This window comes from Nannobrachium achirus (assembly GCF_963921795.1).
Source record: "Nannobrachium achirus genome assembly, chromosome: 20".
NCBI classification, from domain to species: Eukaryota; Metazoa; Chordata; class Actinopteri; order Myctophiformes; family Myctophidae; genus Nannobrachium; species Nannobrachium achirus.
Genome location: NC_137827.1, coordinates 22177065 through 22321243, shown reverse-complemented (window position 1 = coordinate 22321243; position 144179 = coordinate 22177065). Strand labels below are relative to the sequence as shown.

General features: G+C 42.1%; 7 protein-coding genes across 12 annotated transcripts in view; 4 read left to right on the top strand and 3 right to left on the bottom strand.

The window, feature by feature from the left end:
* The window catches only part of kif26ab (kinesin family member 26Ab), a 95300-nt gene extending 90980 nt beyond the window's left edge, over nucleotides 1-4320 (bottom strand). Inside the window, exons 1-2 of the mRNA XM_080750062.1 lie at nucleotides 4030-4320; nucleotides 3354-3593 (exon numbers count right to left, since the gene is read on the bottom strand). Coding sequence (XP_080606188.1) covers nucleotides 3354-3593; nucleotides 4030-4077 — 288 coding nt within the window. The 5' untranslated portion in view covers nucleotides 4078-4320. The remainder of the gene's footprint in view (nucleotides 1-3353; nucleotides 3594-4029) is intronic.
* Nucleotides 4321-12638: 8318 nt separating this feature from the next.
* Nucleotides 12639-38914, bottom strand: aspg (asparaginase homolog). Its single transcript, XM_080750737.1, has 16 exons — nucleotides 38553-38914; nucleotides 35600-35729; nucleotides 29661-29772; nucleotides 29312-29437; nucleotides 29107-29190; nucleotides 28626-28752; nucleotides 27950-28062; nucleotides 25237-25422; nucleotides 25033-25146; nucleotides 24811-24930; nucleotides 24259-24354; nucleotides 22248-22411; nucleotides 19661-19747; nucleotides 17673-17772; nucleotides 17492-17554; nucleotides 12639-14555 (listed from the first exon to the last, which is right to left on the bottom strand). The coding sequence occupies exons 1-16, from the start codon at nucleotides 38845-38847 to the stop codon at nucleotides 14505-14507; spliced, it is 1968 nt and encodes a 655-aa protein (XP_080606863.1). The 5' UTR covers nucleotides 38848-38914; the 3' UTR covers nucleotides 12639-14504.
* Nucleotides 38915-50897: 11983 nt separating this feature from the next.
* Nucleotides 50898-53496, top strand: arf6b (ADP-ribosylation factor 6b). The gene is made up of 2 exons (XM_080749990.1): nucleotides 50898-51024; nucleotides 51265-53496. The coding sequence occupies exon 2, from the start codon at nucleotides 51919-51921 to the stop codon at nucleotides 52444-52446; it is 528 nt and encodes a 175-aa protein (XP_080606116.1). The 5' UTR covers nucleotides 50898-51024; nucleotides 51265-51918; the 3' UTR covers nucleotides 52447-53496.
* Nucleotides 53497-63748: 10252 nt separating this feature from the next.
* Nucleotides 63749-66690, bottom strand: vcpkmt (valosin containing protein lysine (K) methyltransferase). The gene is made up of 5 exons (XM_080750584.1): nucleotides 66420-66690; nucleotides 65765-65878; nucleotides 65105-65177; nucleotides 64828-64947; nucleotides 63749-64702 (listed from the first exon to the last, which is right to left on the bottom strand). Exons 1-5 carry the CDS (start codon nucleotides 66677-66679, stop codon nucleotides 64598-64600), a joined length of 672 nt encoding a protein of 223 aa, XP_080606710.1. The 5' UTR covers nucleotides 66680-66690; the 3' UTR covers nucleotides 63749-64597.
* Nucleotides 66691-68817: 2127 nt separating this feature from the next.
* On the top strand, nucleotides 68818-78916 carry msh4 (mutS homolog 4; the record flags this gene model as incomplete). Its single annotated transcript, XM_080750907.1, has 19 exons — nucleotides 68818-68923; nucleotides 69018-69178; nucleotides 69650-69760; nucleotides 69864-69979; nucleotides 70468-70641; nucleotides 70742-70914; nucleotides 71040-71107; nucleotides 72379-72453; nucleotides 72634-72698; nucleotides 72818-72987; nucleotides 73091-73227; nucleotides 73484-73587; nucleotides 75208-75332; nucleotides 76673-76873; nucleotides 77080-77198; nucleotides 77299-77427; nucleotides 77645-77819; nucleotides 77899-77987; nucleotides 78710-78916. Exons 2-19 carry the CDS (start codon nucleotides 69107-69109, stop codon nucleotides 78914-78916), a joined length of 2310 nt encoding a protein of 769 aa, XP_080607033.1. The 5' UTR covers nucleotides 68818-68923; nucleotides 69018-69106.
* A 1221-nt stretch (nucleotides 78917-80137) lies between these two features.
* ktn1 (kinectin 1) lies at nucleotides 80138-105671 on the top strand. Of its 6 annotated transcripts, none has more exons than XM_080751248.1 (36): nucleotides 80138-80256; nucleotides 86087-86748; nucleotides 86884-87048; nucleotides 87134-87256; nucleotides 87366-87496; nucleotides 87594-87698; nucleotides 87819-87959; nucleotides 88462-88568; nucleotides 90137-90281; nucleotides 91415-91511; nucleotides 91606-91790; nucleotides 92246-92335; nucleotides 92821-92870; nucleotides 93696-93786; nucleotides 94076-94144; nucleotides 94613-94650; nucleotides 94944-95034; nucleotides 95326-95394; nucleotides 95723-95760; nucleotides 95858-95948; nucleotides 96128-96246; nucleotides 97008-97104; nucleotides 97244-97281; nucleotides 97445-97535; nucleotides 98255-98341; nucleotides 99950-100039; nucleotides 100630-100722; nucleotides 101184-101273; nucleotides 101369-101461; nucleotides 101592-101660; nucleotides 101915-101998; nucleotides 102591-102674; nucleotides 103974-104057; nucleotides 104171-104263; nucleotides 104435-104545; nucleotides 104662-105671. In XM_080751248.1, exons 2-36 carry the CDS (start codon nucleotides 86088-86090, stop codon nucleotides 104689-104691), a joined length of 3840 nt encoding a protein of 1279 aa, XP_080607374.1. In that variant the 5' UTR covers nucleotides 80138-80256; nucleotide 86087; the 3' UTR covers nucleotides 104692-105671. The 6 variants fall into 6 exon arrangements, with proteins under 6 accessions (XP_080607374.1, XP_080607370.1, XP_080607371.1 ...); XM_080751244.1 differs by having other exon boundaries at nucleotides 97241-97281; XM_080751245.1 differs by having other exon boundaries at nucleotides 87131-87256.
* Nucleotides 105672-110388: 4717 nt separating this feature from the next.
* Nucleotides 110389-132780, top strand: peli2 (pellino E3 ubiquitin protein ligase family member 2). The gene is made up of 6 exons (XM_080749977.1): nucleotides 110389-110654; nucleotides 121662-121791; nucleotides 125883-125984; nucleotides 127634-127831; nucleotides 128875-129063; nucleotides 129949-132780. The coding sequence occupies exons 1-6, from the start codon at nucleotides 110575-110577 to the stop codon at nucleotides 130525-130527; spliced, it is 1278 nt and encodes a 425-aa protein (XP_080606103.1). The 5' UTR covers nucleotides 110389-110574; the 3' UTR covers nucleotides 130528-132780.
* The last annotated feature ends 11399 nt before the right edge of the window (nucleotides 132781-144179 follow it).

Sequence of the window (144179 nt, the reverse complement as noted above, 5' to 3'; positions counted from 1 at the left end):
AGTACACGCAGTCAACCCAAACACTCTTCCTTGAATTTTTATCTGCTAGCTACTACTGTATTCAAACAATGAGTCTACTGGCAGTGCAAAGGGGGTGAGGGATGTCTAGGGGCCAAGCTGACTTCCTCTTCACAATAACGGGACGGCGAGCGGATGGTGGGGGTGGTGGGGGCTCACATAAACAGTCTCCCGCTCTCGCTTTCCCAGGACAATTGTAGACACAACACTACTAGCCAAACTTCGTCCACCCCAGCAGGTAGGATTGGAGCTCCTTATACTGTGCGTCCAAAATCCAAAGAGATGCAACAAACACAAAGGTGGACATTTATCAATCCCACAGGGGGAATTCAGTTTGAGGTTCACCCTGCTGATGGCTGCTCAGTTGGTTATGATGAGCACCTGAGGAGGGACTCTTAAGCCTGTATCAGAGTGTACGGTGGAGACCTATCCACCGCAAATTTGAGGTGGAAAGCTTTCCACCTCAAGTCAGAAAATAAGTGCAGGCCATCATAGTCACGGCCCACGGTGAAGTCCTTCACCCTGTCTAGACCGGTTCAGGTCGACCAATCAGTGAACGGGGTGTAGAGCCTGTCTGTCTGATAGTAAAAACAGAGAGATGTGTTGGGACTCACGGTGGAAAGCTCTCCACCGTGAGGAATAATGTAACGTTGTAGTTTCATGACTCAAAAAGACTCGAAAAGACTACACCGCGGTGTAAAGCCTTCCACCGCGGACGCGACTATGATACGGGCTTTAGGGGTTACGGGTGTGGCTCTGGGAGGGACACTACGACACATACTGCACTGGGGGGCAAACTGGTAACCTTCTGAATAGCAGACGGCCTCTCTGCCTACTAAAAACAATTATTGATGAGTCGCTGGCCAAACGAAAACAAGCAATAAAAAGAAGTATCCACACGTTCGTAGCTCAAATGCACATTGACAATGTTTTAAATGCCCCAAATATGGACACCCGGTTGAAAGTGATTAAGATATTAAAGAAGAGAAAAGCAGCTTAAGTGCCAACATCGATGCCAGATGCACCCACAGGCCAGATTAGTCACCTAACCGACTCCCAGCACAGCCCTGCAGGGAGGCATTTGTCTTTATTCGCCCACTATAGCTGGAGAAACACATACCGTGATGCCATCACTGTTTACCACCCCAGAATTAGGGTCCAATTTAGTCATCAACAAGTGCACAGTAAGAAAAAGGTAGGCTCTGGGCCCCTGCCATTATACCTCCACACCTGCAGGGACTACACGGAACACCTGGAAGGTCCCAATCCAAAAAATGGGAGGTCAGTTCCCATGGCCAGTTAATGACAGGTGCGGTCAGAGTTAAGTGTGTCTGTGTGGACTAGGGCTGTCAAAATTATTACATAATCGTCTAATCATGATTATTTGACATTATCGCAATTATTTTGTCAAAATCGTCATAATCGTGAATGTTGAAAAATTTCAGAAATAGTGGAAATAGCAGATCTGCAAGCTCACAACGCGTTGCATCGAGACGCGTTGTGAGCTTGTAGATCGGCTATTTCCACTATCAATGTTATTTTTTAAGTAGTAAGTCGTCAAATATGTCAGTAATGTATTTGTGTGTTTAGGTTATGTATCATATCTGCCATATGCAACTTCAAAGCCTAAAAGCCAAACAGAAATGTAATTATCAACGACAAAAACACAATTAAATCGTTAATCGCCAATTATTTGAATGACAATTAATCGTCATGTAAAATGTCATATCGTGACAGCCCTAGTGTGGACTCACCTGATACCTAGACTGGGATCAATTCACTTTGCATGTTGCTGATCCGGTCTGGGTCTAAAGCGGATATGGAAACGATGTGTGCATGATATATTAATGTGTGTGTGCGAATTGAGGGTGGGCTCTAGACCAGATCACACTGGTTCATTCTGAATGAATACCATGGCTTTCCTCCAGTACTGCAGAAAACTTGGTGACGCAATGTTACCTGATATACCTGAATATGGAATTGTATTATATTTCCTATAGTACCGTGGTGTTGCTTGCCAGTAGAAGCAAATAACATACCTCTTCCAAGCTAACAACGTGGCATACAATGGAGCATGAATTAACCATTTTCAAACTTCTATCCTTGTATTGGGCATGTCAGTATGCCAATTCTTTCACGATGCGACCTGTTTTTAAGTGAGGGCTGGTTCTCAAAGTGGATTCCAGGACTTCTGTGGGTTCCTTTAGTGGGGTCTACATTGACCCATACAAGTCTGTACAGGGTACAAATAGAACCAAATGAACCTTAACGGGTCCATTTGGTTCCATTTGTACACTGTCAAGAAAGAGTTAAGGGGAGACCTTGAAATTTGAAAGTTTGAGAAACACTGGCTTAAGTGGTTAAGCTTGCCTTTATCACTTCTATACCTGTCCCCATGTGAAGCCTGTGTGCTATGGGACTTTGGGGAGCTGTAACCCAATCTGAGTTGGACAACTAAAACAGGACAACAAAAGAGAGCAGAGACCTCGGAGCAAACCCAGCCCGCCACAACAACAGCAAGCAGTGTGACTGCCTATATATAACAGTGGTGGGAACTGTGGGACCGGCCGTGCAGGAACACTTTCAATGCACTGCGAAGGTCAACTGGGACCTGACTTCCTCCGCAGACTCCATTGGTAGCAGCCCCCCCCCCCCCACACACACACACACACACACAGACAAACATACAAACACACACACCCTCCCAAGCAGCAAAATAAAGATAGTCATTGTTTAGCTAAACAATGGGCCACTTCCAAAGACTCAAAAACCTTCAATTTTCACGTCCAATAGAGAAGTGTTTGAAATTAATGGTGATGGTGAGGGCTTTGTTGGCAAAATTACAAAGTGGACATAATTCCAGTGGACTGGCCACCTTTACACAACATTAAGTAAATAGTTGCACAAATCTTTATATGCAACCCATAAAGAGTCATGTGCTATTACAGCAGCTCAGAGAAAGTGAGCATTCACCAGCTGGTCAAGTAGTCCTATATTTAATTACCACCCCCAAAGACATGCAGCCATATAGTCATTTTCTCCCTCTGCCTTGGTGAGCCCAATGTTCATTAGTCAAGACATGTATCAATCTTTAAGCACTTGTCAATAACTGAATTTGGCCTGAGTACAAATTGATTTGGCTTACTTTCCTTTTTTTTCTTTTCTTAATGTGGCTATTTCACCATGATGCATTTTGTCAATTTAAACTAGTGGAATGAAGCAATATGTTTAATTTAATCAATTTCAATCAGCTAATAGTGAATGTAGGCTACTGCCAAAAACATGCAACACAGCAGGTTTGAGGTTCAAGGAATTCATAAGTTCTTATCACAGACCTTCAATGAGCTTGGATTCGCCAAAGCTTGTGCTTGCTTCTGCAGGTCTGAAACTTTCGCCAGACATTGTTGGCACAGACGCACTTTCTCCTCTCTCCTGTCCGACTCAGAGACGGTCACAGACCCTGCGCCCTCGGGTGGCGGCCGGGCGCTGCACCGCGCGTCCTCCGCCGAATGAAGTCTCTTCCTGGGGCTTAGATCGAGACCAGGCGAAGACTCTCCACTTGGACATCCCTCCACCTTTAGATAAGAGAAGATGATAGGTTCGTTAACCGGTTAAACCCTGCAATCCATAATTTGGACATGTAACGGCAACATCTGTTGAAAGTTTTAGAAAAATATAAAAAAATAAAATAGCCGATCTACAAGCTCACAACGATTAAGCCTAATGGCTCAAGATTGCAAAGATACCGAGCCTAAAACTGGTAAGGTGCATGCAGTGCGTTTGATGATGGTGAACTCCGGAATTGTTTGCTAACACCTTGACAACCTACTTCAATACAAGAGAGCATACCTGTAGCCTATACCTGCGCAAAACTCAAGGGATTGGGAATGTAATTTACAGTAGCCTAGTCAATGACTAACAGGTGGCTTGAGTTATAGCCTTTAATTAGCCTCCAAAGGTACAGAACAAATCAGTTTCCAATAGCAAAATGATCTGTCATGAAACACTTACAGTAAAAGTGCGGTTGTCAAGGTCCATGTCATCCTGAGTAGAACTCATTCTCCTACAGATAAAGTTGTACCTTCTTCAGGAGAACATCAGCGCGCACGACTAAATTCAAACGCTTCGCTGCAGGCTGCAGTGCAAAGCCATGATGGGTCATGTATGTATGAAGCTGTGCTGTCACTTTGGACGCGAGGCTGACGGCTACCAGTCATCTGTCAGTCTGTACGCAAGTCTACACCGATAGCTGTTCCTCGTATGGAACTGGAATAAAGTCCCATGACTTCACACACAAGCAGCCGAGGAGTTTTTCTACGAAGTGCGCACCAGTGCTCAGGGGGGCGGTAATACTCTTCACATGGGAGGGGTTCACAAACTTTCTGGCGCTGGGCAGGGGAACTACAAGAGCTGAACTACCAGTGTTTCTCAAACTTTAAAATGTCAAGGTCTACCCTTAACTCTGAAATGGAACCAAATGAGCCCGTTAGGACTTTATAGCAACTCCATTAAGACAAATGGAATGGGGATAAGCCTATACATATTTAGAAACCTTTTATAATTGCTTAATCATAATAACAATAATCATATAAGTGCCTAATAAAAATCACATTTCTTAAAAAGGTTAGTGTATTACAAAGAAGTGAAATGGAGGTAACTAGAAAGATGCAAGTGTGGTTGCCTATTTATTGTCTGAGTAGCCAAATTGTCATGTGCAGCTTGACCAATCCTCAAGCACCTCTCCTCTCCCCCTTTGACTCAATGGACTTGCTCACAAATAAAGTTTATCTAGAATACATTTTATCTAGAATAAATAAAGTTTCCCCAGGACTACAGTGTGTTGCCCTGTTGGGCAACCACACTAATTATAGGTGCAGTAGGCTATGTGATTTTTGTCATAACAGCCTATGTATGTCTTTATATCCTATGTAATGTGCATTGAATACACAGGACAACAATGGAAACAAGCCCTCAGGGCTTTTTGCGTTGTCCCTTTTAGCAATAGCCTATATTGTATAACTGTACCTCTGTAAAAGCACAAGTAAAAAAAAAAAAAAAAAAAAGAATACAACAATGAAATAAAACCCGAGTCGAAAACATAGACTATATAACATAATAGCCTACAAATATCTCATTATTGGGCTAATGTATTATAACATAATAGCCTACAAATATCTCATTATTGGGCTAAAGTATAAGGTATAGCCTAACATAATAGCCTACAAATATCTCATTATTGGGCTAATGTATTATAACATAATAGCCTACAAATATCTCATTATTGGGCTAATGTATAAGGTATAGCCTAACATAATAGCCTACAAATATCTCATTATTGGGCTAATGTATATGTTGCGGTTTTATACCAGTAAATGTTAGGCTACATCATCATCACATGCATGCTGCTGTGAATATAATATAATCAACCTATCAACTGTTGACTGTTCCATGCTGTGCTTCGTGTCGTTCTTGGGACTTTGGCGCCACCCGCTGGTGTATAGACAGCAAAGCGATTCTTCCAAATAGGGAGAGTGGGGGGTCTGCCTGGTCTATGTTCAATATTTAAGTGGTAAACTTTTAATATTTCATGTGGATGATGTAAGGGGGCTGGCCACATGATTTGACTCCCTCGGTATCTGAGATTCCCCCTTTCCTTCCCTCCATTGACCCATTTAGGACAGACAGCCTACAGTCCTTTGTCTGTAGGCCTACTGCTACCTACCGGCTTTACGCTTGACAGAGCAACTGGTAGCAAATTATGGGCAACCTGGCGGGTTTAACAGAATGAGGTCATATTCAAGTTCATAAAAAAAAAAAAAAGGTTATTATATTATGATTATTATTTTCCTATAGTCCTATCATTTTAATTAACGGTAGCTACATCATGAATGTATAAGGCTAAGACAAGTCTAATAGCCTATAATATTTATAAGGGTAATAATAATAATAAAAACCCACCATATTCTTTCACAGTCCTGTCCTGTAGGTTACAAATTAAAACTGGTTTGAGGATAAAGTGAGAGACACTGCTATGTGATTTCTTTCACCATCGAACTTTTAGTTACCATGCACGACTCCATAAGTCTGGTTAGGAATTCATTCTTAAATCAATTGTCAGATAATATAGGCTTGTGAATTTTGTGAAAGGATGTCAGATCAGATCACCACTGCATGTCTGTAAGAACTTGTCCTGATTTATTCTCTCATCATCATCATCATCATCATCAGCAGCAGCAGCAGCACACTCATCCAACGATGACATCAGCCTACCGTTACACTAATTGAAAGGTAGCCTAAGAAGCCTACTGGCTGCTGTGGAGTCGCGGTAGACTAGGGCTAGGCTATAGTTACAAAAATTGGTGAAAAGTGGTGAAACTTGAATCCTTTAAGGGTATTAAAGTTCAGCCTTGCTTTAGGACGCGTGTTAGAGCGGACATGTGCGCTGTTCGTGGTCCTGAATAGACGCGTTAACGGGAGCCGCCGAGCCGGAGCAATAGATCAGTCTTTATTTCTCATATGATTATTTAATTATAGCCTGTGACATAATAATAATATACTGTAGCCTACTATTATCAAACACACACTCTTACCTTTGTTCTGTTTTTCCTTAGCAAGTGACTTGTAAATCCAAATATGAAATCGGAGTCAACGAAGAATGTTCCCAGCTCTATAAGACTGGGGTTTGGCTTCTCAGCTTCAGGAGACCCCGAGGTCGAGGAGTTTGGTAAAGCCATATGGAATAAATATGTGGCCAAATATTCCACACTTTGGGACTCTATTTCATTTGTAGAGCCATTTCATTCGGCTGTTCTCATGCCCCAAAACATCCAAAAGATAATCTCCAGCACGCGCGCATATAGAATCCGAGAAAGAGATCATATGTCACAGTTTCCTCCTGACTCAGCGCTCAGTATTTGAGCGTAAAATATTTTCCAGTTATCCACAAGACAAGGAAACTCTATAATCCACCCGGAATTGACAGAATTTACATCCATTGGAGTACTTTTTTGCCCGTCCTGGTTGCGCGCAGAGCGGGGGACCACCTTGTGCTGCAGACGCGTTCCCCTCTGCTCTCCGCTCTGTGCAGCACCATCTCGCTCATTCAGCTGCTCTACCTCTCAATTTCTCTTGTCAATCAGTGATGCGCTTGCTCTCGCTCCCGATTTGCTGGTGGCTCATAGCCGACCTCCCCCTCCCCCTCCGGGTGCACATTTGATTCCAGGCAGTGGTGTAAAGTAACTAAGTACATTTACTTGAGTACAATTTTGAGGTACTTTTACTTTTTATGGAGTATCTCCAATTTTCATTTCTACTACACTACATTTCAGAGGCAAATATTGTACTTTTACTCCACTACAATTATTTTAAAACTTTGTAGATTTTGATTATAACATATACATTAGCCTAACCACATCTGCCCTAATAGGCCTACATTCTGATACCAATACTTTTACTCAAGTAAATGTAGAATTCTGGACTTTTATTCGTACTGAGTATTTCTACATTGATTGCAGTATTGATACTTTTACTTAAGTAAAACATTTGAGTACTTTTTCGTTTTTCCACCACACTGTTTCTAGGCTATCATCTATAGGCCTACTAGTATACCCTCATTCGAAATTAGGACAGGAATCCTTGCAAACAACAACACAGTCTACTTGAGTTTTAAAAGCCTATACATTTTATGTTAGATAATTGAATTCTAGCTCATTAGCCTATGCATGGCTTTAAATGTGAGTATGTGACCATGGTGAATGATTTATCCCACAGGGCAATTCATTTAGCATGTACAGAAGACAGGAGGACAGTAGACTCACAATGCAGTTAAACGAGATCAACACTCCTGCACCAATCAAGCTAAGGTTTGTAATATTAATATGATCGTCATACTCGAACCCATTGGGGCTTGAAAAGTGTGACTTAAACTTAACTAATAGGAGCATGATTATTTAAATACATAACTTGTTTGCTGCCATGAATATATTTCATTGCATGATTGGACGACGTTGGCGCATTAGTGCAGGTTGAATGGTGATTTAGGAAGTAGCTTATAGGTGTGTGGGTTAAGACCTTACGATCTGTTATGTCAATGATAATGCTGCAACATATTCTCACCTGATTGTGATTGGATTAATTGTAGGCTACTCTATTAACTCAGAGTTGTGTTATAGCCTCGCATAGGCCTATAGGCTATTTAACTGTCATTAATAATATAGAAGAAAGTTCCCCCTCTCTGTGTTGCCAGGTTGCCTAGAACTGGAGGATTGATTTTGGGGTTTGTATTGCAAAGTGCACCGTGATGATGATGTAATCTCGGTGGACATTCTCCATAATGAGTTGGCCTACATTACTTTTAGTACTAGACTAATGATAGAATAGAATTATAGAATAAGTAGACTATATTTTGATGCCAATACTTTTTTTACTTTTAGCCTACTCAAGTCATTTTTGAATTCCAATCTTTTACTTGTAACTTGAGTATTTCTACATTGCAGTAGCCTATTGATTTACTTAAGTTCTAAAACATGTGAGTAGCCTATAGGCCTAGCCTACCTCTTCTTCCACTGACAGGCTGTCACTGTCAGGCCAGCCTACTACTACTAGCCTACTACTACTACTACTACTACTACTACTACTACTCGTTTACCCCGCCACGCGCCACACACACACGCACACGCACGCACACGCACGCACACGCCACCAGTCTCTCTTTTTTATGCACACAACACGCACCGCACAACAGTTGTTCGGGGGCGGAGATGGGTGTGTTCGGTGTTGGGGTGATAATTGCAATCCATACCAAAGTTGATTTACCACGTCAACCACTGATTTCTTCCAGCTAGCAGAGGTTTGGGTGCTGATGAAATTCCAAGGATCGGATGGATCCCAGGGGACAATGCTACATCTGCTGCCCAGGCGCACGCATCTAGGGGACATATCGCTCAGGGCCTCTCATTAATGCCACTCTAGCCTGCACAAATATTGAGCTTTTCCAAAATACACGAGGCTTCGTGAGAAACGTTTAGCAATAGCGATAGCGCACTGCTGAGATCAAAGAAAGAACTGAGTGATTTTAGATGGCAAGAATAATCGTTGCACAGTCCTCCTCCCATGAATTATTTATGCAGCATACATCAAAGCAATTTGATTCTCTGGAAAACGAATTTGGATTATGAAGACCCTGTGTCTAATTTTGAGTCCTTTGGTCAGGAGGTCGATTTTTCTTTTTTACCAACATGTTCTGCTGTTTTTACTTGACTTTTGTGAGGACAGGCCTATGTTGCATCTCGTGTGTTTGTGTTTGTGTGTGTGTGTGTGTGTGTGTGTGTGTGTGTGTAGGGGCGCACGCGCACGCGCTAATCGCGGACATATGCGCGTATGTTTTGTCTTAGTTGAAACCTGATTGTTGATTAAACTGTTCTACTGTTCTTCAGGGAATGACACATGTTTCAGGACAATGGACAGCGACCACCCCTGCGGGCCTACAGTAGACCATGCTGCCCGAACGCTCTGAACTCACATAGGCAATTTGTTCTTTATTGACTTGTTTTAATTACTGGTAATGAGCAAAACCAACAGTAAGGAGTGATAAGACAATGACACTATAGCAGCAGCAGCAGCAGCAGCACCAGCACAGTAATCAACATTTGTATGTCTGCCAGTTGGAATAAAATTTCTGCTAGCAGCATGATTATTTTACAGCCCTGTGACATTGTTACACAAGGGGAGAGAGAGAGGGCGAGAGAGGAGAGAGAGAGAGAGAGAGAGAGAGAGAGAGAGAGAGAGAGAGAGAGGGAGAGAGAGAGAGAGAGAGAGAGAGAGAGAGAGAGAGAGAGAGAGTGTGTGTGTGTGTGTGTGTGTGTGTGTGTGTGTGTGTGTGTGTGTGTGTGTGTGTGTGTGTGTGTGTGTGTGTGTGTGAGTGCAGGGGCGTCACAAGGGGGTGAAAAGTGGGACTGAGTTACTAGGGCCCAAGGTGGAGGGGCCTTAGCTATTGAAAAATAGCAGATATACAAGCTCACAGCGCTGCACCGAGTGCTTGTAGATCTGCTATTTTTGAAAAGTCATGAAAACTTGTGCAAATCTTTGAATATACTGTATGTATTTTTAAGCGAACATTTGTAACTCAAATTTTGCTTATGGGGGGTCCCTGGAACTAAATATTTTGAGATGGGGGTCCTTGGCCAAATACATATAATTTTGGGGGTCCTTCACATGAAAAAGTTTGAGCACCACTGACATAGAAACATAGGTTTAAAAAAAACAACCTTAGAAGGATTTGAAATATTCAAAGACTTGCACAAATTTTCACGATTTTTCAAATATAGCAGATCTACAAGTTCACTACCATTTTTCAATAGTTAAAGTTCCCAGGGCCCAGAATTTGGTGCGACACCCCTGTGTGTGTGTGTGTGTGTGTGTGTGTGTGTGTGTGTGTGTGTGTGTGTGTGTGTGTGTGTGTGTGTGTGTGTGTGTGTGTGTGTGTGTGTGAGAGAGAGAGAGAGCGCGAGTGGTGTGTGAGTGTGTGTGAGAGAGAGAGAGAGAGAGAGAGAGAGAGAGAGAGAGAGAGAGAGGGAGAGGGAGAGGGAGAGAGAGAGGGAGAGGGAGAGAGAGAGAGAGAAAGTGAGGTGGGGAGAGAGAGAGAGAGAGAGAGAGAGAGAGAGAGAGAGAGAGAGAGAGAGAGAGACACACACACACACACACACACTGTTAAATGAAGGAGATATCAAGACCTGGAGAGTTGTCACTTTTCATAATCCAGTTCCATTGTGGCAGCATTTGTCCGCCTGGTCAAGTGGTCCTAAACATTTCACAATTTTGGCAAAGAACTGTTGAACTGTTAAGAACCACTTAACCAGAAAGACTAGGCTCTCTTCACAGAATCTTCATCATCACCATCGTCTTCTAGACCCTGATGATAAAAAGACAGCTTTAGATTCCGTGTTTGTTTGCTAGTTGAGACACTTTGTCACATGCACTTGTCATCTACTCAACTACTACGTTTTCACATGTATTTGCAGTTACAGTATATACCCCTTAATCACTGTTAGTCTATAACCATAGCTATATAGTCTCAAACGTCTTTATAGGCCCCACATTTAACAAGTGAAACAAAACGACAGCCCCTGACCGTACACAGAAATCGCTAAACGCTGAATTTGAGACAAATTAACCCAGTAACTACATATACACTAAATTTAGCCTAACCTACAGAAGAAAAAAGAATCTGACATACAGTAGGTCATGACCCTCCTGCCTACCAAATGAAGGGCTGAGCTTACCTTTCACTGTGTGCGTCCTTGCGTCGTCCCAGTGTGGACTGAGTGTCTTAGGTGTGGAACAGGTCTTTATATAGTGTTTTGGGGTAGGCTCATACAAGCCTCTCATTCAGAGAAGAATGAAGACCATGCTGGTCAGACCGGATAAGCTGGGTTCCATCAGCAACGAGCTTTATCCGGCAGCCGCCCTGACGACACAGATGGCAAACACTATAGCTTCTAATGGGCTGAGGCATTTTTCACAGCCACATTGCAATGGAAATGTTATCTTTGTTGCTACATCCATTTGTATTAGTGGATAATATAGTAGAGAAAGACGTGCAGACAAAAGCGTGTGCAGATCAAGCGTTAGCCTGGCCTGGGTGCAATTGATTGGGGGTTTCTCCTATAGTAAGAAAGGGCCTATGGTGTCGATAGCATTCACATTATTATTCAGAACACATTCCTTTAGAGAATACAGCCAGGGATCTAGACAAATCCATACACTTTCATAATACATCACAGAAAAATAACTATAACAGCAGGGGACACAGCAGTAAAAGTTGCAAATAATTTACAACATAGTAAATCCTCAAAGTATTATTGCGACCCGTAGGCCGCCGATTAGTATGTAAACGGTCACAGCTTGTCCGTATGTGTGTATATCTCTGTCTGTCTGTCACGCCTGACACTGTGGTTCTATGAGTTTGTCTGTGGTTCTATGGGCTTGCGCTCTGACATCATGCTCTGATGTCACTGTGATGTCAGGAGAACCACTCTTAACAGAATGGGTTTGCTGCTCCGACATCATGCTCTGGCTTGATGTCCCTTTTATGCCCATATATGGAGACCGTTGATGTCATCACGAGTCACACTTGCAAATGAATTACATCCTTGTCTGTTTTATGCCCATATATGGAGATACCTGTCCTGATGTCATCAATATTAAGCGCATATCTGGGAATGCCCATATTTGGTAATGCCCATATGGGCATGTTCTGACATCACATTGTTGACTATCATATATGGGTAACTGGTCCGATATACATCACTGGCCAGATGGCCAAGAATTGGTGCAACCTCTCTCTTTAGGGCGAGGTCGCATGTCGCCCTAAGGCGTCTTACTAGTATATTCATTCTTTATATAGCCATGTGTAGCCAGGGATCTGAGCACACTAATGAAAGTGACCCTGAACAATTGAGGATACATTCATATGGATAGCCACGTTCAAATCACATAGTAAATGTTTGCATGGAACCCACATACCCTTACATGCTTTTCAGGTTCGTAGGCTTGGCAGGACTTGTTAGCATTCACACTGATTGCAGGACACTGTTTCTTGAAATATATTTTATTTCTGCTTTTGCAAGACTACATTGTGTCATTTCACTCAACAAGACAACATTCAATAAGTGCAGTAGTACTAACATGTGAAGCAGCAGACACACCCATGTTTCAACAGTAAAAAAAATAATCCATACACTTTCACAGTACATCACAGAAAAATAAGCAGAACAGCAGTGGACACAGCAGTAAATACTGCAAATAATCTTCAATATAGTAAATCATCAAAATATATCCATTCTTTATAGCCATGTGTAATGATAGAATAAACTCTATTCAATTCTAATGTTTTTCTTTTGTAGGTAATAACATAAAAGCACTACAAACTGACCTGAATTGCCTTGGCAATTTAATTTGAAAAAACATCACCGTTGGTGAGCAGCAGAGATTAACACAGATAACCATTCCTGGCATAAATCCAGCACAACCTGCCAAAGGCTCTAAATTAGGAAATTTAAATGAAACACTTCGGATGAAAGAAATGTAAGACACTACAGCAAGGACGGAAATTCTTTCACAGCTCACACAATAGTTTTAATTTGACATGAAGTGTAAGGTATGTGGGCTTTCAAGCTGGGGCAGCAAGGTAGAAACTGGCTGGGTGAGATGGTTATTGCAGTTTTGTTTACTACAATGCCTTCCATGTAAAACAAGATGTATGCCTGGGTCAGATGTGGCTTCTGTTACTCATATCCAACCTAAACGTATGGACATGACCCTACTGTGTCCAGTTTAACACACCCCTGCTTACAAAATCATCTTTGAACATCAGCAAGTTGGCGTATTGACAGCATCAGCAGTGCAACAAGGGTATCTATCCTCTTTATAATGTGCCAAACCCCTGGGAGGAGGATTCTCTGGATCACCACACATACAACCAGCTCCCAGTACTCACAACACATCTTAGTTATCCAAACATATACAAATAATACAAATCAAGTAAGATTTGTAAGAAGCAATGTGTTTGAAGAGATCCTTAAATATATTTGGTATTTTACACAATACATCCCTGAGTGGTGAATTCCTCCCCCCCCCCAATGCCATTCTAGCCGAAGTTGCTTAAAATGAACTAAAGTGATGTCACATTAGAGCCTGTCTTTCATACTTTGTATTAAAAAAAATTGGATTCAAACATTCTACGTGATAACATGTTTTCATATACAGTACACAAACTGTTGGTACAATAACACACCCACACTTAGTGCTACAGTAGTGCTGCCCACTCTGGGCACTGTGCTATACTTTTATCATTGAAGATTCAAAGCTGTGCTTGAAAAGGTTTGGGCGGATACTAGATTAGGGCCCAAAATATAGCAAGTCTATATGCCTTTATGTAATATGGAACTAGACATGTTTAAAATGATCCCTGGCTTATAAGCCAAATATGCCTTAATACATTATAATTGTCCTCTATAACTATAACTTTTTTTTCACATGCATTCCATAGGGATAGACCACAAATGGTCCAATGACATCATCAACTTGCAACGGGCATTGCCCCTATTGAGTGAAAGATTAGCTATTTCTAGAATAAGTCAAATATTTAGGGTGTTTTTAAATTTACATTGTAGTTATAGGGTATTGTAGTAATTATAATGTATAAGGCATATTTGGCTTATTAACCAGGGATCCTTTTAAGGTCTAAAGTAAAATGTTATTCTTCACTGCATGACCCTGTCAACAGGGTCTTTCAACAGAAGTTGAAAATCTCATTAAAAAAGGTATTGCCTAAACATTTTAGGCATGCGATGCTACCGCGCCACTGAGTATAAATCAGGCTTAAAAGAGACTATGTGAAACTTGAGTACAGATTGATGAATACAAGTTGGGTGTATAAATGAAGAGGAGAAAGAGGGCGGGTCCAGTTGTTTTCATCCAGCATCATCCTAGGAACCAGAGGTTGAGTTCGGTGCCTTGAACTCAATCATCCCGCCGTTCTGAGAAGAGGAAAAAAAAATGTCAATCAGTGATGTCTAGTCGGATTTATACTTGGCTTGTTGCTCGCACCAAAAATAACAATCTACAAACTCTACATCAATGCTGCAATGCATCACATTGCAGCATCTGATGCGTTGTGAACTTGTAAATCTGGTATTTTAGGTGTAAGACACTGGCATGCAATGAAGTATAAATGAGGCCTCTGTTTTCAGCACTTTTCATTACCAGTGCATACACACACACACAAACACACACGTGCTCACGCACAAGCATGCACACACACATAGAGAGCAGGTTGCACAGGTTTAGGTTTCCCGCAGAATTTCCACAGAACATCCTCATAGTAGGTCAAGTTAGGAGCGAGGTTATTATAGTTAACGAAAACTAACGATATAACGAAAACTAACATTTAAAAAATAAAACATTTTCGTTAAAGGGGAAGACCACCCATTTTCAATATTCCCCTTTAACTCATTGCATGCCAGGCCCGATAGTCCCGAGATTATTTTAATGTCTTTCCCTGCCAGGCCCGATAATCCCGAGAATTTCCGCCATTTTGAAAAAAAAGATTTTTTTTTTTCTTTTTTTTCAAAAAAATGTTTTTTTCAAAATTTCTTTTGGACCCCAAAAAATGTAGTAGGCATGATAGAAATCGCGAAATTGCATGTTTAACCCCCATAGCAACCCCATCTATCAACCATGGCAGCCATCTTTGTTTACATTTTAGGAAAACATAATGGCTTGTATCTCATGAATGCCTGAACGGATTTTCATTCGGATTTTTTAGTTTGAAAGCTGTGAGCAATGTGAACACACGTGGCGCATTATCTAGGCATGGGTGTGCATGATCCGTGCACTATGAATTACATGGAAGTCTATGGAGACCAGATGCAACATTGAGTACGAAGGTATGTTAAAATGGCGGGGAATGTGTTAACTGAACTAAATAAAAACTAGAATAAAAAAAGAAAACGATAACTAACTGAAACGGTATTGTGTGTTTACAAAACTAACTAAAACTAACTGAAATTATAGACAAAATGCCCTTAGTTTTAGTTTTTCTACTTACCAACGGTAAGTGAATATATCTTTTAAAAATGTTTTTTATTACACAATAGGCTTACTTACTGACCTTTTTGAATCCTGCATCTGACAAGTAACCCAAAGTATGAAAAAACCTAAAACTATCACTAAAGCCAATAAAAACTAAACTAAAACTAAGTATAGTTTTAGCACAAAACTAATAAAAACTAGTAAACCTGCATTAAAAACTAACCTTAATATATATATATATATATATATATATATATATATATATATATATATATATACACCTGTTTCTGCGGGAGTTTACTGGAGATTATTTGGACCTGTTTGGACCACACTTCCGGTTTAACAGCAGACATACAAGCTCACGTCGCGTCGCAGATGCAGCCTGTTGTGAGCTTGTAAATCACACTCGGCTGTGGCGCCGGAAGCTCGGCACAGCGTCTGCGCAATGCACTATGGGGCGTTGGAAACTCGAGGATATATATATGTCACGGTTAGATAGAGAAATGGTTAGATAGAGAGACGGAGCGCTTGTCGTGCGTCGCGGGGCGGAACAAGCGGTCGCTTTGACCCACAACAACGTCGCGTCGGCAGGAATGATAGCGCGCACCCCAAGGAGGTTAGGGTTAGGGTTAGGGTTAGGCATAGTTTTACTGAGGTTAGGGTTAGGGTTAGGGTTAGAGTAAGGCATAGTAAGCTAATGGCTAAACACAGCCGAGCTGGGCTAGTAAATAAACGAAAGAGAGTCGCAAACGAGTGACGTCAGCGCCTGCACTAGTGAATGGCTGACTGGCTGTTGTCGCCATCTGGTGGTGATTGGTGTGTGGTGAACTACAAAACGAGCGCTCTTACCACAGTCTCACTGAGTTACCCAAAATGACTGTAACATATATATATATATATATATATATAAAAAAAGGTCAAAACAAATTCAAACTAAACTAGGGAAAATCCAAAACTATTATAACCTTGGTTAGGAGGTATAATTCAAATACAGCATAGCATGGGGGAGGGGGGGAGGGGGGTGAAGCAAGGATAGGTCAAATCTGTGTGGCAATTATTAAAATGGTGAATAAGGAGTTGCTTTATTTAAAAAACACTCTCGCACTGAAATTTTAATTCATTTCCCCCAAAAAACAAAAGCCTTGCTCCACACGAGGAGCAATATAATGGATTGCAAAAAGGATTAAAACTCTTTGATGCAGCAGCACTTTTGGGATAACATCTGTGCTGCCAGTATTAAGCCAAGCTGGCATCCCAAACTGTCACAGGTAAGTACTAAATATCACCACACAAAATGAATGGAACACAAAAGGCAAGAGTCACAGCACAAGGTGTAGGAGACAAGCCATATAAGGGAATCACAGCAACCATGCTAAGAGAGATCTCACTCTCAATACGGGAGAAACACCACCACCACTGAGTGTCCTACCTCTTCATCATCATCATACTCATCATACTCATTTAATTCATCAAATACATTCTGGAACAGCAAGAAAGAGATGCGGTTGAAGGAGGCCGTCAACATTATTTTGGATAGAATTATCAGTGCAATTAATGCCAGTGCTAGTAGATTGGTAAAAAAAAGTGTCATTCCCACTAGGCAAGATAAAGATAAAAAATATCTTTCTGAATTGAAGTGGATGGGAGTGGATGTAGCGTCCAGTGTGGACACTACCATCCACTTCAATTGAGAACAATATTTTTTGATCTTTATCTTGCCCGGTGAGAATGACCCTTTAACAGAGAAGTCTGAACAAGTCTAAACAGCAAGTCTAAACAGCAAGTCTAACAGCGAGTATTGAGCCTGAACAGTGAATCGAATCTAAACAGTGATTCTAAATAGTGGGCGATTTGAGCTGCTAGACTGGAAAACAGATGTTACCTGGGCTTTGGTCTCATGAGTTGTCAGGAACATCAACACTTCCTTGTTGCCGAGAGCCAGTGCCTAGGAAAGGTGAGAAAATTAATCAAAGTTACGAGCAGAGATTAGATTAGAATTACATTTACATTGAGAACATAACATTTACATTTTCGATTGTTTATTACATTTTGCCACAACTCACCACTCCACTAGCTGTCTGTCCATCATAACCTGGTTTATTCAGATCAACTCCAGCCAGATTCCATATCTCAAGGCCTTCCAGGTCACTGCTGGCTGCGCATCTGAAAACACAGCAAATGACAGGGTTAACTGTACAGTACAGGACATACGTAGTTCCACCAATCCATCTCATTATTAATGACAAATGACAAGCTTTATAAAAAAAAGCATAGTAACATTTTAATTGGATTGACTACACACATATTTGCCTTGTTGATTTGTACTTCAACTCCAACTTCACTTTGTCTTTGACTTTTACAGGTGTTTTTTGTTCAATCAATAAATTGTGCTATCCAATTAACAATAATAATGAGGGAAAAAAATCTATCTATTATAAACATGAAGTGTATACATATAAAGTAGACATCACGTGGCAGCAGATATCAAATATGTATTACTTGTGTGGGATAGACTGGTGACATGGCTCAGTGCCTGTTAAGCAGCCTGACCTGTGTGGAAACTGTCCATTCTTATATATTTGTATAGTAGAATCAAATGAACAGAACCGCAACATACTTCATCAATAATACCACTTATTTTACGCATGTAAACAGCTGGCGTGTTTTCGTTTTTTTATGTCGACAGACATGCTTAATCTTCTGAATATTCAAAGTATTCACCTCTGTAACAGTAGATACAAGCTCGATAGTGTCAACTCAAAGCTTGATAAAAAATGAATCATCCAGATAAACAAAAAGTAAATGGGCACCAGCCAGTGTCTCCTCTGGCTGCTGACGTTGGAGATGTTGAGGAGATTTACAGCTATGCTGCTGAACAGCATTCCTGCCGTTTACGCAAGACTGGGGCAACTGGTCGTACCTGTGACGGCTTTGTAGGATGGGTCAATGCTGGGAGAGCTGAGAACATGCTCTTGCGTGTTTATTTGAGGGTTGTTTGAAGTACGTACATACTTGCATGCAACATGTGTATACTAGTATATGTATATGTACTGTAATGTACGTATATAATTAGAACCATTTCTAACCTTTAATGATATTCAGAAAGCCATACATGCTTTTATATAATTTTATTTGGATTGTTGTAATTCTATCTATTCCTGTTTCACTCAAAAGAAAATCTTGCACCTCCAGCTAGTCCGAAATGCTGCGGTTACAAAGTGAATGGAAAGAAACACAGCATATCATCCGCCCCCTTATGAGCCTGTTCGTAACCTGAGGTCTTCTAGATGTTGTTAAATCTAATATAATGTCAAGAGGGTATCGAGCTTTTGGTCACGGCCCGTAAACTATGGAACGTGCTTCCTGAAGAGTTCAAATGTGTGAGTGCTGCACTAGGTTAAGAATAATGGTATTGGTACTGTTGAAAAACTGCTGTTCTTAAATTATATTTGTCATTGTATATTTGCACTTACAGTGAAATGTGTAACCGATCCTAAGTATCAGGAGCAGTGGCCCGGGGAGCAGCAAGTGGTTAAGTGTCTTGCTCAGGAACACTTCGACGACGATGATGCATAACCAGAACCTTCTGTTTCCTAGGTGGCCTCTCTATCGATTCAGCTATGGCTGCCCATACAGTAGTTAGGCCTTAATTCTTTGTTTATTTTTCTATTACTATTATAAATGTATGTTCTCAGAAGTGATTTGAACATTGACTTTGCTAGCCTTGGATCATCAAGTAGGGTGTTTTGTGGCCTGGAGCACAATAGCCTGATCGTCCCAGGTAATGGTGCAAGTTTTAGTAACAATCAATGGAGTCCTATCTGAGGCTGCGCTCAAGCTCATACGGGAGCAACATATCTAACATTTAACTAGGAAGTCAACAGTAAAATCTTAAAATCAATTCTGAAACTCACAGGCAACCAGTGAAGAAAAGCAAGGATGCTTGTTATATGGCCACAATGATTACCTCAGTCTATCAGCTGGTTATTTTGCACCAGTTGGGAGTTGGGAGACTAGACTTTTTATACACACAATGTGAATGTCTTCTTACCTGCACAGTTCAGTGCCTGCTTCCTCCATCTCATCTCTGGAGAAATGGGCTCCTGTCTTCCTTAGCAGCTTCACTATATCCATGTGTCTTTGAGTGGTTAGGAGACAAAGAGTATGAGCATTTATTCTATAGAACAATGATACAGTCTTCATGAAACATGAACAAAACATTTATAGTCTATTAAAACAATAAAACCATACACATTCTCTGTATTATAATTTATAAATGATGAGCCCTAACCATATTAGCTTATGGTTAAACACAGCTGAAGGTAATCATTAATTGTGAGTATCTTTTATTTAGCAGTTTCTGTGTGCCAACTATCTGTACAAGAGCTGTCCATGCTGGCACACATTAACACCTAAATTAACATGTAAATTAAACATGTACTAAATATATAGGGTTAAAATGGTGAAAGTTATAAACTTCAGCCGTGTTTATCCATCAAAATGTCTGTTGTGAAAAGTATCTATTATAAATCTGGACTATAATTTTAAGATGGTACTGAATTATATATTTTTTTAGGACAAAAGTAGAATCTTCAAACTGTAGCTTCTGAAATTGTGCTGACAGAGGTTATGTGATGTCAGGGTGATTTGTCACCAGACAGGTAGGGACAGGTTCTCTACGCCCTCACTGTTAACCACCCGTACAGGAGCTACAGTACATAAGGTGCATTCGAAAATCGGAATGCACCCGGGACTCTCTCTAGCCGTTTGGAATTTCAGAGTGGTTGGAGTGCCAGCGTTCAAGAATTCAGAGCTCTCAGAGTATTCATGTGATGAATTAATGTTAATTTGAAAAATATAAAATGACAACATTAGTTCATGAGTATCTACTCTGACCGTTTGTAAATTATTTGATATCAGCAGCACGATATGACGTCAAGAGCGCTCTGAGATTGGAGCAGATTCTCAGAGTGTAATTTCGAATGCAGCCACAGTGACATCAGCAGCTCCACGGAATGAACAACAAAAGAAGATGACAAAGATTTTAGATTTATATGTTTTTAAAAATCTATTCTGTCAGGCCAGTTACCCATGACTGCAGCTTGAAGCTGTAATTGTATTAGCCTTGGGCTGTAGAATGTAAAACACAGATACAATAATTGTTGGGACTTTAAAATACACTTCCTGTAGAGTGTCAGCAAACCAGTATCTGCTATCTGTGAGAAACTGGGAGCTGGGTGGTAAGACTGGTTCAGAGGACACACCTCTCTTTTGTTCTCCAACCTCTAACCTGTCCTTCCTTATATGGGTACCTACCACGTTGTAGTGGCGTGTGGAATGTGAATGTCACCAAAAGGAGTCACAAATGCTGTTGACTTAAGAGTCTTTCTGATTTCCTGTTCTAAAAAACAATCATTTCACAGCCAAATGACGTAAAACGAAGATGGGTATGGCATGGTAGGTGAGGTGCGTGTATCTGCAGGTGTAGTTGCTACACAGTAAAATCCTCATTGCCATCACACACAGTGCACACACACATTTTCAACATGACACCCCGACAGACACACACACAGCACGTTGCTCCCTGGCTACGAGAAACAATTAGAGCAATGTCATTGAAAGACAACACAAAATAATCACAACTTTGATAAAAATAAACACCACCCGCCTGGACTGGAAACATTACAATTAGCCTAATTAGTTTATAATTATTGCCCGGCCTCTAAATTCCATTAAGAATCACTCCTCTGGTTTCAACCCCCTTCTGACAGTGTCAACTTCATCGCTCTTTGGAGGTGATTGTCATTTACATTAACTGAACCGAATCGTGCTATACCATGTAATGACCCACCCCTACACACGTGCGGGCGGGCAGGCGCACGGTCGCACACACGCACGCACGCACGCACGCACGCACGCACGCACACACACACACTCTCTATTAACAACATATTTCCATTCAAGACTGGGATGAAGATATGGTATGTAAAATGGCTGTTAATGGCCAAAGGGGGATTTTAACTGCCGCACTTAAGTCTTCACAAAGTATATCATTAATCCCACGCTTAGACAAGCACGCACATGCATAGACACACATACAAAGTCATCATCCATTAATTGTGTGACGTGAGCAGAGTGCAGAGGTGGAAAAAAGTACTCAAATGTTTTACTTGTGTAAAAGTATCAATACAGCAATGTAGAAATACTCTGTTACAACTAAGTGAAAGGCCTGTGTTCAAATGTTACTTGAGTAAAAGTACCAAAGTATTGGCATCAAAACATACTTAAAGTACCAAAAGTAAAAGTACTAAAATGTTTGAAAATAGCAGCTCTACAAGCTCACAACGTGTTGCGATGCAACGCGTTGTGAGCTTGTAGATGTATGTATGTATAAAATGATGTACTGTATATATACAGTATGTATAAAATAGGGCTGAAGTGGTTAATGTACATGTTTTAAAATATCATAAATGATATCTGCAAAGTAATCTCATCTGTCTTTCATTTGACGATGGATTACTAGATTGTCTGCAAAGTAACTAGTAACTAAAGTTTTCAAATAATTCTAGTGGAGTAAAAGTACAATATTTTCCTCTGAGAGGTAGAAACACTGCTTTACACCACTGGCAGAGTGTTACCTGAAGCGGACGGCGTTGCGTAGGGGCGTGTCCCCGTAGCGGTCTTTAGCGTAGACGGTGGCCCCGTGGCTCAGGAGGTACTGCACCACCTTCAGGTGACCCTCACAGGCAGCAATGTGGAGCGGGGTGCGTCCGTCATAGTCACCTAGACTCAGGTTGCTGCCCTGAAGAACAAGAGAACGTGACATTAAAACCCATTAAGACCTGAGAAATACCTAAGAAATGTCTTCTTATGGTTTTGTGAAAAACGTGTGTTTCTTTATATATGGTGCTCAGAGTTTTTAATGTCAAGGACCCCAAGAATTATATGTATTTGACTGGAGAGCCCCCATCTCAAAATATTTTGTTCCAGTAACCCTAACAAATGTTCGCTTTAAAAGAATATATATATTCAAAGATTTGAAGAAAATCTAACGTGATCACTCCCTTTTTCTAGGGCTTTTTAAAAGGCCAGCAAACTAATGGCTCCCTTTTGACAAACATTTCTGACTAAATTTAGATTTTTGAATTGAACCTTTCTAGAGAAAGAAATATTTTTATGAAAATAAATGGTAAAGACCACATTTTCACGAATGTCCAAATTGACTGCAAATTCTAGAGTTATCATTACGGTCAAAGCTGACCACAGATGAGGGGGCTAAATTATGTCCAGTTAATCAGTGACAGCAGATGTACAGGGGCTCTATTACAGCCCTGCCTCCATTAACTACCATCAATAACATGGCCAGCACTGACCAACAAAGAACACTTGTGTTGCCTCCATTAATGATTCTGAAGCTTTTACTGGTACGGGATAATCTCATACGTTTCTCATACGTTTCTCTTCTCTATAATCTTGAAGATGCACACAAGAGTTTAAAAGTAATGGTGCTTCAAACACGACAGACCAGGGCGCAGCAACGGAGCACCTCATGTGATCTCATCTCACGTGTTCACAAACGGAAGTTTTGTAAACAACTGAGCCGGTTAAACTTGTGTAGGTATGGTTCTGATATGTCTGGGAAGACATGTTATGTAGACTGTTGTCTACATAACTCTTGCTTCAGCTGTACAACGCACAACAGTTGTTTCAGCCGGTCACCATGTCAAAAATCCTCTCGTTCATTCTGCCTTCCTTAGTTCAAACTTTTAGAATTCTTCCCTTAAATAGAACTTCCGAAAATGTACAATTTGGTCTTTATCTAATCTGATGACGTCACCATCTGGCCACGCACATCACTAATGTCCACCGATCCCCCCGCTCCATACGGCACCTCTGCAGGGGACCCCCTGGAACCCTCACCCTGGTTATCCATTGACCCAATGTGAACCAGTGGTGTAGCTCATAGAGGTGACTTAAAATGATTATGCTTTAATTCTTTCCTCAGCTTAGTCATGGAAATCATAATATACATACTGTATACGTGTGTAAGTCAGTAATGTCAAGTGAACTCTAAAGGGTCGTCCACCCAAAGCTCTATAACTATGTTGTTTATAGTTGTGATGTGGAATCAGTCATCCCCTTAGAACAAATGTTAAAACAATATCTTTATATTTCCAGTGCTTGGTGTGGACAGCCCTTCCATTTTGACACTCTCAAGAGTTAAATTCTAATATATCGTTGCTGGTGGATACCTTGTATGTCCAAAACAGTTCCTTTTTTATTGTAATTTTTAAAACATTTTAAAATGGCAATTAGGGCATTCCTTTACAAAACATTGAAATATGGAGATAAAGGGTTCCTGTCAAACAGCAACGATATGCTCATAAATATATTCTCATACAGTGGTTGTACTCCGGGTAGGCCATTAGCAGACATACAAGTGACTCTGTCAGGAAATGGATGGGCCTGCATTACCAGTTTGGTCACAAGCTATATTTTTTTAGACCGGTAGAGAGGTCAAAGCACTGCCTGTAACATCCTATGTACATACAAACACGGCATCGCTGTTAGTGCAAACCGGCTTCTTACATGTTCTTTCAATCAATCACACAACGGTTAATGATTATCCATGCGTGGATGGCTGCTCACCATTTCCCGGATGGCCTCCAAAGCCTCCACATCACCAATCTTGGCAGCGGCACATGCCAGGGGTGGCGTCAGGGCATCGCGGATGGCTTCCAGCTCCTACGTACGCACGGCACAGATTTTGAACTTAAGAGACAAGTGTGTGCAGGATATTAGCTGACTTAATACATGAAAATGTAGTTTTTAAATCACTTAAGCCCCTATTTTCATTGAAATGTGTACATCTACAAGATTGCAACACGTTGTGATCATGTAGATGTGTCATTTTTCAAAAGCCCTGGGCTATTTTCTAAGAATGTTCACCTATAATGACATGCTCAAAATAGGAGAATGCAGCATGATGACTCATATGATGCAAAATGCATTCATGCTGAAATACTAAAATATTTCAAAACACAGATTGAACACAAAAAAATAATAGGATTGTGTTGATCGTGTCCCAAACAACAATAAAATAAGATCTGGTTGTCCCAGAGGTGAACTGGCCCTTTAAAGGTCAGAACCTGATGAACAGTTTTGCATGTTTGTGTGTCTTATAGCCGCTGGTCAGCTCACCTCCTTGCAGCTGATGCTGAGAGTCTTGGCAATGACCTGAATGAAACGACTGTCACTCAGGGAGAGCTTGGCTCCACCCAGGTCAGCAATCATCTCACCCCTGAGGTTCTTTTCCATCATCTGGAAGCACACGCACAAGCACGCAGACACACTCATTTTAGCTTCACTTTTCTTGTGTTTGTTTATATTTCATGCTCTCTCTCTCTCAACACACACACACACCTTCTTTTTGGCCTTTAGATCAAGTTCTGACTTGGCGAGGACATAGGACAGCTTGGACAGGGCAGCCTCTGGAGTCATGTCACCGCCAGATATCACCCCTGCGTCTGTCAGAACCTGATGGGAGGAGGAGGGTTACGAAATAGAAAATAAAAAGGGTTTTCTATCTCAAAACTGCAGTATGGTTACTCTTAAAAGAGGCATTGCCTTGCCAGTGGCGTATGACAACGACACAGTCCCTCTCAGACACTGGGTGCAGTTGACGATGATGACACCCCGGTCGTTGGCATTTTTCAGCTCGTGCAGCAGGTCTTTGCGGTTGTCGGGGGCATTCCCGCTGCCGTATGTCTCCAGCACCACGCCCTCCATGGGCGCTTGGAAGAATGCCTTCACCTGCACCCAGATAAACACAAAAACCTCAGATTAACACCCCAAATACATTCTGTCCCCACATACATTCTGTCCATTCTGTCCAGCTGACAGAGCTAGAAACATGTCTGACAGGCTAAATAATACAAGCGCACGGACGCAATGCATTGTGAGCTTGAAGATCTGCTATTCTCAAAATTCGAATATGACATGCCCAGAATAGGGACGTCAGGTGGTTAAATTAAATTAAAAGTGCTTAAATGTCCGCGATTAGTATTCCATTTTATCCACACTCCTCAACCCTCCACACTAACCCACCCCCAACCACCCCCCACACACAAACACACACACACACCCCTGCCTGTCCCCTAAAACCCCATCTGGTGCCATCTATTCAACCAGTCCCTCAGTCAATGGTTGACTGGCACTGGGAGACCCTATACAACATCAGTAGCCCTGGCATCTGGAGCAGGGACAGTTGGAATGGCAGCAAGGAAAAAGGCTTTATCTGGTGACTGTGCTCGCAGGAACACAGTCACCGGGAAAGGGCATGGATTTCAAAGTGAACTTGTGCTCATGATTTTGAGATGAGGGTTGATGCAAGTAATAGTAATTTATTTTATTTCTTTATTTGTTTTACCATTTAAATTTTGGATCACGCCTCTTTGTGGATAGAATAATTCAATACAGATATTCAGAGATGCCCAAGCACAACAGAGACAGTAGGCATAGTAGGCACCTAGTGCCTATTCAAAACTATGGCTCATAAAAGCAGCTAGATCTTGATGGCCAACCTGGGCAGTGGGAGCAGATTGAGACAGTAAAAGCCTTCCTCCCTTCAGCATCTTTGGGGCTGGGAAGATAAATGTTACCGTGCCTATGCCTATGCATGGTCTTTAGTGGGTGATTGGTCATGCCCCATATCCTGTATCTAATTTTTCACAGGGCAAAGCGCTACTGGCAACTTTGAAACAAAACTTTGAGGTAACGGAATATATGTAATGATGATATGACATTTAAGCACTCAAAAGCACAACTGTAATTGATTACATTTACAGACAAAAGCAATGGCTTGTTGCCTTTATAAATTCCTTTCTAAGGCAGGGAACAGAAACAACAAGCACATGTCAATTCGCCTGCTCGTTTGAGACTGTAGTCCTGTTATCAGAGATGCTTTCTAATCTTTTCAACTGCCATTTGGTGCAGGTCTCTAAAGTCTAGCTGAAAATATTTCCTAGGAAAGGAATAGATTAAACAACATAACTTCAGCTATATATAATTTGTCATACAGTGAATATCGAAAATAGCTGATCTACTAGCTGAGCTGGTAGATACTGTATGCAATCTATATATTCTTAAACTTTTGATTTATTCTAATTTTAAAGTTTTAATGTTATTTAAATGTCCCTATGACATAGAGACATTTTTACTAGGTTGAAAGGGCTTCACTGCAGTGAGGTTTAATCAGCAACAGCGTTGATTTGGGTAAGTAACTAGCATTAGTTACCTAGGTTATTCAGGTAAGTTCAAGTAAGTTTTAATGACTTTCGAAGAATATGTAAACTTGTCTAGCATGTCTTTCCTCTCTCTCTGCCCTTAGTTTCATAACACCGATTGGAAATAAAACATGTTCTGCCAAAAATGATATCTAAAAACAGAAAGAAAGAAAAAATATTTTACCAATTTATTCAGGAAATCAGTAAAGGGATACAAAAATATATCCTTCCCCATTCTGTAACCGATAAGTTTCCTGCTTGGACACGCCACTTGGAAAGTCAAGTCAGTCAGATCCAAGAGTACAAGAGTAGATCAAACTGAGCTGCTGGATACAAAATAACCAATACAGGCTTTTGCCTCATGTATCACAACAAAACTCATGGCCAAGGACAACAAACAATTTCTGGAATATGTCAGGGAAAGAAGAACGCTGCTGTTGATCCAGGTCAGAAGTTATTCATTGCACCACAGCTCCACTACAGTTATAAGCCTGCTGGGGTTGCATGGAAGTCAAGCATCACTTTAATGCCACGCTACATCACCCTCTGCCCAGTCAAGCATCACTTTAATGCCACACTGTATCACCCTCTGCCCAGGAAAGGACTCACAGCAGTGCTTATTATAAGCGACTGTAGGCTTCTTTCGCTGTAAAGTTGCTTGCAGATATTGGCAGTTGGTTTTTGGGCTCGTTTCAAGTGTAGTTGCTTATTTTGGGCGAGTTTCCAAATGTTTAATTTTTATATAAACCAGTGGTTCTCAAACATGTTCATGTCATGCACCCCCAAATGAATAATATGGATTTGTCCCCCGACTCCATCTGAATGTTTTGTGCCTCGTACCAGATTTGTGTTTCAAATATTCCACATTTTATTTCAAGATGTTTTGAAAATAGACAATCTACAAGCTCACAACGTGTCGCATTGCGACGCGCTGTGAGCTTGTATGATGCATATAGGTTTAATGTGCTCATGTGGCCTATAGATGCTTCTTTTGGGCAAGTTTTCATAGACCTGGTTTCTTGTTTCTCTCGCAAAATCTGGCAACACTGACTCACAGTAGCAGCAGTGATCCCGGGGAAGAGCCGGAGCAGACCCACGTTCCGGTTCAGCTCTGTGCTCACGTTGAACTTTGCTGTAGTGTTGGCCTTCCACACTGTGTCCCAGTTGACTGCAAGATAGACAGAGAGAACAGTCCAACAAAGACAACACCCCACAGCCCCACCTTCACAGAGTGTGCCTCTCTAGAGAGACTAAATGAAGTTTGCACCAAGATCTTTCACTAATTCTTTTTTTATTTTGACACAATGATTTCAATTTCAGTTTAGATTTGATTCGTTTTTAAAAGAGTTTGATAGGTTTGTTTTCATTTTGTGAAAAGACTTAGTTTGGTTTAGCTTTAGTGTTGGTTTTAGTATTTTATTGTAATATATGGGGTTGTCAGGGGCGGGATTGAAAAAGCTCAGAAGACTTTTTTACCCCTTTTTATTTAGAGTAGCCAATTCTTTTTTATACTATTATATTGAATACTGCCTAAAACTAGAGACATTTTCTCTATGATTTTTCTAAAAGAAACACACAATACCGTTTCAGTTAGCTAATGTTTTTTTGTAAAGCCTAATTTTTATTTTCTATTTGATTTCTTTTCGATTCTAGTTATTTTATTTTGTTAACTATAATAACCTTGGTTGGCACATAAAAACATAACAGAGCCCAATCCCATCCCTTGGTTACTTAAGATATCCACTTCAGCGTTGGCTAGTGGGGCCAGGTTAGGAGAAGTGAAGGCATTGAAGCTCCCTGCATCCCACTTAGTCACACGATTTCCCCTGTACAGTTTGTTATAGAAATACAGGCAGACCTGAAGACAGAAAGACACATGACAATGATATCTCATTCAATGCATAAAACAGTTACCTCTTATAGCTATACCTTTCCTTGTTATACCTTTCAAGCCGGGAATGCGGCTTACTAAATATTTTTTTTGCAGCCATATAATGGTCCAAAGGCCTTGATGTCCCACAACAAAATAATGTATAATAATGAACAAACTAAAAATAACAACAGGAAGTTATTGTTCTGAATTTCATCCACAATTTCACTTTCACAAATCCAACCTCAAAGGCTCATAATCACCACATATCAACATGATATGTGGTGATGATATCCAAGAGCACACATGTCATCCGCATTTCAAGCAGCCCAAGTCACCCACCTCAGGAATGACAAACTGTCCAGCGATCAACAGTGCCCCCAGCAGGTTGTCTCTGCCATCGTTCCTCATCTCATAGATTGGCACCTGAAAAAAAAAAAACAGACCTTCATCTTATCAGCAGGCTCTTATCTTTAAACAAAGGGCAATAATCGACCATAGAGTAAATGTTGTTGTTTGTCTGCCCTGTGAAGAGAGCCGCTCTCACCTGTGAGCCAGTGAGGATGATTGGCTTCCCCAGGTTCTCACACATGAAGGAGAGGGCAGACGCCGTGTACGCCATGGTGTCTGTGCCATGGAGGATCACAAAACCGTCATAGTTCTCGTAGTTGTTCTGCAGCCAAATACCACAAACGAGACACCACATTATGGATTATGGAATATTTCACAAGCTACATAAAGTACATGCACAATGACAACCAAATAAAGAATGTTGATGAAAAATTGCCCGTTGATGAAATGTGGTTTCTACATTTAGTGACAACTGCTTTATAATATAATAACTAAGACGGGGCATGTTAATGTTCGAGCTATGGGGTGTAAAATGCAATTACTACCTCAATATCCTTTCCAATTTTGCCCCATTCATCTGTGGTCATGTTGCTTGAGTCCAGCAAAGAGGGGTACTCCATAATCCGGTACACTATCCGTTGGTTGTTTTTATTCAGCCTGGATTAAGAAACAAGTTCAATATAAGTTATTTCATTTCAATGCAAATAATTGTGTGTACTGATGTAGTGGGGTTTGAGAAGGAGGAAGAGCCTTTAGTGTATGTGTATGTCCTTGTTTTTGTTCTGTGTTGTTGGATTGTTTTCTTGTTTTGTGTTGTGCTTTGGACCCCATCGAAAACGAGATGTCAAGGTGCTTATCCTCCAGTGAAATTCCGAAAATAAATCAAATAACCCACAAATACACAAGACAAACACTACAAAAATAATTCTATGCATTCACAGTCACAGCAAGTGCAGACATTTTACTCAGACGCATTAACAACACAGCTTTAAGCAAATGACCCCATTACAAAAAAAAAAAACCTTAATCACTTTTGTCTCGACTATGTTCACTTAATAGAGTTGGACCAGGTTATGTTTAAATTAGAGGAACAGCGCAGAGAGAAGATAATAAGGGGTAGTAAAGGGGGGGAATCCTAAAAAGCAAGCCGACTTTATGAAGCGAGACAAAGTCTATTTAGCTGGGCCTTCTGTTTCCGCAGCAGGGTGCCAAACCCTGTTTCAATCCACGGATAGAGAATGATGTGTGAGGAGCAGTGGTGTAAAGTAACTAAGTAGATTTACTTAAGCACTGTACTTATGTACAATTTTGAGGTATTTGTACTTTACTTGAGTATTTCCAATTTCCAATATTTTACTTTTACTCCACTACATCTCGGATCCATGCGTTGTGAGCTTGTAGATTGGCTATTTTCAAACATTTTGTACTTTTACAATTGGTACTTTAAGTATAATTTGATGCCAATACTTTCGGACTTTTACTCGAGTACATCTGAATTCCGGACTTTTACTTGTTGTAACAGAGTATTTCTAAATTGCAGCATTGATAGTTTTACTTAAGGATTGCTATGCTATGACTGGCTATGTTCAGACTGGCAACCCAAATGCAATTTTTTGACAGATCCAGACTGTAATCAGATTGGTCGTCAAATCTGCAACCAGTGCAGATAGGTTGTGTTTAATGCCTGAGGAATACACAAGTCTGATCTGATCACTTACAAAGTCAATAGTCAGTCCTAGAAATGGGATTTGCCTACAGTCTGAACAAAGCCATTGGCCTACAGTAGCATTCTGTGTCCAAATAAAAGATGGATCAACTGAGGTTGCAAGAACCCATGTTGCCTTTTCGTCCCAATTATAAGGAGCAGAAGCTCATACTAAGCTCAAACGTATTACATATTTATGCCCCTTTTAAGTGGAGTTTAAGTTGGGCGCCTGCGTCTCTCTCCTAATAAAATAAAAGCGTGCCCCGGCTAAGCAGCTGTGAAAAGATTTTCTTTTTTAATCTCCCCTTTTAAAGATATGGGATGCACCCCCTCTCCCCTGCATTATCATAGGTCTGCTCCTTAAAATGGAGATGGGACTGAATAGCACAGCAGGGGGAATGGAGCAGCCGAGCCCCTGTCTTTCTAACCGGCAGCCTGCAGACACTTCTAATTAGCCCTAGGTCCACGTGCAACCCTTGAACATATGTTGTTGATAATCTTAAAGCCCAAGTGCCACAAGAAACAATATTCAAATCACCAATTATTCACAATGTAGCCTTGGGTATAGCAGGGCATGGTATTAGCATAGCAACGTTAAGATGCCTCATAGCAGCTAGAAATGAAAGTTAAGGTTGGAGGGTGGGGGGAAAGAGCCCTGTGGCTTGCCTTTCAATATTGTATGAATACAGTTTTTCAATAAATCAATAAACTAATTGCCTCCTTAGGGTCGTTTCACACTCTAATAAGGAACCTAACTAATTTCGGTTCGGGAGGGCTCCCCGACCCGAAATTATTTAGGTTCGGGGGGAGTTCATCCATACTTTCTTAACGGCTAGTGCCGAAGTCGCTTGTAAATATTGGAGGTCCATGGCATGACAACGTTTGTGGCCGATGAATGAGCGTTGCAGGGCGGATACTGACTTGCCCTCGCGCTGCACGCTGAATGACTGGAGGTCCAGTGAGTAGCAAGCACCAGCGGGGTCTCTTTCTCTCTCTCTCTCTCACTCACAAACGCTCGTCAAAAACATTTAATCTACAAGCTCACATTATAGACGTGCCGCCTCCCTTGCTGCATGCATGTCATCACACAGTCACAACTCGTCGTGGAAAACCTATCAACACGGAACACTAGCAATTAGCAAAGTTGTGTTTAAGCTCTTCTTTTGTCTTTAAAACGGTCGGCGACGCGTTAGCAATACACGCAGCAAAGCTATGTGTGTGTGTGTGTGTGTGTGTGTGTGTGTGTGTGTGTGCGTGTGTGTCTGTGTGTCTCGCGCGCGCGCCTCAGCGAGAAACAGCTGACAATGTATCCGCTCTGCGACGATCAATACACGGCCAGACAAGCATTGGAAGTCGGCGTGCCTCCCTCCCAAACGACCGCTGTTTCATTGGCTTCACAGCCGAGCATATGAACTTGGAGCCGGGATGAATGAATGAGAAGACACCGCTGAGTACCGAAATTAAGTCGGGAGGTCACAACATTTCGCCAGCACCGTGGAGCCGAATTTAGTCGGTTGACGCCCCCCCGAACCGGGAGGGGAAACCCATATTTGGGTCTGGCCAGTGCCGAACCGAAATTAGTTAGGCTCTTTATTAGAGTGTGAATCGACCCTAAGGGTCGATCCATACCGTTATAAGGAGCCTAACTAAGTTCGGTTCGGCACTAGGCGAACCCAAATATGGTTCGCATCCCCCGGTTCGGGGGGGCGTCAACCGACTAAATTCGGCTCTACGGTGCTGACGAAATGTTGTGACCTCCCGACTTAATTTCGGTACTCAGCGGTGTCTTCTCATTCATTCAGCCCGGCTTCACGTTCACATTCTCGGCTGTGAATCTCCATTTGGGAGGGAGACACGCCGACTTCCAAATGCTTGTGTGGCCGTGTATTGGGCTTCGCAGAGCGGACACAAGTCAGCTGGCTCTCGCTGGAGACGAAGAGTGGTGGACTGTGTGCGCGACACACACACACACACACACACACACACACACACACACACACACACACACACACACACACACACACACACACACACACACACACACACACACACACACACACACACACACACACACACACACACACACACACAGCTTGTATCGCTAACGCGTCGCTGACCGTTTTAAAGACAAAAGAAGAGCTTAAAGTCACAACTTTGCTAATTGCTATAGTCAGTATAGTGTTCCGTGTTGATAGGTTTTCCACGACGAGTTGTGACTGTGTGATGACATGCATGCAGCAAGGGAGGCGGCACGTCTATAATGTGTAGATTAAATGTTTTTGACAGAGCTCGATCGAGTGTTTGTGAGTGTGAGTGAGAGAGAGAGAGAGAAGAGACCTGGTGCTGCTGCTGCCTGCTGGTGCTGCTACTCACTGGACCTCCAGTCATTCAGCGTGCAGCGCGAGGGCAAGTCAATATGTATCCGCCCTGCAATGCTCATTCATCGGCCACAAATGTTGTCATGCCAAGGACCTCCAATATTTACAAGCGACTTCGGCACTAGCCGTTAAGAAAGTATGGATGAACTCCCCCCGAACCTAAATAATTTCGGGTCGGGGAGCACTCCCGAACCGAAATTAGTTAGGCTCCTTATAACGGTATGAAACGACCCTTAGAAGGAAGTATTCAAAATAGATTAAGCAGATGCATAGTATAAGGAGCAGACCTATTAAACTTGCATATCTGGATCTGTTTCAGGATGATAGTAATATGGTATCAAGTCGGTTTTGTAGAACAAATATTAAAAACGTTCATGCTGAAGATCACAAATCAAACACTACACGTTAGTAAAAGAGATATGCACACTTGTAAAACATATTAGCATGAGTGGCATTAGCAATATTAGTTTTGTGAACCCTTGATCATAGCTGAAGGTGACTGATTCCGCAAAATAGTACATGGGATTTAGTGAGTCCCTTCCAATTTACTTAAATTCAATTTAAATCCAAGAGTAAGAACGCCAAATAAAGTGATGTATAAGAGCTGGATCGAGGGTAGACAGCCTGAGAAACCCCTGTGAGACTACAGGGCCTACGAATGTACACAGTGAAATCCTGACTGTTAGCTCAACTCATTTTAACACTCGGAGTTAAACAAACACTCAGGATTTTGTTGTGTAGTAAGAGGCAGTCAAATTACTGTATGTCACTTGTCCAAACAAGTACAACTGTGATCGGTCAACAACAGTGACCCCAGGGCCACCGCTCTATTACTCAACCGCACAAAGTCTTGTTCAAAACAGACAGGCTGTGTGCCTGGTGTGTGGACCCTTTATCTTTACCATAACTCACCCGACCCTCCCCCTTTTGAGGATATCTTGATCCTAATCTAGGTGTTGGGGTGAAGGGGCTCTGTGGAGATTATGCTCCAAGGAGGGTGCGCTACTGCGCTAAAGACCCCAGAGTGACAACTGCTCAGACGTTTGACAGAGGGAGTCCTGTCTACTGGACACATAGTATGACGCTGTCATGGTTTTGATAAGTCAGGGTTATCTACTGGGGCTGGTCCTGTGCCAGGCATGATAAGCAGCTACCGGTAGCTCGTTGACAGCCACAGCGGTGAGGGCAGAGAAACAAATGGACATAAACTGTCTCATGTCAACCTGCAGCTCTACTCTTATTGCACCCCTTCTTCTTGTCCCCTCCTTCCACTGTCAGGGGTGACTATTGTAGTCCTTCCTATGAGACAAACAACCGCCTTACGTTTGACTGCAGGGATCAAGCACAGACAGACATTAAAGCACTCTCAGGCACAATGCAGGCACACAGTATGCTACACAGACCCGTGAAATAGGTAGTCGGCATGACGCGTTGGCCTCCTGTCAAGGCAACACAAGCAGTTAAGAGTGCTGGCACTCTGGGAAGAACAGCAAAGCAGGGTTTTATTTCATTTCTTCCTTTTGGATTATCAAGTGTGGCTTGTATCATGGCAATACCATTCCCACTGGCAGGTTTAAGCCATTTAGTCACAATAAACATTAGGCCTAGTACTAGTCTAGCCTCCACTAGTTCCCTCTTTTCACTGATTTTGTCCCCTACACATTAACTTCAGTATTGATATAATTTAAGACTAATAAATTCATACTAAAAACAAGGGTAGGCTATTTGTCCATCAACTGATTGACAATGATAAAATACTGGCCAAATGCCAGACAAGTAGTCTATAACAGCTACTGGAATGTGTTAGGTGGTCTCGTTAACATTACTGATGTTTTACGTAATTATAGATTTTTCACAGCAGAACTGCATGCATGATGAAAATTAACCTTGTAACTCCAGTTTCAGTATTTGACACATTTTCCTTCAACGTAAGATGTTATTTTAGTGTAAGATGTATAGTTTACAGCACCAACCAAAGCTTTGCAGTTAGCTGATCTGGTCTGCGTCTAGAGCGTATATGAAGAGGTCTGTGTATACTGTATGTGTGTATGCAAATTACTGGATAGTACAGTAAGCTTTGCACGGGTACTGCAGAAAGCAGTATATTCAATGTATATTCACATATTTTCAATGCGTTTAGCTATTTCCTGTTGTCATGTCAAGTAAAGAAGACAAAATTCTCTGAAACGGACAAGCGGCAGAGCTCCTCCTAAAGTAAAGAAGACAAAAATTGCAGAATGCAAGTGATGAATAAACACTACAAGGTCATGTTGATCTCTGAAAATAAATACAATTCCTGTAAAGCAAATTTGAAAGTTACAAAATGAAATAACAGCAGTCGTGGAAGACTAAGAGAAAAAAAGGAGAAAAGAAAAGGTGGTGGTTGAATGGTTTTACTCACGGAAGCACCAACATGTTTTCTGGGTCGTCATAGTAATCATACAAGCATGACTGCTTGGCATACTGTTCGTCATGGAACATAGGAAGCCTGCGCAGGTTCTGCGCAAAAGCATTGGCTTTTGGGGCCAACACTGTGGGTCACAGGAACACAAGAGGATCATTATGATTTTATTTCCATTTTCTTTGTCCCATCACTACAGTTACTGGTGGTATAATTGTATTCCCCTGAAACTAACCACCACACATCAGTCTCATACTGAACCCTAGTGGTAAAATTGAGCATATGGTGTAGATCAGTGCTAGTCAACCTGCGGCCCGGGGGCCGCATGCGGCCCCTGTGGCATGTCTATGCGGCCCGTCATGGTCATACCAATACAAATATATTTTGTCTACTTTCAGTGTGGGCAAATCATTTCTGATGTCCTTTTTCAGTTTCTCTCCAAAACCACTAGGAAACAATTTTTGTCTTGTTTTATACAAAATGTTTTTTCCATTTTGTTTGTTCCAAAAGAAGAAACTTCATAATTTCATTGTTAATCATTCCATGACAATCGTTTTGTTCAATGAGGTTTTGTTATTTAGACAAAATCATTGTCTAAACGTCCAAAATAAGACCGTCATTTTTAGTTTGCTGCCCTTGGACTCTTTGTATTTTGCTGAGTGGCCCCTGAGCCTTGTAGATCAATCAGACATTCATTCAATTTACTAATAAACCTTTATGTATCTTGGCTGCTGTAATAACTTAATTGCTGCCTGTGGGATGAATGAAGTGCAATCTAATCTAATCTAATCAGATGAATGATACAGTTTTCATTCATTGTTTCCACTTCCTTCTGCACAACATACTATTAACCCAGGCAAAACAAATATGGAACTCAAGGCACAATCATTACTGTCAAGTCAGATGAGACGTGACAGCTGATAGACATTTGAGAGCTGGCCCTGCAACAGACTTTCTAAATTTAGGTTCCACAATTTCAATCATCAGAAGACAGCCTTACATTGACATGGAATGTAACATTTACAGGCTTCCTGCTGCATTCTGATTTCCTAAAGGTCACCAAAGACTTGATCAATTAATAGATTTCACTTATTTTGTGACTACAAAATATTCATCCAGCCTCACTCCTTTTACTTGAGTGCAAAATGACAATGTTTACTTAATGTGGACTCAGGGTACAGATAAGTAAACAGCCATGGGATCATGATATGGTACGTTCTCTGGCATCTCTGCAGGGCTTTTGCATGGGTTACAGGCATAAATGTGTAGTGTACATGGCATATCAGTAACATTTAGTATTAGTAACATGACAACTCCAGCTTCAAGTCGAAAGTTCAGTTCAGTTCAAATGTGAAAGAATGGTGAGTGACCTTGGGGAGTCCTGTAATGGTAATGTTTTTAACATAGTGTGTAGTAATTATAAACCACTTTTAGCTCAAGATGTTGCACAATCTCTCACCAGTTTGACCTTCTAGTTACTTATTTAGAGAGGGGGGGAGAGAGAGAGAGAGAGAGAGAGAGAGAGAGAGAGAGAGAGAGAGAGAGCTTCTGTGATGTTGCCAATTGCCATGTTATCATGATGATTACTTTATCCATGGCAAACTTTGTTGTCCATACACAGTCTGCGATGGATTACAGAATGCACCTGTACTAGACTATTCCAAACCCAGATATAGCATTCCCCGAATGAAGGCTGATCTGCCTAACAGTGTTGATTTTGTCGACTAAAACTATGACGAAAAATGTTTGTCGACTGCGTTTTTTTCACTAACGAAAACTAAATAAAAACTAAATAAAAACTAAGCTGTGATGACTAAAACTATGACTAAATATATTGACAATTTCGTCAGCAAAATAAAAACTAGACTAAAATGTTGGAGAGGGACTAGTGGAGAAGAGAGTCATTTTATGTTTGGTTGCTTTCCGGTGTTTCTTGCTGAAAATAGCAGATCTACAAGCTCACAACGCGTTGTGAGCTTGTAGATCGGCTATTTTCAGGTGCCTAAATTATGACTGAAACTAAATTACATTTAATTCAAAAGATTATGACTAAAACTAAATCAAAATTTGCTGTCAAAAACAACACTGCTGCCAAAATGCCTGGCATTATAAACTGTAACCTATCATCTGAGTCAGAAGATAGGTTGCAGTTGCACTGTACAAAATACAATACAAGGTGGCTACTGGTACATGTGCCTATTCTGTTGTTCCTGTATACACAGAGACCTAGTAATCTACTGTACCTTTAATTACATTAAGCCAAAGGCGTCCTCCAATATTATGGTCGTTGTAAAAGAGTTATTGGTCCCAAATCTACTAAAACATATTTAGCATATTGCCATAGATGTTTCATTTATCATGATCTCATGACCGTCATGGATCGACCTAAACCTGGTGTTAAGCAGTTTAGCCAATATTCCACGTAAATCTACACAAACGTGCAGATTTCAAAAATAAATTGCTTAATGAAGGCTCACGGATGTCACAATATAATACGCTCAAGTAGAATTACCCGTATCTTCCGTATTGTTTAATAATAAGCATATTAATCCGGTCGGCGGCTCGGTGCATTTACACCTCCCAACCGATGGGCTCACGTTGTTGAACAAATCCTAGAAAATTGCCGCCGATCGGATTAAAAATTAAACAATACGGAAGATGCGGGTAATTCTACTTGAGCGTATCATATTGTGACATCCATGAGGCTTCAGTAAGGACTTTATTTTTAAAATCTGAACGTTTGTGTAGAGGTACGTGGCAAATTGGCTACATTGCTTAACACCAGGTTGAGGTCGATCCATGATGACGGTCATGATATGACAGTTATGTTTCAGGGTCATCTCGCATTCCCCTGTAGCCCCCTACACCGGTCCAGACAGAGCGTAGCGTGAGCTAATTTCCCTGCAGCAACCCATGGAACCAAAAGTAAAACAATATATAGCATATAGCCTACCGTCATCAAGATCGGGGGTCATTCCAATCGTTCCTCCGGTGTTGATGACAAGGACTCGCGCCTCGGCACAAGGAGAGATGATGGATTCTACGGAGTCCTTCGCATTAGTGCAGCTCGATAACTTTCTTCTTCGGGCTGAAACATTTCCACGGCTTAGGTTCGGCTGCGAACCCGAGCAGGTTAACTCCGGCGGTTGATCGAGGTTCAGCTTCGGCTGGGACAGAGCTCTAGCGAGGGATGTCATGTTTTCAGAGACCGAGCATGGATTTGAGATGGAGCGCTTCCATTCCGCCATGATATTATAACAGACGTGACTGGGTGGGCGTGGACATACGTCACCGCCACGCTGACCACCACCGAACGGAAACCTCACGCCGGTGTAACGGCTGCGGACGCGAGGAGCCTGTTTGGGTATAACGTTCACGCCTACAGGCTCGCTATGCAGATAGGCCTACACTTGAACAACTCAGAGTAGACAGCCCGCCCCTTTAATAGCCTTATCTAATGTAATCTTGTAAATAATTATAGGCCTACAATTAACACACCTAATAAATAGGCTATGCACAATTAGCCTGTGATTTACAATACACATCAATTACCTCAAATTCCTCAATACTTTTAAATCCTTTAATCAGTTAAATTATTTGCGTAGTTACTGCACTTTGGCTTTGGTAGAATAACATGTATTTACAGAATACAAATGATGCAATAGCTCAATAGAGCACGCCTTCTGCAGCAGGTGTGTGTGTGTGTGTGTGTGTGTGTGTGTGTGTGTGTGTGTGTGTCCCTTTATTGTAAAGTTGACAATAAAACAATGAAAGTTGAAAATATTGACAGTGACAGTATTATTACACTTTAGGAACGTTGAAGGCCTATGTTGTAAGAAATCCTTTCAGTTGTTGTTCGGGTCCAATCCACTTTATTGCACACACATTTTGAGATGTGATGTGAGTGATAGACAACTTATTATTATTGTAAAAAGAAGAAGAACAAGAAGAAGAAGAAGAATAGCCTATTTTTCAAATCTGTCATGTAATTTTTGTGACACCGCAAAAATGTGCAACGCCCTACCGAAGGCCAAAGGAGTGTAAATCCCTACCATCCTTTAAAACCTCTCTGAAAAGTCACTTACAGGCGGCTGCTACTTGAAACTGGTAAAAAAAAGAAGAAAAATTACAAAGCCCATCCTTTCCTTTGTTTTACGACTGTTTTTTTGATGATATTTTCAGCCTACTGTGTTTTATTTGTCTGTCATTCAATGTTATATGAGTTAAAAAAGGACCCCAATTGAAAGCCAAAGGCTTTCTTGTGGCGTTCTAGTTGACCTTGTACCAGTGAACTGCATGTAGGCTACTGTCATGTATACCTTTTCCTATGCAATCAATCAATCAATGAATCAATCAATCAATCAATCAATCAATGTGTGATGGCCACATGTGATGTGATGGCCACACCTGCAGCCACACAAAGTCAGTAAAACAAGGTAGATATTTGTCTTTTTTGGTTTATTCATTTAGTACAGGGGTTTTCAACTGAACCAGGGACCACCACCCTGACTAATCAACCAGGGGACCACTGTTGTGTTGGGTGGGGATTAGTCTCTTGATTACAGACTTCTGCATTACTGCAAAGGGGAAAAGAGCGACAGAACTTTTCCCTGATGATGGCTAGCCAGATTGGGTGGGGATATAGGCTATAGATTAGAGTTAATTGCCATGCAATGCATCCCATGTCTATAATGCATTATAATCATCTTATAACACTGTATGATTATAGTTATAAGAACTAAAATACGCATAACCCTTGGCTGTTTCTCAACCAATTGTTCATGGACAAATGTTCTTAAATAATGACTGAAATATTATTACATTTTTTTGTGAGCAGAGCATTCTTTTATTTTAGAATTTCTTAATGCAGCCTGATATACTGTTTTGTAACTTATGTATGAGGGAGCAGACACACCCTATTACATAGGCATTCTGAAACACTTCCACTTTCTTGAGAATCCAAAGCCCTTTTCTGTGGAAGTTCTTGAACTCATACTACAGTTCCCAGTATCTGCTGTCAACTACAACTTCGGTCGCCAGGTCATTGAGTGGGGGCGACTGCGACTGGTATTGGCAGGCTCAAGAACATAAACTGGACCACTGTCACAAAGTGTGATATACATATAGCATGGGACCATTTTCAGAATATCTTTGAGCCCTTAAACCTTTAGGGATCCAGGAAAAGTCCAAACAGAAACAAAGTAACATATGTTTGGATATAAACGGGTCTATAACATATGACAAAGCTACGGTTGCAGGTAGATTCAAAGATTTTTTCACAAATGTAACGAGCAATTCGGTGCAGAAGCTTCCTGCTGCTGCGCCTGGTGAACCACAGAGGATCCACAGCTTTTATGAGCCAGCCTGGTTTTTCAGCCAGCCTGTTTTTTCTTTTAGTATGGTATCAGAAGAAGTGCTAAAAAACTGCTCTCGTAACCAAGTTATGGATATGTAACTGTAGTTGTTCCTAATGTGGCAAGTTCATTCACTCAAAAACATGAATTAACATTTTAGATAGATATATTTTAGATATTTCAGAAAAATGTGATTGTTAGAGGCATTTTGGGGTAAAAGTTGGGAACCAGTAGCCTGACCCTCAGCCTGAATTGACATTTCGTTTCACTCCATTATTCAGTCTGAAAGTGCTTCCCTCCAGAGCTGTTTCTGGGATGGGCGTTGCCAAAGAGGCAGTCTTCTGCGATTGGTTCACCATCTGACCAACACAACAGTAGCAAAGCAGATGACATTGTGTTGTTATGTGTGGCTGGCTAGTGGCTAGCCTGTTGCTTGCTAGTGCTACTTGCTAACCAAAGAAACAGCAGGAATAGGAGCACAACAAATTAGTAATCAAACATAACATAACATGTCTGCTACTGATGTTTCATAGCGAGATCAATACGATCATATTTTACCGCATTTTACCGACGATTTCACAACGCTGATTCGCCGTACGGATTTCCAAACGAGGAAAACCTCTTCAATGAGAGCAACACCAGACTCCCTGAATCGCCAAAACAAAATTGTAAAGGGGTGTGGCTAGCGATTCAGGGTCTGAACCAGGCTAGGGAACCAGTCTATTTTACACTATCCTAAAATGGTGGCCCACATGCCAACTTGCATAGTCGGCCCACTGGGCATATGCCCGGCATGCCAGATGCCCAGTCCACACAGCTCATAAAGCCTTCCGTAAAGCTTTACCGTTAAATCGGGTCCTTTGCAGGTCAAAGCTGCAGCACAGACATGCTGAGCAGCTTAGAACATTTGTCAAGTCAGGTGTGAAAGTAACTAGTAAGACGCCCTAAGGACGAGAAGCGAGACCTCATGAGACTGACAATATGTCCATATATGGGTGTTCCCATATATGGTTATGGGGGCAGCAGTGGCTTAGGGGTAGGCCGTCTTAGAACACGGAGGGTTCCCGAAGTTCGATCCCGGGCTCCCCCAGAGTTAGTGTTGAAGAGTCCTTGAGCAAGACACTGAACCCCTAGTTGCTCCCTGTGAGCAGGTTGGTGCCTTGCATGGTTTCCTCCGTCATCGGTGTATGAATGTGTGTGTGAATGGGTGAATGTAATGCACAATCTCTATTAAGCGCCTTGGACAAAGGCGCTATATATGACCATTATTACATTTTCTCACTGTACTTGTGCTGTTCTACATTTTTGTCTGTAAAATAATCAATCAATCAATCAATCAATCAATCAATCAATCAATCAATCAATTCACCGGCGGCCATTTAATACCTCAAGAAAGACAATAGCCTCATATAACGGCCGGCACACACCAGAGAAATAACGGTGAAGTCTAGGGCTAGACTATTTGTGTATCAGAAGCGAATCAGATATGCTTTCTCAGACGTTTTTTGAAATGCTACGAAAAATATCTGAAGTTCCTCTACGTAAAATGCGTATCACGGTAGAATTCAATTCAATTTTATTAGAGTGTCAAATCATAACAAGTTATCTCAAGACACTTTACAAAGGCTAAAGAGCCGATCATGGTAGAACACACCACTGGTTCGAGCGGACGGTTATACACAGTATAACCAAAGACAATTTACACAGAAGTTGACAACTTTATATATTATAGGCCTATATACTGTATGCCAGTCCGATCAGCGGCTCTTACTGAAAATTGTTGCCTGCCCTCAACTCTTTATTTTTCTTTTTTCTTTTTTTATTTCTTTATTGCTTTTTGACATAAGTACAATACGCAATAGTAGTTTCTCTTTATTTTTCAACTAGCATTTATCCTTCCATCTTAAATTAATTAATGTTTAAAGCAGTGGTTATCAACCTTTTCAAGCCACAACCCCCAAAATAATCATATTTTAACTGGGGACTGAGTTGAGGAATTACATTTCGTATAACACGTTTCTTATTGTGAAAATAGCAGATCTACATGCTCACCTGAGAAAAACAGAGATCGGTGAACAAATGCTATTGGCCGCTGAGACTCAGCGGCTCATATCCCCACCCTTCTGGGTTATAGAACGTCCGCGATTGGCCGACATCACATTGTGACATCACATTCCGTCCTTGTCCCTTGTATGCCCATATATGGAGATCCTAATGTACAGTTGTAAAACAACGTTTTTCAGTAGAACCGCCTATCCAACCAATATGCCCAAAAAAGAGGACAAGGACTGAAAGACAGATACTGACACGCACGGACGCATGTCTGGGGTCTCACAGCACACGGTTGGTTAGATTTTTGCCAATGTTCTTAGCTGCTTCCCCTGCAGTTACTGTACTTGCACAATATACAGTAGTATGAAACAACATTTTTTTTTGTAGAACCGCCGATCCATGTGCCAATATATCCATATACATGGATCTTCATACTGTATATGGGTATCAGGCAGTGCAGGAATTTCATGGAGGCCATGAAGGCCATGGCCGCCGTTGCCCCTCAGTTTGACCTTGTGCCCCTTAAACCCATGGCATGACCTGAGGCCACAGTGGCCTTAATGCCCCAGCTTTATCTATTTCACAGAAAGACCTGCAAAAAAATCTCTGTGCTTTGTAGGGTTGGAACAGGTCACCACCACCAGAGGGGGCAACCTTCCAAAAATGTTATCCCAGAGAGACATGTTTTGGATTTATGAACTCAATACCATGCAACCACAGTTCCTAAATGGTGACTTCTCTTTCAAACCCTTCTTATAGCGTGCACTCTTGGAGTTTCTGATGCCCTTTTTTGTTTTTCTTTCTTAAGGTTCCCCTGAGATGTCTTATTCCTTGATGTGGTCATTATGTATTTTAAATTCCAACCATGATAGAATGTACAAAAATAAAATAAAAACGATATATTTTTATTATCTGTGATTTGTCTTTACTGTGATCTTTGTACTGATCTTCTGAACTGCCATGTTGCATGGTGATACTCATATTGTATGTAATTAGTAATTGATTACTTTAAGCTAGCACCTCCCCCCTACACAGGTTTTTACTTTTAAACATGCTCTGAAGAAGGCTTTGTGCCAAAACTCGTTAGCATTCAGATTAAAATGGAACACTGCATCTGAGCCTGTCTTGCATCTTCATTTTGGTGTGCTGCTTTTTCCACTTCTGTGGATCCTTGAGTTCAGTTGTACCTAGAGCTGAGCACCCACTGCCCAAATCAGTGGCAGCAATCAGAGGAAGCGCACCTGTTCTCTTCTCCTTAACAGATTTCATTATCCTCAGTATTTCATTATCCTCAATTCATTATATGAATTCAGTATATGAACTGAGTACAAAAGGACCCCAATTTAAACAAGCCATTGAGCTTTCTTGTGGTTTAAATCCTTTTGGTTGACCTTGTATCAGTGAACTGTACTGTCCTGTACTTTTTCCTATATGCAAACTTCTAATAAAGTAGGCCTAGATTCAATCAATCAATCTGTAGCCTGGGCCGGGAAATAGTTATAGTTCAATCTTGGAAGTGAAAAATGTGTTTGTAGCCTATTGATTGATTGAATACTTTAATAGACGTTTGCGTAGGGAAAGTACAGGACAGCACCCTGTTGTTGAGAAGAAGGTAGAACTGCATTCTGTCGCGCTTGGGCACAAGTAGGCCACACATGACCTTTGTGTGCCAGCAGAGCGTGCCATGAGGTGTTCCTTCACTGACACCACCACTGGCATCACCAGGAATGCTTAAATTGTCCCTCTTTGGCTGTGAATGATGACGTTACCAGAAATGCTGGTCGCTGATTGGCTACGGGCTTAAACACAAACTACCTACCTAGTACCTACCTACCTTCATACCTACATACACATACCTTCATACGCAGCCGAACGCAGTACTTGTGCGCTCTGGTGGCGCAAGTAATAATGATAACTACAGTAACATGCATATTAATACATAAGAACCTCAGGTCTACACTAGAAATGTAGGGGGGGAGAGATTTCTTCCGTTTGGTATCGTTTTTTTCTCCCTGTCCATAGGCTAGCGGACAACACCCAACCCGACGTATTAAAACCGATTAACACGTACGTACGCATGAACTACCCGTAGCGAACCTTTGTCAACCGTGGGGGCAGTAGTGAGGAAAATAACTTTTCCTCTGCAAAGAGTGGAAAGATGTTGTTCTTCAACGTCTGTAAATATCAACCATACCTCTATCTATTATTACATTCCTCCTATTGCCGCATCCCACTTCCAAGCCCATTCACGCCCCCTTTACATCGACTTCAACTCAGTCGCCTAGGACGTAAGGAATACCGCCCCTAACGCTATCATTCGCCCCCCGTCGCCATGGTGACAGCCCTCCATTGGCTCATTCCCAGCTATGGGACCGGCGGATCCAATTTCAACAGAGGGGGGGCGTCGCAGTAAGTGGAGTGAAATTTGACACCACTGTGTTTGCATGTGCGTGCTGCTGCTGCTGCCTCCACAGTGAGGGCAGAGAAATAGCAGAGGCATAACAGTCACTTCTCTCCAGTGCGTCCGGCGGTCAAATATGTCCGACCGGAAACGTGCACTGCGGCACAATAGTTCCGCCACAATAGTTCCCCCCCAAAAACATTTTTTTTTAATTTTTTTATTTTTATTTTTTTTTTAGCTTTTTTTTCAAAAAACTTTTTTTTTTTTGAAAAAAAAAGTTTTTTAGTAAAGAAGCGGGCGTGGACTCTAGATGTGAGCGGCCCGAAGGGCCGCGAACCTCTAGTATGGTACAAACATGGAAAGCTCTGTGGCATGCCGTGAACGGCGTTCTCATCAAGAGCCCTATGGTAAAGTGAAACGGCAGTGAGCCTCGATGGAGTCTAGCCTAATATGTTGAAAAATACCCCATCATAGTTTCCTTTTTATGTAGACCTTTATGTACTGTATTGTCCTTTTAATAAGACGGAAAATATGAAATCCTGTTGGTTAATGATTAATCACCAGATTCGAGAGATGGGGGCTACTGAGTGTGGTTCATCCAGCTAAAATCCGTCTCACTTGCGTTTCGAATCGCTCTGTTCTGCAGCTCTGCTGTCTGCTCTTGTGTGCTGCGAGGTGGTGCAATACAGGCGTGTGGTCCCGGCGGAAGCGGAATTGGAGCGGAGGGCGGGTCGGCCCGCACATAACGTAGAGGAACTACGCATTACAACATCATTAACGTATGTGCTCTCTCACCCAAAACGTACACAAAATCAAACGTACAGAACTATAAACGGCCCTTAAGGCAATCCGTACACTTCCTCTTCTTGAGAATCCAAAGCCCTTTTCTATGGAAGTTCTTGACCTCCTACTTCCCAGTAGCAATGCTGTCAACTACAACTTAGGTCACCAGGTCATTGAGTGAACTGCTTCTCAACTTGAGGTCCATGGTGTCTGTCTCTTCTTGGCTATAGTGGAGTCTCATGTCATTTTCTGGCTCAAACCTTGCCCTGTTATTTAGCTTTACTGTAAGCTCTGGGAATTCTGCTTGACAACTCTCATCCAGAACGTCACAAGGGACTGTGCTTCATTTGACTCTTGACTCTCGAGTCAGCGGACAGGGCAATGAGCTGATCCTCTTTTGTTAGGGAGGGGTCGTTTTTTATTGAGGGGTGTTACTGGAGGAAAATAGGGGAGGGTCATGCTATTTCAATTTCAGTCCTAGGGAGGGTCTGCTGATTTCACTTTGAATTCAAGGGAGGGTCATGCAATTTTTCAAAAGCAAACAATGGCTCCAGAGGTACAGGCACTTATGCAACCATTGTCAACAGCCTTCTGCTTCATTTAATGACAAACCCTGGGTGCCATCCCTGGAAATGCCCCACAGTCACTGCAGTTAGTGTGAATGAACTGAAGTGGCTGTGTTTATACTACAATGCATTTTCCTAAAACAATGGAGAGCTGTGTAAGGCAGAAACAATGGTTGTCAGAACTGTATCACCCCTCCCTAAAGTAAAAAGTGAAAAGGTGCTAAAAAGAATTAACGACCGCTTGTTGAAAATGCGCATTTGACCCAGATTTGACGACAGGCAATCAACAGCACAAAATGAATGGCAGCCGTTACAAGCCTTCTCTGTGTTGTGCACATGTGTCAACTGTTTAATCTGTAACCTAGATGTCAAATAACCTGTTCTCAACCTGTGAGAACTTCTCACCTTTTATGTGATGTCCACGTTGACTTTTACACTAGCAGCACTATAGGCTACTCACTGTGTGTTACTTTAGTTTGGAGGGTGTGTTAGTTTATATTTGGAAATGTGTTTTTGGGATGAAGTGCAGCTGGGATCTCAATGCATTATATTAGCCTATTCATTATTGTTCATTGCTGCTGCCGCCCGCACCCGTTTTTAACCATAAAAAAAAAATCCTAATTATTTACAGTAAAAAAAGAAAGAAAGAAAAAAAATCTCTGTTCTGTTCTCGCCACTGGTTAGGAATATAATAATATAGGTTTTATAGGCATAATTTTACTGTGGTAAATGCCATGTTGTAGGGGAGGGTCAATCTTTTTTATTTTAATGCTTGGGGAGGGTCACTGATTTTTTCCCCAATTGAGAGGGAGGGTCATGGCATTTTATAAAAGGGCTTATACATTTTCTCCAGTCACACCCCTCAATAAAAAACGACCCCTCCCCTAAGTTTCTCCAAAATAAATACATATGGAAATAAATCAATGAATCTTATCTTCACTTTCATTGCTGAATGCGTGATCACTGATCAGGGACCACAAGCAATACCTCCACGGACCACCAGTGGTCCACGGACCACCAATAGCAAACAATTTTAAGAATATAATTTTTTCTGTCAAATATTTCATATTGTTCAAATGACAGAAGAGAAGTATTTGCATTTAAATGCTCCATCGTGCTGGAACAAAGTTAAACTAATCTTTACATCTTTAAAGACAGATTTATCCAAGGTGATTTACATAGATTGTGCATTACATTCACCCATTCACACACAGATGGTGGAGGAAACCATGCAAGAGACCAACCAGCTCACCAGGAGCAACTAGGGGTTCAGAGTCTTGCTCAAGGACTCTTCGACATGTGGCCAACCTCCTGAGCCACAGCCACAGCCACCCCACTTTATAGTGCTTTTCTAGCATAGTCCTGGCTTGGCGTAGGCCTACTGCATCTCTATCTTCATGTTTTGCATTCCATTAGTACCTGGAGCCAGGTACCAGGTACTATTAGAGTTTTGCATTAAACTGGGTGTTTAATGCAATTCACACATTATCAAAATGTCAGGAGTCTGCTACACACCAGTGAACTAATCCCAAAGTATTTAAATTAGAATTGTTGTCTTTAACTTTGTCATTAATATTGCATTTCCAAATTGTGTTTGTGAGGGAAATACTATAAAAGCTGACACCAGTGTTGGCTCACTTAGTTGGTTTCTATAATTAAAGAAACAGTTTAAGGAGGCAAAGTGAATTAAACCCCGGTTTGTGAAACATTAATGATTGGCCACTCACACGGTGTCTTCTACACAGCGATTTCAGACATCTGAACTCAGCTGTAAATATTTGATAGGCAAAAGTCTGTCATTGTCACTTCTTTTCCGCAACATACAACAAGGTCTGCCTACCGTCTAACTCACTGTATGGCCAGAGTCCCCTGCAAAGCCCTGATAGACATAATAATGGACCATGACCATCATTGTTGTCATCTTGCATTTCAGCACAATAACAAGCTCTGGGGTTAAACAATCAAACCTTGATTATACCAGTCTGTAATGAACATGATTAAATTGTTTGACTGCTCAAAGCAGTAAAACCTGAGTGCAGTAAATAAAGATTATTAATTAAACTGATCCCACGACTGCCCAAATGAACAAGTTTCATGGCATTGGATAACATGTTGAGAGAAAGAGAGACTCCCACCGTGCAAGAGACATCTCTTTTTACTTTGGACATTCTTTGTGGGACCAGATGCATACCCCAACCTTGGAGTGAGTGAGCATTAACATCAGATGCACAATTCATTCTCTGGTGAGTCTAAATTGTCAATATTCATGATCTGACTGAAACATCTCTGACATTTACATTGATTATTTGTATGGTCTTTTTATTTGTCAAAGGGTATATGGTTGTATATGGATAATACATGTGGAGAAAATTGATTAATTTTGTTTTGAACTTTCGAATTCTTGGTAACTGATCCTTCAACTAATCTATAATGTTCCCATCCGATCCGGGAGGTGTGAGTCAATGCAGATGTCAGAGGTTGTCACAATGCATGGATTGAACAGGTACCAGATCCAACAGCACAGGGAAAAGCTTCGCAGTCTGGAGTTGGAACACAAATACCGTTTGAAAGAAATTGAGCTGCAGAAGATCCCTTTCCACAGTGCTCTGAGGAAATTGAAGTCTGGCTGCTCCAGCTCGTCCCTGAATTCCAGTGCAAAGACTGGATGTCGCTCAACTCTACCACTCATCTGCCATGCACAGACAGCATCAGGCAAGACAGGAGGGAGCAACAGTGTACAAATGAAGATATCTGTAGACTGTAAGAGATGTGTCCCTGATCTACCCTACCTGGAACCAGACATTCTAAACATGAAACATGAAGTTACTGCAGGGACAGGGATACATTTAATGGGACAACAGCCCTCATGGGTGACTTTGACATTTTCAGATATTAAATACAGACACTTAACAATGATTCAGACCGTTGAACCTTTCAGAAAATGGCAACACTTGCTTTTATCCAAAAAGGTTCTTGAGCTGCCTGGTTTTGACCAACAGCAATTCAACTTGTCAACTGTGAACACCTAAAGGTGCCTGGTTGTGGTTAGTCATCACTAGCACAGAAGTTTGAGAAGACTGACAAGGCAGAATCCAGCATTGGTACAGAAATGGCTGACAATAAAATAGTGGCCATGAAAACAGGAGTTACTTGGGAAACTGCAGACATGCCAGCCAAGGTAGATTAATGGTTACATTGTAATGTAGGCTATGTACCACAAGGTGGTGGTATTGCTCTTTACTTATCTAATCAGAGATGGCTTTACGAGTGTACATACAAATATCTGTTTGACAGTTCTGTATGTACTCAAATCACTTGATTTATTTGTATTATTCACAGTCAATATATATATAAAAATACAAATAAAACACACAACTGAATTTCCGTGGAAGTTCCACCCTGCATTTGTAGAATATAAAGCTATTCCATGCATTATTATAATAACGAATAAAATGACAAGATAAAATGTGTTTTATTTGATTTTTTTCATTGATTATATTTGATGATACGTATTTTAATTCAAATTTAACTCGCTCCAGAGTTCAGACAGAGCCCCACACTGATAATACCAAGGACAGGTCACTGACATCACAAAACAAACAAATATGGCCTGTCTCCGCACCTTTTCTTTCATGCGTCATTTTTGTCGAGTGAAAGGCTCGAGCAGTGAATCCTTCCAGTAAACTAAAGTAACTAAGTACATTTACTTGTACTTAAAGTACACTTTTGAGTATTTCCAATTTTTCACTACATGTATTTTGAGCAATTTAGTCACTTTGTAGATTTACAAAACATACATTAACCACTTCAGCCCATGTTAGACCAATTGAAAATAGACGCAGTGTGAGCTTGTAGATCTGCTATTTTCAAAAGATTAATACACATTCGGAAACATGAAATGGGACATTCTGCATAATATGAGTACTTTCTACTTGGTAGGCTACTTTAAGTACATTCTGATGCCGATACTGGAGGACGTAGGTAAATTCTTCTATTCAAGTAAAATGTTAATACAATACTTTCACTTGTAACAGATATATCTACGTTGCAGTATTGATACTTTTACTTCTATCTACCCACCTCTGGGAGCTATGGTTGACGTCACTGAAGAATCCTTGGTATTCGCGAGTCGAGAGAGGAAGTGGCGGTTGATGCAACTCCACACCTTTCCGGTGAGGCAGCGCTGCGAGTGCGACCGTTGAAAGGAGAAAAAGACGGGAAAAAAGCTGGGTGGAATTACCGAGAGAGAAGACTGGGGGCAGATTGGAGGTAAATGTAAATAATATCCCTCTGGACATGGTCTCGAGATAAACGTTTTGTAATTGACGAACACATTGATCTACAGACGTTTAGTCAACGGCTAAGTTAGCCTGGGCTAGCCGAGTGTAGCTCGCTGGGAGGCAACAAGCTAGCTAACGTTAGCCTTTCGCTACAGCTATCATTGAAGCTATCGTTAGCATTAGCCGACTTGATGTGTCTGACACTCCTCCCAAATCTCTCTCTTTTCAGGGGGACAAGGAGTGTGGTTTCGCGAGTGAACAAAACGCGTTGCTGAGTCACCAAAGATCGTTTCGGAGAGCGTCCCAGCACTCCCCCCAAGAACGATTAAGTTAACACGGCTTGATGGAATTCAATAGCCACAGAAAAATCGCCTTTCTCCTCCGGGGGTGCTGAACAGAACGAGGGCTGCCAGTCAGACACAACCACCAGCCGGAATCCACCACAAGGACCGCAGGCTTTTTCCGGGCCTTGATGTGAACTGTGACTGCAGACACGCCGCTTCCCCCTTGCAGAGCACTGTATCACCCAAACTTTGCAATCTGATGCAGTTATAACGTGAACTGTGCAACACAATGGACGTTCTTCTGCCAAATCTGCTACGAAGTTCATGATTGTATTGATCGTGCCATGTTCCATATAGGCCCAGTGGTACTTTTGTGAACTTAGATGCCCCAACCTCCTTTAGCACAAGACTTGTCGCGCTATACCAAATATTAACGTGTGTTCTGATTTTTCTGGCATTTTGTGTCCTTGACTGACAGTCATGCCCTTGCAACTAAACTTGTAGTCACATTTAAACGGTAACGTTCAAGTGAAAAGTTTGAGTTGGGTGACTGACATTTATTTCTCATTAGAGCCGAATATTTATGTACAGAGTTCAAAATGGGGAAAATGCTCTCGAAAATCTTTGGCAACAAGGAGATGAGAATATTGATGCTTGGACTTGATGCAGCTGGCAAGACAACAATTCTGTACAAACTGAAACTCGGACAGTCGGTCACTACTATTCCCACAGTTGGTTTCAACGTGGAGACTGTCACCTACAAAAATGTCAAGTTCAACGTCTGGGATGTAGGTGGCCAGGATAAGATCCGTCCCCTGTGGCGACACTACTACACCGGCACTCAAGGGTTAATTTTCGTTGTGGATTGCGCGGACAGGGATCGCATCGACGAGGCAAGGCAGGAACTTCACCGCATCATTAATGACCGAGAAATGAGGGATGCCATCATCTTGATTTTCGCCAATAAGCAAGACCTTCCAGATGCCATGAAGCCACATGAAATCCAAGAGAAACTTGGATTGACCCGCATCAGAGATAGGAATTGGTATGTTCAGCCTTCCTGTGCAACTACAGGCGATGGACTATATGAGGGGTTAACATGGCTAACCTCAAATTACAAATCTTAATGATTGAGTGATGACTGTTTTAGGTCAAAACTACAATAAAGTTGCAAGTAACGAATAACTTCTCAAATGATTATGGTTAAGAAAACGTTGATTATCTTCCATTTATTTTTAATACTATGTTTACCCCATGACTAATTTAACTGGGTTTCCTGGCTTAAAGTTTGCTTGTACTCTGTAGCAGGCCTAACCTATATCGCATTCATTATTTTGGGGCTTGCTTGATGGATATTAAAATTAATTGGTCTAAATGTCAAAGCCACAGATCACCACCTTTGCCTATTCTTTATCCTGTTTTATATATTTTTTTCTAACAAAGCTGGAGTTTTTATCTTAAAACCTTGAACATAAGCTCCCCTCCTCATAGTTCTAAGATTGTTGGGGTTGCTCCTAAACATGGGCCTGTTATTTTTTTCTTTCTTCCATGGAGAGATATGTAATGATGAATGAATGAGTAGCCAACTTTGAGGGACTAGAAAACATGTTTTAATACAATACTGTGATGCAAAGTATTTCTTCTTGATGGTATTATCACACATGCAAGAAACAAGGACAGTTTACACCATTGCATTGTCAACATTCTGCCTGGACATAAGAGCGGAAATGACTGACTGAAGACAGAATGTTTTGTTACCCACCCCCTGGAAACCCTTAGCGGAGGTGATTCCCGTTTATGTGGGCTATATAGTTAATTGATTGACCATTTTTGTGTCACGTCTTGATAACCTAATTGTGCTGAATATTCAACAAATAGGCCTCCAGTAACTTTAATATGCTTGTCAGGATGCATTATTAGTTATGGGTAACATTGATAGTCATGTAGTCAAGTTGACTCAGTCTTTCCAAAGGAATGTCATTCAGCTCGGAGCTCTCTCAACCTGCTACCACAATTGATACGTCTCAGCATTGGGACACTATATGATGGCATATTATCTGTAGCATGAGAACAGTAACCCTACATCAGAGTCCATCTGTCACAGTCAGAAGGAGCCACTTACCAGTGAGATGTTGAAGACACCCTGTGGTGCATCTCCATACTATTTTGACTGGGGAACCATGTACAGAACAATGTCATTGTAATGTCTTATTAAAAAAAAGTGATTTAAAATCTGTTTTATTTATTTGTATTTACTAGTAAAGTTAACTGACAGTGCCCACTTCATTTTATGTAGCCTACAGCACAAAATAAGTCAAATTTGTCCAAAAGGACATAAATTATGCAGATCTTATATGAATTACACTTGAAATAATTCTGGGAAGAGTGTTGGATAGAATGATTAAGGATCAAAGTAGAGGATGTCCTAGTTCTTTGTTAGTCACATGCTTTATAGTTATGTTTTGCTGACTTTTGATAAAGGGTTTATGTCAGAGCTCGAAAGGAGTTTCTGGTCTCACTGGCACTGTGCTGCCTGCCAGTGAATGGGGAAAATTGTCCAAAACAGGAAGTGCAACTGCTGGTCTTTTGGAACAACGGAGCCACATGATTTCTCGGGCGGGGGGCTGCTACACCAATTCTGAAATATACAGCTGTTAACACATTTTGTATGCTCTTGGGTGTGTTTAGTTGGTGCTGAATTGTCAGCTGTTACTTCCTGTCATTGCTTTTGTATGCAACTGGCAGCAAAATCACCCACAATTTTTTTTTGTGCCTCTTTTTTTTTAAGGATTCCACTGACAGTGTCTTTGGAAACTTACTGGCTATCAACAGAACTGCTATTGAGAAGTTACATTAAATTATGTATTGTAATATGACTGCCAGGTTGCATGCAAAAGGTAAATGATGTAATATATTCCATGAAATGTACTGTAATTTGTACAGCCATTCTAATGTCCTAAAGGAGACCCACAGTAGGTTTCAGAACCATATTCAAGTTAGGTGAAAGGCAGAGGTCGATCAACATTCCAGTGTAAAAACAATGTTTTAGCCCTATAGAAGGTGAGGTCGCCATCTCTTGGGATCTATATTGATCCCTAGTTTAAAATAGTGTAAATTAAACCTTTTGTGATTGATACCATTTGAAGTGGGTGGAGGAACACACAGCAGAATCAACTAAGCTAATAAGTAGTAATTAAGGACAAGTATAACGAATCCCTTTATTGTTGTTGCTAAAAAAAAGGCCGGACTGGCCAGTCACCCAATGCAACTCCTTGCAACATGCAACTACAAGCTGCAACCATTATCCCCAATGGCATTTGCAATGGTGTGGACATACCTTAAAACTGTTTTGTCGCAAGGAGTTGCGACTAGTTGCATTGTTGTGGTCTGGCCTTTATAGCTGCAAAAATACTGTGCAACATAATAACTAAGATAAGAAGAAGCCTCGTGAAGAGTTTATATAGCAGCACTAGCAACATCAGCGTAACAAAATAAAAATGTATACGTATGTATATAAATGTGCAAATAATATCCATTTGAAATATTCTTGATACTTTTTAAAACTGACCCTGAACTACAATGCCCTTGTAAGTGTATTTGACACAGACACCTCAGTGGATAAAATGCTTTAGTTCTCACTAAAGCTGAACAGTAAAGGAGTGTTTGCAGTCCTGACAGTCAGGATTGATGGTGATGGACTTGGGCAGACACTGGTGTTTTGGGCAACAGAAGATTAGTTTTATTCTGCAGCTTTCTGAGAATATCTCCTTTCAGACTGTTACTTAAGGACACTGTGTCCTTTGTAACATTTTACACATTCACACAAAAGCCAGCACAATGTAAACTATTCAAAAGAACACAGAGATTGTGCTGGATTGCTTTCAGATGAATGGGAAGAATTGCATTTCTGTTATGCATAGAAGAAGATATGGGTTATCCAAAGACAAGCAGACACCGTTATCAGTGAGCACGTGTCCACATCCACAGACATTTATTTAGCTTCATGATCACGGTGTCATGCACTGTGTGGAAAAGCTGGTGCTTAGCAAGCTGCTGCAGAGGCCTCAGGATGTTTGCTTTAGCACTACAGACAGAGGTTTCCGTCAGACAGGTCAGGTGACATAATAGACACATAGAGAAGATGTATGACAATACACACACCCCACATGATACACTGATTTGAAATCTTGACAAGAGGAGTACATGGTGATCCCTTTACGGTTACCAATCCACACACACACACACACACACACACACACACACACACACACACTGCACTGTGTTATTTATCTCATCTGCGCTAGTAACTGAACTTGGGCCAGGGTATGTGAACACATGCTTTCTGCAAGTTGGTCAAGAGCCACCATTAGACATTGATTGCAGTTTAATTGGGCTGTAATGGCCACTGTGGTTCCCCCTACTTCATTACAACCACATGATCTTCACAGCATTTATGGCTGACACCAGTGACCCCGGGGTGCGGACAGAGACTGTAAGCAATGTTTTATGACCTTCTTTTCTGTAAAGACAGACCTCCTGTCCACGGACCCCCCCTGGGGTTATTTGGAATTCCTGAACATTCCTTTGAGGAAAGGTCATGGGTATCATGATATAGAAAGGTGGATATTTCCTTTGTAAACAAACCCAGCCTTAGATGTTTCATGTGACATGTCTATAATAGAGAATCAGATAGATGGGCTGTCAAGGCCAGAAAGTAGTTTTTTGCCACTCAGTAGGCGTTCCCGCATAACTTCCGGGTATGATGATAATGTCACACACATCCACTCTATTGATAATTCATCTTGTTTAAACAGTGTTAGACAGTCTGACATTTGTCAGCTATTACAAAGTTGGGGCCAAGTGTCACTGCATTTGCTGCAGATCAGTTCGACTATTTGGCACATTTACAGGTTACGGTATTCAATCATACGCATGTCACCAATAAAACTGGCAGTATTTCGAGCACTTGACTCTGGTGTCAAAAGCAGAAGTCTAGTTTCTATATGCGTAAGGCAAAGTGCATTACTGGTTTGCCACTGGATTATCTATGATAGCTTCATCTGAGGCTGCCAGAATGTCCTGTGTTTGTTGGGGCAGGTACTATGGCAACGGCCTAATGGGAGCTCTGCCATTGTGGCGTGATGGTTTTGGTATCATTGAGGTCATTTGCTTTGTCGCAAGAGTTTCCAGTTGTGGATTTCCTCTATTCTACTTGGAAAGAGGAAGAAAATGCAGGACTGTATTTGTCAGCAAATGCAACTGTGAGCTAAATACCTCTTTCCCTTTACTATGGTGACCTTTTTGTACTCCTTTCGCCAATGTTTAACAGGAGTGCAATGACCATGATGAGTGGTATAACAGCTGGACTCATGACATGTCTCCAAGCTCCAAAAGCCTATAACCAAGCTTTATGTGGTCGGTTTTTAGTGCTGAGGTTTTTGGTTCTTACTTGTAACTGTCTTAACTATCACCTGCCTCAAACTTTTAAATGTAACAGTTGGGTTAGACCACAGTGCAGCTGATGTGCCAAGCTTGGTCTACAGTTTAACAGCCACACCCATGGGGATGATCAGTATGGTTTGCGCTAGGCCTGCATGTGCACACATACACATACAAGCACACTATTATTAAGCTTGATTATTTTCATACACATTTCCACAAAGCTCCATCCATTCAGTTACTGCTTATCATCAAGGACAGTAAAACAACCATTACTCTCTTTGGTGAGGATAAAGTCTCCTCCTCTAGTAAATCTTACTTTCATACAGGAGCCTTTAATGTTTACAGTTAATAATGAACACATACTAGAGCTCAGTTAAAAGTAGGTTCAGGAAGTGGTTAAAGTTAGTTTTAGGTTTCCTGCTGAGGTTAAGACTCTTGTATCTGTGGCACATGCAAGTTCTCAGTTGCCTTGTAAACATGGGAAGACTTTACACAAATACAGTCCATTCTACTGTATCCTATATATTGGTATTACTGTAGAGCGTTTCCATTGAGTTCAGAAGTTCAGGTTCAGGTACAAATTGTGCTGATTTCAATAGTTGGTCAGATTTGGAGTGATATGGGTGTGACCAACTGAAAGAGATTTAAGGGCAAAAGTCCTAGGTGCATTCTGGGCATCAATCCAAGTTACATTCCATTCATATCTGCAGCCCAAGGTTACTCTCTGTCTAAACCAAGGAAAGTTTAATTGAATATAAATAAAGTATGTATTGGAAATGTAGCCAAAGCAGATTGTCTCATACAGTATACAGGTACCTAATTTTTTTTTACAAATTGCCCATTGTTCACACAGGGTTATTGGGTAATTATAGTAATTATATTATTTTCTCCATTCAATGGGCAGTTATATCAATCAATTCAATGGAAACCTGGGTCTTCTATTTCTATTTCATTATGTGAAAGTCTGAAGTTTGTCCCTCATGTGGTTCCTTTTGGGACTTAGAGCATGTCTACCACAGCTGTGTGCGTGTGAAGCAAAGAAAAAGAAGCAATCTCATTTCTATGTGTCCCCCCCCTTGCCTTTTGTACAGTGTTTGACCAGCTGTAGAAGACAAGGAGCCATGGTGGATCATTGCTGTGTGTGTTCACAGTCATGGTTTCAAATGTTTGGAGAGTTCAGACACTGTACACGATAATGCTATGGCTCATAAGCCTGAAATAAATAAATACACTCTTTAGACGTCTTATGAATTAACTTTTCCACGTGCAAACCGGGTGTGTTGAGGTAAATTTATCCAAACGGTGCTTCAGTGTAACTGCCAGCAGAGGCGCAGGTTCCAGTTTATAGACATTTTAACCATTTATACCCTACTATTGACCAGGGTCCCCCAGGGGTCTATACTTGATGGTAACCGGTCGCCGGAAAGAAACTCGCTGAGATTTTTATTCTTGTATTTGTTTTACTGAGAATAAGGTTAGAAATAACTTTAGGATTACGCATATCTTTCTGAGGTTAAGATTAGGAACAGGGTTTTGGCACCGTTTTACTGAGTTTAAGGTTAGGTTTAACCGTTTAGGCATAGTTTACAGAGGTATATAAATAAGCCTTGCCTTACCTGAGTTTCCTTTAAGTTGACATTGTTGCCTATCAGTGAACTGTACTGTCATGAAACCGTACCTTTTCCTATCCAAAACTTCTAATAAGTACCCCAATCAATCAATCAATCAAAAGGCATAAACCATCAGCCCATGTGAGTTTCTTTCAGGCGACTCTTCTGGTATTCTACTTGATCTGCTTCTTTTTTCCCCTCTACACCAAATCGCTTTACAGAAAATAACTGATCTACAAGCTCACAACGCATCACATCATAACACGTTTTGAGCTTGTAGATCTGATCAGCTATTTTTGCCAAATAGGGACGCTAGGGTTCGTGTGTTTAAATGTATCTGTACAGTGTGTGGATTCCTGAACTTGTTTCACAAAGTATACACTCCAGAAGTTACATTAAACTTCTGGAGTGTAAACTTCTGGGATTGGATCAGAGGTCAGAGAGACTTTTATTTGCTTTCTATATTTGTTCATGATTTAGTCATACAGGACTCCCATTTCATAACTGTATTCACTTGCCTTTGCAAATGCCCAAACCTATTCAGTCAAACATAATAACCTAACATATCAACCTCCCTATCAGCACTGAACAGTATATATTTAATGTCAAGATAATATATAATAATAGAGACAGGTGCAATGCATGACTTAGGCCTAATTTATGCTATATTGTACGACTAAGTATAAATCACGCTTTATTGTTCCCCTTGTTTGTATTCTTCCAGTCATGCAACCATTTTCACAGACTGACATCCGTCAGTGACAGGATGATGGATATCCAGCAAGGCCAACTCAGAGAGAGAGCGAGAGAGAGAGAGAGAGAGAGAGGCTTCCTTCAGGCAGAGTAAAGCTTACGACTGCTCTGTCTGTCACAATCCCTGACTGACTACATCTGTGCATTATCTGACAAGATCCCTATAATTACAGTGTTTGCAGTGTGACAGTGACAGCGAGCGCACCCACATCAGACAACTGCCGGGCCTGGAGGAATCTCAGATCCATACAAAGTCAGGCACTGGCTGCTCACAAACAACCCAGGCCTTGGGATATTGAGAAGGCGATGACTCAGGGAAACACACACACACACACACACACACACACACACACACACACACACACACACACACACACACACACACACACACACACACAATACATAGGCTACATCCCCTCGCATTCCCCAGTTAGTTTTGCCACCACTCACTGTAATGATGATAAAACCAACATTATTCTGACGGCAGGGGACAGCTATCACAGGCATTCAGCAATGCACCCCCTGTGGCTCATTAAGTAGTAGATCTAATTAATTATACAGATGTTATGATTGATTCACTAACTGATGTACTGTATATCTGTCCACTACATGCTCATGATTGTGGTTGACAAAGTAGATGTAGCTACACTTGACCAGGAACTCCACCACAGCAGTGCATTAAAATGGCAGGGAAGGGAGGTAAGAGTGCACAAATAATCTCACAAGTAGTGGCCTACTGGATTCATGTCCTCCTCTCAACCGCAGCACAGCTGTCTTAACAGCACCCCCTCCCATTTCACTGCAGGGGGGCAGGGGTGCCGAGTCAGCTTGGTGATTCTATAAACTAGTTGTCCTGTCGGGCTTTGCTCCACTGGCACTGCTGTACCACCTCTGCTCTCAGTGCCATTGAACAAAATAATCAGCTTTTGTTGTTGTGCCTCATTATTCAAGATGGGGAAGAGAGTGCAGCACCTTAATCACATGCTCCTGATACAATAGAACGTCTGATGTCAGAGCCACTTCTTTTCTTCCAGTTTTTCTTTTGTGAGGTGGGATTTGATCAGTTTCACAGTGTCACTCAGAAGGATGAGGGTGTGGAGGGGATGTGGCAATGGTGGAAATTCAGAGGAGTCACATCTTAAAGCCTAATTTAGGACCTATGATGAAGCAAAAAGCAGACATAATAACACCCATAACATGCCCAGTTTGATTTCTATTCTTGAGACACGCCCTAATAGTTGGTGTGAAAATGAGTCTTCTTTTCTGGAACAGTGTCTCCTGGCATCATGGTGATGATGACACAAAGACTCCTCTGTGACACTTGGCTTTGATTCAGCAGGGTGGAACACCATACAGCCTTTGGGACAACGGGCGCTCTGGTTCGGGTGGTGCTGCCCTGCATCCTCATGTCATCATGTTTTACACTAGGAAACTGTGAACAACACTTTGAATACGGAATTCATGCGGATATTGTTGCCATGCTTTATGTTTGGTAAAGGGGTGCTGCAAACCCGGGTTTCAACTAAGGCCTGCGGATGAAAATGTGCATTTATGTGTAATATTTAAGCAGTATAAGAACACAAAAGAAAGTTTTGGGATCCTCATCATCATCAATAACGAGTTGCTTCACAGTGTGGCTAACAATGAAAACTAAAAATGCATTTTCAGCTACTTGGAATTGGAATTTGGATAACAGTATTGTTGCTCCTACTGCAGACTTACCACTGAGGTATGCAAGTTGTTTTCTGCTAACAGCACCATCTGTTGGTAGAAATGGCCCCATTATGTCTTGGCACACAAAGCATGTTCTCCATGTTCAGTTATGATTGTACTATTTATACTATAATATTCAGACAAAAATGTAAGATGGTAAGAGATTACAGAGACACAGCACTGCACCGTGGCTGTCCTAATTTGAGTTAGACATGCTGTATTCCCCTGTAGAACTAGCCTAATTAGCCCACCATAAGAAGACTGTAAGTACACCATATCAATTAGGTTTTAGCATTTATTTATAGAGGATAAAACACAGGAGAGCACAGAAATTAGGTTTGTATTTTTTTCCGCCAAAAACCAGAGCCATTGGTGGGGGAGATACATTGTTGATGTTGTACTGGAGCTACTGTACAGTGTCTGTCGGTGTCCACTTCTCCAACCCTGACCCCCAGTCCCCCACCCCTCTGGGGGACAGGGACTCAATACCAGTGCTGTGTCAGATTAATTAGGCTAAACATATCCTGGCCAGGGCCAAAGGAGAATTGAATAGGAAACGCTACTAGTTTGATTCCAGCAGTCCAGTTGCACTAGGCAGGAGAGAGATGCAAGGGCCAGTGGGAGTAATTTTCTCAAATGATCTGTTGCAGTTATTTATAGCTTTTACAACAAATGGCAATTAATCTCACAGTAATTACATCCCTGTACATTCCTCCCTCCTGCTTTTTCCTGTTGTGATGGGGCTTCCAGGCCATATCATGAAGCAGGGGATTTCAGATACTGTGTACACATTATTGACTGTATATAAACACTTGCACATAAACAGATCCACATCTCGCTCTCTCTCTCTCTCGCTCTCTCTCTTCTCACAAACACATACATGCCTTGCGAGGTGCAATGATGTGAAATGGTTTTGCACAACAGCATAAATATTTGGTATCAGGTCATAAGCTTTGATATTGTAGAAGCCTTTCTGCGATTAACATAACGCTATACATTAGCTAAAGCATTGTATGCATTCACAATTTTAAGTAATGAACCCAATGAGTTTCTGATCCCAAATGCCCAACTTGAGGAAAACTAATGTCAGTGGCATAATCCCATGACAGCTGGTCCTGTTTTTTCATAAGCAGGTTTCAACAAAGCAGGTTAGTTCAGCCCCATTCTACCACACTAGCCTGTGAAAACCAATTAATTATTACACAATCAATCAAATTAGATTGCAGTTGAACTCTTCTATACAGTGATTTATTTTGTGTTTAATGGGACTCGAAGTCTTCAACTTCCAGTTTTGTATGAATATTTTAATCTGGACTCCCCATTTATGCAAGTGCATTGGAGGCTGCGCTACAGCCCCACTGTGTAAACAGAGAGCAGCATAAAAGGATGTGAGGGGGCCCCTGCATGCCTGTGGGAGTATGGGGCGTGCTCCATGGTTTATGCTTGAAAAAAGGCCATAATCTTCCAACTAATCTGGGACTTGGAGTGGAATTCCCCTCGCATGGAGTGCAAAACCATTCAGGAGAGCTGGCATGTGCTAAATTGGTTATGGTAAAAAATATTAATTAAAACAACTACAGTATAGGGAGCAGGGATTTTGGATACACTTTAACGTGGCTTGCTCTTAGAGATTAAGCTATTCTTGTTGTAGTAATCAGTGCCCTCCCATTTCATATTGGAATTGCATAAACTTAATTAGCCCAGCCTTTATAGGCACATTAAGTGCATAATGTTTTAAAAGACCTATTACATTATCATAAAACAGATTGCTTTAACAAGGATTTTCACACTTTTCTTTGGGCAGCAGTTTGTGCAAATGCTGCCCTCTAGTGCTTAGGAAGGAAATTGTCTTTATATTTAAAAAAAGATGATGAGAAGCAGATCTGCATAACTGTGATGAATACCCATCTGGTGGTGGCATATGCCAGATAGTGGGTGCTAATCCTAGAGGCCAGAAACAGGAAATGATATGAAATCATCCATTCAAATCTACTTGGCAATTTGTTGTATGTCTATTCATGCACTATTACTGTAGAATAAAGCCCAATTTATACTTTGATGCATGACAGTGTCGCTCCCCCAAAATAACGTTTCACACAATTCAGTGTTGTTGGCTTGAAATTCACTTAGTTTTGTTTGGTGAGCGAACACTGATGCACAATGAAGTATAAATTAAGCTTTAGGACAGCACACACGACTAGCGCATAGTTAGTTTATGTTCATTGTCCCATGCAGTTCATTGGTGTGCAAGCACTCATTTTTCACACATGCTGAACAAACAACTCACTGTGCTTTGCATGGTGAGAAAATGGTTTGCCCTCATAAGACTAATGTGCAAGCCAAGTTCTAGCTGCATTCCCCCAGGACACCAGTGTTCACGGTCTCCCCAAGACACCAGTGTTCACGGTCTCTCGAAGCCACACTGGTGTGTTTACGGTTTCTCTTGCTTACAGCTCTAATCAGTCTGTTCTAATAAAAGGTAATAGACATACATATTGACATCATGTACGCATATACATACATAGTCGCTGTCAAGCAGAATCACCATATTTTAACTTTTTCATAAATGAATGCCCTACTTGATCATACTAGTGTCACACAAAAGTAGCAGATCCACAGGCTCAAAACGAGGCACAAAGCGACGGATTTTGAGCTTTTGCTATTTTTGAATTTGAATTTAAAAAAAGTTAAAATTTTGGAAATACGTGGTTTCCACCCAAAAGATGATACACATAGAAGGATATGACCATGATATGTGCAGAACATGCAACACTTAAACGACTGTAACCAAATATAGAACAGATGAACATTTTAAACAATATAACAAATACATTTATTAGGATCTAGAGCCACAAATCAATAATTGTTACATTTGATAAAACGAAATCACATACATATCCTGTGTGTGTGAACTGTGAACCGGTATATCTCTCACACACACACACACACACACACACACACACACACACACACACACACACACACACACACACACACACACACACACACACACACACACACACACACACACACACACACACACACACACACACACACACACACACACACACACACACACACACACACACACACACACACACAGAGAGAGTTGAATGGGCTTATATAGTGTTTGATAGAAATTCATATAAAATATCTATTTAATCGAGCAAGTTTGAGTAGAAAATGACCCCAGAAATTACCCTTTTTAGTATTGCACTGAATTCACACCATCCTTGTTATGAGTGACAGTCACTGTGTCTCAAGGTGTGTGTCTGCTACCAAAGTAGCACATTTTGTGGGGGATACTGGGGGAATATATCGTTTATACATGTTGTTCAGTTATCTATCTACAACTGCTAGTTAAAAACTTTAATATTTGATACTTCCATAGAGAAGCCTTCTGTTCATTTCAAGTGGTGTCAAATGTGCATGGCAGTGGGCAATCTGGGCATAGTCCATGCCCGGCGAGAGCCCTGGTGGTCTGAGGGATCAAAGCCAGAAGGCGCACTCGGGTGGGAATCTCAAATAGACAGGCAGGAGAAGTGAAGTATATGTACTGAATACTCGTCTCTGGCAGGATGTTTGCATTATATGTCAGGTTTTCTCAACATTGACACCACACGTTTGCTGTCTCTGTATGACTGCTGATGCTATGGGTCAAGCATTCTCAGAACGTTCCCGCGTCCTGAGACTACTGGTGTGAATTCAGCATTACAATTCTCTCCATCACCCTTGTTCTTACTATGTGTAAGACACAAACTCAAACTTTGCGCTGGATGTGAAGAATACGAATGTCAGCACATCTAAAATCAGCGTCTTGCTTGTCCAAAGGAACCTCCTCACATGTGAAGTCCTTCTGAAGCAACTGAAAGCATAACAAAGAAGTACAGTTGGTCATTGAGATAAAGAGCACTGATATTCCATAATGCATGACAGTTCAGCTTCTTACAATTTGTTTACCATTAGTTATTAATGGAGTGCAGTACTCACCTCAAAGAAACGTCTTTCCACTTTCGGGTTAATGCCTTCAGTGCGTTGCTCATAGCAGCAAATGATGGAGGTCTCTGATCCAGCCAGGTGTTTCAATGTTTCAACAAGCGGTTTAACAGACTATAAGGAAATAAGCGGAAAGGGAAATTATAAATATAAAATATTTAATTACTTGTATTCATTCAGCCTGATACCCAATCAGTACAACGCTACATTGTGCTAAGATGATGTGTAAACAGGGAAAGGCCATTTTAAACACATTAAAATAATACAGCACCTGTTCATAGTAGATGCAGTCTGCCATTAGGACATAATGTGGATGTGTAAGGAATTCAGACGGCTCTTCACCCCTTTAAAAAAACATACACATTGAAAGTTAAGTTAACCAGTTACACCCGCTGGCCAGCATTCACATTGGCCAAGATTCTTCCTTCTTTACAACAATGTACAGCTTGTAAGCATCAGGCTTTCGTGGAATGAGCACCACAGCTAAGCGTGTGAGTAGCACCGACCCAAAATTTGCCAACATTCGGTCCATTATATCTCCCCTTTAATTATGCCAAATGCAATACTGTTCTTCACCTTTGTTGCTTGGTGCATTGAATGATTGCACTCTCCCACAGTAATAAGGAAAAGAAAAAAACGATTGGCCATTTTTACACTTTGTTAATTTTAAGCTCAGTGTCAAGGAAGCCCAAAACGAGAGTAAATGCCAGCAGAACAAATGCCAGCAGAACACCAACATTTTGGTTGGCGCTACCCACACATTTGGCTGTGTAGCTCATGCCTCGAATGCCCGATGCTTACAAGCTTGTTGTAAAGGTGACGAATCAACGATAAAAATGATATAAAACACAAGTTTCCTTTCTTTTTAGTGCTGAGTTTATTTATAATTAACCACAATATAACAGAAAAAAGTATTAATTAAGTTACAAACCATTTCAGTACCTTGGCAGTGATGGACCCACTGCTGATAAGTGCTTTGTTTTCTTCGATATTCACTTTCAGAAGGAACTGCAACTCCTCCAGGTCTGTTACAGTAACTCGAGCTCTGAGTGGTAACAATTTACAATTTAGGTTTTTAGCAGATGCTCTTTATCTAGACTTACAGTAAGCAAGGTAAACACATACAGACAGACAGACAGACAGACAGACAGACAGACAGACAGACAGACAGACAGACAGACAGACAGACAGTGTAGTGCCTTAGTAATAGTAATATAGGCTAAAGGTAAACAATAACTAATTAACTACACACACATTATGTACATTGCGACTATAGAAAGATGTCAGGTCAACAAATGAACCAACAGTCTTATCTAATATCTGTCTTCTCTCAGTGTGAATGCAGCTTAACCCATGCATAAGACTGCATGGTTGTCAAATATTTTATATGGTAAATAAACTGTAAAAAGACATACAAAAATGTCATGACAAGCACATGAGACTCAAACTTCAAAAGACCCACACTGCTTGCTTTCCCAACCAGAATTGTTATTAGAAAACTCACCAACGTGCTCAGCTAATGTCTGCATACATACAGGACATAGTAGGACAGTGCCATCAAGAACCAACTGAACATAGATGCTCACCCCAGTGCTGCTGCCATCAGACCAACAGCTCCTGTTCCTGCTCCTAACTCCACAACGTCTTTGTCCGCCCATGTGTTTACGCCTGACGCGGGATCATAAAACTGTTTCGTTTCCAAGTATTTTGCGAGCACGATTGCTGCATCCCAGACCACACAGCCGACGTCTCCTTTGTAGCACTGATTCACCTGAATAATACCCCTGTCTTTTTTATGAATTTCTCTTACAAAGTAGTCGATGCGCTCTTCCGTGTCCGCCGCCATGTTGACTGTTGTTCCACTCTGATTGCTCCGTCGTACTTCTTTCTGTTCTTTCTGACGGTTCCTTCCTGTTGCCTTTAAAAATACAAGTAGGCCTATTTAGCAGGAGAGAGTGTTTTCTACTGGTGATTCAGTCCGAGTGTATCAAAGGGTGCGCTCGTTTTATTGTCCACGACATTGCAAGCGGCGCGAAGGCCAGCGGACCTTGGTCCTGCTCTTCGCCCCCGAGCGCCGCAGGCGCGAGTGGCCGCGAAGAGCGGGCCAGGGCCGCGCGGCCGGCGGAGCGCCGCGCGAGTTACGAAGCCGTGGTGAATGCAATCGTTATATTTATGCCCAGGCCGTAAGGCCTTAGCCTAGTAAACTGACTCCTCCCAGGCAGGAAGGGAGACTGGTTTACGAGGCTAGTAAGGCCTGGGCAAGCCCACGATAAACGCCCGCGCAGTCCACCCGGTGCGCATTTCCGAACGCACCCTTTGATACACTCGGACTGAAACACCAGAGGAAAACACCATCCCTATTTAGCAGCCTACTAACCTCGCCCACCAGGCTTTCAAGCAGCCTACTCAAAGTAACTTAACCTTGCATCACCAGACTGTTAATTAAAATTTACAAATTATAAAGTAGGCTAACATTTATTTTTCAAATTCTACTAAGTAGTATTATTATTAAAATGAACCAATTTGAGAAGTAAACACAAAATTAAAAAGTAGGCTCCCCACTACGTAGGCCTAGTTAAAAAAAATGAAGATAAATATGTGATGTAGGCTAAAACATGACAAGGAATTGATCAGTGTGTCCCACTGTCCCTGCTGCTATATTGACCTGATCAACACCTAATCAAGGTGAAGACAATAAAAATTTTACCTTTCCTTGACCTTGACATATAGCGCCAATTAAGTATCTGAGCAGCAGGAAAGAAAGACTGTTTTATTATTTCTAATTTTATTATTGTTATTACCGGTATATTAGTGTGAATAGCTAAACATGTGAGTGTAGCCTACTTTTCCACCGCTCATTTTGGCGCGCGACTTTGCAAGGCCCGTCTTTAATTAGCAGCAATTCGCGACGTTCTGTTTGTGTTACTGTTAGTTTTCACGTGAGACTTGGCAGAACATAAAGACGGCCTTGGTTCGGTTCGCTCGTCTGAAGAAGATTGATAACATGTTCCCTAGGCCTCGAAGTAGTACAGAGGAGGTGACTCCAGGCGGTGACTCATCGTTAGAATCGTGTGACTCTTTCCAAAGCTTTGTGTCGCCTGTGCAAACGCAAACGGCACCGGTTAACACCACCGGACCACGGTCCTCATCTTCATCTCCTCATAGTTCACTAAATGGCCCCAGTACCTGCTCCAACCATGTCACGCCAAGAAGCTCCAACCAAATGGATGCAGGTAGGCTACAGCACGTGCTAATTAAAACGGATGGACAAAAAAACAACAACAACCAATGGGTTAAACACATTGCTCAAGTGTTGTAGCATACAATGCTAATTCTCAACATTTTCACGTTTTCTATCTATCTATCTATCTATCTATCTATCTATCTATCTATCTATCTATCATAGATAGATAGATAGATAGATAGATAGATAGATAGAAAACGATCTATCTATCTATCTATCTATCTATCTATCTAATATGTGTGTCTCCCTCTCTGTAGTCTTTGTATCTGTATGTATATGTATGTATGTATGTATGTATGTATGCATGTATGTATGTATGTATGTATGTATGTATATAAACAATAAATAACAATATATATTAGAGTGACATGTACCAAAAAAAAGAAAAAAAAAAGAATGAAATCCATGAGCTAATAGAGCAAAGACAACATGATCTACAGTATTCATGTTAGCAAACCATAGGGATTTTATTTTAGTCATAATTTGAGCCTTCTGTTAAAAAACATTGTCTATCGTTTTTAAAATCACAGAAAATATCTTGCCTCATATCACAAATATGATATTATATTGATATATTGCCGGGCTCAACGTTCTATCCCACAGACTGATCGGGTGGTCTGCTTACCTACTGTAGGAACTCTGACTCCGCTGTCCGCTATATGCTCTCTCTCTCTGACATAGGTCAATTCAACCATAGGTTCAGACCAGATTGCTGGACCACCACTTCATCAGTCCCTCCAACTACTACCGGTAGCTCCTCAACCCCAAGATACAGAAAGACGCCCGGTTCTGCAGGCACACACTTCCCACGGTCACGGACACCACTGACAGAACGTAGGCCTACCGGTGATATAACCATTGAAAAATGTTTTGTCAACTGTGAAGAACAGCATATATGCATCTTCTGTGAACTGTGATCCTTCTCTTTCTATTCCTGCAGCAACAACTTCTTCCTCATCAACAGCCACTGGTGCCTCAGTGATAGTAGCAGTTGTCGAAGGGCGCGGATTAGCCAGGGGAGAGATTGGCATGGCCAGTATCAACTTGAAATGTCCGGAGCTTGTACTCTCTCAGTTTGCAGACACTGGGACTTATGTCAAGGTAATGTGCATCCCTAAATGATGGGCTTTTAATCATACCTAACATTGTTTAGGTGCTCGGGTGGCACAGTGGTAAAGTTCCTGACCAAGTTCAAATCCACAGCGGTGCATCCGGCTTTGTCGAGCATGTACATGAAAACAATTGGCCCGGGTTCAGGGGACGGAAGCCGGACAGGGAGGTTAAAAATTGTCTGTGAATGTAATCCTACGGGCTGGGGCGGCACCTGTCTGCATGGAGTGTTGGACGGGAGGAGTAGGACGAAGGCTCTATGTCCTCCACACACAGAAATTGGTATGGGGACTGGGGAGGAATAAATTCAAATAACTACTAAATTGGGTAGAAACGGGTAGAAAAATAAAAAAAATACCTAACATTGTTTACACTCTCAAACGAGATTGTGGCAGAGAGTTCAGGGAATCTCAGTTCCTAGTAATCTTATACCGGTAAGTAAATCATCTTATACGACGGCAGGCTATCACCAAGCTTCATATCCTCGTGCCATTGGAAATACTGATGCCAGACACAGCCAGTGAGAAGGGGAAAGGGACCAAGCTGTTCAACCTCATCACAGAGAACTTCCAGGTACAAATACTACATAGCCATACCCAGTGTAAAAACAATCTCCAAAACAATGATGCCCTTTAATTACCTGTTGGACTGATGTTGTTGCATTTCCTTATGTTAGGGTGTAGCTTTTACTCCTATCCAAAGGAAATATTTCAATGAAAGGAATGGACTGGAGTATATTCAGCAGCTTTGTGCACCAGAATTTGGCACTGTGGCCATGGAAGTGCAAACTAAGTATGTGTTATTATGTGGTTATTAAGAGGTAGTCTCACAATCTCATTGAAATGATTTGTTTAATGGACCATACCAGTGTCAATACATGCCATTGTCTATTCACATTTTACACAGATTCATACACGAAAGAAGATTGTACGTAAACAATGACTTTTATTTTGATTTCACATTTGTTTACATATTCTCTAAATATACCTCAATTATTCAGTCAATGTTGGCTAATATCTTTGCATAGTATAATTTAATTTGACTTTAATTTATAAATCAATCTTTGCTCCAGGCGCTATTTTCAACTACACTTATGAAATCAATCCATTGGCCTCCATGAAAATCAAACAGTATGCCTTTGAAAGTGGTTGTATGTAATGTAAATTATACTGTGAGTCATAGTCAATAAGACTAAACATGCCAGACCACTGGTATGGTCCTTTAAGTAGGCATATTGAAAATGTACATCCAAAATGTCATGATTTGATTGGTTTATTTAGGTACTACTGCCTGGCAGCTGCAGCTGCTCTGTTGAAATACTTAGAGTTCATCCAGAACTCTGTCTATGCTCCAAAGTCTCTCAAAGTGACCTTTAAAGGTAGTGAACAGACTGCCATGATCGACTCAGCATCTGCCACAAATTTGGAGCTGGTGATCAATAACAGGGACCACAGGTATGTGGGCAAGCAAGGTGAAGACGTTATTGGAAAGCTATGTTTATGTATTGCAGTAGCATATTAATAGACATTATTGTGTGTCTGTTTGTATGTGCAGGAGTGAGCATACACTTTTAGGGGTGCTCAATTACACCAAAACCCCTGGTGGTGTTCGAAGGTTGCGCTCCAATATTTTAGAGCCCCTACTTGATGTGGATACCATTAATATCCGCTTGGACAGCATACAAGAGTTGCTGCAACACGAGGAGTTTTTCCATGCTCTGAAGAATGGTAACGTACAAGTAGAGCTAGAATGGACTAGTTGTACTGCATTGACGTTGGGTATTGTACATTTTACTAATTGGCAGTTGGACACAGCATATGAATCTGTATGTTTTCTTTCCATCATTATCCAGCCATAGGTCATTTCCTTGATATAGACCAACTTCTTTCTGTCCTTGTCCAGATACCAAAGCAGGAAACGGTATGTGCAAAATGAATACCATCCTTAAGGGAGCTTGTTATTAAAAAAAATCGCACCTGTGCGAAGTGAGCGGTGCAAACTAATTCCTGCGCAAATCAGTGTTGATAGGCATGCATGGCAATATTCTTTTTGTTGTGTATGATGTCAGTCTAGAGGTCTGCTCAGACTATATAAGTCTTTATCGTCATTTCTCATCAGTTAGTTGACCAAGCTACGGATTGTAACTTGTAAGAGTGTCATAGTGTAATGATAAGTGACCTTATTTACCTCCAGAGAGGCCTCCAGAGAGGCGAGAAGAGGCCAGAAGATGAATATTTTCGTTTTTCAAAGTCTGTTCATTTGTATTTTAAACTTGTATTAGCTGCCTATCACTTATAACCTGTAAGATTTTCCACAGTCTGTCTAAAAGTGTGGTTATTTTATCGCTTATAAGTGATATTCATCTAATATAATTTTGAAATTCAAGGTTAGCACCGCTCAATAATTTTTTATGACGTATTTTACGCGGCCTAAACGCGTTCTAAATCAGGGTGAACCAATCGGGTGCCTCTGTGACTATGACATCATGGACAGATCAACAGAATCGAAGTGTTTCATTGGTCTAGCGAACTCATGTCATCATCATTTGTGACATCATAGTTTTGGTAAAAAAAAGCGGTCTATAGGAGCGGTTAGCACCGCTCAATAATAAGGAAACATCAGTGTTTCTCAACCACTGTGCCTGGGGACCTTTGGTGTGCCCCTGAGAAGGGTCAAGTGTGCCCCTTGAAACGGCTTGAAAGCCAGTATTGTATTTATCATTTTAAAAATGCACACAACTCCTCGCACCGCGAGGCGTTGTGTGCTTGTAGATCTGCTGTTTTCACTACTGTTGTGCAACAGCCTTGTATGATGAAGCAGTGCTTTACTTTGCGAAGAAACTTACACATTTGAAACTTGGAGACAAGGTTTCTTCCCGACAGTGACGATATTTACACCCCCGTATTATGTTGGTGTGCCCATGGATTCTTTGGATATGAAAAATGTGCCCATGCAGAAAAAAGGTTGGGAAACACTGGTTTACATAACCAAAATAAATCTTGTTACATGCAGGTTATATGCAAAAGGCCTATACTTTTCCCACAGATGCTAAAATGTAATTATTCTGTCACAACATTTATTTCTTACATCTGTAAACCTGTGAAGTGATTTAAGTTGAAGTCGAGCATTGGATGAATGATATACTTTTTGCTCACCTGTCCAGGTGAAATAATTTGACTTTTCACATGCAGGTTCAAGTTGCTGAAGCAAAGATTACACATATCATTCAGCTGAAGCACACCCTGGATTTGGTGCCACCATTGAGGGTATACGTATGTCTTATACCTATATTGTTTATATTTTATTATAACAACTATGAACAGAATAAGGCAGACTTTCTCCTTCTCAAAAATATAAGGAAACACAACAAAGCATTAAGCATTTATGCTTGCTTTAGGTTTAACTTACTTTAGCAAGTCTTTTTAAACATTATGCTCTGTGAACAGACAGTGCTGAAAAACTGCAACACTGCTCTTCTTAAGGCGTACGCCACCTCATTGGAAGACAACAGGTACTGTATTGCTTTGTATGTCCAAGTTAGACCTCCTTTAAGAAGTTTATTGAATACTGCAGTGAGATCATAGAGGTTTATAAAAATGTAACCTGCTGGATCTCTACATCCACCATCAGATTTGATGTCATCTTAGAGCAGATCAAGACTGTGATTAATGACGACACCAGCTACATGAAGGGGAGCCTCAACATGCGCACGCAGAAGTGTTATGCTGTGCGCCCCAACATCAATGAATTCCTAGACATTGCCCGGCGAGCTTACACTGAAATAGTGGATGACATTGCAGGTATGTGTGCTGGACACTCAATATGTATCCTTCATTTACATTAATGAGAGATAACATCCCCTGGCCTACACAAATAAATGATCATCAATGGTGTGATCCACAGGGCTTGTTGACCAGATGGCTGAGAGGTATTGCTTACCGATGCGTACCAGCTTCAGCACTGCTCGAGGTTTCTTCATTCAGGTGAAGCTTGAGGGAGGAACCCTGCCTGGTGGGAAACTCCCAGCCGAGTTCATCAAGGTATGGAAAAAAAAACTGATCAAGATGTGAATCCTTGCAAAAGTTCAAATAAAATGCATTAACCTTACAGTATTTCAAATCTTATACTGTAATACAACCTTCAGTGTTTACCAGTTTAACCTACTTTTCATGATCCAGAAAAGAATTACATTATGTACTTACTTTCTGTTATATTTATTGAGTTAGGGTTAGGGTTAGGGCTGATATTTATTTGTTTGTTTGTTTATTTGTTTATTTATTATTTACTGGTCCTAAGGTTACCAAGCACAAGAACAACTACAGTTTCACAACAGCAGACCTGATGAAAATGAACGACCGCTGTGACGAGGCCCTGAGGGAGATCTTTCACATGTCTTACGTGTGAGTAGTTATGAGCAAATGGCTCACAGACATACACAACAACATTTTTTTGTTATCAATTATTTTTTATTTTCCATAACATAAAATTAGAGACATACATATGAATAGAACAAGAAAAAGTAAAACATTAATCAAAAGAAAAATGCAATTAACAGACAAACACAAACAATAGCAAAACAAGAAAAGGAAAAGAAAACCCACCCACCCCCTTTCCCCGGACCAACACGGAATGTACAATAGTGCATGCCTGTGCTAGGCTGTTACCACTATATAGTGATTTCTTGAATCATAGCCTTAAGCTTATCTGCAATGTCCGACCACATATTAATGTTTTCTTCTTTTGCTCCGTGTAACCTTGCTATCGACTGCTCTAAATATACTATATCTAGAAAGGTTAAGGCCCACTGGCGAAACGTTAACGTATGAGGAGGTTTCCACCGCGTAGCTACCATCTTCTTCGCCGCCGTTAATCCAGCAAAGAAGATGCGCTTGCGTATATTGTTTAGTTGCAACTGTGAGACGTCATTTAATAAAAATAAAGAAGGAGAAGATATGATATTAATACTAAAAATAGTTGAAAGTTTTGAGGCAACCATATTCCAGAATGACGACACATTTGGGCATTCCCAAACCATGTGAAGGAAGGTACCAATACTATTTGAGGCGCAGAGAGTGCAGTTGGGATTATTCAAAATCCTCATAGCACATAGTCTGCGGGGAGTTAAATAAGTCCGATGAACAAAATTTAAATGAATTTGTTGATGGTCTGGATTTCTAGAAGATAGCCTAATGTTAGACCACACTGTGTCCCAACAAAAGTCAGGGTCCAAATTTGGTACATCATTCCTCCAAACAGTATCAACAGATAGGGGCCCATAACTACAGTCTAATAAAAAACCATAGAGGGTGGAAACCAAACCTCTTGTTCTGTTACCATCACAGATAAACTCATGGAAGGGGTGCAATCTAAGGGGAGCTTGCCATGGGACCCCATAGGTCCTCATGGACAATCTCAGTTGGAAGTAGAAAAAAAGGGTATTTCCAGGCAGATTGAAGATGTCACACAAATCTCGAAAAGGTCGTAAACCATTTCTATCAAATAAGTCCCCTAATGTACGAATCCCCTTAGCCCTCCACCTTGGAAAGCGAATGGGGCGATCCTCGATTAAAAGTCTTTGATTATTGAACACTGGGGAAAATAAGTTCCATTTACAATCAATCTTACACATCTTTTCAGCTGCTCTCCATACTGCCACTAAATGAGAAATGATAGGTCCAAAGCGAACTTTGCATTGATGTGTAGTTATGTTTGAATAGATAAGATCTCTCAATTCAACAGGCTGCACTAAACTCTCCTCAAGCTCTCTCCAAGAAACCTTATTTGCTGGGTTAAACCAATTTAAAAGGGGGCGGAGCACATACACAACAACATGACTGCATGTTGATGCATTACAATGAACGCACTAGCAACATGAATGGAATGTGTTCTTCCACTCAATAACAGCAATACAGTGTTAGGATTGATTTCATTTTCTTTCCAGCAGAGGGTGCTATTTAGAAGGTATTGGGCAATTTAGTCTTCTTTTGACTGTTTCTAGACCCTAACTTGTCTCTCTATAGGGTGATATGTCAACTACTTTCTACTGTCCGTGAGCACATCCACTGCCTCTATAAGCTCTCCGATGCTGTATCCATGCTGGACATGTTGCAGTCCCTTGCCAATGCATGCGCCACCTCAGACTATGGTAAGTCTAGAATTAACACATTGTGTCAGGGTTGCCAACCCTCCTGAATCCGGCAGGAGTCTCCTGAATTTCGACCCCATCTCCTGCAGTGCTCCTGAATGGTAATTTCTCCAGAACTTCCCCTGGATTGTTATTTCTGCGGCTTTGCGTGGCAACACGTGTCCAAGTTAAACTGCATGTGGGACATGATGACTGTCTCTGTCTGATGATTGTGATTTCTCCTGGATTTGTTATGAAACACCCCAAATTCACCAGAACACAGGAAATTGCATCTACTGTGTTAAACATTTTCGGGGGGGGGAGGACCCCTAGACCCCCCGCTTAGGGGGTGTGGGAAGTGCATGCAATCATACAGAGATATTCACTTAAGTAGTGAATGATTACTATTACAGCTGGGTCTTACATTGCTTCAGTTATCAAATCAATTTCTGTACGCCGTTATGGCTGAAATTGTACCCATCATTTTCCAATGCAATTAAGCAAGCCTGATAAAATTATCAAAAACGCCAAATTCACCAGAACACAGGACACGTACAAAAGTTTTGGTGGGGGGTGGACCTCCAGACCCCCCCAACTGACTATCCAATGTTGGCAACCCTGCATTGTGCATCAATGGTTCCCAATGGGGGGGACCTCCGGGCCACCGGGACCGACACGCCGCTCTCCCAAGCCCAGACGAGGTGCCTTTTCGGATGCTCGCCACCGTCGCCGCCTTCCATACCAACCAGATGGCAGGAGTTGTCGGTTACTGCCCCATGGCGGTTACCCATTCATTTTAGTGTGGAAATTGCCCAACCTGTTGTCTGAGGGAGTGATGTATGCATATAAATGAACAGCTAACCCTATCAACCACTGTACAATACATGTCATCCAGAGGCTGACATCCTTGCTGGATGAGGTGCTTTTAATTGTAGGTCATGGTTAACACCAGTCCTCTCAGCCACGTGGATGGGGAACACTGGCCCTCAGCTGTCTGAAAGCATCTCTCCATAGACACGTGCTGATCGCCCCTCAACTCAGATCGCCCTTGTTACATAAGTGTGCACTGTATATAACAAGACTGTAATCTCCCTGCCAACAGATCTAATTGACTGTTTCCTCTGTATACACCTATTCCTGGAATCATTATTTAAACTTTCTCATTCTCTTACTGTAATAAAGTAATTATTACTGTTGCAATGCCATCTATAAGTAGTTAGTTAACTGTGGAATAGTTGTGATAGCCGTAAGCATTATTTTAAACACCTGTTTATTTACATTCTTATTACATAAATGATGTGCCATTTAAGTCTTATGAAAAAATATCCAACCTTTTTCATGGGAACATTTTCCTCCTGCAGTTCGTCCAGAGTTCACAGACACGCTGGCCATCAAGCAGGGCCGTCACCCCATTCTGGAGCACATCGCTGGCCAAGAGCCTGTGTCCAACAACAGCTATATCTCTGAGGGCAGCAACTTTGTCATTGTCACTGGACCCAATATGAGTGGCAAGTCCACCTACCTCAAACAGGTGGCACTGTGCCAGATCATGGCTCAGATAGGTATGTTGAAAAGTTATTCCAGCCTCATATGGATTTACTTAAGCCCTATTTTACAAATAGCGACAATAACCAAACTACAGGCTCACAATGCAGCTTGTAGATTGGGATAATAGGGATGCGAGGTTGAAAGTGGTTAAAATACCTTAGTGGGTATCAGTAACATGATTTTATCACTGCATAAATTGTGTTCTGTATATTTTCCTCAGGCTCTTACGTGCCAGCAGAGTATGCCTCATTCCGTCTAGCTGATCAGATTTTCACCAGAATTGGGGTAGATGATGATTTTGAGACCAACTCTTCCACCTTTATGGTGGAAATGAAGGAGGTGTGTTTTGTTTCACACATGGGCTGCTAATCATTAACTTATTTTATTATGTATAGATAATTCACAAACATTTATCCTTCTCTATGTTTGCATCCCAAAGGTCTCCTATATAATCCACAACGTGAGCGACAGGTCTCTGATCATCATAGATGAGTTGGGGCGTGGCACCAGCGCAGAGGAGGGTATCGGAATCTGCCATGCGGTTTGCGAGTTCCTCCTCAGCCTCAGGGTAGAGTACTTGCACAATGATATACTCACTTCTCTTCATCAAAAGATGATTTATGAGTATGACATTCCAAGGCAACACTTCATTGTTGCATCTACTACACCTCTTTGGTCAACATTAGGATATAAGCAAACTATTTGAGTATGTGCTGCGTTATGGGCTACAGGGTATGGACGTATGGAAGTGTTTAACGTGTGTGCTGTTTTCCTACCTTTCTCAGGCTTTCACATTGTTCGCCACGCACTACCTGGAACTCTGCCAACTTGAGACACTTTATCCCAACGTTGAGAACCAACACATGGAGGTTCAGCACACACGCTCCAGTGACACTGGCACTGAGAGTGTGGTCTATACATACTTGCTGAGTCGAGGATGCTCCGAGGAAAGAAATTATGGTACAAAGTGATGCACACAGGCAGTTAGTACTACACTCTGTCACTGAAAGCAATTTACCTCATTTGTTTCCCTTTTTAGGCTTGAAAGCAGCAGAGATGACTGCACTCCCTGCAAGCATTGTCGAAGAGGCAAAAGCAATTGCTTCTAAAGTCAGCCAGCAGCTATTGGTATGCATATCCTTATCCTAATGTGTCTTTACATAATAATTTTAAATCACGTTTACAGTTTGGGCATTTTGCTGATCGTCTTATGCAGAGTGACTTGCAGTGTGGCTTTAACAGCTTAACCATTTTAACCCCAGCATCTCTATCTTGGGGCAGATATTTGCCATCTACAACACACTTGTAGATTTTCAGGGGAGATATTTAGTGTAGAGCAGGACTCCTTAGCTGAGAGATGAAGAGGGACCCCCCCCCCCCCCCAACTACATATTGGATTATTGTTAAATGTGTGTTTTCAGACATTTAACCACTTAAAAACCCTCAGTATTTGGTAAGCTTGACCTTTGGCTGTGTATTTGGTAAACTTGACCTTTGGCTGTGTATTTGGCCTGCTCCTTTTCCCCTGTACACCAATCCTCTTAGCTGAAAATAGTCGATCTACAAGCTCACGTGTCTGCGGCACTTTGTGAGCTAAAGTAAGTCCCAATCACACATACTATAGATTTGGCGCCCCCCCCCCCCCCCTGCAGCATCTCTGCGGACCCCCTAGTTGAAGACCCCTGATGTAGAGTGAAAGCAGAAGGGGTCTAGTATAGAACCATGGTGGACAACTAGGAAGTCAACTAGTCTATCACTAACAAGTAACCAATGAGCCACTGTGCACTGACAATTAACAATTAACAAAACAAAACCAAAACTTTTAATATATGATTTATCCTATGCTCCAGGCAAAGCATCACAGTGATCCAGAAACCCAAAGGCAGAGGACTGTGTACCACCTGGCCACTCGCCTCCTGCAGGCTGCCAGGAACTCCAGACTAGATCCTGACAGCTTGCGCATCTATCTGAAGGGCCTGAAGAAGCACTATGAGGCCGAAGTGCAGGCTATAGGACACCCTGAATCCATGCAGACAGACACTGACCCAGGGCTATAAGACTCCCTGATACCACACAGACAGAGACTGACCCAGGGCTATAAGACTCCCTGATACCACGCAGACAGAGACTGATCCAGGGCTATAGACCGATTTCCCTGCAACCATAGCTGCGTTGTCTAGCGGCACCACTTCGCACAGCGACACCGCAGCTACATGGCAGCGTTCTGGAAAAAGGTCTATAGGACAACCTGAATCAGTCAGACACAGACTAACCCAGAGAGGGACTGACTAACTGACCAGGGTGGGGAGGGGGAATGAAATCGCATTTAGAGAACACAGAAACTATAACTTTGTTCTTAAATCTTGTATGTATATTATCTTTATTGATACATGATTCACACCAACATACTAACAGATCAATAACCACCTCAACACGCACGCACACACACGCGCACACACCAGAGGAGAAAGATACAAATAGATACATTATTTACTTAAATGAATTAACCAAAAAACATTAACTATTTAATGCAGACATTGGTGAGTTGCATATTTAGTAATAAACGTGTTATTTCTGTGACCTGTGGTCGTGATTATAATTTTTCAGCAGTTTATCATTCGAATGTGTGTAATAATAATGTCTTACCTAGTAGGTAGTACAGATAGATACCACTCCCATGTTAGTTCTGTAGCACATTTGATGTTTGGATCAGCAGACTGGGTGGAGTTGTGTTCTCTGTCCAAATAAAGCAGTACATGCCTACATGCATGGTTCCCACACTTTTTAGCCTGTGACCCAAAAGAGAAATTAAACGTTTGCCCGAGACCCAAACTAGTGAAAATAGCAGATCTACAAGCTCACAACTTCTTAGTAGTATATTTTTCCCAACTACTTCTTAAGCATTTGAATTTCTAATTTATGGAATTTCTTAGATTTTTCTTTTACTTAATAGGCCTAATAAAATTACAATTATCATTGCATTTGTTTTGTCATGAAAATCTTATCTTTTTGGGAAATGTTTTTTGTTTTGAAATAATAATTAAACAAACTAAATGTAGGAAACCAAAAATTAAGGGACCCATCATTTATGGGTCCCTTAATTTTTGTGGTGTGTGTTGACCCATTTTTGTCAGCGAACCATAAATGGGTGCCGACCCAGTGTTTGGGCAATGAAATAAAGCCCCTGTATGTCACAAATCGGTGTGTTCGGAAACGCAAAACACGCGCCCCCCTCCCAGCAGCAGCTCGGTAGTGAGCCGCCCCTCTCACCAGTCTGACAGAAGGCTTAGGAACGGGCTGGCCTGGAGGCTCCGCTGTCTTCAACCACCGCCGAGGAGGAGTAACGCCATTTCCACACTACACGTTAAGCTAGAGAACTGCACGTTACACACTCCAGGTATGCCCGTATAATTGCTTTAATGCGTATTGTGTGTGTTATTGGTTTTTTTACGCTCGTTTGGTGCTCTCTCTGCGTGGCTGGGCAGTTCATCCAGCCTAGGCCTGGGAACGGCCTTTAAGAACGCGACGGGAAAACCGGGACGCAGGAGCGGGTCAGGTTTCAGGAGACAAGGAGGCTGGGTCAGCTAGGAGGAGGCCCGCTGCATGGGGACTTGTCGGTCCCCGGCAGCACCACGCCTCTGGACATTCATTTGTGAGAATCCCGAATGAAAATAGACACGTTTTCTTGTTTAATTGACGCTCATTGGGACACTTTTTAACCGCCCTTTAACTGTACTCCGTATTCCCCGTATTTGGATTAGCCAGCAGCAACTTGCTAGTGTCAAGCTAATTTGGTTAGCTCATTCATCGAGGTATAGGCTCCCGACTTGACAGCAGCAGAGCCGTGGAGGACCCACGAGCAGAGGGGCTATTTGCAAATAGCCTTGGTATTAAATAGGACTAAAGTGGTTAGTGTAGGTTTTGTAATATTATAATTTATATCGGCATAGTAACTAAAGTTTTCAAATAAATGTCGTGGAGTAAAAGTACAATATTTGGATCTGAGATGTAGTGGAGTACAAATAACCTCAAAATTGTACTTACAGTATTTGGGTAAATGTACTTAGTTACTTTACACCACTGCATGTGTGCCCCTCCTTGCATTTTCAAGGTTCATGTCCAAGCTAACGGTGTGACTAGACAGTGAGATTAGAGGCTCGGTCAGTGTGTCTTTCTCTATCTCCACTGAGTTTACTGGCTATGTAGCCATTTTATCTCACTGTCAGTTTAGCTATCATTAGGTGGCTCGAATTAACTTGCTATAATATGTGCAAGACCGACTTATAGACATGACGGCTGGCTGGAACATTCAGTACTCATCCTCATTTTGAGCACGACCACTAGCCTGGTCTATAAATTCAAAATGTATGCTTTAAAGAAATAATTTCTTACTGTGAACATAACTACAGTCAGTCAGGTTATGGCCAATGGATGACAGGTGTATATAGTTCATATTTTAAGTGAATGATGACTGATGATTAAAGTGTAGTAAACTTGTCTCATGGCCCTTTAAATCCAGGGAACATTTAACCCAATTTAACTACTGCTGATTAAGAAAACATTTATCTGTTTATGAGTTACTCTTTTGACTGGGTGTCACTTTGACTTATTAACACACACACACACACACACACACACACACACACACACACACACACACACGTCGATCTGTCTGTCTACATAATACATGTTAGTTTTGCTCAAGCAGTGACCTTGAAGTTCCTGTAAGATTTCCATGTGACGGTTGTTTTTCAAAGGGCTGTTTATTTAGAATCACTTATGCTGAATCAAATCTAGTTATCAACCTTTTGCCACCACAGCATAACTGTACAAATTAATTTGACCATTACCAGCTATAGCCTTTCTAGTTTATCGTATATTATACTGGAGACACTGTCAAATCAGGTTGATTACATGCTTTCATAGAGTAAGTATGACTCAACAGGGTGGTACCTGGAGTCCTGGACATCTTATCAGCCTATGACTTGAAGTGCATTGTGGGATGAAAAGCATGGCCACAAATGTGTCATAGATTTGGAAAGATTTGTGACACATTAACATTGTCCTCAATATTCGTCATTGGTCACAGTGTAATATCAGCTAGAGGCAGGTTATGTGGAAGTGTAGATTTGCTACTGCTTAACATGTCTCCTGGGCTACGGCAATAGATAATAATGTTGCTTCATCAATGGTGTTGCCAATTGCAATCCTAATAATAAATATCCGAGTACTGAGTCCTACATGGTTTTCCATATCCTATCTCCTCTGTTTTTGACACTGACGGTTATCAGGGGTTCCCTTGGTGTCTGTTGCCACCAAAGCAGGCGGTCTGACCCGCCAAGTGGCTGGATTCCGGGGAGCCAATGGCCCGAGAGGGCTTTGTCCTCCGGGCTCATTTCCATGCTCAGACATGGCTCTGGCTACACAGAAGAAACTTTTGCACCTTCTAGTCTGAGGCATCGAGTTAAAAGAAAGAAACAACAGGAATTGCACTACTTGATTCCATGCATGCCCAATCTTCAGATGCCGTGCTGCTGTGAAGTCACAGCCTCTCGTAACTGCATAAGAACATGTGAGGGCATTTCTAACTGCTATCCAGTTCTGTAAAATTGTAGAAAAGGGGTTTGACGTTGTGCTGGTTTCTCCTTGGTTCCCTAAACAGGTTTTGTTTAGTCAATGTGAATTAATCTGATGAAGTAGCCTAGCTGATTTATGTTCAGGTTTTGTAGACTAAGGTTAAGGGCAGTCATAACATTGCACTCTCTCCAGCCTGTTCCACCTCATGTCAGTCTGTACTTTAGCCTTGAAATGTTGTTCCTCTACTGCCATGACCAACTCAGAGGAAGCACTTTCTAATGACGACAGAAATTGGGTTACTTCATTCATCATGCAAACAAATAATACTTTGCTTTCCCTTCAGAATGTTATATTCATCAAGCTAGGTTCTTAGATTTGACTCACACAATGTCCCTCTCTGTCTAACAACACATTCTCCGCCCCCAATGGAAGCATGTATTTGTTAAAGAGTTAGCCCTCATGGCACCCTGTAGCCTGCTGAATGCTGAGGAATGCACACTCTTTGACACATAATGCCTTACAGCCGTCTCTGTTAAGTTTCAGTGTAGAGATTGAATGTACAAGACTACAAGGCTAAAATTCTCCTTCGAAATATTTTGACTTGTTTGTGAAAGTATAAAGAGTATAAAAGTTCCAGTAATGAGGAAAGTTTTTTCATATGCTGCTAGCAGGTGAAGTGTGCCTTTTGCCCATATTTTTCAGAATGGGAAAAACAGAAGTTATTCTTCGACAAAGTTATTCTAGGCCCATTCGATGATGTGTGTCACACAAGAAGTAATGAGAGGTGTCAGTGTGTCCAAAGAAGCACTGCAGCGGAAAGTTATTCTTAAATGTATTATCATGGGTAATCTGCTTAATCCAAATTGGCCTACCTAAGAGGCCCAGTATAGGAGATCTACCCAAAGCTGGCGCCCATGCTTTATTACCGACAGACACCAATCTAAGTAGAGAGCAGGAGGGTGTTTGACTTCAGGGCAGCCGTCAACCTCATTTCACATTGATAACAAACATGGTGGTCCTACTAAAGCCATCTTAAAATTGATTTAGGGTTTTGGGGGTGTTTTAATGCTTCTTATGGATGATTCTTAATTGAGCAATGGTAAAATCTTTGTTGATAATGGTCAACAATCTATAAAGTGAACATGCTTACCTTTGTACAGTGTGTGAAACTGAGTGAGCTAAACATTCTTTGTCACTGTACAAGCATTTCGTCTGTTGCTTTGCCAAGAAATGATTCACAAGGGACAACTTGAAAACGTGTTAATTTGTAGCTTCTGTAGGTGGTCTCTGTTGACTGTGATGACATACATATCCTCAAGGGACTAAAGACTGGCTGCTAGCATAGCGTCTTCAGTCTGCTAGGGCAGACTAAACTATTAAAGGTATCTATCTAATAGAAAAAGAAAATATCTGTTCTTAAACTGATGGTCTTCTTCATAGTTGAGGGATTGGGTTTAAGGGTTAAGAGGAAGTGAGGAACTATTGACTATCAGTACCTACTTAAGGAAAGGCATACCCTTTTTCCCTCCGGTGCAAGACAAGGACCAAACTGCAGACCCTCAGTGGGTGACATTTACACATGAAGTATTTTTGACCCTCGCAAAGCCTTCCTATTTGAGTTTAGAATGTCATCCTTGTAAGCAAGGGTTGAAGGAGTTTAGTGACCACTGACAGTCACTTGGACTGTCTGGGGCTTTCCCTTTGCCTGGTTGTCCATTTCCTGTTGTGCAGCTAATTAATTCTGTTTTAAATTAGTATAAGGCGGTGGCCTTTTCTGGCCAAGGCTTGCGTTTTCTATGCCGTCATAATCAATCTGCCCTGGGGGAAGTGGCATCTCTGTAGGAAGGCATTAGACTTTGAGGCAGTGTGTTTCTGTCTAATAGGATGAAATCACTATCACTAGGAGAGGACAGGAAGAGATCTTGATGTACTAATCTCCCCCTTTCTTCTCATACCCGCACCAATTCACATGTCATACTGACTGTGATTATTCACCTGTCAATTAACATGTCCTCAGAAGAAGGTTATGATAGCATGTAGCACCTACATTGGAGCAGAGTGTGTGTGATCAACAAGCTGGTGTTTAGGTGACACAGAAGTGAAATGCCCTCAGGTTAACAAGACAAGATGGCTGTTGCTGTTCTTGGCTATACAGTAATTCCTGTTTCTGCTGCACTTGGCTGCCCTGGACTTAGTTAATCAATTAAGCCCTATTAAGGTTTCTGATGTACAAGCTCAACGTGTCGGAATGTGGCATGTTGTGAACTTGTAGATCTGCTATTTCTGAGCGGTGCTCCTGGAACAGGAGCTATAGCTCTTAACATCTGGCTTTGTACGGTCAAGAAATGATGGGAAAACGTGTAAAAAAAGAAAGTCTGGGGCTTGTCTGGGCTTAAAAGATGTAGTGAAATGAAAAATACGTTTTTCACACATTTAGATAGTGATAAAAAGTGAAAGAAGATCCTGTGTTTGTGTATTATAACAACACAATTACAATTACAGCCCTAAGTACAGCCCCTAACAAAAACATCATGCGTGATGATGTATGTTAACTCTACTTAATCATTCATGAGGTCAGAATGATTGACAGGTGCCTGTGTCAATCAACTTTACTACTTCAACTTCAGCTACTCCCCACGAGCCGCTGGTTCGCGTGGCTACCCTCGCCTCCCCATTCCTCCTCCCTGTACAGCGGAGCCAGTGTGTTACGCTGGCCTACCTCCGGTTCAGCCAATCACAAGCCGTGGCCGACATCTCATATCCTATGAAGTATGAACACAAAATTGTTTTAGTTGCAGTGCGTCTTAAAGGGCCAGTTCACCTCTGGGACAACCAGATCTTATTTTTATTTTTTTTGGGACACGATCAACACAATCCTGAGTTATTTTTTGTGTTCAATCTGTGTTTTGAGATATTTTAGTATTTCAGAATGAATAATGATGCATTTTGCATCATATGACTCATCATGCTGCATCATATGATGCAAAATGCATCATCATTCATTCTGAAATACTAAAATATCTCAAAACACAGATCGAACTCAAAATATAACTCAGGATTTTGTTGATCGTGTCCCAAACAAATAAAATAAGATCTGGTTGTCCCAGAGGTGAACTGGCCCTTTAAGTAAACGGAAGCGTCGCCTGGATGTGGCCTACATCTTGGCATAAACGTCTCAAAGTTTGTTGTACGCCTAGGCCAGGGTCCCATTGGCTAAGCTTTGCAGGACGTGCTGTGATTGGCTAGCGGGGTGCTTGATGAAATTAACTCATAAATAGCACCGCTCACTTCACACTAAGCGTGCTATTTGAAAAAGGTTTGCATCTAATGAATGAGATGCCCTAAATAAACACTTTAAAAGTGACTAAGGCTGTTTCTCAGATTTTCAAATAACAAAATTGCCGATGCGAGTCGCACTCTCAATTATTTTTGGAATGTCATGTGTTTCAGCCGACAAACACATTTTCTTATGATTTAATTTTACAGCCATAGGCTTTATCACACCAGATGTAATTTGATTAAGATGAATACTCTGTGGTTTATTTTGGATTAAGTGTTAATTTGAAAAATGTTTAATGTTTTATCCTGGATGGGGCATTCTTTATTATGACTGACCTGAACACCAGCGTCGCTGTGTTTTCTCTATGCAGAATGGCGGTGGATATCTACGACTCTCAGTACCTGCTTATCCTGGCTCCTTCCCTGGTCATCGCCCTCATGTTCCTCTTCTTCTGGCTGTTCATGAAGGAGACGTCATACGATGAGGTGCTGGCGCGGCAGAAACGTGACCTCAAGTTGCCACCCTCCAAACCGGACACCCGCAAGAAGAACGAGAAGAAGAAGAGCAAGAAGAAAGAGAGCGCCAATGCGGGCAGCGGCGGGGGAGGAGAATCGGAAGAGGATCTACGGGAATTTGACATTACCGATGCCATCAGTGGCTCCACTCCAGACCTGGAGGAGGAGCCGTCACCTGTGGCTCCCCCGACTCCTACCCCTGTGCCTGTGATGGTGCCACCGGAGGCTCCTGTTGGTCTCAGGGAGAGGAAGAAGAGGGAGAAGAAGGCGGCTAAAGCCGCCGCTGCGGCTGCAGCCACAGCTCTTTCTCATCATCATCCTGCCGCTGAAGAACCAGAGATGAACGGCTCCAAGGTGACCGTCCGCAAGGCAGAGTCACCTGTTACTCTGAGCAAAGAAGCCAGTCTACCCACTCATCTGCCTGAGGTCCAGGTCCAGACCCAGGTTCTGGCCCAGACGCCTCCTTCTCAAAACTCTGGGAAGAAGAAGGAAAAGAAACGACAGAAGGCAGAGGCTGGTGAGTAGAGAACAGTGACGTGGGTGATTTGTCAAGCACACATTTATCTCTGGAAATGTTGAACCTAGCGTTTAATAGATATATCATAAAAGTGAATTTTGTGTTGAAACATCAACCTGCTCTGTCCCTGTCCAGTGGATGACCAGCAGCCAGATGGTAAAGTGGAACAGATTCCTGCCCCGGCTCCAGTCAAGAAGGATGCTCCGGTGGTGGCTGAGACCAAAGCTCAGGATGGCGCCGCCCCTCCAACTAACAGCGGAAAGAAGAAGAACTCTGCCAAGAAGCAGAAGACAGAACACGGTAAGAAAGCTGGGAAGATCTTGTCAAGCTGCAGTCTGTCCCAGTTGACTTTTGGACTAAGTATTAAAATGTGTTCATTCAGTAGCCTTGGTGGAGGAGTCCCATGTTCTGGCTGATTCTGCGGCTCCTGCTAACCATCAAGTGGCCCACAATGATGACCTGCCATCCAAGGGTAGCGGAAAGAAACAGAAGAACGAGACTGACAAAGGTAGCAGCAGACAAAGCATTAATCTTTAGAGTTTACTTTTGGTTCCTACTTCCTGTGTGATCCATACACACTATACCACGTTTCATTTACTTCTCATGTCTTTCGACAGAAAACGCTGAGGTGAAGCTGAAGGAGCTACTGTCCGGTCTGGCTGGTCTGGCTCTGTCGGAAGCAGAGGCGGTCAGCGTTATGACCCTCCTCAAAGAGAAGAGCCCCAGTGCCCTGGATGCCTGGCACAAGGCAAGTAGCGCAGGGGTTTAGGTTACAGCATCAGCGATCATGCCATTACTAAATGCATAGGTTTCTGTCTTTTGTTAATTTTCTGTCCCTCCTACAGTCTGCAGCCAAGGCTGACCCATCAGCTCAGGAGAGGGAACGCCTCCTCACCACCCTGCAGGAGGAGGCCTCTATCGCCAAGGACAAAGTCAAGCAGCTCAGCCAGGTAGAGATACTGCCATGCATTGCCTGTCCAAAGAGATAATGTGCCTCCTTTCCATTTAATATGCTTAATCTCCACCTTTGCTGACTGATTTCTTGGTCTCTGATGACGTGTGTGTGCCAGGAGCTTCAGGTGGAGAAGCAGAAGACTGGTCGAGCAGAGGCCATAATGAGAGAGCAGCGTGGAGCCATGGAGAAGGAACTTGGCAGTATGCAGGCAAAAACTCAGGGCAGCTTCCAGGAACTCCAGACCATGCAGATTAAAGTGAGGGTTATTCCGAAGCTCCCAACTGTGTTTCATTATTGGAGTATTTCTGATATTTTATTATAATTTTTCCTGCGTGTTACCGGCTGAATCAGACAATAAGCCACTCCCGTTTTTATTGCATTTCTTGTAGTGTGTCTGTCTATTATGTTGTCTTGAGCCATGGCTGTTACTGGTTCCATACATTATCTACCAATATAAACTGGGAGGTGATATATACCAGTATACATGCCAAATATGAAGGCGATTGGTCGAATGGTTCTCAAAATGGTGAGGACAGATCCACTAAATCACTGACAGAGATTTGTGGCATTTATAAAGAGATGTATTTAAAAATCTCTTTAAAAATGTAGCTTCCATGCAATGTTATTTTTGTCAAGATGTAATTCTGAACTAAATAAATGTAAAATAATTTAAGCTGAAAACCTTGTCCCCATGTCTTTGATTTCAGGTGCAATTTCCTTTCCTTCATCCATTGGTTCTTTTTGTTTTCCATGTGTAGTTCCAGCAGGTGAGGGAACAGTTGGAGAGTCAGATCAGCCGTCTGCAGCAGGAGAATGGCATCCTGAGAGATGCTGTCAGCTCTGCCACCAACCAGATGGAGAGCAAGTTAGTACCACTCAGACTGTAGTTTACACCATGTGGGCCGTCAGCATGTTCCTAGTCTATTCCACCAACCAAAAGCGCTCATAGCTAACAGTCACACAGTGTATTTTAGAATTCCAGCACTGGGCTTTCATCTGCAATTATTTGTATTTTAATTAGAAGTGAAATTATTTCCTCCATTCAATTTGAGATATTGTCAGCATTTTGATATTTTTGATGTCTTAAAATCAGCATTAATACAAAAAGCTGTTTCCATTCTGTATTCAATTCATCAGTAATGCATGTAATACAAAAATAATACAATTGTTTTTGAATAAAGCTCAGTATGGCCACCATCATCACCCATAAAATGTCATTTGAACCAAAACCAGTTTAAATACAATCAACATTTGAAATCCTCTTCACAGTGTGTTTGTGATATTCCCATGGTTATACATACTGTAATACATGGTAATAATGATTGTTCGCCAGGCCGAAAGGCATGTCCGAGACTGTTTTGCACTATGTTTTGCATCTCACCGTTGCCACGATGGCAGCAACACTGTACATACACGCACACTCCCTGGGTACCAGAGCAGAACCTCTGCCCCCAATCTTTCACATGAGCCTGTTATAGGGGCCACCAGGAGGCAGATTTGTGCAAAACACATTTTTTGTATAGTACTCCTACATATTTTGTCAAAAAAAAATCATGCAAATCTGTACACAGTATCTCTATAGTCATTAAACGAGACAGGTCTTTCAGATTTTCTTATTCATTCCTAATTGACTAAGATTGGCTTCCAAAGTTTGCAGGAGTGCTCTGTTTTGAACAAAATGCCTCAAATCATGAACACAGAGTGTGATTTGTGAGAAACTTTGCACACGCATTCCCTCTAGGCCACTTGAAAATGTTAAAATCAGCCTCATGATGGCGCTATAACAGGCTCATTCGTGTTTTTACTTATAAACTCCACCGGTCAGTATAAAACATTGTATGCATACTCCCTAGAGGCCAAGGAAAAACCTTTAGCCTGCATTTTTCACATCTGCCTTTTACAGCGCCACCAGGAGGCCAATTTATGTAAAACATTTTTTGATATTACTCCTTCAGATTTTATCCAGAAATCTCACAAATCATTACACAGTATCTCTATAGTCATGTGATCAAGACGGATCGGATATTTCATATTCCATCCTAATTGGCTAACATTGGCTTCCAAAATTTGCAGGATTGGTCCGTTTTGAACGAAATGCCGCAAATCATGACCACAGCGATTTTTTGCATGCACATTCCCACTATGTCAAGGAACAAATGCCACGCGTTTCACATTGGAGTTCTTTTTTTTTTTTTGCTACACACATTATTTGAACAAAATGCCTCAAATCATGAATGCTGTGTCAGATTGCCATGAAAGGCCGAAGAAGACTTGGCATCCTTTTCACATTGGTCTATTCTAGCGCCACCAGGAGGCCACAATAACCTAAGAGACCTGGTGGAGACCTGTGCTCGGAAGAGCACTCCCTCTAGTTTAGCTCTGAACTTGACCCCGGCCCGAAGTGTAACTGAAGTTTATGTGTGCGTTTTGCAGGAACTCAGCAGAGCTCAACAAGCTACGTTCGGAGTATGCTGGCCTGATGAAAGAGCTGGCGGAGAACAACAGCAAGCTGCAACAGGAGGAACACCAGAGGAAATCACTGGAGGTCGGCTATAAGCAGAACGTGTCCCAGCTGGAGGTACGCTAGCACAAAAAAAAAGCGCAACTCTGCATAGTGGATAAGCAGTGATCAGAGGGGAACATTGCCTGAGCAGGCTGGGTGGAGTTAAAGTTGGCAAGCGGTCGCCGTAGTCCGTAGGGAGGTGGACTGGGTCAGTGGAAGTCTTTGGGAGGAGGCTGTATGTGTGGACTCTCTGTAGAATAGAACGTGGAAGTGGAGGATTGTATTGGTCCAGGAAGCGGGGATGTTTGAGGCTTTGTGCTGGGTGTAAACACCACTTCCCTGCAGCCGACACAAGGCTCAGCCTTTCCTGTCTTTATCCCGACCATAAGCACAGTTGGAAATGTACCTCGTTGTCTTGCCACAACAGCAACTCGACTGCCAGGCCAAGAAACTAACAGAATTTTGAGGAATGTGAGTGCACATTCATTGACTCATATGTCCAACATGCCAACGTGTTTGGCATGTTGGACCAAACCCACATTTGGCACAATCATAGTTTTTGGAGCTGTGGAACACAAGCTCCCAATAGACAGGTATGTCCGTGGGTATGTGGGTGGCTGGGTGGCTGGGTGGCTGGCTGGCTGGGTGGGTGGCTGGCTGGCCATGTCCGTAGTCTGGCAATACCTTGAGTGGCCACACACAACACACTAGTTAAAGGAGGGGCGCTGTTTTGTGCAGGCCAGGCACACTCACCACTCACTCATAGGAACAGTTTACAGTTCACACACACACACACACACACACACACACACACACACACACACACACACACACACACACACACACACACACACACACACACACACACACACACACATAATTTATAGATCTAGAACACATAGAATTTATATATAGAACACTTAGAATTCATAGATCTAAAACACATAGAATCAAAAGCATAGATCTGGAACTGCTCAAATTCACAGCTCCACTTCGAACGAGGTTTGATTTTTTGTAACAAAGTGGTGGTGGGTGTGGCTTAAAGGCAGTAACACTAACAACGTACTTGGTTCTAAGCAGATTGTTTAGTTCATTTAAATTGCCGCAAGGTTGGAGGAATGACTTTTTCTTGTGTGGCCATTTACCAGTAGTCGTATGAGATTATATGAGGAAAGTTTTAAATAAATATGTTTTGTTTTTTGGGCAAGGCTCAACTGCAGGATGCTAAGCGGCGTTGGGAAGAGCTCCAAAATTACCTCCACAATGTCAATGCAGAGAGGGAAAAGCTTCAAGCGGCAAAACAAGGTACAGTACTAAAACATTGTGCAGACATCTGACTGTACCTCTCAAAATATTGAGTGTGTGCAGTTGATATTCATTCATTGTGTGCATGTGTCAGAGCTCCAGGGCCAGCTGTTGGCGGTGGAGACGGAGATGAACAACAAGAACAAGGAGATTCAGACGCTCCACAGCAGCCTGACGGACACCATCGTCTCCAAGGAGCAGGTGGAGCAGAAAGTGATGCATCTGCTGGAGGTTTCCCAGCACAGCTTACCTGATGACTCACTGCAGAGCCAAGTGCAGGTACAGTAATGCATGCTTGACAGCATCACACTACAGACCACAGAGAATAGGTTTAGTGACGGACGCAGCTGAGCATAACTTCTAGCACCACTTGATCAGATCAAATCCAGAATATAATGAAATAAACAGCATAAAACAAACAAAATAAAGTATAAAGTCCCCCCCCCCCCCCCAACATAACGCCGTGGGGCCTGTGGAGTCGTGGACGCTCTCCCCCTTGCCCCCTGTGATAGAGCCTTCACCTACAAGCTCTGTGTGCTTTTGAAGTTTTATTTCTATTCAGAAAAGCACCATGAACCATGAACACAAATGCATTATCTGACATTACTTGCAATGAGACCAATTATCTTTGGGAGACCTTGTTAAAAATGTGATTACCCTTTTTAAAATAGTTATTGGTATTTATTCTGTGTCCCTTTGTACTATGTTTACTGATAATTACATTTTGTTGACAGGAACTGTTGAATGAAAACAAAGCCCTTAAGCTGCAGACCGAGAGCCTGCAAGTCCAGAATGAGAGCCTGCAGGCCCAGATGTCTTCTCAGGTACAGTACATGGACTGACCTCACTCATAGGGCTGTCACAATTATTACATAATCGTCTAATCGTGATTATTTGACATTATCGCAATTATTTTGTCATAATCGTCATAATCGTGAATGTTGAAAAATGTCTGAAATAGTGGAAATAGCAGATCTACAAGCTCGCGTTGTGAGCTTGTAGATCGGCTATTTCCACTATCAAAGTTATTTTTTAAGTAGTAAGTTGTCAAATATGTCAGTAATTTCTTTGTATATTTAGGTTATGTGTAATATCTACCATGTACAACTTCAAAGCCTAAAAGCCAAACAGAAATGTAATTATCAACTACAAAAACACAATTAAATCGTTAATCGCCAATTATTTGAGTGACAATTAATCGTCATGTAAAATGTCATATCGTGACAGCCCTACTCACTCACCACACCAATTACACCTGGTCTAGTTTATTGTTACAGTATGTAGGCTAATGAACTGTCTCCTCATCCAGGCAACCCAGGTCTCAACCCAGGTATCCCACTTTGAAGAGCTGCAGAAACTGTAAGAGATGCTCTACATATTTTTATAATTATTTCTAAACCACTTTCAACCTGGTGTGGCCATTTTAGGAATGGCATTATTGGTTTCAAAATGCCACACGTTGTGAGCTTGTAGATTTGACTATTTCTACTCAAATTGGGCATAAGCTGTGTTCTCACTACACTGTATATTACCAGCAAAATAATTAGCATTATTTTCTGGAATGGCAGTGGCACAGTTGTTTTCACATGCCCTCCTTGGCAGTAAAAGTGCTGGTAATGCCTGGTAAGCCACTGTTTTCATTTTTTAAATTTATAGTCGAGAGCTGACTGACTGTAAACATGCAAGGCATCCATCTGCAGGTTGGCAGACAAGCTAATGTAACTTTAATCCATCGAAAGAGGTTTTCGCATAATCTTCTCAATCATTCATTATCACGGGACGCAGGGTTTAACAGGTGGAGTTTGCAGTTCTGCTTCTAGCCCACCTTTTCTCTTTCCCACCCTCTACCTATAAATGGAGCTAATTTAACCTAACCTTTCTCAGCTGTGTCAAATATGTATTGCTTTGCAAAGTCACAACGCTATCCAGTAAAATTACGTTAGGCATTTTCACTACAGGGAAAAGGTAATTCTGCCAATACATGCTGGAAAGATTACGAGAAATGTTTTGGAACACCAAAACTGCTGCCATACACGATTGATGCAGGTTTTCACATGACATGGACTTCAAATGTTCTACTCTACTGCCAGCATTTTAGCTATGTGAAAACGCACCAATAGTCATACTGTCTATGAGACATTCTGTTGTTGACTCTTGTTTATGTGATGTGCTGATTGTGTCCAGGCTAGCTGAGAAAGAGCTGCAAAGGAAGAGTCTGGAGGACTCGCTGAACGCAGAGCGGAGCAGCCTGGCCAACAGAGAAACAAACATGCAGGTAGAGCCACTGCCTTGTACCAACACTGCTCTGGTTGGTTAGTTTGCAGGAATGTGTTGGACCGTCGCCGGCCTCTCGGTGCCAATAGACGTACTGAGCGGGGGACGTCTGCAACAAACTGATAGTTGTTAATGAGAAATGACGCTGTCAAACAGTATACAAATGTTTTTTTGGATTTCGAAAGGGCTGTGATGACAGAATGCCTTTGCAGAGGCTTTGTTGAGACCACCATAAATGCCATTGTGTCAGAATGCAGGCATTGACTATGTGGTTCCTCTCTCCTCCACAGGCGATGCACAACGAGAACATGTCGCTGAAGGCAGAGCTGCAGAGTCTGCAGGCTCAGATTACTGAACAGGTCAGCTGTGCTACGTGATTGTTTTTAGGGTTGCGCGATATTGAAAGTTTGGCCGATATCTGATTACTGATTAATTGCATGGTCAAATCGTCAGACACCGATATTGCAGTACAGGTTTCTAGTAGGGTCTTACAGTAACTGTGATTCAGCGTAAAGATGCAGACTTCTAAAACACAGTGCATTCTCATAACCTGAATTATTAGGTATTATATATAGTATACGTATATACAATTATACTGTAAAATAAAACATTGTCTGAAAGTCTGAAACTATTATTTACTATATTATTTAGATATCAGTTCGATGGCATTTTTGAGGCAGATATTGCAGGTACCAATATGATGACCGATTAATCATACATCCCTAGTAGTTTAATTTTTTTCTTTTACAGATAAACAAAAACGTGCGTGCAGGCTTGTTATTTGTCACCCTCTAGGTTTCTATCTGATTTTGAATTTCTCTTTGTAGGCTGCCTCCCAGCTTGCTTTGGACCAGATTCAGAAGAGGTGCGTGTCAACACTTAAATTAATAAAAATGCATTCCTGATCGTACTAGATTTTGGGGGTTGTGAGGATTAACGCCTATTATTTCTATTTATTTTGGGCATGTCGATAAAGGCGGGGGATATATACAGGCAGATCTACAAGCTGATGCGTTTCGAGCTTGTAGATTTACTTTTACTTAAGCATAATGCGGCAGTGTACCATTACAGTATATAAATTCAGTATGACTTGTATATCACAATCAGTTTACCATGCTGGGATGACACCGCCTACCTACCTTTTTCTCCTGCCCACAGTGTCCTAGAGAGAGAAGAGAACATTAAAACAGTGGAGGATCTGTTGAAGACGGGGCTGATCGAAGTTGCCAACAAGGAAGAGGAGCTCAAGGTGTGTGGGTGTAGTTTAACATTTTCAAGCTAACGTGTTGCATCAAAACCTGTTCTCTTCGGCAAGCAACACTGTTGTACCACGGTATAAATGAAGTTTAAGGAAGAACCCGGATTCTAACGCAGCATCAGAAAGTAGCAGGATCAGGAAACTCGTCCACGTTAACGCCCTGACTTCACTGACCTCAGCTTGTCTTTAAGTGACTCTGCATTTTGTTGACTTGCTTTGTAATCATTATTCCTAATGGCCACAAAAGAGAAGCCAAGTTGCTAATTGCTTTCTCTGTCGTAGGCGGTCAGGGAAGAGAGTGAAGCACTGAAACAACAGGTGGAGTCTTTAGAGCGTCAGACTGCAGAACAGGTGAGTTGGACTAAAGCCAATATCCATAATATTCATAATCCTTAGGTTAACCATTATTTTAAGTAATGGGAAGGCAGGCTGGCCGCCGGATCACTACCACATAACTCTGACTCAGACATAACCATAAACAAACACGATATGACACAGACGGGTACAACGGGTACTCTTCAAAGCCCTCGACACTGTGACTCAGACATCGGTCAGATTGGCGGTGCAATGTACTGTAGGTGTGGACAAACTCCAGATGTGAGGGCCACGTAGAGGCCCGAACCGCTGGTTTATTTAAATTGTTCGTTTTAAATTCTGTTCTCTTTGCTATGTATTGCAGATGTCTTCAGAATCAATAGTGGATGAGTTACATAGCAAGTAAGTTGACATTGACCTCTAATATAGGTTTTCATTCTGCTTCTTGACGTCCTCGAAAGTGACAGTTCTGTGTCAAAGACTCACTATTGTTTTCCAGGATCCATGAGAAGGAGGAGCAGTTGAAATCTTTGGAGGAGAGCCTACAGTCTGCACAAGACTCATGCTCGGCCAGAGACCAGAACATTGAGGTGAGGACTTAACTGCTATTAGGCCTCTTGCTTGCGCTCACTCGCAACTTAATCTGTCACCATTAAATCCTTCGGTTTACCTGTTGTAGAAGCCGTTTGTCTTGCGTTTCGTTTACTGTATGTTGTTCCTCAGATATGGAGTCCAAATTTGAAATAGTCACTGTGCCTTTTCACTCCAGGCTCTGGCGCAGCAGTTAGCTGCCCTGCAGGCAGAGACGGAGAAGCTGAGACAAGCAGAGGTCTCTGGGGAGCAGGCCAGTGCAGACACCGAAGCTCAGCTTCAAGAGCTCCAGGCTCAGTAAGTTGCCAAACACGCAGCACCACTGACCACACGACCATAGTGTTCTCCCTCTCCCTCTGAACAGATCATACATACATACATACTGTAGGCATAGACCTGACTCGACCAATACCATACAGAGAGTTCTCCCTGCATAGACCCGATCATACGGAGAATTCTCCCTGCATAGACCCGATCATACGGAGAATTCTCTTTGCAAAGACCCTGTATATACTATACTCTCCCCATTTTCTTAAACTGTTATTATATTTTGACATTTGCTTTATTGGCAATGTAAACATGCAATAAAGCTCTTAGTACCCCTTATTTTTTATATTTTTTTTGGAAAAAGAAGACATTTAAATGCAAAAAAGTAATTGACAAAACACGGCTTGCTCATTCATGCATTAGGAGGACCGTAAGTCACCAGAACCAAGGACCGGTGTTTTTGATGAATCCATTATGGTTAAATTGGAGTTTGTAGGCAAAACGGTTCTAGGCATTTCTAGGTCTCGGTACACAGGTACAAAATTCCCAATGACAACTACGTAATTTGGGGGGATGAGGGCGGTATAACAATTAAACCATCAAAAGTAGAAAAATACGCACATCTCTTAAATAAGGTGCTGGGTGAAAAATAGCAAGATTGAAGAGAAACCCGCACACTCTGCTCCAAATGACTGAATTTTATTGACAACGTTTCGAGCACTAGCTCTTTATCTGACTAAAGACCCACCTGACCATACGGAAACATAAGAACATGAACTGTGACCCTACAGGCTGGCTGCCAAAGACCATGATATCCAGGCACTTCAGGCGGAGCTGGAGACAAAGACGAAGGAGGTGGGCGAGAAGGTGGAACAGCTCCAGCAACAGGTGAAACTTCCAATGCAATGCTTCACAAAAGACAAAGACATTGTTAGAAATGGTTGTATCTATATGGTTGTATCTATACCGTATATTTACATACTGTATATATATTTTGTATTTATTTCTTCTCCTTTTCTAACAGCAGTCCCACACAGCAGCACCAAGCCCAGAACTGCTTACAGCGTGAGTGCTGCAGCACAATTACACACATTACAATACGTTGAGAATGTTCTCCATTCTATAAATGACTCTGCCAGGTGATCATTAATATTCATCATGTGGTGTGTCTCTTCCTCCCTCTCTCTCTCTGCCACATTCTTCCTCTGACTCGTTTCTGTCCTCCCAGGCTGTCAGACAAGGAGAAGCAGGTGTCTGATCTACAGGCTGAGCTGGCGGAGCTGAGGGACTCGCTGGAGCTCCATAGGAAGAAGAACAACGTAGGTTTCCTGCTGTTTCCCTGACGATGTAACCTACAAATCACCAGTCTCCAGTGTAGCCCAGAAAGTCCCCCTTCTCCTCTGTGTGTGTGTGGTCCTCTGAAATGCACCCCTCACTGTGGAGTCGCTCTTTCTCATAACCTCCACATTCCAGGCTACCACTTCTTCCTTTCCCTAGTCTCTACTTCCCACTATTCTGGGTGGCAAGACAACATTTCAGAACAAAAAACTGATCCAGTTCAAGGTTGTCTTTTTGCCAGATAAATTATACACAGGAAGTATATTTTGGATTGCTTCAACCAAAATTTGCAGAACCATACTTCATTTGTTTGAAGAGACAGCACAGGTTTGGCTTGTAAGGCATTTGACCTTCTTTCTTTTTTTAAACATGGAAGTATGTAAGACAGGTAACAGGTAATGTACACATTTGGCATGTATGCATGTTGGCTTTTTGTTGTTGTTGTTTTTATCCACTAGAGGTGGCAAATCGGCACTCTCTGGGCTGTCGGCATAATTTTTTAGCAGCGAAGCGTGGATTAGCTAGACTCTAGGCTCTGACATGAGCAGCACTGGGTGAGGAACGGAGTTTAGATGTATTACTTCTCGGCCCTCCCCACCGGTTGTATTTGTCTGGGCTGGGTGGGTCATCGAAATCAATGCTTTTTTCTCCCTGAGGCTGAACTGAAAGTAGATATCTCTCTTGGCACCGACCAAAACAGGAGCTTCGGGAGAAAAACTGGAGCGCTATGGAGGCTCTGTCAGCCACCGAGGCCATGCTTCAGGGGAAACTCAGCAAGGCCGTCAAGGTTCGATACGCCACTTCCAGTCTGCTTCACTCTCTAGCTCCGAATCTGATGCACCCCCTCCCCCTCCCCAAATGTTGCCATGATCGACTCAATGAGATTCCTTTTTGTTTTGTGCACCATCATCCATAATGATGCTGCATACTCATTTTACTCATTCTCTTGCCTTCCTTGCTTATTGTTTGGCCTCATATTGAAAATTGGCTGTGCATTAAGCTGTTTCCCCCTCAAGAACCTTGTTTTAACTTTTATTATTTAACTTGCTCCGCCTGCGTATTCTGCTTACAACAAGCCGACTGTTAACTGGTCTTGTTAATTGGACACCCAATGCTACGCAACGTCAAATATTTCTCCCCTTGCCCTAAAAGCTCAGAGGCTGATGTTTGGAAATGAGTGTGCAGTGCCCTAGAAATGTATTCACTAGATGTCATTAGATTCATGGTATTCATTATGCCGCTCCGTGTCCCTCGCTCTTATGCGACTCATCTCCAGCATGTGTTCATTGTGCTTTGTGATGTACATTGTACATTCTGTCGGTTTCACCACCTAATTAGTCGGCTAATTAACCAGTTTGTTTAATTCAGTATCTATTCAATCATTTCAGTGAAAATCGTTGCTGCTTTCAATTCAATCATTTCAATGACAAATCGATTCTACAACCATTTTTAATGAGTGTACACATTGACTTCTCAATACGCTCTGCTTAGTGCTGTGTTAACTTCAGTAACAGCCGTGATATAAAGCCACGCCAAATATATACTTTATATATATTTACTGACGTTTTGGGTATAGTGGGCCACCAGAGAGAGCACTGCTATAAACAGTAGTGGTATAGGGTATATTCCATGCAGCAGGCTAGGGTACATGCTGAACTGTCAGGGAAGCAGCTGTTTTTTGCCGTCCAAGTACAGTAGAAAGAACCTCCTCGGAGCTGAGCCAGGGAGATCCTTGGCACCTGTTATGTAGTACCGCCAAACAAAAATAAAAGTGCACACTAGTTGTGTACAACCCAAACACGTCGGAGAGCTCCCCTCTGGCACAGGCCGTCATTAGGAATAGTGGTGAATGCCCTAGTGTGCTAACGTTTCAGATGCATCAGCTCCTGCCAGGATTCAGTTACAGTGCATGCTGGTTGCCCATAATAAGTAGGAATTTCAACTTGTTTTTTTTTGTGGCTGATGAGTGGATCAGTGTGTTGGTTTTTCCTAGGAGTGCTGACTAGAGAGCATGTGTCTGTAGTTTGATGCTGAGGTCAAGTGAAACGTGACGTAGGCTCTGCTGACATTGAGAGATGCTAAACGTGGCACAGGACATGGGACTAAGAACATTTTTACTCACAGTAGCTTTTAGGTTGTTGTTGTTCAAGATGAGGGATTATTTATGATGTGTTGCCCCTTCACTTGGGCTGTCCGTTGACTTCACAGTATGTGGTTTAAAATGGGATGTGGGAGAGTAGAGAAAGCGATTACTGTAATTTCTGCTCTGATGACTGCTGCGCAGTGCTTTTCAAATGCATGTGAATCATCAGTCTAGTCTACTCTATTCAATTTCAAATCTTATGTTTGTGTTTTTTCCCCCCACCTCCTACATCCCTCCTCATCACCTCTGTAGGAAAACCAGACTGTGCTTGATACTGCCCAGGCTGATTGCAGAGATGTTCTGCACAGACTTCTACCCCATGTGCCTCTACCCAGTGAGCAGGTATGTCTTTTTTTTCCCTTTTTTTTTTTTGAGCCTACGACTAATTGACTAGCACTTGTTCTGTCCTGATTGGTTACCTAGGCACACAAGTTGATTTGATTTTAACATCGGCGTTAAATGTACAGTTTTAAAAGACCTGGCATATTTGTGACTGTTACCTCATAACTTCCACATGCATCCTCTCTAGGCAAACCTAGCTAATTGTATCTTATCACAAATTATGTGTTAAGAGTGGGATATTGCTTCTTCCAAATAGAGTTGCAACTAAATACTGCCTCTTAGTGTGTGATCACGTTTTTTTGCTCTAGCGCAGAGCTCTACAGTGACTAGCACTACAGTCACTAGTAAACATTTCAAAGGGCCCTTGGAGTGTTGCAAGTTTTGAAAACCTGTTACTTAAAGGTTTATGATGTGGCTTTGCAGCTAAAGCTCTGCAGCTTAAAGTGGAGACATCTCCAGTTTAGAGTGTAGTTTATAGGAGATGGCAAGCACAGGCACGTTTTATAAAATCATCCAGGGTTATCTCTTTTTACGCTGTTGTTGCCTTTAAATGTCTTGTTTATCTCTCATCCCCGTCCTCTGTCCACTAGAACCACCAGGAGTGGCTGCAGATGTTTGAGAGGGCAGCAGCGGAGACGTCGGCTGCAGACTCGAGTTCCACCCCTGCATCAGGGGACATGGAGGTAAACAAAAATAAAACATGTTACTGAACACCCCATTCCGCCACTGCTGAGGAATGTTTTAATTTAGACCAAAGGTAAGAGGTTCACTGCTTCCAAACTGAAGTTGGATTTAATGGGCTTGGAACTTTGGTCTGCATACTGACAAAAGTTGTTTCCAACAATTCTGCTGTCTTCTGTTGGAAAGCTGAGCTACACAATTAGAACTCAGTTTTGCACAAAGTCATACATTAAATAAAAAAATACACACAGCTATAATTGATCTGGGGTGAATAACCTGTTCTTTGGTAAGTCATGTGTACAACTGCTTAGCACAGATACAACTGCTTGATGGGCTATGCTTCCTTCATGTATTGAGACACTATAAACAAAGTCTTCTCTAAAATTGTATCTCTAAGAATATTTTTTGTAAAATGTAAACCGTGCCCTTGTATTTTCTCTTAATTGCTTTGTTCTTTTACCAGGGTCTGGCTGAGAAGCTGCGGGAGTCAGACGAAGCCCAGAAGGTCCTACAGAAAGACTGCGAGACATACAAGAAGGTTTTGGCAGAGACGGTGAGATGAGTTTCATGATTTTAGCACATGATTTGGGCATAACGGAAAAACCTTTAACTTAAAAACTGGAGTTGTCATACCTACCGTGTCCACAGGAGGGCATTCTGCAGCGCCTACAGAACAGTGTTGAGCAGGAGGAGTCTCGCTGGAAGGTGAAGCTAGAGGTGTCACAGGGAGAGATGAAAGAGGTGGGCATTCAGGTTTACCTAGTAATAATTCCTATGCTACATGCTTGCAAGCTGAAGCTCTAGAATATTTTGTTGTTCGACACAATATGTTTACAGTGAACTAAACATATGACTCTTTGTTGTGCCTCAGATGAATCTGAAAGTCACAGCACTGGAGCAGGAGATTGAGAGACTAAGCGATGGAGCCGAGTTGGAAAATGTCAGTCCTCTTCACATTTTCTTTGCACACATTTTCTTTGCACTTCCAAGTGTTATGTCACATCCCATTTGGAGAGGTTTAGTCATGTTTTTGTATATCCCTTGATCTGTTATATTAGAGTCTCAATAAGGTTTTACAGGCCCATATAAAAAACACAACGCCCCATACCTTGTTTGTATAGTTTCTTTTTTCTTCTCTATTGAAATATGTTTGTCGCAAGATATTGTCTCTCTGAAGTTCTGCTTGTTGTTTAGTTGAGAAGAGACAAGCAGCACTTGGAGTCTGAGTTGGAGAGGGCGGAGCGCGAGAGCGCCACCTATGTGACAGAGGTCAGAGAGGTAAGCAGCCATGGGCACTCTGCGATGTCTGTAATCCACAGTCCTTTCATATGGTTCATCCACCTGCAGCAGAGGGATTCTCTAGTGTGTTGACTGGGTGGCAATATATGTTTATGGTTTGTGACCTTCACTACATTGTTTATACATTTAAGAAAGAAAAAAGGCATATCATTTTCCCACAACACAAACATAATACTGAAATTATAGGGTACACACGCTTCATGTAGTTACTGTAGCTATAGCACTAACATAACTATAGGGCTGCTGACTAATCCAATCGATTTGCCTATTGGTAATGAATGCGGTACAGTCATTCAGAACTTCAACCTTATTGACGGTTCTGTGTTTTTACTTCCACATTGTCAACACACAGCTCTGCTGAATCGTGCAAACATTAATTTGAGTTTAAATTACTTTTGGCAGAAATAGAGCTAGACCAGCTGACTGCTTTAATAGCATTAGATTACTTTTAGAATACACACTCACACCCTTTGGCGGACTTTCAGTGCCTCCTGCTTCATCTATAGTAGTGCTATCCTGGACACGGTCCTATAGACACCCATTAAAAACATAATCTCAAACTTCATTTCAGCTCAAAGATCTGTTGACTGAATTGCAGAGCAAACTTGACGGCTCGTATACAGAGGCCGTCAGGCAGAATGAGGAGCTGAATTTGGTAAGCGTTGCTCACCCTGTAGCTAGAGCTCCAGCTGTCTTTACTGCACCCAGCAACGTCTACGATGCACTCACTTCCACAGGACGGGTTCTCATAAGCGCTACAGAATGGGAGGACACACCCACAACCTCCAGGAGCATGCTTGATACACTCCAAAAATTACATGCTTAATACTCGACGCAAGCATCACTTGATTAAAATAAATTGCACAATTCGCAAAACAAGGATTTCAATTTCTGCGACTCGTTCTCATTCTATTGCAAACTACCAGAGCTCCAGCTATACTGTATATAGGCTCACTTGAGTTCATGTTGTTGTGTTTTTTGACCAAGAATGATCAGGTTGCATCATCAGCCATTCCTTTGTATTTTTGCTGCGGGTCCTTTAAAACTATGACCACCATACAGTATGTGAAAGGCACAGATAATATTACTGGTAATAAAAACCCTCATTGGGTGACAAGATTTATGGTCACTCCATTTTGCCAGTTCTCTAGACTTTTTATTTTATTTTAGCCTAGATAGAAATAAATCCAGCCCACAATTCTGCATGCTTGATCTTGCAAGCAACAAGACTCAAACTAGTTTTCTCGCACAACAAAGTATAGACACTTAATTTTTGAGCACACTTGTCAAGAACATTCAGGCTTAGTGTGCATTGTGCAAAGGCCTTAGGTCTGGTAGCGCTCAGGTGCCAAGAAGTTTTAATTTATGGAGTGGATCAAGAATGGGAGGTTATGACAGTTGGCCCTCTCACTAACTCACTACTTGTACTGTCGCTGTCTCTGGGGCTGGGTTAACACTCAAGCTTCTAACAAACTGCTAACTAGTCAACTTGCTGCTGTTTATGCAAAAGTCTTAATCTGCTGGGACCATTTCCATTCTTCACCTTAAACATGCACACTTTATCATTCTGTTTTCATACCTTCATACAAACCTTGTCTTTGTCTTGTCACCCTTTCATTCATGACCTTCTTTGCTGTACTTTTTATCAAATCTTAGCTGTTTAATAGTATTATTCATTGTGATCGTTTGAGTAGTTAAGTTGCAGTAGATAATGTTACACTGGATGATATAACCAAGTGCAGTTGATGCATTTATTTTTATTAGAATAGCGTCACAAATACGGTAGTTGCAATTAGCAAAATGTTTTATGCAAATGAGACCCTCTGTCTTGGCTAGAAATTAGGGAGTGAATGCTCTCTAGAATGTGAACGCAAATGCAGCGAGAAATGGGAAGTCCCAGATGTCAACAGGAAAATGATCATGTGTTCAGAAATTTGTCTTGTTTTTATTCCAGCTGAAAACCCAGCTGACTCAGACTCTGTCCAAGCTGGAGACAGAAGAAAGTGAGAGGCAGAAGGTGGCTGGTGACCTCTACAAGGTAAGATGACCTGTAGACCCAGCCTTAAGCACAGCAGAACAACACATTATAGAAAGAACCACTGGGCCTGGTCCGGACTGATTCCTTCACATCTGTTGTGACTCTGCCTCTAGGCCCAGCAATCTCTGGACCTGATCCAAGAGGAACTCTCCAAGGAGACAGGCAATGCTGACCTGATAGAGAACAGTAGCCTCTCGTCCCAGACGGTACCGCTCACATTCTATTTATTGCCACACACAGCAATTCTCAAAAAATATAGACACCACATTTGGTGTTATGATATATTTGGAAAGTTATTTGCATGTGTGGTTAAACAGACACTAATTGATGTTGTGAAATTGGAGGGTCTAAATGTGTCTGTCTCTGTCTGTCTGCAGGAGGAAATGGACAGGAAGGAGAAAATGACTGCAGGACTGAACCAAACAGTTAGAGAACTGCAACAGCTGCTACAGGCTGTCAACCGGCAACTTACCAAGGGACAGGAGGAGGTACCACACCATATTGTAGTTTTTTATGCCACGCATAATTATGATTCATCAAAACCAGCAAACGATTTATACGTGCAGTCCTATTTAGGTCAAACTGATTTTGTGCTCTCTTCCAGGAGGCTGACAAGGACTTGCCTGAAGTATAGGGAGAAGATGATTGCTTTTCCATGAGGCAGCCACCTCCAACCACACTACTACAGAGACCTCTGGTCTATCACTACCACCCACCGCACATCCACCCTGCTCCTCTCCTCACCTGGGCTCACCCTGGCCCATTCCCAGTGCATAACACTCCCAGACTCCACGCTGGTCACGAAGGGAACAGGCATGGGCTCCAGTCACCTTTATATTACTACACTCCCACCACATTCCTCTTCTACAGCAGCAACCCTGAATAATTAAGACTTTGTGTGGTGACCCCACTCTGTCTGTCTGTCTCTCTCTCTCCCTCTCTCTCTCTCTCTGTTTAGAATACCCTTATTTTTCAATCATGAAAACCTTTGAATACAGCAGTAGTATATTTTTTCTTTTTTTTGTTATTTCTCTTTGTTAAGAGGGCAATTAAATGACCCCCCTCTTTCACTAAGCAAATTATGGGTTCTCAGTCCTTCTGTTATTTTTGTTAAGTTAAAGATAATGTATTGTTTAAATGTACCAGTTAGGACCTGCTGAAATAATGTTGTTGAGCTCTTTGCCTCCTGTCCAAAGACCTCTGTCGCAACCTGTACATGATCATGCATTTATGAATTCCCTGCATACTTTCTGTTCAGAACTGGCTGGAGGCAGGGGTGGATGAGAAGGGGTCTCAGCGTGTCAGAAGGGTCACTACATAACTGTAACACCAGAGGTGCATGGACAGTGTGTGTGTGTGTGCGTGCGTGTGTATGTGTGTGTGTGTGTGTGTGTGTGTGTCATACTGCAGCTCCAACGGGAGGCAGTCTGTGAACCTGGGTGTGGGAGATGATGGCCACGTTGACAGTCTAGAGGTTTTTATTCCCACTGTAACTACTCTAGGATTAGGCGTCCCATATCATCTGTAATCAACACTCGCTACTTTGTTGCTAATTTCATTAACTGAATATTTTGTTCTTTTTGTAACAGGTGACCGTTAATAAAAGGGATGCTTGATAAATCTGCTTGGCGTCCTGTATTGCCCCAACAGTGCGAGCACTCTAGCACACCGGTTTTCAGAGTGGGGTAGAAACAAAACATCATACATTTCAACCTGGTTTCCCTATTTTGGTAAACATTTTAAAAGGTGGATCTACAAGCTTACAACTTTCTGCATCAAAGCATGTTGTGAGCTTGTAGATTTTTGCTATTTTCTAGATGGGGAGGGCTGCACCCAGAGACTCCACTTGGGGGTCCTTGGTGTGGAAAGATTCGGGAACCTCTCCACTAGCGTGCTACCTGTACTTGCCACTCCCTACCATGCTGGGGCAGCACTGTTCTAGATATCTGAATTTTCAAATTAATATATCTGGGACTTGACATAATGTGCTGAAAGAAATTCACCTCAAAGGTTTTTAGTTTTCTTTTTGTTTTTGTTACTATAAGGTATTCAACCCACGCCCCTGTTAGAATCAAACATGCAGTATTTGTTCTATGGTGATCTCATCTTTGAAGTGTGTGCTTTGTATGACAGATGAGAAGCTGACACGCCATGGAGAGCCTCAATTATGGAGGTTTTTAGGGTGTGACCGGTTTTCCAGCATGGCAACATATAATCTAATCTGTCAGAACAGGAGGTGTGTATCTCGCTCAACTCTGCTGTGAGGTTGTGTAACACATTGCCATTAGGAACTTTGGGTGAGAAAGGAAGTGACACTGCAACTGGTAACTGTAAGAATAATAGAACATCAAGGACAACTGCCCCCACAGCAGCTGAAATACTGGAAGCTTCCACAGACAGACAGACAGACAGACAGACAGACAGACAGACAGACAGACACAGACAAACAGACAGACAGACAGACAGACAGACAGACAGACATGAAATTTGCCATGTAGATAGAGTACCATTTTGTTGTGTTTTGGTGCCTTGTTTATGAATCCTGAGGAGGAAGGGATAGTATAACCCCAGTTCAGTTGTAATGGATATCACAACAGAGAAACGGGGAGAAGAGTATTTATAATCTCTGCCAGTATAATCTATATCGGTACTGTTGTAGACTTGTTTTGTGTAATGACTTGTCAAGATGGTATTCATGGTTTGCTAGCTCCAACTCTTATTTTGGTAATGGAAAGAAGAAAGACTAGGTTATATAATGATGTGTCAGAGTTGACATTAGCTTTGTATTCATTACTGTAAGCTCCTGCTTGTCGTCTTTGCTTACAGTTGTGCTGCACATTAGAGGGCCCACACTGTAACAACACAACTTTTGTGCGTACTTGAGGTCAGGTCAGGGTCGAGAGCAGCATGGGATCAGCACATTCCTCACATTCTCCCATACTGTCATGCTGCAGTCAGCTGATTGGAGGCCTGCTCCATCTTCATGGAAGCCTAAAAGCCACAAAGCAGGCGTAGCTGCATTTCAACGTGCCCCTCTCCAACTGGGTCACACAGGGCCAGACTATCGCAGGCTAATGAGTCTGACGGAAAGCTGTCGGACTGGGTGTAAATGGTACATCATCTATGTAGATTAGGGCAAGGAGGTTCCCAGTTAGATCCTGAGCTCCCCCTGAGGTGCATGGTGTCGAAGTGTCCTTGAGCAAGACAAGACATTAGCTGCGTCTAAATAGGATCCTTAAATTGGATCCTATTTACTACACTTCTTTCCTATTTCCTTGTATGTTACAGGGTATTTTGATACAAGCAAAGAAATAGGAAATAGGATTTGATTTAAGGACTTGAGATGCAGCTATTGAGTCCCCTACTTGGAATGGTTTCCTCTGCCGTCGTTGTATGGATGGGTGATTGTAATGCTCATTGTAAAGCTCTTCGGATAACGGCACTTTATAAATGCACCAAATTGATATCTTTTTAACTTACCGTATTTTCCGGACTATAAGGCGCACTTAAAAGCCTTAAATTTTCTCAAAAAACTACAGTGCGCCTTATAGTCCAGTGCGCCTTATATATGGATCATTCATTGACATTGACATTCCCTTTAGCACAGCTCCATCTGTTGGATGCATAACGCAACGGTAGCGTCTATTATGTGCGCCTTATAGTCAGGTGCGCCTTATATATGAAAACAGTTTGAAAATAGACCATTCATTGACAGTGCGCCTTATTGTCAGGTGCGCCTTATAGTCCAGAAAATACTGTAATCATGTGACCTGGCCAAGACAGTCTGATGCCATTTGAAGATATTCTGTGCAAGGGACCTCCGTAAGAGAAGCTTTCTTCTAAATTGGATTTAGTACAATATTCTATGTAGAAGGTGGGGAGATAACATTGATGGATTGATTGAATACTCTAGAAGTTTGCATAGGAAAAGCACAGGACAGGACAGTACACAGTCCTTTGGGGACAGTACATTGGGGTCCTTTGGGGTTTACACAGAGTGAAACACATGGATATTATGCATTCTCTCTAACTTTTAGCCAGTGAAATAATAGTGAAGTTAAACTGTTTATCATTTGCTGGGGAGCCCATGGAACTCCCTCAAGGACCCTTGGTGGACCCCATGCCCTGAGAAATAACTCCTTAAAAGGAAACACTTTATTTTAATTCATTGCATTGTATAGTGTGGAAAGTTATGAAGTTAGTTTACATAACCTCACGTATTGCTGTGTATCCTTCCCCAATGATGATACCACACTTATCTTTTGGGGGCTAGTTATCTTTTGTGTGTAATTTGTCTTGTGGTGGTCCCTGACAAACTGTGCCAAGCTATAGTAGAGACTGTAACAATCTGAACAATACGTTCCCTTGTTTGCAGGAGAATACAGCGAAATGTGCTTCCTCTGAGTATCACTGAATAGTCTTACGACTTCTATAGAACTCTCAGGGGAGGAAAGACATGCTGAGATGTTAATGGAGGCTTTGTCTTTTACTATGTCATTGTGGCTCATACTGTGTTACTCACAATTGCGCAATCCAAACTTCTTGTACTGGGCCTCTGCTCTATATGCCTCCTGCCTGGTAACACTGACTCCTCCTCCTAAACATAGATTTGCACACATACGCACGCATGCACCAGGCCAACCTCGGCAAAGAGGCCGACTCCCTGCATCTGCTCTCCATCATTGTGGTATGTGCTAGAGAGCCTTTGATCCCCCTCCCCTCCACTCCACACAGTTTGTGTTTGCATGTGTGTGAGTGAGTGAATCAGAGAGGGGGAGAGAGAGAGAGAAAAGGTTGTAGTGCTCTTTTTTCACAGACAATACCCTGTGGATAAAGGCAGGCGGAAAGAGACAGTGCCACAAAAGAGCAGTAAATACTCATTAGGCTTTAAGGGCAGCCCGGAGGCCTGTTAGTTCAAGGCACAAAGTAGCTTGATCCCCCTGCACAACTGCTGAAGAAGCAGAAGTTCACTCCTCCGTACTATTAATGGACAAGTATGTGCAGCCATGAACGGAACTAACAAATGCCATGGATTAATCTGAGTTGTATTACTTACAGATGGAAAGACAAGATTAGTACGTCAGAAAAAAGCATCAAATGTGTCCCTTTTTCTATTATATCCTACAGTTGCTAGGCATCTTTTTGGTGATGCAGTACAAGGGTAGGCCTGCCCTACCTACATATGGAGGAGGAGTAGAACAGCAGACCAAGATGCCCCCTGGTACCTTTTGTTTTTGTGTTAAGTGTTATTGCACTTTGAAATTGAACACCAGTTCAAACAGGCAGCTATAATGGCTGAGGCAATAGAGCCACTGAGGGGGCCCGAGAGAGTGAGGCACCTCCAACCTTGTGGATTCTTATGAAAACAGGACAGAGACAGTAAAGTGTTGATGAGGTTGCCAGACAAACATGTAGAAGTGGCACATTCACCAGAAAGGTGTGACAACAATTGGACTTGCAGTATGGGATATGAGAAGGGGGTGACATGGCACTTGTAAAGTGTAAAAAAATGGTAATTCACACACCGAGCACTATAACTATAAACCATAACAAATATAGTTGTAAAATTCGTCAAGTTGAAGGGAGTGTTCACACCAACAACTAGGCCTATATAAAAAATATGATATAGCCTAGTTATTATCTAAAAGTGTGACCATTTGATTATAATGTCTATGTGAAATATTTCTTGTAGGCAAGTAAGGAATTATCTGGCCAGAATTAGTAGTAGGACTATTGTAAGGTACCTCAATGTATTATTGCCCAATTGCAGTTTATATCCTACATTTTATGCAGTTCTATTTGTCGATTCCTATTGAGTACGTTAATATAATTGCAACTAATGTAATTAACAGTTAACATCAAATATGCTAAGCAGCTAGACCGTTTTCTAACATTAATTTGAAATGTAAACAGAGAAGGGTTCGACGGCGATCCCTTTAAAAAGAATCCACAGATTGTACTCTTTGTTTACATAACAGAAGGTGCCATCCATGGACCATGTGAGACTAGTCGCGAGATAGGGGGGTGTCTAAACTGAAAACGGTGTCTTTGATCCCCCAAAACACCGTCAATTTAGCAGTAGACAGAAATTAGCTCGTGTACATAGTTGCTGTGATTTAGAACAGCGTCGTCAAAAAAGGTAACACGCAATCTGCTGTTAAAAGGAGTGTTGGCAAAGTAACCCCCACCCCTCCACAAAGTGCAGAAGAAGTGAATGGTACAGTCCGCCCCCCCTGCTCCTGGCTGTTTGTGTCTGAGCTTCAGAGCGGATTCAACCGCCAAGTCGCGATTATAGTTCAATCAATGTCTTTGCTATGTCACGTTAAAAAACAACTTTGTGACCAGTTGATGCAACGGGAAAGTGGACCCTTTCGTCGTAAGAGAGACGTATGCGCCTGGATCTTAATACTGCCAGAAATGCCGGCTTCCTGTGTTTTCTGAGGGGGGGTTCCGTGTGGTGGTGTTTTTTTCCGAGCACATTCAGATCGAGAGACACACTGAAGCCAGAAGCAGCTCCATGTTTTCTTCAAGCACCACAGAGGAGTACTGCGCCCCGTCTAAAGACCCGGTGAAGTACGGGGAGCTGGTAGTGTTAGGGTAAGTAACGTAGAAGTCTATACTATTAATCTGTTGTGGAAAAAAGTACTCTCGCTTCTTACGTGAGTAAGTTAAAGCGTCAATACTGCAATGTAGAAGTAACTAACCTACTCTGTTACAAGTTGAAGTCAGGAATTCTAAATTTACTTGGGGAAAAAGCCCACGTATTGGTATACAAATGCAAAGTACCAAAAGTACTCATTGTGCAGAATCTCCCGTTTCAAATGTATAAAGATCCTTTGAAAATAGCAGATCTACAAGCTCACAATGTGTGAGTAATAATATGCTACAATATTTGCCTCTGAGATGTAGTGGAGTAAAAGTACTTAAAATTAAGTACAGTACTTGAGTAAATGTACTTTGTTACTTTACACCACTGCCAATAATGATATCCTGTGGCGAATGCAGCGGCTACTTTAAAGCCACTTTCAAGCTGATAAAAGCTAGCGCGTTCCTTTTAGAGGCCCTCCATAGAAGTTGTATTTTTAAACCTTGTGCTCCGGTAGTAGGCCTACGACGGTGTCGCTTGCCGAAAATAACAGATCTGCAAGCTAACAAAGAAACTCATTGTTGGCTTGTAGATCTGGTCATTTCGACAAGCGATGCCCTCCTTGCGTTGCCTGGCCAGTAAGCTTTTTAGAAGACTATAGGTTTAAAAAGTAACCAAGTACATTTACTTACAGGTGCAATTGAAGTATTTTTTTACTGGAGCATTTCCACATTTCAGTACTTTTACTCCACTACATCTCAGGCAAATATAATTGCACTTTCCACTAAAATTCCGGACTTTTACTTGTAACGAGTGTTTCTACACTGCAGTATTGAGTAGCCTACTTGAGTAACAAATGTGAGTACTTTATCCACCACTGTGTACGACGGGAGAGAACGTCGAACCCCGCAGAAAGCTGACCGAGTGCTCACGTTACTCAACAAACCAGACACGTGCGCAATAACAAGTGTGTGTTTCCACTTCCCGAGCTGGCAACAGTGTTTCATTCCACTTACACCCAGCCTAGGCAGTAGGCACACGATATAATGGCAAATGGCCATTAATTAAAATATAGTTTTGTACCCAAATAAACGCGCTTTGTTTGTTTTCAGTATTATGGGTCAAAAACATACGTCCATTGTTCCTCGACTGTGATATATGACTGCTGCTGCTGTGCACTTTCCTACCTTAAAGTTGGGTTCGTGGAGTTTGAGGAATTCGGAAGTGGTGATGGCCCCCTCCCCCAGCTCTGAGTCTGCACACTTTGTAGAGCTATCTGTTTGGGGCCAGGACGTAGAGACAGAAAGAAAAGACCGCAGGTCTATCTGTAGACCTGCAGTTGGTTACTACAGTCTCGGTCCTGTCCTGGTCTACTACAGTGTAATGTAGGTAGGGTTTAATTAACTGCAGTGTAGTAGACAAGGACAGGACAGTTTAGTAGACCAGGACGGGACCGAAAGACTGCAGGTCTATCTGTAGACTAGAACTCAGAGACATAAAGACTGCAGGTTTATCTGTAGACTAGGACTCAGAGACATAAAGACTGCAGGTCTATCTGTAGACTAGGACTCAGAGACATAAAGAGAGCAGGTCGATCTGTAGACAAGGACCCAGAGACATAAAGACTGCAGGTTTATCTGTAGACTAGGACTCAGAGACATAAAGACAGCAGGTCGATCTGTAGACTAGGACTCAGTCAGAGACAGAAAGGCTGCATGCAAGTCTATCTGTAGGTCAGAATCAAGAGCGAGAAAGACCACAGGCTTTCTTTTCATAACAAATGCTATCCCACTCTCTCACTCTCTCACTCTCACAATAGTAGCTACAGTTTGTTTCTCCAAAGCTGACACGGCAGATGTTTCTATAAAGAGCACATGCATAAGGGTTTAATTTTATAGTTGGGGTACACTACACACACGCAAGGTGGTGCACATGCACGCGTAAGATTCGCTTTGGGGCCAGACCTTCATTTAAAAAGTAATGTTTGCTTAATAACGGCATCTTATAGCATACCATGGCCAGTACAGGACATTTAGAAGCCACTAGAATCACATTGTCTTGTTCTAATGTTGATTTCTGTAAAGATTTTGCAGGAAAGTAGGGAGGACAACTCCATTTTGTTTAACATATATCAGTTTATCCATGTCACTCTTGATTGATTTAAATAAATGTACAGCCACCAATGAATGACATCTGTCATCTGTGGATATGGCCAATTAAGCCTAACGTATGAATCATCAAATGAATACACTGACTGATAATTAAAATGGCAATGAACAGCACGTAAGTTGTGTGAGGAGGTCTAAATAAGGCTTTAGGCTGGGGAAAAATAGAATTGGCGTCTTGAGAATACCAATATAGGCTGTGTCAAGGACTCACTGGCTGTGTCTGGGACTAGTGTAACAAACTGGCTGTGTTTGGGACTAGTGTAACAAACTGGCTGTGTCTGGGACTAGTGTAACAAACTGGCTGTGTTTGGGACTAGTGTAACAAACTGGCTGTGTCTGGGACTAGTGTAACAAACTGGCTGTGTCTGGGACTAGTGTAACAAACTGAATGTGTCTGGGACTAGTGTAACAAACTGAATGTGTCTGGGACTAGTGTAACAAACTGGCTGTGTCTGGGACTAGTGTAACAAACTGGCTGTGTCTGGGACTAGTGTAACAAACTGGCTGTGTTTGGGACTAGTGTAACAAACTGGCTGTGTTTGGGACTAGTGTAACAAACTGGCTGTGTTTGGGACTAGTGTAACAAACTGGCTGTGTCTGGGACTAGTGTAACAAACTGGCTGTGTTTGGGACTAGTGTAACAAACTGGCTGTGTTTGGGACTAGTGTAACAAACTGGCTGTGTCTGGGACTAGTGTAACAAACTGGCTGTGTCTGGGACTAGTGTAACAAACTGAATGTGTCTGGGACTAGTCACAAACGTGTCACATTTTTATTTACCCATTCAGACATGACTACTAAATGCTATGTCGTTCTCTTATTAGACTTATTCTGAAGAAACCTGTCAGGGTACTTTAATTAGATAAGTGTGATTATTAGACATCAAGGGTATGAAATTTCAGCCATGTTCAGTTGTTTGTGTGTTGTTGGCTAACCCTCTTTTCAAATAGTTTGAAAAATATTTTTTCAAATTTGAGCATTTGAAAATGTTGGAAAATTGTGCCCAAAACATGGATGTCAGGGTTAATGTGGTTATTGAATTGGGTGTTGACATGATATGAAAGCTTGATATTATTACTAAGCATGGAGGGTTGTGGTTCTGTGCTTGGTGTCCTCCCACACTCACAGACACTGTCACATCAACTGCTCATTATTACAAGGCCCAAAAGTGCTGACTGCTTATTACCCCAACGTTTAAAGTGTGGGCTGAATGGAAGTTGATGCTTTTGCACCTCTTTCTCTCAGAGAAAAACTTTAGCGACTGTATCACACTGATGCTTGTTGAAACACTGCCATGTCATTACATCCTCTAGGATTTAATGTTGATGGTGGACAAGATAGACCAGTGGTTCCCAAACCTTTTAGCCTGTGACCCAAAAAAAAATTAGCCGTTTCCCTGTGACACAAATTAGTGAAAATAGCAAATCTACAAGCTCACAACGTGTCACTTTGTGACACGTTGTTTCTTTCTTAATTATTATATTTATTCATTTATGGAATTTCTTACATTTGTTTGTTAGTTTAACATATATACAATTATATATTTAAAAAATATATCTTCTGAAATATTTTAAATGAAGGAAAAGAAAATGGGATTTTAAGTAGTGACACACACATTTGTGACCCACTGTTTGGGAAACAGTGAGATAGACTATAGTATAATAGAAACAATGGTTGTTTGAGTAGCCATTCTCTCAATGGTTTGTTTTCCAACACCAAAGGTGGCTTTTGTGCCTCCATGGCTCCTCCCTGGCTGTGCCTGGCAGCATTTGCCCTGGCACTAGGGCAGTGAGCAGGCTGAGTGAGTGGGTACCCTGGGAATGAATGGATGGATTGATCCAGACCCAGTCTCTGCCTCTCTCTACTACCCTCTGTTCATTGTGACTGAGGGAGACTGATCCTATTGATTTGAAGTTTGTACATCGCTCCCTCAAGAACCAATGGTAAAAGGAAGTGGAGAAGACCAACTTGGGGCCATGGCTTCCACCCTGATGAACACAGATATCCAGTCTACAACAGATTTGTTGTAGACGGGTGAGATGTAATGCACAGAGCAAGGCCAAAGCAGGCATGCGTCTGCGGCACAGCTGTGCCGTTTATTGTGATCTGGAGTGTGCTGAAATCCACATAGTCCTGCTTGAACTCTTTGTGCTATGGCCTGACCCCCAGTCTCATCTCTAATACTCTTTAAGACTCCTTTGAGCCTGCCCTCTGTAGCCTCTCTGTCATTCATAATCAGGGTTACCACTTAACAGTAGTAATCATATCTCCCTCTGCTATCCTCCTCGTTTGGCATGACTTGTGGGAGGAGCTGTTGGTTGTGTGTAGCGCAAACCTGGAGGACAGGTGATGATAGTCTCAAGCCTCTAATCCCTGCTGGGGTTTGGAAGGTAAATCCACTGTCTGTCTGGCACAGGTCAAAAGGGAAAGGGATTCCAATTAGTTGGAGCACGGCTTCCATAGAGCCTGTCCCAACCACGCTAGCGATACAACGCACCTTTCCTCGATGTAAGGATGAATAATGCAACGCATTTAGAACCTGTATGTCATGTCCTAACAATCTTAGGGTTAAGTGATGTGAAGGCCACGAGGCCATGAAATAATATAATAGTTATCATATTTAAAATTAATATATACAATTTATTTGTTAGAAGGCTTCTCAGAAATTTGGACAGCTGAGCATTTTGCTCAGGACTGGAGGTAGAGTGGTCGTTTGGGCACCTGTTTCGAATGATATCAACGCACTTAATGCGAAATATTCACGTGCTTTCAGACTCTTCAATGCAGAGGTATCCAAGGATACTTGGATATCCAGTATCCAATATCTCACCAATGCAGAGATATTAGTAGTAAAATGTCGACATCTAGTGGTCAACCTCAGAGGAGCGCAAAAATAAAACCTGAGGTGAATCCCAGCCTCGAACCAGATGCCAAGTATTCTCTGTTCCCCGGTGTAACGCTCCACGCCACAGACCCCGACGGAGCGGCGCGGTATTGGGCGCCGATGACCCCCGTGAGTCGCCACCGAGGCGAGCGCTAGCGAGCCGAGTTGCCGCGACGAGCGGTGGGAACGGCGCCCAATCCCACTCAGCCGCGTTACCGAGTTATGTGCCGTTATGGACAGAATAGTAAATATTCAGTCCCTCACTATCCACGTCTAACCCACTATCCACGTCAAAGATAAATGCACAAAAAAGGAGTCACATCATCCGTTCATTAGCTCAGTCAGTAGAGCACGGATGCAACAAACCCACGGTTTGGGTTCGATTCCCCTGAGGGGAATAATATTCAAGGCGAGAGATATCGGCGCATGCGTACTTCAAAGTGCACGGAGAACAGGATACCGTGGATACTCCTCCGTGGATACCCAGTGGATACACTCTGCATTCAAACGTCTGAGAAATGGTGAAAAAGTCGGATTGAATGCGAAGAGAGCAGTCGAAGCTGGTGGTTTGGGAGCTGGAAGGTTCCTAGTTCACTGTCCAGCTCGTCCTGGCTACAGTGAACCCCTTACTCCTTCCCGACGAGTAGGTGTTTTATGGTTTCTCAAACTTTCTCCCTCTGTCAATATATGAATGGGTGTATGAATGTAATGCACAGCACACCACACTGTAAAGTGCTTTGGATGGGAACCATCAAAAACATGATTTAAGTATTTCTTTGTGGGGATCCATTTTTAAACATTTTACCATAAATGGAGAATTGGAGAGAACTTGAATGTATGTCATAAGCAGTTGTGGCTGTTTTATAATGACACATTAATTGTGAATATTTGATACTACGATTCCCATATTTTGTTACAGGACTAAACCACATGAACAAAATGTATCTATAAGTTCACACACGTCACAGCCTGATCATCATCACTTTGTATTTAGTCTATCAGTCATATCCAGGTCTCTGTGGGTGGTTTGTCCTCCAGGCCGGCTCTCTGCTTTCTGCTGACTGGGACCATGTGTTTCCTTGCCTGGCCAGCCGTGTGGAGGCAGGGGACAGGTGGCCCAGCCATAAGAGGGAGGTGGGTTAGGAGCAGGAAGAAGCTGTGGTCTGTGCCGTTTTGTGTTTTTTATGTTCAAAGATTGGGCAGACATATTGGATTATTTAGTGGTTGGTAGAGTTCATTCTTTTTTTCACCATGGGGAAATTATATTGCCATATGAGCCTGACCTCATGAAGTCTTTGATGCACCGTTTACTGTTGCGTAAAGTGTGGGTCAGTTCAACGCACTGTGGTTATGTGTGGGGAGGGAGTGTAACAGAAGGCCTGTGTGTTGGATGGGAGCAGAGCATGGGGTGTCCCAGCTGTAGTAACCAGCTGGTGGATAGGGAGAGGGACGGTCAGACCGGAAGGGACTTCTCCATTCACCAAACCTACGCTGCTCGCATCACAGCCGACTGGACTGTCGTGTCGGTGGAAGAAAAGTGTGACAGGGAGGGTATCAGAAGCAACAGTTTGAAAGGACAAAATGGACCTTTCCATTTTGTCAAAGCACACCTTTCAGGTGTGCTTTGTATTTACTTTGAACGAGTCCCTGGAGTGTCCTAATCTCCTAGCAGGAAAACGGACATGAGATGTTTTTGTGCGTGTGTGCGTGCACGGTTGAGCTTTAGGGCCGATGCATACTCCACTTTTAGAGACGAATTTATCTCTGTTCGGTTTGCGGAGTCACAAAATCTCGGCAGCACCGAACAAATTTATGGCGGTACCCCCCCCGACCCCCCCCCCCCCCCCCCCCCCCATCGGCCCTTAGCCATGTGTATGTGTATCAGAGCTTCCCCAGATTCGTCAGTGAGGTAGTGAACCTGACGCACATCCTAAATCCTGCTCCTGCCTGGGATGTATGGGACCACATGGAACGGCTGTAGTTTACTGCTGAAATCCCGGCAAGCGCCTGTGGTGCACGTGTACGTGAATTATGTAATAATAATGAGCATAATCCAACGTGACGTTTTCACTTGCTAATGGGGAGAAATGGACTTCCAGTGATGCAATGAGCACCAAAGCTGCTTCTGAAAATGCTGCCATGTCATGACTACTACACCCCCTAGTCTAAAATTAAGGGAACACATAGAAAAGCCCAAACTGACCACATCTCAATTTGTGGTGGGCGGTTTTTTTTCAGGCATTGCTATCCACAATGTTATTGCTGTTCTTTTTCATATATAGGGATATTAAGACAATTTTAATGTCCGTTGGAGAACGGAATATTGCAAGCCAAATGATTCTAATCCACAAGGAAGGGAATTTGAACCAATCTCTCAAACTTGGAGGCACATTTAAAAGTACATACATATGCAGACACTGTTAAGGAAATTCAAAGATTTGTTTCCAAACACAACACATTAGACATCGCTGAAAACATGTAAACATTTGGGGAATTATGTTTTATGTGTATTAAGACAACAGTTTTTTCACCATGTCAGAGTTAAGATTTTTTGAGTGGGGTTGAAATCAGACCAGATGACATACCATCATGGTCTTGCTAGCTATATACTACAATCATAACTGCAGTGCTGTCATCAAACTATGGTTTCAGCTCCCCTCTCATAATACCTCTGTTTAACGTCATCTTTGTTTTCAATGCCCGTCAGCCAAGATTTGTTTTAGTACGATTTTAGACTCTTGTCATACAATGGTGTCATGTGGCAAAATAGAAGGTCTACAAGCTCACATGTGAGCTGGTAGATCAGCTTTTTCACCATTATATGACATACATCGTGTGTGGTCTTTGTTTTGTCACATGCACACAACCCTACCACATATCAACTCAAGAGCATAAAAAAAAAACATCAACGGTTTTGGAAAATCCAAACCAGTTCTACATTACAGTCTTTTTACTGACCAACTTGTCTGCGTGATATCACACACCTCTAATTTCAATCTATAAGGGGAAACCATGGTTAACTCTGGTTAACTTCGCAGGATGGAAGTGTACTGCTCCAGCGACGCTTCTGACACCAATTACCATGCTGGTTGTCTTCACAAAAAGATAGTTGTTTTACAGTAACTTTTACCATGAAGCAGCCACTGCATTAAAATACTGAAAATACCATGAAGTAAGTAGAGGAAATAAGTCACAAGCTGAAGGAGAGCTGTGGGATTTACATTTAAAAACGATTTAACAGTAAAACCTTTTCTTTTTGCAGAATAAAAGCTTGTTTTACAATAAAGTTATGATTAGTAAATTATAGTTTAGACTACTATTTAGTAAACAATTAGTAAACGGGCAACACTGTTTAATAGACTGGTCCAGGGAATCTTCAAACTGGTGGTCCATGAACATATTGCATGTTATTTTTCTTCCAATTTTATTTTATTTTGGAGTAACTTAGACAGCAACTGTTGTTGGTATTTGTTTGACACGAGGACATTGGAAGTAAAGACTAACATTGTTATCGTTATCAGTGGTAATTTGACGAGGCTTGTGCTTCAATTCCAAAGTATGTCAAGCTTAACTACTACAGAAGAGGATCAGCTCAGATCCACAGACACTGTCAAGAGGCATGTATGAAATACATCTTGTAAAGATCTGGATGCGAATCATGCGATTTTAGGCAGAATTCCCAGAGCAAGAGCACCTAAGTGTTTTTTTACCCTTTTGAACTCTGTGAGACAGTTTTTTCCCCCCACACTGACATACGTAAAGAATAAACTTATAATAAAATAAGCCAGAAAATGATATTAGACTCTGTCCGCCACTGTATAAACTAGAATAACCTTATTCTAGCTTAATCTAATCAACCAGGTTGATTCCACTGGACCCTGGGTCACACAATCAGTTGAAAAACCGTGGACTAGTCAACTCGCCATGCACATCCATGGTAATGAACCAGTTCCACGTTTACTTATTTGTTACAAGCTTCTTTTAAGTAAAACTACCTAATAGCTGGGAGGGAATCCGTCAAAAAACATCAACTTTGGGCACTTGGTGACACGTTTTTGATTTTTGGTGTGGTGTTAGGTATGGTTATAAGGTTTACAAAAACCATCGCAAACAAGTTGCGCTCGCCCCCTAGTGGTCTGTTTGCGATGAATCAAATATTCGATACATCAGTATATGGTTGAAACTCCAAATAATTGATAAAAAAGATTTTCAATGGATTTTGTTACTATTGGGTATGATAAACAACATACTAAAAATTCAGGAAAGAAAATCTACCGGAAAGGCACCATTTTCAAGATGGCGTCCACGATGGCTGCCGGGAACTGAAAATGCCTATAAACTGGGTTTTAATGTGTAAAAATTCATAATAAATCTGCACTTGGTGAAGAGTTTTTGATTTTTGGTATGGTGTTAGGTATGGGTATAAGGTTTTCAAAAACCATCGCAAACAAGTTGGTCTCGCCCCCTAGTGGTCTGTTTGCAATGAATACAATAGTAGATCTTTCAGTATATGGTTGAAACCCAAAATAATTGATAAAAGAGATTTGTCAATGGATTCTGTTACTATTGGGTATGATAAACAACATACTAAAAGTTTAGGAAAAAATAACTACCGGAAAGCCATCATTTTCAAGATGGCGTCCACGAAGGCTGCTGGGAGCTAAAAATGCCTATTTAATGTGTAAAAATTCATATAAAATATGCACTTGGTAACTAGCTTTCACATTTTGACATGGTGTTAGGTATGGGTATAAGGTTTTCAAAAACTATCGCAAACAAGTTGGGCTCGCCCCCTAGTGGTCTACAATATACTGACCTATCTAATAGTTGATCCATTGCAAACAGACCACTAGGGGGCGAGCCCAACTTGTTTGGATGGTTTTTGAAAACCTTATACCCATACCTAACACCACGCCAAAATTCAAAACCTCTTCACCAAGTGCATATTTTATATGAATTTTTACACGTTAAATAGGCATTTTTAGCTCCCGGCAGCTATCGTGGACGCCATCTTGAAAATGATGGCTTTCCGGTAGTTATTTTTTCCTAAACTTTTAGTATGTTGTTTATCATACCCAATAGTAACAAAATCCATTGAAAAATCTCTTTTATCAATTATTTGGGGTTTCAACCATATACTGACAGATCTACTATTGTATTCATTGCAAACAGACCACTAGGGGGCGAGCCCAACTTGTTTGCGATGGTTTTTGAAAACCTTATACCCATACCTAACACCATACCAAAAATCTAAAACTCTTCACCAAGTGCAGATTTATTATGAATTTTTACACATTAAAACCCAGTTTATAGGCATTTTCAGCTCCCAGCAGCCATCGTGGACGCCATCTTGAAAATGGTGCCTTTCCGGTAGATATTTTTTCCTGAATTTTTAGTATGTTGTTTATCATACCCAATAGTAACAGAATCCATTGAAAAATCTCTTTCATCAATTATTTGGGGTTTGAACGATATACTGATGTATCGAATATTTGATTCATTGCAAACTGACCACTAGGGGGCGAGCCCAATTTGTTTGCGATGGTTTTTGAAAACCTTATACCCATACCTAACACCATACCAAAAATCAAAAACTTGTCACCAAGTGCCCAATATTTACGAATTCCCTCCCAGCTATAACTACCAACCTAGTGGGTATCAATACTTTCTTGGCAGCGAAATGAAAGCACAGATACTAAGGGGTATCTAAATCTTTGGTTGGGGTGGCAGTAAGTCACAGATATTGTATCGTCATTTCAATGTGCAATTTTAAAGAATTGGAATCGCTCAGGAACCGGTATCGAAATCAAAGTATCAAATTGATATTGACACATTTTGAACAATACCCAGTCCTGGGCCCCACTCTTTGCAGACATAAACAAGCAGACTTTGTTTGCATTTCAGCAAAACTGAATGATCTGTGGTTAGAATGTGCTCACTTTTGTCTCCGCCCTCTATGTCTGACAGGTACAATGGCTCTCTGCCCAATGGAGATCGGGGTAGAAGGAAAAGCAGATTCGCCCTATACAGGAGGACCAAAGCTAACGGTGTTAAGCCAAGCACTGTACACATCCTCAACACACCACAGGCAAGCAAGGTACAGAATGGAGATATTAACACTGTTAATTAAGGGAAATTGTTTCACTTAGTGGATCTGTGAAACAATTTCCCTCTGATTGATATGCTGTCAAACTGGCAAAACGTGTCAGTTTTCATGTCAACAGGGATACAAAGGGCCATGTAAACAGTCAATCCAAGAGCAAACGCTAAACCCCCTAAATGATCATGAGACTTTTGCGTGTTGGCTGCAAAACATTTAGTTTATTTGTGTCTTAGAGGGCGAGCAACGTGCAAGCTAACTACTGTTTTCTTGGTGGACCTCAGTGTTGACATTTCCAGTACAATGGCTGCATAACGTAGCCAGGACTCTTGGCTTTGCTCTGTGGCAGAGTGCCTGCCAGAAACTGCCCAGGCCAGTATAACTCGTCTGTCTTCTTACATTCCATCCTCTGGTTCCCTAGCAAAAACTGCCAAACAAGCCATAGGGCCTGCTTACGTCTGCAACTCTTGAGTCCAATATTTCAGACACTTGTTGGAGTTTTGTCCCTGGCCCAGGGCCCTTGGGTTCAGGTTACTCTCACATACTGGAACCTGACTATAATATCTGCCTGAGACATTTCTGTGTTTAGACTGTGCTTTGTGCCAGTTGAGAGAGTGCGCAGAATACCGCATTTATTCTACAGTGTAGAGCTCATGTAGGTTTTTTTTTTGTGGAATTATTTCTCACATGGTCTAGCCTATAAGCAATGTTGTACTGTGCCTTGTTGTACTAGGGGTGTAACACACCAGAATGAATGGTGCACTTTATCACATACCCAGCCTTTATTTGCCCTGGGTGAGAAGATGAAAAGACAGAGAGGGTGATAGCTGATATCAGCTTGTACGGGTTTCCCAACAGGGTGGGTGTGAGATGTAAGGGAGCGCTTGTTTTCGGTGGAGACGACGGAGGCGCGCCGTCTCAAGCGGACTTGATCCACGTGAGACACCACCGAGCGAGCTAAAGCAGGCGAGTCGCTGTGTCAAGCGTTGCGAAGTCCGCTTGAGCCGACTCAGCACTGTCCAAGTTATGTACCGATAGGGACAGAATCTTAAATCTTTGTCCCCCCGACTTTCGGCACTTCCGCACGGTCCAAGTTAACACAGCGGAGCGCTCCCTACCTCTGGTTCAGCTCAGACCCGTTGGCAAACGAAAGGTCGCCTGATATCAGCCCTAGGGCTGATAAATGGTAAAAGTACTTCACATTCACCTTGTTTAACATCAACGTTATTTATTAGGTGTTTATTCCCCTCCAGACGGTGGTGCCAACTAGAGGTCTTCACGGGGGCCCCGACCCCGAAATTACCCGAGGACCCGAGAGACCCGTACCGGGTTCGGTCAGTGTTTTATCATAATCACTCGGAGCCGGGTTGGAAACGGTCGCATTTCCCTCGGAACACTTCGGAACACGGGACTGTAATCATCATGTGTATAACCCGAGAGGACCCGATAGGACCTGTACTATGTGTGTACTTTATGCTTTTTTATGCAAACTGTAAAGCAAGCAATCAATCAATATGTGTGTGCGCTGGCGTGCACTGCTGCGCTATGATCAGGATACGGAACGAACTGGAGTTCTGTTTAACGTGTGTGCTGTGCTGTGTTTAGGCTGACCTAGGATCAGATTCAGGTCCGTTATTAGCCGCGAGGCAGCGACATGAATGGTTGTGTAACTGTGAGATGATAATGCTGGTCTAAGATCAGATTTACAGCGGGGGAAAAAGAGCGTGGTGCGTGCGTAATGCATGCATGCGTGTGCGACGTGCGTGATGCGTAGCAGCTACTCCTGCAGTGCTGTCGCCTGCCGAAATTGATAGATAATAGCCTAAAAGTATTCCTCTATCCCTGGCATTTGTTTCGATGTTAATATAGATTCACATGTCACGGGTTTCGGTCTGTAAAAAAAGAAAGAAAGTCAGAACGGGACGGAATCGGACGAGACCGTTACGGGGCCACTCGGGTTTGGTTTTGTAATTTGATTATTATTTCGGAACAGGTCGGAATCGGACGGAATTTGACGGTCCATTTCGATTTCGGCTCGCTTTTTTGGGCCCGTGAAGACCTCTAGTGCCAACGATGCAAGGCTGCTCATCGGCAGCAGTTAGGGTTCTCAGGGTTTTTAGGGTTTATTATGAACAGGCTACACTTAAACTTGGACCTGTGCAAAATCATAATAAACGTTTGACTCATTTGTACCTTTAAGGCTACAGTGTGGTTTAAGTGTAGCGAAATGGAAATGCCTCAAAGTGTTTTAATTTTTGATATTTCTCATGAGTGACACCTCGCCCTACTGCGTCCCTGGCTCTGTTACTCAAATTTGCTGTGAAATCAGAACTCGCCTCAAGGACACTTTGTTGTGCAGCCAGGCGCAACTGGGGATCGAACAGCCACAGAGTCTCTACTGCACTTCGGAAAAACGTTTTCCCTAGGGCTGATACTTAGCAGCTGACCGATTAGCACACGCTAAAGTGCCACCACATGTTGACCTAACGCCTTGAGTGTCCTCGCAATGAAAGGAACTCCGGCTGACTTCGTTGATCAACTGCTTTTTCCTCATTAGCTAAATAAGGCTTTGATTATGTGATAAATTATTGACTGGGCATTTGTTGTAGCTCGTGGTAGCCAACATACGGCAATTACGAATGCCTGGATGAGGTATATGTGGGCTAGAGGTATGAGACTGACTTGACCTTCCACTTCACCTCTGCTCCCTTACTTCACACTGTTGCCAGGCCCTGGACCAGGAGGGTAAACGAAGGAATACGTTGTTGCAGTTGGCCATCCCTCTGCTCCCAGCTGTGTACACATAGTCTAAAATAGCAGTCCTTCAGTGAGAGCAGCCTGTTTGGAGACATGCCTTCCTCCTCCCTGGCTGATTATATAAGTTTAGGCTACTGTTGAATTCATACAAACGGAAGGTGATATCATATAGAAAGAAACTGTGTAAATTATCCTCTCCTGTCTTAGAGCCGTCGTCACCCCTGTCCACCCCAGGTTCCTTCCCACAATGCAGCTGTCTCATGCAAATAAGCTGAAAACAGTCAGTGTCTGAGAACTGAGAGGGCAAAACAAGCAAACGTCACATGGCTGTGCACACACACTCTGTTGCTCATGGCAGATAATGACTGGTGCTCATGATCTCTGGCACTGCCAGCCTCCTATTCAAGTCCTGTCTCTGTCCTCTAATCTCCATTCTTGATCTACTGTATATTGTTCACGTTTAATTAGCTAAGGACGTGTTTCTTTGTCACCTTTGGGGTTGCATGCCATTTTGGCTGTGTGACAATTTGCTCACTTAAATGGATCCATTTCAAGTGTTTTTGGACGCTGTCTGATTGTCAAACAGGTGGACGAGTCTAGGCAGGCGCTATGCGATACAGTTTAGATGCAAGTCTCGCTACACCATCTGACAGTGTCTCTTACTCTCTGTTTGCCTCTGATGTTATTGCAGAGTATGGCAGCGGAGGCTGCAAACGATGACCCATTTCCCATCCCGCTCTACCCTACACACATGACGGAGAGGGGAGATGTTTAGGGAAATGGAAATCACAGATTACAGTGGGATGGCAGTGGCATGTGGAAAAGTGTCTGTGTGAGCCGGGGCCCGATTGGCTCCGATCCCCAACACACACGCACACACCGCTCCACACATTCTCTTAGCTTAGCCGATGGCCAAGCCTGTGTGTGTTTATGGTCACTGTCATAGGAGTGTTACTTCACAGGAACATAATGCTCCCTGCAACTCCCATTCCAGGAATTCCTGACTGGAACCTTTTGTTTTCCATCCAATAATATAACGAGAGCTTTCTTTCTTTTTTTGCCTCTCATCTGTGATTCCGCTTGCAGACAGAATGCATTTAGCTACTTCCCATTTGTAAACGCTCTGTGGCTGCATGATCCAGCGTTTGAAGGAACAAACTCTTGTCACATGGTTTCCTCCTGATTTCATAACGGCAACAACACAGACGACAAAAATAAACAGACCCTGTTGTTGTCGTCGTCGTTTATACTGGGTCTGATCATTTGCCGTTTGTTTAAGCATAGTGTGTGAACAATAACAACATGCAGTGACTTACTTTGTTGTGTTCCAGGCTGTGAACTGCAAAGGCCAGCACAGTATCTCCTACACACTGTCCAGGAACCAGACGGTAGTGGTTGAGTACTGTCATGACAAAGATACAGACATGTTTCAGGTAAAAAAACATTCTAAATACATATATACTCCATCCTATACTGTATATCTGATCTGACTAATTATTTTCTGTCATAGTGTTTGTGTTATACGTTGCCTCCCCCTATGAGTGAATGTACTCTGTCTGTGTGTAGGGCTGTCACGATATGACATTTTACATGACGATTAATTGTCACTCAAATAATTGCGATTAAGGATTTAATTGTGTAAAAACAAAATTACTGACATATTTGACAACTTACTACTTAAAAAATAACATTGATAGTGGAAATAGCCGATCTACAAGCTCACAACGCGTCGCGATGCGCTGTGATTATGTCAAACAATTGCGATTATGTCAAATAATCGCGATTGTGTCAAATAATCGCGATTGTGTCAAATAATCGCGATTGTGTCAAATAATCACGATTGTGTCAAATAATTGTGATTAGACGATTATGTAATAATTGTGACAGCCCTATCTGTGTGTAACCATTCTACGCCGCCCCACCCCCCAGCATTAATCTGAATGTACAGCACAGAGACTGCAGAGTGTAGTCGCTACAGACACGTGCTTCACATGCAGGCCTTTATTGTGTCCATGTGTCTGTGAACGCTACTAAGTCAACAGAAACGCAGACACACAGTGGAGAGGGGGAGGCGATTAAAAGAGGGGCAGTGAGGGGGTCAAGGACAAAATTTGAGACCTAAAAATGATAGAGGAAATGACAAAAAAAAAAAGGGGGGGGGGGGGGGGGGGAATGCATCGTTTGCTTCTGTTTGTTCAGCTTGAAATCTTTATGGACTTTTGAAATAGTTTCCGCTCAGTATAAATGTACAACCTTTTGCTCTGTGTCTTCAGAAGAAACAAAAACAAATGCCTCTTGGGAGAAATACTAAACAACAAATAGGCCTTTATTCGTTTTTCATACAGCCCATTAGTGAATGCTTAGAGTAACAGACTGGACCTTTTTATTTCCTTGCACATGTGTCGTTCACATTATTGTTTTTACGAGCCGCCATCAGAGTCGCGTAGACGGTGTGGTAATGTATATCAGTGGACCCGCTCAGTTAAATGAACACTATTTGTGTCCCAGAGATAGAAAATCAAACCAAATGGGGCCAGGTCTGTGGCCTAATGCATAATATCAAACTGGGGGTCCTTTGAGAACGTTGAGAATCACTGCTGTAGATGGTTTCAGATAACCCAAGGGTCTTCAACAGGGGGGTCCGGGACCCCTAGGGGGTCCTCAGAGTTACTAGTGGGGGTCCTCCAAATCTTTGTGTGATAGAAATGTTTTTTTATCCTGAGAACTTTAACCAAAAACAGCCGATCTACAAGCTCACAACGCCGTTGTGAGCTTATAGATCTTCTATTTTAGACAAACGGGTTTACTTTAGTGTAGATGGGGAAAAAAGAGCAGACTAAGTACAGAGTGAAAGGTTACGTTTATTAAGTATTGACGGTTCAAGTGGTTAAATATCTGAAAACACAAATTGACATGAATCCAAAATACACTGATGATTGTACTGTCAAACGATGAAACTATATGGAATCTCTGAAAAGGTTGTGGGGGTCCCTGCTTCTTCTCTCTCTCAACTAAGGCGTCCTTGGCCTGGAAACGCTGAAGACCCCTGAGATAACTTAATGTCTGCGTTGTGGTTCCACAGATTGGACGTTCCACAGAGAGCCCTATAGACTTTGTGGTGACGGACACGGTGTCGGGGGGACAGGAGGGAGAGGAGGCTCCCATCACGCAGAGCACCATCTCCCGCTTCGCCTGCAGGGTGGTCTGTGAGCGCGCTCCGCCCTTCACCGCCCGCATCTTCGCAGCTGGCTTTGACTCTTCCAAAAATATCTTTCTCGGGGTAATTATTTCATACACTGTGCGCTAATATTGTATCCACAGGAGTTGGTCTGGAAGCACTTGTTTTCGGACAAGCCCCGCTCGAAGAGTTAAAGCACCGTGGGACTTTTAAAAGGCGGCGTGGTCACTGTTTTTCTTCTTTTCTTCTTATTTTTAGTATACAGAAAATACATGATCAGGTTGGGATACCAATTTTATCTAATCAGGAGAGAGAGCTCATACAGGATCCAGGAAATGTAAAATTGGAACTGATAGCAAAAGAATAAGCAGACCGAATTGGCACTGGCACAGAATTGAAGCCGATAAATGATCTTTGTGGGGTTCTCTCCTGACTGGATAGATTGCTATCTGCTACTGTAAAGAGCTGGAGAGACGGCAAGACCTCTGTTACTGAACAAACACACTGTAGCAAAAGGATTATAGCAGGGGTCTTCAACAGGGGGTCCGGGACCCCTAGGGGGTCCTCAGAGTTACTACAGGGGGTCCTCCAAATCTTTGTGTGATAGAAACCTTTTTCTACTTTTTTATATTAACCACTTGAACCCTAACATCCATATTCTTAGAACTCTAGCCAAAAATAGCAGATCTACAAGCTCACAACGCCTCGCAGCATGAGGCGTTGTGAGCTTGTAGATCGTCTATTTTCGGCAAAGAGGTTTGGTGAAAAGAGCAGACTAAGTACAGAGTGAAATGTCAAATGTATTAAGTATTTATGGTTCAAGTGGTTAAATATCTGAAGAAACAAATTGACATGAATCCAAAATACACTGATTATTATGCCGTCAAACGATGAAACTATATGGTATCTATGGGTAGTGGGGGTCCCTGCTTAATCTCTCTCTCGACTAACGGGTCCTTGGCCTGAAAACGTTCAAGACCCCTGGATTATAGAGCTTCTTTCTTTTTTTCTTTTTCCCTTTTTTTTTCTTTTTTTACCAAAGATCACTCACACCCCCCTTTTTGTAGGGGCAGCATTGTGTGAAAAGAGGAATGCCACATAACATGTCAGTTTGTATCTGTGACATTGCTCCGTCTCACCCGCAGGAAAAAGCCGCCAAGTGGAAGAACCCAGATGGTCACATGGACGGATTGACCACCAACGGCGTTTTGGTGATGCACCCCAGGGGCGGCTTCACAGAGGAGTCCAAGCCGGGCGTCTGGAGGGAGATCTCTGTGTGCGGGGACGTGTACACTCTGAGAGAGACTCGATCGGCACAAACCCGCGGCAAACTGGTTAGTAGTCCCCCATCTCTCACACATAATACCAGGGACATGCAGAGAATGTTAGAGAGGCAGGGGCTGAAAATTATAAAATGGTCTTTTGGTGACAACATCGACCTCCAAGCTGACATCGAGCTCACATCGACCTCCAGCTCATATCGACGCATTGTGAGCTTGGAGGTCTGCTATTTTCGATGCTTGGTTTCTACACATTTCTTGATTTCAACATAAGATGCTGCATTCAAGTTCAGGAGACTTTGGACAAGGCAATTCTCTTGATTGCTGCTTTCGGGTATGGCATGGAAAGAGGGAATTTGCATTTCTTTCACCATAGTAAAAACTGCATTCATGGTCTAGAGACGGCACTTTTTACAAATGGATAAAAGGGCAGTGGCTCAAGCCCCCTTTGATGTCTATGTGTGCATGTGCCTGCATAATACACACCTTCATTTAGATACTTCTGGGCTGTGATGAAACTCGAGAATCACAGAACACACAAATTGTTTTGTTTTGAAACAGTACAATGTTATGATATACCAGACAGCATTATACTTACAGTAAATCACATGTGTCGGCATTCCTCACATTAATTTAGCGAACCCTTTCATCGTTGTTGTGTGGAAACCTTGTATCTCCAAGTTTCAAATGTGTACGTTCTTTCGCAAAGTAAAGCCCTGCTTCATCATACAAGGCCGTCGCACAAAAGTAGTGAAAACAGCAGATCTACAAGCACACAATGCCTTGTGTGCTTGTAGATCTGCTGTTCTCACTAGTTTAAATCATTTTTAAAATGATAAATGCAAAACCAACGGTCTTGGACATACAAGGTTTTCACCCGACAACGACGCTTTGTCCAACTGGAGCAAACATGTGTCAACACTACATTGCCCCCTGCAGGTGGAGAACGAGAGCAACGTGCTACAGGATGGCTCCCTGGTGGACCTGTGCGGAGCCACCCTGCTGTGGCGCACAGCCGACGGCCTCTTCCACACCCCCACCCAGAAACACCTGGAGGCCCTGCGGCAGGAGATCAACGCGGCGCGCCCCCAGTGTCCTGTGGGTCTCAACACCCTGGCCTTCCCCAGCATGCAGCGCAGCCGCGCCCTTTCCTCCCTGGAGGACAAGCAGCCCTGGGTCTACTTGGCCTGCGGCCACGTGCACGGCTACCACAACTGGGGCCACCGTTCGGAACAGGAGCCCAACGCCCAGCGGGAGTGCCCCATGTGCCGGACGGTGGGGCCCTATGTGCCGCTGTGGCTGGGCTGCGAGGCCGCCTTCTATGTAGACACGGGCGCGCCCACGCACGCCTTCGTGCCGTGCGGACACGTGTGCTCGGAGAAGTCGGCCAAGTACTGGTCCGAGATCCCGCTACCTCACGGTACCCACGCCTTCCACGCCGCCTGTCCGTTCTGTGCCTCCCAGCTCAACCTCACCCAGGGCTGTGCCAAGCTTATCTTTCAGGGCCCCATTGACTGAGACCGGGGTTCTGCTCTTTGGGAAGAGATTAGGCAGGAATGCCAACATGCTGTGAAACTGTTAAAGATTATTTTGTGCTTTCTCTTATGATTTTCTCTTTTCTTTTTTTTTTCTCCCCTTCCAACTGTGGAAAGGCGTGAAGCCCATCAAGGCTCCTCATATATTGTGGATTTTGTGTGCCGAGGTTCTATGGAGAGGAACCTTCAGAGGTCCGCTACGTAGTGCTTTTAACTGGGTTGTCCTCTGGCTGTATGGACGGCCCCCGTTGGATTCAAACACGTTAAACGCAGGGCACCACACATGGCAGACTTCCTCCAAAGTGAATGAACTGTTCTAACTGTTCTGCCAACAAGCTGCTTTTCACCCGAGTTATAGCATTGGGTTGTCCTGGCTCCCAACGGCCGCTCGCCTCATGTCATAGGGCCACAGGATGAGGGTCCTCCTTGTAGGAGTGAGCTGTTTTCACTGCTTGCCATAAATCCTTAGTCTGAACAGGTGTAGTTTGGGGGTCTGCTGAGAAACGGAAGAGAGAGAGAGTGTGTGTGTGTGCGCGCGTGTGTGTGTGTGTGTGTGTGTGTGTGTGTGTGTGTTTGTGTGCGTGCGTGCGTGCACGTGTGTAGTCTGGTTCCTGTTGGGTCTGACACACATGGTTTTTACAGAGCCAGACAGCTGGACTGTTGGCTGGGAGGAAGGCCCATGGAGTCCACAGAGGTTCATGGCTAACGAGTAAAATGCTCCCGATTGGGCCCTCAACCCTGAGACATTAATGGCATCCATGTTGTGCATCCAGTGGTGGACTGCCAGTCCACTTGGTGAACAGACGTTTGAGAACAAAACGATAAACAACAGCCCCTTTTTGTTTCTTTACAGAGATGTATTCCAGTGCCTCCAGTCCCACTGAAACGTTGGGAATATTTTTGCTACATGAGAAAAGCTATTTTGTTGGAAGCAAAGTGAGAGATGGTTTTTGCCTACAAAAAAAACTTACAGTATAATGAAATGTTAACCCACACAAAAATTCTTCACATTTTTATGTCCGAAGAGATATTTTACTACACTGAGGCCCTTGTGCTGTTTTGTAATGAAAATGTTAATATATTTTTTTCTTTCTCTTATGTAACTATTATGTGTTTGTGGGTTGGATTGTGTGGGTGTGCTTAAAACTTGTTCAGCTAACATGGAGACAGTTCATGCTAATGCCCCCCCCTGTGATTGCAACCATAACCGCCTGAAGAACACAAGAAATCACCCTTGTGTGACTCGACAATGAATGTATTCAAATACATTGACTTTCCTCGCCATTAGTGCTTTATCCTGAATTATGCCATTCATTTTTGTAAGCGGTTTCCCTTAAGAACAACGTACTGTAAAACACTGTGGCTGTGAATGGCTTCTCCATCTGCGTTGAGAGAGAATGAACTTTGGAAGTGTACTCCCCATGCATGTCAATCCACACCTGCAGGTTCGATGTGGTTCTCTTTGCCCCACACTCACATGTACTGTGTTCGATCTGCACTGTTCTTAGCTTTATCCCCTGCTGGGTCTGATCCAATGATTTATACACCATTAAACCTGGGCACAGTCACAGAAGCATTGCATGATTATACCAAATATAAGGAACAGACTCTCACTATCTCCCCAACAACAACTTCTCCTTCTAATCCAAAGCGTTCCCATAAATGATCCAAGCCAAACTTACTACCACTGCTCTGTGGAATGCTGACAGCTCTGGATTACAGCCGAGGCCGTTTGGTTGCACTCTATCAGCTCCATGAAAATGATATTATCGCACACAATGCCAAATTTGTTAATCCAGTTTTGTGTAGATGAATAAAAATTGGCCAAAACCCTATGTTAAGTAGTACACATCTATTGAAAATAAAGAATTCAAGAGACAAATCTGTGCACTGCTGTTTGCAATGTTGGCTTGCTGGACTGTGCCCATATTATGTATTGTTGAAATTGACCACTAGCTTATTGAATAGGGTAGTGTGAGCATGATGCTGAGAGCAGTGTTCCAATTATTATAGCTTTTTAAGCATTTTGTCCCAACTTGCATTGTCAGCTAAAAAAGGTCAAAGTGAATGACATGACACTCAACGTTTCTGTTGAGAGTCAAAATACCCATACATGAACTCTAGACCACAAAACTGTGTCATTAATGGTGGACTGCTGAGGTGCGCTCTTCACCGGTCTGTCCTGAAGAGAAACCCGTTTGGCAGTATGAAGCCATTAGCAGCAGCAGCATGACACTGACGGGCACACACAGGTCCTTGAATGGCTTGATTAACCCATTTAGGCCTAAAACGATTGAATGCTTTAACCAGTGAAAAATAGCAGATATACAAGCTCACAGCGCGGCACCGAGTGCCGCGCTGCGAGCTTGTACATCTGCTATTTTTGAAAAATCATGATTTTGAATATATCTATTTAAAAGCGAACATTTGTAACTCAAATATTTGCTTCTGGGGGGTCCCTGGAACAACATATTTTGAGATGGGGGTCCGTGGCTAAATACCTGTAATTTTGGGGGTCCTTGACGTGAAAAAGTTTGAGAACCACTTATTTAGAGGAAGGATTTAGAAGTCAGGTCAAAGATCGGGTCAAAGATATTCAAAGACTTGCACACATTTTCACGATTTTTCAAAAATAGCAGATCTACAACCTCGCAGCGCGGCACTCGGTGCCGCGCTGTGAGCTTGTATATCTGCTATTTTTCAAAGGTTAAAGCATACAATAATGGTTAAAGTGGTTCAAATCTAACGCAACTTGGGCGCGTTCCAGGTATTTGAGAGTAAAAAAAAAAAAAAGAAAGTTAATATAACTGCCGTGCAGGGTCAAGGACTGAGCCACGTTCTACAGTAGCATTCCTTTTAACACATTTCAGCTGAACGACACTGTGCCCATTGCTGTAGAGACTGTTGCTCTGTTAACAGCTGCAACGTAGGTTGCTGCCACAAACATTCCTCCTTGGTAAACATGGGTGGGGCCCTCAGTTCACACAAGGGCTTGTTCTATAAATTTGTCTGCTACAGGAATTCTGTTCACAGGCCGTGGAACGCACTGATCATCCGAATGCTGCGTTGCAAAGAATAAACATATTTTAAGAACATTTCAGTAATAGCGAGTTGGTGTTCTTGTTGCACAATGTCTGCCTTCAGCCCTGCTCAAATTATGACTGCCTTTAAAAGAAATGTCATTCTCCATGTATAATCATAATGCCCGAATGGGCTCATGATGAGCTTGTGTTATTCAAGTGCTTCTCTAGGTTGTCCAAGAGTCATTCCATTAAAGGTAATGCTCTGAGACCCTGCGGCTATTTGGAAAAAGATTAGCATCATCACATCTAACATGGTGTGTACAGAATGGGATGCAGATGTATTTTTGTGCAATGGAAAAGTTCCTCTTTTTACCCCGCAACTTGATTTCAACTGCATATGTCTGGGCTGTGTAGTCACAGCATTACATAAAAGTGTCTGATAATTCAGTTGCATACGTGTTTCATCATTCCTCTGTATTCCTCAGTATGAGCATTTCTCCACTATCTTGGTTGCCAAATTGACATTGAATGTTGAAAGCTCAATAGAGCACAGTATTGGCTTTAGATAACGTCTCTCTCTCTCTCTCTCTCTCTCTCTCGTTTGTTTTGCTCAATGAAATGTTACACATGAATCATGATGAATAGAATTTTAATTCTCACCATACTATAGCCCAGGGGTCTTCAACAGGGGGTCCGGGACCCCTAGGGGGTCCTCAGAGTTACTACAGGGGGACCTCCAAATCTTTGTGTGATAGAAACCTTTTTTCTCCTTTTTTTATATTAACCACTTGAACCCTAGCGTCCATATATATACGCGAGGCGTTGTGAGCTTGTAGATCATCCATTTTCGGCAAAGAGGTCTGGTGTAGGGGGGGAAAAGACCAGACTAAGTACAGAGTGAAAGGTCAAGTTTATAAAGTATTCAAGGTTCAAGTGGTTAAATATCTGAAAACAAATTGACATGAATCCAAAATACACTGATGATCGTGCTGTCAAACAATGAAACTATATGGAATCTATGAAAAGGTTGTGGGGTCCCTGCTTCATCTCTCTCTCAGCTAAGGGTTCCTTGGCCTGAAAACGTTGAAGACCCCTGCTATAGCCTTGCATACATACGCTACAGCAGCATTACCTGGTGTTCTGTGGTGCACTTTTCCTTGCAAGCCACAGGAGGGCACTACCGCATCAACAATGACGATATTGGCACTATGTCCAATTTGTCCATAGGGGCCCAAAGCATCAGGCAACCTATAACACAGAGCAAAGACATAGAAGATTGATGTTGAATATAAAAAAGAGCTAGTAAAATACATTACAAACCCTTAGATAGTAAATTTACTAACTGAATTAACTTGCCTATGAACGCGGCTTAAAAATCGTATGTGTCATTTCCCACACAGAATGAGCAATAAGGAGCCAAAGTATTTATGTAAGAACTTGGATATTTACCCACTCTCATTAAATTAAGAGAATAAATAATTTCTGGCTTTGGAATAACAAATAAAATTCAGCTGTTATCATATAATATAAACATGAACGTCTCATGCCTTTTATCAAATAAAATGCAGTGCAATATATTGACAGTATATTAACGTTAGGCTGTGGAAATATGAATATTGGCATATCATTTCTAGTCTTTATGTTCATCCACATTGATAGTGACAATTTCCATCTCTTTGCATGGGAAGTCCATCTCCCCTAATAATAAGGACATACTGTATGGAAAGGATTTAAATACATAGCATGCCAGTCAGGCATTTGGGGTAGGGATGGAGGCATGGAGCGGTGGGATGCCGCGCTTGCTAATTAACATTTCTGCAGTGGATGTGAGGGGGGTTCATGTGTCCGCGCACCAGCCTGTTTTCCTGAATGACAGAAAAGACAGGGAAGGTGACAGCATGCTAATGTAGAGATCACTGGTTGGCTCCCCTGCTTTAAGCAGGGCAGGGTTATGCAAATAAAGTAGAATGATACAATTACTTTTTTAATGGTTTCTTTCATGCGATAACACTGATGCTGACTTAGGTATTAAGAAAAAAAGGAAATAAAATAAAGAACACAAACTCCGCCAGGCCGAAAGGCATGGCCGAGACCGCGTGTGACTCAGAACCGCAAAGCAGCTAAGAGCACAGGCAAAAATCTGAGCTATCCGTGTGCAAAAGTTGGAGTCTGTAGAACCAATCGTATGCTGTGAGACCCCATACATGCTTACTGGGTTACTTGTTATGTGAAAGTCCCATGACGTCTATGACATGATCTGACATCACACATACAATCCCTTTTATGCCCATATATGGAGATCCCTGTCTGTAGAACCAACCGTGTGCTGTGAGACCCAGCCATGCTTCGTGCGTGTCAGTATATGTCTTGGTCCTTGTCCCCTTTTATGGGCATAAAAGGGATTCTATTAGTATGGTTGCCCTAACAGGGCATCATCTGGGAATCAGATGTAGAGGTCAGCTCCATATATGGAGATCTAGGTGATGATCCATCTCCATGTATGGATATCCAGGGTTTGATCTTTGATGAGGTGGTGTCATGTGATGTCACGTGACGTCACAATGTCAACAAAGTTGAGGCGTTACAGAAGGAAGGACAGACAAGATGTGCCGGTGTTCATAGTTAACTGCGACCTTCGGTCGCAATAAATATACAGGTAAGCTTAGACTTCACGGGTAAGGCAGCAGACGGGTAAGGACGAGTAAGGACTATATATAGAGTATAACCTGCTTTTTCTAAACTTGTCATGCTTCACCACTGTTGTCACTGTTATCATGCTTCACATGACATCACAATATATCTATCTATCTTTATCTATAAATTAGCTGAATCTATGTCCTTCTGTCTGACAATAATCCTCTACGTGGGTGACGTGTAGCCAATCAGAAGGCCATAAAACGGTCCCACAGAGCTTGAGGATTGGTGGATTGGTGAGCTTCACATGACATTTTGGCCAACCAGACTATAAATATACGGGTAGGTCTACGCCGGCATAAGGACTATCTATCTATATCTAACTATAAACTAGAAATACTGTTCCTACGAAACAGTGTGGGCTCGCATGGAACACCATGTATGGGCACAAAGATCTACCCTTTGGCTGCTCCTCATTGGCTAAGGGCCTTGCCTTTGTAGTGTCGTAATTTTTTTAGGAGAATAACCTTGGTCTATAACGTTTTGGTATAACATACTGGTCTCGAGCCCATGTGTTGTTATTTATTTCAGGTCATTTACGTCATCCAATGGGAAAACCCTTGGGAAAACACACAGTGATGTCATCCAATGGGAAAACCCTTGAAAAACACATTGATGTCATTGGGTGATGACATACTCATCACCGTAAATAAGGGACCAGCATTCTTGGTGACGTCACCATCAATAACTGCGACCTGATGTAAAGTAAAGGGTGATGTCAAAATATTGAGGCAGGCAAACCTCTAGTATCTATCTTTAGGGAAACCTACGTACGTCTGTCTGTGTGTCTGTGTTTACATCATCCAATGGGATGATCAAAAATGATGTTGCTCCCCTGCTCGATGTTTTCTGTTCTCCACTGTACCTATCAGATAAAGGCTCAGAAAAGCCCATAAGATTACTAAACAAGAAAATTATTATTCTGATCACCTTTATGCTATGATCATGAAACATGTCCTGAGGGAGTAGAATAATGTAGAATGACAATGCCACCATCTGCAGGCCATGAGGTGTCACTGAATGTTTTAATGTTCTTCTATGACCTTCTGACCTTTGCACTGCAGTGACCAGATCTCAACCCAACTGTAGACCTATGGCAGATTTTGGACTAACATTTTCAGACAAAAGAAAGCCTGGTGACGCGAGGTTAGGTTTCAAGTGAACGCGGGGCTGGGGGGAGGATGAGGATGATGATTCAGTTTAGACAAGAGGAATGCAAAGACAAAAACAAAGCTAACCTGGCAACATTTTGGCTTTGAAAAAGACGAGAAAGGTGAGCCGAAAAATGTACATGATAGTCTATTTCACGTGTTGTTCTCACGTGTTGTTTTCAAACCTTTTTCTAGCACGACTATGAGGAATTATTTTAGAAGTAAAAGTATTGGAAATTGGAAATACTCAAGTAAAGTACAAATACCTCAAGAGTGTACATAAGTACAGTACAGGGCTTGAGTAGTTCACCCCCAAAATGACTTTTTTTCTATTGATTACTCATGCCATGGAGACTTGAGTTTTTTTGTTGTATTCGTCGCATTCCATTTCACGTGTTGTTCTCACGTGTTGTTTTCAAACCTTTTTCTAGCACGACTATGAGGAATTATTTTAGAAGTAAAAGTATTGGAAATTGGAAATACTCAAGTAAAGTACAAATACCTCAAGAGTGTACATAAGTACAGTACAGGGCTTGAGTAGTTCACCCCCAAAATGACTTTTTTTCTATTGATTACTCATGCCATGGAGACTTGAGTTTTTTTGTTGTAGGCCTATTCGTCGCATTCCTAAGACAAAACAATTCTGGATGGGGACCCAAATAGTAGGGCAGGAGAGAGGGGTCTACCAGCACCCCAATGACATGTTTTCGAAACCTGTTTTTTTTGGACTGTTATGATGTCTAGTTATGATTTCTGCTTGTTGCCGTCGCCAACTAATACCCCATGGGGTTCATTTTTAACCTTTTCTCACAACTATTCCCGATCTGAACCATACAATGGTCATAACAGAAAATGCCATAACGCTTGATGTAAACAACCTACAGGGACAAATGAACACACTTTTCTATATGATTTTGACCCAGGGAATTCATTAAAGTGGTTATTTTTAACATGTATGCACATCTTGACCCTATTTCAGGACAGAAACGGTGAAAAATAACCCAAAAATGTTCAAAACACGTCTATACTTCTCTTTGTACAGATAAATTAAGGTGTATTCTTTTGATACCACAGGTTTTTTAGGACCCTTATGATGTCTAGTTATGATTTCTGCTTGTTGCCGTGGTCAACTAATGTCCCATGGGGTTCATTTTTAACCTTTTCTCACATATCCCCAATTAGTGTGGGGATTTAGGGGAGCAAATGCTAATTTCGTGCAATTTTGACTTAAAGCGCGAAATTTTGCACAGATGTAGCCCAGGGCTTGCTCTAATGATTTAGCTAGGGCGCCCGAGTCTGCGACCTTCGGGGTCGCCACAGCGGTCAAATCAAGTTGGGCTTCCATTGACTTTCTATACAGGAGGAAAATACCCAGAAAAAGATTTTTTTTCTGGGTATTTAAGGAGGATCTGAGGGGTCTAACTAGGGGTTTGTCATGATGCTGAATCCATTGCAGGCATTTGTTTTGCACAAAAAACATTCTGTGGGCTAGAAATGGCCTCAGAAAACAATACACGTATTGGTGAGTATTCATGTTAGTCGGAGGCCTTAGGTTTTTTTTTTCTTGTGCTAATCAGTCTAAAAGTTAAAAATTTTGCACAGATGTAGCTCAGGGCATGTTCTAATGATTTAGCTAGGGCGCCCGAGTCTGCGACCTTCGGGGTCGCCACAGCACCCACACAACTCTGAAAAGTGATGACTCATCACTTTTCATCACTAAAGTCGATGGGAGCCCAACTTGATTTGGCCGCTGTGGCAACCCCGAATGTCGCAGACTCGGGCGCCCTAGTTAAATCATTAGAGCATGCCCTGAGCTACATCTGTGCAAAATCTTGAACTTTTAGACTGATTAGCACGAGAAAAAAAAACCCTAAGGCCTCCGACTAACATGAATACTCACCCATACGTGTATTGTTTTCTAAGGCCATTTCTAGCCCACTGAATGTTTGTTGTGCAAAACAAATGCCTGCAATGGATTCAGCATCATGACAAACCCCTAGTTAGACCCCTCAGATCCTCCTTAAATACCCAGAAAAAAAATATTTTTCTGGGTATTTTCCTCCTGTATAGAAAGTCAATGGAAGCCCAACTTGATTTGACCGCTGTGGAGACCCCGAAGGTCGCAGACTCGGGCGCCCTAGCTAAATCATTAGAGCAAGCCCTGGGCTACATCTGTGCAAAATTTCGCGCTTTAAGTCAAAATTGCACGAATTTAGCATTTGCTCCCCTAAATCCCCACACTAATTGGGGATATGTGAGAAAAGGTTAAAAATTAACCCCATGGGACATTAGTTGACCACGGCAACAAGCAGAAATCATAACTAGACATCATAAGGGTCCTAAAAACCCTGTGGTATCAAAAGAATACACCTTAATTCATCTGTACAAAGAGAAGTATAGACGTGTTTTGAACATTTTTGGGTTATTCTTCGCCGTTTCTGTCCTGAAATAGGGTCAAGATGTGCTTAAATGTAAAAAATAACCACTTTAATGAATTCCCTGGGTCAAAATCATATAGAAAAGTGTGTTCATTTGTCCCTGTAGGTTGTTTACATCAAGCGTTATGGCATTTTCTGTTATGACCATTGTATGGTTCAGATTGGGAATAGTTGTGAGAAAAGGTTAAAAATGAACCCCATGGGGTATTAGTTGGCGACGGCAACAAGCAGAAATCATAACTAGACATCATAACGGTCCAAAAAAAACAGGTTTCGAAAACATGTCATTGGGGTGCTGGTAGACCCCTCTCTCCTGCCCTACTAAAATAAGGCCCTGGATGGGGACCCTAATGCATTTGGGTCCGAATCAATGGGGGGTACATTTAGGGTCAAGGGTCAAGTAAATTTACCCCCATTGATTCTCACACAAATACATTTGGGTCAACATCCAGGGCCTTGTATTTGGGTCCCCATCCAGGCCCATGCATTTGGGTCCCCATCCAGAATCAATGGGGGTACATTTACTATAATAATTTGTTTGTCTTAGGAATGCGACAAATACAAAAACATATTATTGAATTCAAGTCTCCATGGTGTGACTAATCAAAAGAAAAAAGTCATTTTGGGGGTGAACTACTCCTTTAAGGCTTGTCCTGTGGTCTGGGAGAATTAACAAATGCTTCATTAAAAAGTTACTTGTCTGTTGGACAAGTGGCTCTTGGTTTCACATTCTGTGATGCTCATAGCAGCTGTGTGCTGTATGCAATCTATGGACTGCCCATACTATGGAGTGGCATAGTGGAGTGGAGGGTGGAGGGACACATCAGACAGTGACGGCTACAAATGGCCATGCATTATTGTCTCTCTTTCCTTATGCTAAATGGGTGATCAAACTAATGGTGGGTTTGTTGGCTGGTAAATTGGGTACTCTAATTTAATGGTGTAGGTAATACTCTCAAGTGAAATGTGTCTGAATTGTATTGTCATGGAATTGACATGGGAAAGCTTGTCTTTGGACATAGAAAAGTTATATACTGGTTCTTAGGTAAATTGTGGAATCAATTTAAGATTGGTACAGTCCAGGGGAGGGGCTTGGCCTATTTAAGGGGACCTGCCACCTGTGCTTAGTCAGTCAATGTAGGGCTGTGAGCTAAACAGACCCAATGCCAGTCTGGCCAGTCTTTTGTATATAGTTTTGTGTCTCTGCTGTATTTTGGTGAACACCATTTCCTTGGACTGAAAGGTGAACTAAAACACATTCAAGTGCCTTTTTCGGCCTACCCTACCTTCACTCTAGGGCAGAGTGTGACACCATACATGAAAGCTAGTTAATATAAAGCTTTTTTTACTGATTAGGTGCTCTGTCTACCTATTCTTCTCTAGATTGATATTTCTATGCATTTGATGTATTAATGTTGATGTATTGATATATTACCTTGCTTATTGTATTGATGTATTACCTTGATTATTGTAAGTGGCTCTGGATTAAGAGCGTCTGCTATATGCCTACAATCTTAAATTGTAATTCCACAGTTTGGGGGCCAGGAGGGTGAAGAAGAGTCTAGGACAGTGGTTCCCAAACTTTTTAGCTTGTGACCCAAAAGAGAAATTAGACATTTGCCTGTGACCCAAAATAGTGAAAACAGCAGATCTACTATAGTTTGTTTGTTTGTTTCAAAACTTTTATTAATTTTTTTGTGGAGGGGAAAATGTTTTGAAATATATATGTTTTTAGGTGTGGGAAAAGATGTTTTTTTTTTATTTACTCAAGTCGTGACCCATAAATATTGGTCCGTGACCCTCAAATGACCCACTGTTTGGGAAACAGTGGTCAATGACGAGTGGATCGTTGTCCTGTCCAGTATCTGTAGGGCACAGAGTAAGAAGTGCATCACTGAGGAACTGTAACTCCTCTGGTGAAGATGATTGCTGATGAGATAAGCTACAGATGATGTAGTGATGTAGGCAGGGGTCCTTACACTGACAAATGCTTTTACTGTCCGTCATAACCCCATCCACTCTGGGCTATCACCCCGTTCACTGATAGGTCTAGAAGTTGGGTGGGCGATCCCCCTGGTTACGGAGGCATGGAGCCATGAATAACGATGATAAGGACTTCACTGTGAAGTATGATGGCCTCCACTTGTATATCTGCTATTTTTCAACAGCTAAAGTATAAGATAATTCCAGGTCTTAATGGGTTAATACATTTAATCCGAAATGAGCTTTAAGTTTTCTGTGAAATACAGTGAAGAATAGATTCTGCTCTCTGACCCTGTCACTGTCCATGGTGCTGAACCTGTCAAACCAGAGAAAATGTAAAGACCCAATGAAATGACTATTTTGGGTATTTTATTTTGAAGTTTCAGTTTGAAAAGGAAGCCTGTTAGTTTCTGAACCAATCCGAGGGGACCAGCCCTTCAGGCGATGGGATTTAAAATCTGAGTAATGGGAGTAATGGGAGCCAGCAATGGGAAACAAACAGGTGAATGTAATCAAAGGTTCATTTATATGCAAGCGGACCTGTCTATGTCATCACTTTTTGAATTTCTGTTCACAGGAAGTAATTAAGAATGGCCTATTTAGGGATCTTTGATATAAATATACACAAAAACTGTTTATTTTCATTTTCTTTGGCATCTAGCGTTAGGTATGGCCATATTATCACTACATATATGCTCTAAAAGTGTGAAAACATGTTTTTGATTTCACCCTGTCTTTAAGAGGGTGTTTTTTAACTTAAGGAGATCTAATATTGATATGTTAAAGTGATTCATTTTAGTTTTCCTGAATTGACATGACGGAAAGAACTTCAGTTATTAATAAATACATGTGTACATAATGGTGAATACAGGTAAAATGGGACACTTAGATCTTCTCATTGGTAGGCTAGGCTACAAAACACTTGTCTCTGCCAACTGAAATGCTAAACATCCATTGCTGTGGAAAGCACATCATGAAGCCACTAGAAAATATATAGGCTTCCATATGCTAATTACCATAATAAACAACAACAAGTAGGCACAAAATAGGCGCTATCACAGCCAGGAGACGGACCGACAGATGGAGTTTGTGATGAAGGCCATTCGCTCTCTCTTTGCACAGACCAAGAAGAAACACACTGCCTGTTACCTCCAGTGTGTAGACAGTGAGACTGCTCCCAGGTGCAGAAGTACAGTCTGCAGATCCAGACGCTGCTGTCCTGTCGTCCCCCTGACTGACAGGAGACCAGGCCGTCCCCGAGGGCTGTGCCATGGCTGTCGCCTCGGACAGATGCACGGCCCACCTCATGCTCAAGTGAGTCAGCTTGCACCGGTCTGGGTTCTCCAACATTACTTCTGAGACTCCTACATTCAATCCCCCATATAGCCTGCTGTGCATAGCTCCGGGCACAGGACTAGTTTTATATTAATAAGCATCGGCTTATCCCACCGGCTTCCCGCAGCAGGTAGTGCAGTGCCCGGCCACAACCGACCCGATGCGCGATTTACCGGAACCGGCGCTAAAGGTTAGGATTCACCGTATGCGGAGATGATGTCTGACATCAGGGTTTTCCGGAACCGGCACTGTACCTGCAGAGATCTCCATATATGGGCATAAAATGGACGCAGACAGACAGATACAGATATCTCCATATATGGGTATAAATGGACACAGGCAAACAGATGGTCAAAATGGGTCCTATGACAACAGGTATAATGGGGTTTGCATTAGACAGATATCTCCATATATGGGCATAGAGAAAATGGATGCAGATAGACAGATACCTCCATATATATGGGCATATGTGGGCATAAAATGGACGTAGAATCACAAAGATCTTCATATACGGGCATAAAAGGGACACAGACAGACAGATACAGAGATCTCCATATATGGGCATAAAATGGATGCAGATAGACAGATATCTCCATATATGGGCATTCTGACATCAAACAATCTCTGAGTGTGTATGTATGTATGTATGTATGTAATCCGCGTATCTCAAAACGTTCGTCCTACTGGCTTCAAATTCGGCACACGCGTTCCCCGCCACAGCAGGTAGTGACAGACACAGATATCTCCATATATGGGCTTAAATGGACACAGGCAAACAGATGGTCAAAACGGTTCCTATGACAACAGGTATAATGGGGTTTGCATTACACAGACTTCGGCGCCGCCACAGCAGGGAGTGCAGTGCCTGGCCTCGACCCGACCCGATACACGGTTTTCAGGAACCGGCGTGAAAGGTTCGGAATCTCCTTATGCAGAGCTCATGTCTGACATCAGTGTTTTCCGGAACCGGCACTGTGTCTGCAGAGATCTCCATATGGGCATAAAATGGAC

Bases quoted from the DNA above. Each gene is read 5' to 3' on its own strand.
- aspg (XM_080750737.1), bottom strand. From the start codon at position 38,847: ATGGCGGAATGGAAGCGCTCCATCTCAAATCCATGCTCGGTCTCTGAA. The intron at 28,063-28,625 runs GTAACCAAGGGA...TCTATCTTGCAG, and splicing joins CGCTGAAGTGGATATCTTAA to TCAACTGGGACACAGTGTGG. The intron at 24,355-24,810 runs GTGAGCTGACCA...GTGCGTACGTAG, and splicing joins TCAGCATCAGCTGCAAGGAG to GAGCTGGAAGCCATCCGCGA.
- arf6b (XM_080749990.1), top strand. From the start codon at position 51,919: ATGGGGAAAATGCTCTCGAAAATCTTTGGCAACAAGGAGATGAGAATA.
- vcpkmt (XM_080750584.1), bottom strand. From the start codon at position 66,679: ATGGCGGCGGACACGGAAGAGCGCATCGACTACTTTGTAAGAGAAATT. The intron at 65,178-65,764 runs GTTTGTAACTTA...GTTTTTTTAAAG, and splicing joins ACTGCCAAGGTACTGAAATG to GGGTGAAGAGCCGTCTGAAT. The intron at 64,703-64,827 runs GTGAGTACTGCA...TTATGCTTTCAG, and splicing joins TGGAAAGACGTTTCTTTGAG to TTGCTTCAGAAGGACTTCAC.
- ktn1 (XM_080751243.1), top strand. From the start codon at position 86,088: ATGGCGGTGGATATCTACGACTCTCAGTACCTGCTTATCCTGGCTCCT. The intron at 92,336-92,820 runs GTACAGTACATG...CTCCTCATCCAG, and splicing joins AGGCCCAGATGTCTTCTCAG to GCAACCCAGGTCTCAACCCA. The intron at 96,247-97,007 runs GTAAGTTGCCAA...GTGACCCTACAG, and splicing joins CTTCAAGAGCTCCAGGCTCA to GCTGGCTGCCAAAGACCATG.
- peli2 (XM_080749977.1), top strand. From the start codon at position 110,575: ATGTTTTCTTCAAGCACCACAGAGGAGTACTGCGCCCCGTCTAAAGAC. The intron at 110,655-121,661 runs GTAAGTAACGTA...TATGTCTGACAG, and splicing joins GGGGAGCTGGTAGTGTTAGG to GTACAATGGCTCTCTGCCCA. The intron at 127,832-128,874 runs GTAATTATTTCA...TCTCACCCGCAG, and splicing joins CCAAAAATATCTTTCTCGGG to GAAAAAGCCGCCAAGTGGAA.